At 32.7% G+C, this 144,179-nt stretch overlaps 4 protein-coding genes across 4 annotated transcripts in view; 1 reads left to right on the forward strand and 3 right to left on the reverse strand.

Annotated features, from left to right (window-relative positions):
- The first annotated feature begins 6,641 nt into the window (after positions 1-6,641).
- LOC134710732 (uncharacterized) lies at positions 6,642-55,405 on the forward strand. Its single transcript, XM_063571124.1, has 6 exons — positions 6,642-6,897; positions 12,374-12,481; positions 43,258-43,352; positions 50,133-51,867; positions 53,914-54,940; positions 55,402-55,405. Exons 1-6 carry the CDS (start codon positions 6,642-6,644, stop codon positions 55,403-55,405), a joined length of 3,225 nt encoding a protein of 1,074 aa, XP_063427194.1.
- A 5,460-nt stretch (positions 55,406-60,865) lies between these two features.
- LOC134710733 (uncharacterized) lies at positions 60,866-87,427 on the reverse strand. The gene is made up of 30 exons (XM_063571125.1): positions 87,347-87,427; positions 85,779-85,820; positions 85,247-85,407; positions 84,610-84,858; positions 84,285-84,437; positions 83,724-83,919; positions 83,278-83,524; positions 82,959-83,124; positions 82,478-82,651; positions 82,034-82,183; positions 81,168-81,743; positions 80,557-80,900; positions 79,819-80,001; positions 79,282-79,543; positions 78,755-78,899; positions 78,067-78,324; positions 77,474-77,731; positions 77,019-77,253; positions 76,327-76,543; positions 66,732-75,641; positions 66,013-66,345; positions 65,528-65,690; positions 65,169-65,353; positions 64,424-64,674; positions 64,155-64,248; positions 63,619-63,706; positions 62,852-63,054; positions 62,276-62,603; positions 61,553-61,752; positions 60,866-61,272 (listed from the first exon to the last, which is right to left on the reverse strand). The coding sequence occupies exons 1-30, from the start codon at positions 87,396-87,398 to the stop codon at positions 60,985-60,987; spliced, it is 15,111 nt and encodes a 5,036-aa protein (XP_063427195.1). The 5' UTR covers positions 87,399-87,427; the 3' UTR covers positions 60,866-60,984.
- Positions 87,428-101,311: 13,884 nt separating this feature from the next.
- LOC134711358 (apolipophorins-like) lies at positions 101,312-127,739 on the reverse strand. Its single transcript, XM_063571911.1, has 30 exons — positions 127,669-127,739; positions 126,104-126,145; positions 125,569-125,729; positions 124,932-125,180; positions 124,609-124,761; positions 124,048-124,243; positions 123,592-123,838; positions 123,273-123,438; positions 122,793-122,966; positions 122,358-122,507; positions 121,566-122,141; positions 120,948-121,291; positions 120,212-120,394; positions 119,736-119,997; positions 119,220-119,364; positions 118,536-118,793; positions 117,943-118,200; positions 117,488-117,722; positions 116,796-117,012; positions 107,446-116,121; positions 106,728-107,060; positions 106,262-106,424; positions 105,881-106,065; positions 105,151-105,401; positions 104,869-104,962; positions 104,342-104,429; positions 103,574-103,776; positions 102,998-103,325; positions 102,008-102,207; positions 101,312-101,721 (listed from the first exon to the last, which is right to left on the reverse strand). The coding sequence occupies exons 1-30, from the start codon at positions 127,718-127,720 to the stop codon at positions 101,434-101,436; spliced, it is 14,877 nt and encodes a 4,958-aa protein (XP_063427981.1). The 5' UTR covers positions 127,721-127,739; the 3' UTR covers positions 101,312-101,433.
- Positions 127,740-136,120: 8,381 nt separating this feature from the next.
- Positions 136,121-144,179, reverse strand: part of LOC134710734 (uncharacterized) — a 24,088-nt gene continuing 16,029 nt past the window's right edge. The window contains exons 14-24 of the mRNA XM_063571126.1: positions 142,236-144,179; positions 141,510-141,842; positions 141,025-141,187; positions 140,671-140,855; positions 139,927-140,177; positions 139,664-139,757; positions 139,125-139,212; positions 138,352-138,554; positions 137,776-138,103; positions 136,812-137,011; positions 136,121-136,526 (exon numbers count right to left, since the gene is read on the reverse strand). The exon at positions 142,236-144,179 is cut by the window's right edge and continues 6,888 nt beyond it. Coding sequence (XP_063427196.1) covers positions 136,239-136,526; positions 136,812-137,011; positions 137,776-138,103; positions 138,352-138,554; positions 139,125-139,212; positions 139,664-139,757; positions 139,927-140,177; positions 140,671-140,855; positions 141,025-141,187; positions 141,510-141,842; positions 142,236-144,179 — 4,077 coding nt within the window. The 3' untranslated portion in view covers positions 136,121-136,238. The remainder of the gene's footprint in view (positions 136,527-136,811; positions 137,012-137,775; positions 138,104-138,351; positions 138,555-139,124; positions 139,213-139,663; positions 139,758-139,926; positions 140,178-140,670; positions 140,856-141,024; positions 141,188-141,509; positions 141,843-142,235) is intronic.

The raw sequence follows: 144,179 nt of genomic DNA on the forward strand, positions 1-144,179 counted from the left end.
AGACTCTATATCAAAGTTTAAAATCCAATTAAAAGGTTAAATACCACAAATAAAGATGTACTAAAGCACTTTCCATATCTATATGGACCGAGGAAACATCATCATCATCATCATCATCATCATCATCATCATCATCATCATCATCATCATCATCATCATCATCATCATCATCATCATCATCATCATCATCATCATCATCATCATCATCATCATCATCATCATCATCATCATCATCATCATCATCATCATCATCATCATCATCATCATCATCATCATCATCATCATCATCATCATCATCATCAACATCATCATCATCATCATCATCATCATCATCATCATCATCATCATCATCATCATCATCATCATCATCATCATCATCATCATCATCATCATCATCATCATCATCATCATCATCATCATCATCATCATCATCATCATCATCATCATCATCATCATCATCATCATCATCATCATCATCATCATCATCATCATCATCATCATCATCATCATCATCATCATCATCATCATCATCATCATCATCATCATCATCATCATCATCATCATCATCATCATCATCATCATCATCATCATCATCATCATCATCATCATCATCATCATCATCATCATCATCATCATCATCATCATCATCATCATCATCATCATCATCATCATCATCATCATCATCATCATCATCATCATCATCATCATCATCATCATCATCATCATCATCATCATCATCATCATCATCATCATCATCATCATCATCATCATCATCATCATCATCATCATCATCATCATCATCATCATCATCATCATCATCATCATCATCATCATCATCATCATCATCATCATCATCAATAATAGCAGCACATTTCGGAAGATTTTGATAAACTAAAAGATTTTTATTTTTAAGTAAGTTCTTGTACAAGTGTTATATAGATTATCTACTCGTGTACATGCACGATAAATTTTCAACTTTTGTTTTCAATTTGAAGTAGCATATGCCTTTAAATATATTGTTTAAAATAACGTCATATTTTACAGTATAAAAGAGTCTTCTTTTAAAACTCTACATATTTTGTTTTTAAATTATTGATGCTTTTATTGACACTAAATTTTTACATTGTTACGTATGAATCGTCCCATTTTTTTCTTCTAAGAAGTAGCATATGTCTTTTAATACATATTGTTAAAAATACCATTATATTTTACAGTAAACAAGTCTTCTTTTTAAAACTTTACATATTTTGTTTTTAAATTATGAATGTTTTCACTGACACTAAATGTTTACATTGTTATGTATGCATCGCCCCATTTTTCTTCTTTGTTTGGGGTTGGGGGGCGGGGGGGGGGGGGGCTCTTTTCTAAGAAGTATCATATGTCTTCAACTATATTGTTTAAAATAACATCATATTTTACAGTAAAAAAAGTCTTTACGTATTTTGTTTTTAAATTATTGATGTTTTTATTGGCACTAATTTTTTATATTGTTACGTATGAATCGCCCAATATTTTTGTTTTGGCTTTTCTCTAAGAAGTAGCATATGTCTTTAAATATATTGTTTAAAATAACATTATATTTTACAATAAAAAAGTTTGCTTTTTAAGACTTTACATATTTTGTTTTTAATTATGGATGTTTTTATTGGCACTAAATGTTTATATTGTTACGTATGCATCGGCCCATTTTTAAAAGGGAGGGATTTTTCTCTCTCATAAATTAAAATTATGCAATTCGAAGCGATATAAATATACTTCTTTTGCCTCATCTAATGGCGTTTACATATCTTGATTTATAACGTGACGCTCGAGAATATTAGCACTATAGACTTCATTGAAAGGGGTATGCGCATTGCATATTAACTGCTCTAATACAGTTTTGAGGAAAAACGACGGAAATATCATCTCATTATTTTGTAAGGTCACCATCCCTTATTTGTTTAAATTAAAAGAGGGACGAAAGACACCAAAGGGACAGTCAAACTCGTAAATTTAAAACAAACTGACAACGCCATCGCTAAAAATGAAAAAGACAAACAGAAAAACAATAGTACACATGACACAACATAGAAAACTAAAGAATAAACAACACGAACCCCACCAAAAACTAGGGGTGATCTCAGGTGCTCCGGAAGGGTAAGCAGATCCTGCTCCACATGCGGCACCCGTCGCGTTGCTTATGTGATTACAAATCCGGTAAATAGTCTAATTCGGTAGGTCAAATTCATGAAAGGGAAGGGGATTGTAGTTACGACGTAAGGAACATATCCGATATCATTTGTGAAACGGTTATTCCATAACGGTCAACCAACTCGTGATGGCGTCCGTAAAATTTACGAAGGGATGTTTCAACTTCACCATTTGGAACTCTTGGTTTAATAGCTTCCTTGTGAGCAGTAACCCTCTATCAAGAAAATCATGATAGGAAATGCAAGCACGGGAATATCGTATCAATTGGGAGATATATACCCCGTATGCAGGTGCTGCTGGAATGTTGCTACTTAGAAATGGAAAGTTCACAATTGGAAAGCTGAAATCATCTCTTTTGTCGTAAAGTTTTGTCTTCAACCGACCCTCATTGTCAATTTCTAGATGTAAGTCAAGATATGAAGCCGACTTAACTGTATCTGTAGTATCCTTTATCTCCAATTCGATGGGATAGATGCGATCCACATAGTCACCAAATTTTGAATTGTTTAGTGAAAGAACGTCATCTATATAGCGGAAAGTAGAGTTAAAGGATATTGCTAACTTCTTATCTTTCTTCCTAAGAAGTTCCTGCATGAAGTCAGCCTCATAATAATAAAAAAACAAGTCAGCAAGTAGAGGGGCACAGTTTGTTCCCATTGGGATGCCGACAGTCTGTTGAAAAACACGTCCTCCGAACGTAACAAATATGTTGTCAATCAAGAAATCAAGCATCTTGATAATATCGGTTTCAGAGAATTTTTTGTTTGAATCAGAATGGTTCTTTACAAAGTATGATTTATCCCTCCCTAAGACAAGATACTTGTATCTACGTTGGCCATTCTTTTTTATGAAGCAAAGTAATACCAACTCTTTTAATTTGTCTTTTAGTTTGGAATGTGGAATACTTGTGTAAAGAGTAGAAAAGTCAAATGTTTTAATACTGTTACAAGATGAAAGAGAGTTAGATTGTATGTACTCTAAAAGATCTTTGGAATTTTTAAGTATCCACATCTGATTCACGCCACCTCTAGAATAGGCAGTTTCACAATAACTTTGAAGCCCGTCTTTGATTGCTGATAAAATGGATGTTAATAATTTAGAAAGGGGTTTCGTGGAGCACTTGGAAGACCCAGCAATATACCGTTGTTTGTAAGGACACTTATGTAGTTTAGGTATCCAATACAGTGATGGAAGATCCAGTTCTTCATCTTTGGTTGAAATACCAAAGGAACAAAGAACAGACCTATGATTATCCAGGATTTCCTCTTTGGTAAGTGTCGTGAGGGTATATGTTGGGTTTCCAAGTGAATTGTCTATACCTAATTCGTTTATCAAGCAATTAATGTAATGACTTTTACAGATAAAAACGATGTTATTTGGGGCTTTGTCTGCGGGGACAACAACATATTCATCATGGAGGTCAGATAGGTGTTTAGCAACATTTGGATCTTTGAAGATTGACGTAACATGGGCATTGATGGACCCATTCAGTTTCTTAATTCTGATTTGTATTAACGACCTCACTGCCTTAATCCATTCGGATAGAGTGTCTACGTCTGCCTTCTCGCGCTTAGCCCATTGCCTGGCATAATCCTCGACTGAATCCATCAAAATTTTAAAGTTGTGTTTCCAATTGATGGATTTAGGCTAATAAACTATGTGTTGGTGTTTTCGATCATTCGCAACAGTTTTGGTCGTCTTACCAGTAAAGAAGCCGAATCTGTATTTTAGCGATTATTTCCTGCTGATTCAACTGAGTGTGAACTCAAATGGACATTTATGCACGCAAAGCAGAAACACGTAACTAGTCGATGCATCCATTTTCACTCCTTTTGGATTTTAAAACTTTATAGTCAATCTGGATGTATTCAATTAGTTAATATATAAGCGTGCTGTGTGTAATAATCCGCACCTTTTATCATATTGCATGTGGGTATATAAAGTGTACAATACATCATGTGTGTCATGGAATTTAACATTTAGGAAAGACGTTTAATATAAAAAAAAAAAGAGGTGTGGTATGATTGTAAATAAGACAACTGTCCACAAGAGACCAAAATGATACAAAAATTAACAATTTATTTCAACGAACGGCCTCAAACAATGAGAAAAGCCCAACTTTACAGTTAGAGTTCTTTTTGAATCTTGGAAGGTATGCCTTTTATTGAAAGTACTCATTAGGATACCTATAGTCAGTAAATGATTCAGTTTGATTTTAAACATATTTTATTCATTAAGATATGAAAAGGATTGAGCAACAGGCACAGCCTATAAAAGCTCTCTCCATAATACATGTACAAGGTATGATTCAATTTATACAACAACTGTATTTAAAATAATGCAATTTAGTGGAACATGCATGCTACTTGTGAGCACACACAGCAAAATATGTTAACAGTGTTACTTAATAAATGCAGAGTATAAATAAATATATAGGCAATTAATCATCAGTTATTTAAATTACCTTGAAACATGCAAATATCCTTTATAAGTCATTAGAAATATATATATGGCTTGAAGGAGACACTAAGCTTGCTTAGTGGAATAAATGAATTAACGTTGGAGTGTAGAAAAAAAAAAAAAAAAAAAAAAATAAAACTAGATGAAACAAAAATTAAGTAAGTTTCAAACAAAACGTTGAGTGTCACTGATATATTTCTGAACAGATTTAAAAATAGCAATATTCATATCATATGTTAATAATCTGTTTCCAAAAAGTAGTAATTCAATATTTATGTCAACATTATCAACAATGGAGTAAATGGAATCAAGAAGGATCTGTCTTACATCATTATACTTAGGGCAAATAAAAAAGAAATGTTTGTTATCCTCAACAAGATGGTTACAGTTTGTGCAAAAAGTGTTCTCAGATAAGAACTGATTAAATAAATGAGATTTAAGGTTGCTAGCATTATTTCTGAGTTGACAATGACTTATATTAAGTTTCCTTATCCCATAGTTGAAAGGTTTAAATATATCACCAGTCCTATAAAACTTATCCAGTCCACTTCTAAATATACCCAAACTTGGTGACTTTTGTAAGCTCAAAGGAAGACTATTCCAAAGTCTTATAGTGGAAGGAATGAAACTATTAAAATAAGAGCTAGTTCTAGCAAGAGGCGGGTGAAAAGTGTTATTTTCATTCCTCAAAGTATAAGGGGTTTGTCTGGGAAGATATGGCTGGATTAACTCATATAAGTATGCAGGTGTCATCCCATTTAATATTTTATAGAATAGTATAAGCTTATGTTTATTACGTCTATTCTCCAGAGTTTCTAAACCTAATTCAATATAAAGTTTTTGTCTGGAGGAATTACGTCGTAATCCTGTAATAATTCTAGCAGCTTCTATCTGAGTATTTTCAAGGAGCTCAGTCTCATGCTGGGAACAATTGCCCCAAATAACATCACCATATTCTAATATAGGTCTAATAAAAGCATAATAAATACGGATAAGTGAACTCCTATCTAATAAGTGCTTAACTTGGCGAAGCACAGAAAGACGAGAGCATGCTTTTTTATAAATAATATCAATATGTGTATGCCATGAAGCTGATGACTGAAATGTTATCCCAAGATGACAGTGAATATTTATTTTCTCAACCTCTTCACCATTTATCCCAAAAAATACAGGTGGATGCTCCCTTTCCCTTCTAGTAAATACAATATTTTTAGTTTTCTTAGAGTTAATGATTCAGTTTATAGACCTTCTTTCAAAAAAGCACGATTAATAGAAAACAATCTCATTTTTTTCAGTCATGGCTGGTATTGAGCTATGTCAATGTTGTCTCAGAGAAAAGAAAGCTGAGGTTGCTTAACTATGGTGTAGTGACTGTAGTGAGGCCGTTTGCCAAAGTTGTGGAAAAGCTCACAGACGATTTACCGATGCACATCATATTATTTTGTTATCAGATGCTCCCGCTTGTAGAAAAGAAATACCCAAAAATTGTACTTTACATGAGAATAAAAAACTTATCCTGTTCTGCGTAGGACATGATAAGTTGATATGTCAAGAATGTTTATTAGAAAGTCATGGAAAATGCAATAAGTTGTTGGAAATAGAAAAAGCTTCAGAGGGCATCAAAGGGAGTGCTACAATTAATGATATGAAAGAAAGAATGAAGAAGTTGACGAGTGTTCTTGAAAAGATTCAAATCTAAAATGACCAGCAACTGTCAAAAAATAGTAAATCAAAAGAGAGTACGGTTGACCATATGAAAGAATTCCTCCAGCGTTTCAAATATCACTTACTACAAATTGAAAATGACCAGAACGTAAAATAGATAAACATACTACAGACAAAATAAAACAGTTTATGCACTTAAGGAAAGACCTACAAGAAAATATGGACTGGTGTACGTTAGAAAATAGTTCCTCAGAATTTAATATATATTCCATGCAGTAAATCATCTCGATACCATACTAGTATCAAGTGAGAAGCAGGTCGAAAAGATGAAAAATGATGTGATAACAATACCTTTGGATGTTTTACCTCCTGAAGGTACGAAATTCATTGATAACATTTTTCAAGAACTACACGATAAAACAAAGTTAAAAACCATGCCTGTCATCACCATTTTGCCAAGGGAGTACAAACAGTCCAATACCAAAGTGGACCGAGCGAGCCAACCACCACCTAGGCCAAATCAGGAGCTCACATCAGACAATAATTCTATGTTTGGTGCATGTTGTTTCACTGAAGACGGTCGTTTGGTTGTTGAGGAATTATTTCTTTCTAATCACCGAAGTCCATTTAGATATTGCCTCCGATTATTCGATTTTCAAACTAGTCAGTCTGAAGAGATATTGGTCTTTACTAGGTACGATAGAAAGTACCTTTATAGAGGCTCAATATGCATGTATAATAAAACATTAGTTCTACTGGCGTCAGATCAGGATATAAAAGGAATTATGGTTATTGATATTAAACTTCATAAAATCTGCAGAACAATTTACCCACAGCGCTCCAATGGTCTTGGTATGGTCAAAGAAATACAATGGATATCGTGTAAAGGAGGGCAAATATACATATTGTCTGAGTCTAATAATAGTATTAGGCTATGTTCCATTGACTTTAATGGTTACATTTTATCTGAATGTAATCTGCCCCTTTCTGTAGCTTATATTGATTTTGACGGTTTGAATAGGTTTTATTACACAGACAATCGAGCAAATGATATTCATTGCATTTCAATTGACAGAGAATGGACCACTTCAAAGTGCTATTCAAGTCTTGATTTAAACGAGTGTTGTCAAATATTGCATATGTGCGATGACGAGATACTACTCCTCGAGTCAGATACAAAAACAGTGTATAAACTAGATATAAAATCCCAACATCGGTCGATTTTGATTCAGTACCATATTGTAAATAAGCCGATGTATTTCAACTCAAAATGCCATATTGATGGATGGTGGAAAACGTATAAGAATTTTCCCGTTTTAACTTTCTTTGCAATGTTAGGGACAGCAGTGTTATTTCACAATCATAGTTTGATAAAATATTATATCTAATTTAAATGTTCGTTTATGTTTATTGAATAAAATAGAAAATATCACACATATATTGTTATGCAAGAAAAAACTATAAAGAATATGGAGTATCCATCCATAACACAAAACAGTACATGCACAGCAAAAAAAAAATCCACACAAAATGCAGAGGAACAGCAATCAAATTGTGTTTGCATTTGATTGCTGTTCTTTATTTCGAATTCCAAGTGAGGCATTGAATACGGAGATGTTTGTCTGGTTTAGTATTCAAAGAAATTGTCAAGATGTATACATGAGGATATCTGAAATCCGATAAAAATCAACAATATATTACAGGAGTATGTGTCTTCCCGTAATCTTAAGGTGGCTCGGGACTATTCAACTGCGCATAATTTCACACATGAATTACAAAAGTATTTGTCGTAAATTCGATATATTTTTTAAAAAACATTTTAAATGATTAGAAGTGTTAAATCATTGTTTTTTTGTGTCTAATAGAATATTTTCGTTATTATTCGTATTTCTTAAAGGGTCAAAATGACATTTCACCCATTTCCCCCATTTTCCCGCCAAAATTTGGGATTTTAATCAAATTTTTTTTTTTCCTTATCGGTGACCCATGTTTTTTATTTGCTCATTCTTTGAAGCTATAGTTCAGATTTTTATATTACAGTGTGATAGAACGTTTTTTTGATATTCCAATGAAATATGTCAACACCACTATTATCCCTATCCTTTCATTGAAAAGTGGTATCTTTTACATACCTGTTTAAAAGTAAAATTTTGAGCTTAAATAGCCCGTGACCCCTATTTTTTTTCGACCAATTTGAATCACTTCCTGTAAAGAATAAAATAACAAAAAATACGGCACTTCTGATTAAAACTTCGAATAGGCCCGAACCACTTTAAAGACAAAATAATCTTTTTTCTTTTTAACTTGCAACCATTGGGTCTCGAAAATATTCGATTATGATTCGTTTGCTTTAACGTTAATGTTTGAAGGAAGCTGAGTGTGAATTTCTTAAGAAATAATGTTATTGGAGACCTGGTGGCCTTGTGCTGCTACTGCTGCTTTCCCATTCCCAAGATATATTCTAATACATTATAACTGCTTTTATCTATGTTGTTATACCAATCATATAAAAATCCATTTTTATAGAGTTACTTCTTATTATGAATGGAAATATTATTTTTTAAAAGAATTATACTTATTTTTTTTATAAAGAAGCCCCAAATCATAGATTTCCTCGAGTTGAGCAAAATATTGGCTACACAATTTTTTTTATATCACGATGTTTTAGTACAAGAAAGTAGTTTCCGATTTCTTTAAATAATAAACTATAATTTGCAACAAATATACAACCGACGACAACTATGAATTTTACATTTTTAGAGACAATATTTTAATTTAAGCAGAGTAGTGATTTCTTGCAAAATTTTCTTTACGTTTCGTTTTCTCATCCTGACTTTATGATTTTCAGTAACGATTAGATCGGTATATGTTACCACTTGTTTTTGTCAAAAAAAATCAAAGAATCTAATAGATGACATTCCATAGAGAGTTCAGATAATTCAATTTATGAGTGTCCTTGATATTAAGATTAAAAATCATACAAAAGTGTTGATATATACTTTACACATGTACACGATTTGTTTATTGTCTATGCTTTTTTTTGTGGATTATATTGATTCATATTCTTTTGTATTGATTCGACTTTTTTTATTATGAAGTACAAAATTCTTTCAGAATTTAAAACAGATTTGATCTATGTTGGCAATAACAGCTTCTTTAATATCATCGAAAGGTTAGTTTGGGTTAGTAGATGTGGTGTATGATATACATTGTCTCGTAGAAACAATTGTATATGCATGTCATTTAACTTTAATTGGTTCGAAGATTTGCATTTACATTTATGAACAATCCTTTAAGATTCTCATATTGTTTCATACATGTTTTATTAAGTATATTATTATCTTAAAACAATTGACCCGAAAAACATAATTTACAATCGTTTTGTCAAAACTAAATGTATAACCTATACATCTATAAAGTAATTATTCGGTTTTAAAATATCAAAGTCATTATTATGGTGTTAAGTAAATATTTGGCAATGCAATGAAATAGATTATTAAAACATGGATATGGTAAACCTAATATGGACTTATTAAAGGAATAAAACAGAAAACGTTCTACTTTGAAAGTAAGTATAACATTGCTTTTTTTCAGAGTAAAGAATAAAAACAACAGTAGTATATCGCTTTTCAAAATTCATAAAACGATTGAGAAGAAACACATTCGGGTTACAAACTAAAACGGAGGGAAACGTATCAAATATAACAAACAACAACACAATAAATACACAATACCGAAAGTTACCCAGTCACGGAAAAGCGACAAATACCAAAGTGCCATTCATGATATTGAATAAGTCGAAAATATACTTGCATTGCAAAAAAAAAGAAGAGAAAACTGCCAAAAGAAAAAACAATATGTTATATAGACTTAGAAACAAACCAAACGAAGTAAGGGGAGACTAGTTCAACCTTGGGCATTAAAGCATTTAATTTGCATGCAGTATTCCAAACCCATTTATTGAAAAGCTAAGTTTGCTAGGTTTTTTTTTAACACCGGCACTCTCAAATTAAAACAAATAGCATGTTACAAACCATTTATAGTATGCTCTGCAGGAGTCTGTAAAAAATGTAAACAATATGTTATTAGTTTAATGCGTCTGACGTGCTTTTCTTGTTTAACCTTCACCACGAACTCTCAAAGCCGAATGTAAATGAGTGAATACGGGCAATGATTGCATTGTCTAGTCTTCAAATGAGCATGCAGGAAGATTGTTTCGTCAATAGTGTCCCATTCTTCCCGCAAAACTGGTCTCTACGCTACATTTATATTATGTTCAACACGACTGTCATACAATTTGGGTTTCAACGTACGACGACAGTCGGAGATTCTGACTGTGTTGAGGACATTACCAGTCTTAACTTTATTTTCTCGTGCATATGGATGTCATTTAACTTTGGAACAGTACTGCATCTATTTTAATCTAGAATGAAACCATTCTTATATTGTTTCAAACAAATTATCTTTTAAAAACCAGATGACTAAAAACATACATTTAATAATCTAGCAGACAGATATTAATTTAAAGTTTATACATCAATAAAATAATAGTGTTCCATTCTTCCTACAAAACCGATTTCAACGTATACGTTACATGAAATGTTATGTTCGACTCCTATGTCATTATAATTGTTTTTCAAAGTACACCAATAGAGGTAATATATGAGCCAGTCAATGCGAAAAGGTAAAAAACGAAAAATTTACGAAATTCTAAAAAGTGTGCATAATTATTGGTAGTAGACTTGTTGTTTATAAAACACACATTTACTTTTCCTTATATCATCAAGCTGTGAGCTACACGTACTGCAAGTGTTGAGACCCCCCTTACTTTTATCAAGATTTTTAATGAATTATTTCATATATTTCAATCAATTTGAAAGTACAGTTTAAATGGCTTGATTTGCTAATTGATAATGTTAACCCTGGTAGCAGTGGGGATAAGGATCTCGCTTACGATGCGGATATCAATGTAATCAAACCGGGCAACGGTTCGAATTCCGTGCAACTTATGTTGATTTATATAATATTAAATAACATAACTTAAATTTCAATTTCTAAAACACAAGATGTCATAGTTTTTGTATTTTCCCTCATGTTTTTAATGTTGTCTTACATTCTTTAAACCTGTAGAACTGACGGAAATTATTGACTTTTGTCTCTGTAGTGACGTAAATTGTTAAGTTTCTGGTCGATATAGCATTAGTCCGGGGCACAAATGATTTACACTTGCTCAAATACCAAAAATTCAGATATTTCTACGTCTTTTTCTGTTTTAGTTGACAAATTCGGGATAGAGTTGACAATCTTATGAATGTTTACATTATGTTATATTTTTTCGGGTGAAATCGTTTTTCAAAAATACTATAACAAACTTTCATAACGTATTAATGTGTCCTTGACAGGAACCAAATATCTTTCTTAACATAAAACAAAATTGAAAATAAGAATATATATGGTAGAATTGAGGATGAGAAAACTTATCGTCATTTAATAAACAAAGTAGATGTAAGCCGCTAAAGGCCACATTGCAGCCTTTAAAAATAAAAATAAAACGTTTCATATACTCATCTATAAAAAGCCGTAACATGGAAACATGCAAAACAATTAAAATTAGAAACATTGAATGACATACTTCTGATTTGGAAAAGTGCCATATCAAAATATGACATGTCTACAAATGTATCTAATTGATTAACCTCCTCCTTAATTTGTACAGAAGTTCAATAGTATAAGATATAAACAAACTATAAAAATCGTTAAAGCACGATAAATGATGATTCTATTTCAGTTATGGCTAGTGTTGAGCTATGCCAATGTTGTCTAAGAGAAAACGAAGAAGAAGTAGCAGATCTTTGGTGCAATGAATGCAGTGAAGCTGTTTGACGCAATTGCGGTAAAGCTCACCGAAGATTTGCTGTTGCTCATGATGTTATATCGATAGAAAATGCATCCGCTTGTAGAAAAGCAATACCAAAATACTGTCTGTTTCATGATAATAAATTGTTTATTCTGTTTTGTGTTGGACATGATCAGTTAATTTGTCATGAATGTTTATCAGAGAGTCATAGAACTTGTGATAAAATATTGGAAATAGAAAAGGCTGCCGATGGTGTCAAAGACAGTGCTGCATTAAACGACATGAAGGAGAGAATGATAAAATTAGCAAGTATTCTCAAAAATGCACAAACTGAAAATGAGCAGCAGTTGTCTAAATTTAGAACAGAAAAAGAAGTCTCAAATGACCATTTAAAAAAAATCCGCAAGTGTTTTGAAGATCACTTAGTACAAATTGAACATAATATAAACACAAACTACGAAAACATAGTAAAACAAAATAAAAACAACGAAGGGCAGTTATCATATTTAAAACAAACCATTGAAGAAAATGTTGACTGGTTATGTATGCTAGAAAGTTATTCCTCTGAAAGCAACATATTTTGTGCAGTAAAACATATTGATTCCATGCATGTATCCAGTGAGAAGCAAGTCAATGAGATAAAAAAAGACTTCGCAACATTATCGGTGCATACCCTGCATCCTGAAGTTATAAAATACATTGATATCTTTTTTCAAGAATTGAACGACAAATCAAAATTAAAAACTGAGCCGGTTATCACCGGTTCGACAAATGACTGCAAACAATCCCAAATCAAAGTAGAAAGAGCGCTTCAGAGTCCACCTCCTCGATTTCAAGAGCTAATGGCGGGTGACAAATCGACATTTGATTCATTTTGTTTCACTGAAGACAACCGTATCGTTGTTCTGGAAATCCTTCGTTCTCGAAATCAATATAGTGCGCAAATCAATACCTGTCTCAAAATATTTGATTTGCAAACTAATAAGTCTACAGAGATTAAGTTATCAAAGCCCAAAGATAACTTAAAACTTGGAAATTGTTGCTCAATTTGCATGTATGATGCTAAACACGTTCTAATAGCGGCAGACAAGGATATACAAGGGATCATGGTAGTTGACATGCAACTTCAAAGACATTGCAGAACTATTTATCCGAATCACTCCAAAGGTCTAGGTAGTTTCAAAAACATACATTGGATATCATGTACAGGAGGAAAAATATTTATTTTGGCAGAATCTAGGAATGGTGTATGGTTATGTCTGATTGATTTTAACGGTACGATTTTATCAGAACTTGATCTTCCAGCCACCGTAGCTGCTATGGATTATGACGGTTTATTTACCTTTTTTTACACAGACAGACGATTCAATGACATATTTTGCATTTCAATTGACAAAGAATCGACATCAAAGTGCTATTCAAGTCTTGATTTAAAAGCGGGTTGTAACATACTGTATATTTCCGGAAATGAACTGTTACTGCTCGAGGAAGGCACAAATACAGTATATAAACTAGACTTCAAAACTCAACGTCGATCTATTTTGATCCAAAACGAGATTTTAAAGTATCCGAGTCATTTTAACATGAGCTTGAAGTTTAGAAAATATGGCATAACGATGGATGAAGGGAAACGTATAAGAATTTTCACATTTTAATATTTATTCAATTAAATTTTTACGATTGTTGTGTTGTTACAATATTTTTTTTCTTGAAGCGTTACACACTGAAGAGTTATACATCGACTACTTTACAGTCATGTATAAATGCTGAGCGGTCGTATTGGTCAGAGATTTAATTTTTCAGGGCTTAACTGAAAGTTTTTATATTTATTTCAGATATATCAAATAAATACCCGTTACAACAGATTATGCTAAATTCGTTTAGCTACATGTATCAAGGCAAGACTGACACTGACTTTATGTGTCTTGTATTTTTAAGAACAGTTCTTGTTACGTTGAATATATTTAATTTTTGACAGGTATTTTAGTAGTATGGATACTAATTGACTTTTATTTGTTTTTAAGATGACAATTTTCCCCTCCGGGTTAGTTAAAGCTGTCGATTCTATCTTGAACACATGAAGAACAAAGTATGAAAAAACATACTCTGTAGAAAATCACAGATATACGTCACGTTTACATGCAGTCAAATCTTTTCTATGTCAATTACAAATGAATCGAATACCCATATGACTATAAATGAAATAATGTTTTCAATGATGAAATATTTTGTTTATATAAAACCATAAACTCATGCCGTTTACCATTCATACCAAAGCGAACAAAGAGTGAGTGCAAAGACATGAAGGGAACATTTATCAACAAAACCCTTTGAACTATTACAATTTGTTAAAGCCTTATCACAGTTGATGCAGTTGTAATATATATTCTTGCTAAAGATTCAGTGAAAACAGAACGCATCATTGTTCATATAAATTTAAGAAAGGTGGAAATGTCAAAGAGAAAACAACCAGAATAAAGAGCAATAACAGTCGAAGGACAGACCGGAGGTGGTCCTCGCCTGGCTCCTTTATAAAATTATGTACTTGTTAAATGACAATCAAACGTCAAACTTAACTCCAAAACATATAAATAAACTAAAATTACAAAAAAACATACAAGACTTAGAAAGGCAAAAGACTCCTATCTTTGGACAGGCGCAAAAACCCGGTAGTGTTGAACATGTTTTGTGTGTAATTATTCGGCTATGACAACGCCACCGACAGTGACTTCTATATGTCGACGGTAACAACGACTGTAGAATATTATAAAACGACGGCATACAGTTAACTGTCATATAAAGAGGAAAAGTAAAAACTAGAATCGTCACTATCGTGTAGAGTTAAAATTCATTCTCTTTATTACGCATTTTTGGTAATTTCAGTAGTATCATTCTCGATATTTGATCAATTTAATTATTAATGTTTACAAATCGTTCCGTTCATGGACTCAGAGGAAAATTATGAAAATAATAACATCAATCGAAATTCTTACTATAGCAAAAACACCAATTTTTACAAACTCGCTCATTTAAGATATTATTGTTAACTCCTAAGTAAACAAACCGATGAATCTATTCAAGAGTTAATCTTAAAATGAGGGTACTTTCTCTAAAAATGAGGGTACTTTTTATATGGCCTCCCAAATACCGTTTCGATCCCTAACATCACTGAAGAGACATTTATTGTCGAAATCCGGATATGGTGTACTAAAGAAATATTGACACCGAATGTTTGTGGCACAACATCCTGTCCACAAGTTAACAATTTTTTTTTTTTCTGTGACGTATTAAATTTATATTAAGATCCATTTTGTTACATCTTGTGATCAATTTTATTTGGCAATCGCCAATGGCAGTCAGCAGGGTTAAAGAACATCAGTTGTCTACCTGTTAGTCAAATGCGTTTTGTTTAAATATACTTTTTCACTCTTTTGGTCTTTTGGAAAATGTTGTTTGTGCTGTTTTTAGACCCTTCTACAACGAAATTTGTTTGACATGCACACGTATAAAAATTGCGGTTTTTATCCAACGCAGTCATAGGTTTGAACGTAGTTTTCAATTTAGACTCGTTTATATATATATATGTATAGATATAGAAGAAATGTTTAAAAGACAGATTGTATATCGAAAGGAAAATATCTATCATCTTGTGTAACTGGACAATTCTCCCTCATCATGAGATGAATACTCATGTTTTATTGCAAGTTCAGTACTAACTGACTATCAATGCACCATTGTCGAATTGGGACAAAAAATATAACAATTTTGTCAACGGATTTTTTTTCTCCATCCGTTAGTCTTCCGTTCTTGCTATCCACAGCTTTACGTACTTGTGATTTGGAATTAAAAAAACGGATATGTCCCTTTAATAAAACATGAAAAGTATCTTGTAAAACTAATTCAAAGGCTTAAGTTAATTACTTCTCCCTTTATCTTTGTATATGTACATTTTTTTCACACAAATGCATTGGATTGATGAAGCAGAATTTTTTTTTTTAACATAAAGACGTCAATATCATTTATTTTCACTCAGACCAGATCAAGTATTGTAATTTACTTGCATAGAAAATATGGTATCGTAAATTTTTAACTATTATTCAGTCATTACGTCTGCTGTCAGAACCGAAGTATTTCCAATTCAGTAGCCAGTTCTTTGATACTGGCATGAAAATATAGATATAGACAATGACATAAGATTGACTTGACATATTAACGATATAAGGATGAGGCTTAGAAACAGGGAAAGGAGAGGCTGCGCCGAGCTTTGTCCCTGTTTCGGGCCGAATCCTATACCGTTGATATGTCAAGTCAAAGCACTATTATTGTCTTTATTTTGCAATCTAGAAAAAAATGTCAATTGTTGTTTAATGTGTTAATGTTATTTATTTGATTTAACCATTGGGGAAATCCCCCTTAAAAGGCCTCATATCAGGTGGAGAAATATACAAAAGAGATGATTTCAGCTATCTAATTGTGAACTTTCCATGTGCAAGTAGCAACATTCCAGCAGCACCTGCATACAGTGTATATATCTTCCTATTGATAAGATTGCCTGCATTTCCTATCCAGATTTTATTGATAGAGGGTTGTTGCTCACAAGGAAATCAAGAGTTCAAAATGGTGAAGTTGAAATCAGTTCTTCGTATCTTTTACGGACGCCATCACGAGTTGGTTACCCGTTATGAACTAACCGTTTCAAAAATGATATTGGATATGTTTCTTACGTCATGACTACTATCCCCTTCCCTTTCATAAATGTGACCTACCGTATTAGACTATTTATACAGGATTTGTTATCTCATAAGCAACACAACGGGTGCCACATGTGGAGCTTATCCTTCAGGAGCACTTGGGATCACCCCTAGTTTTTGGTGGGGTTCGTGTTGTTTATTCTTTAGTTTTTGATGTTGTGTCATGTGAACTATTGTTTGTATGTTTGTCATTTTCATTTTTAGCCATGGCGTTGCCAGTTTATTTTCGATTTTTGAGTTTGACTGTCCTTCTGATATCTTTCGTCTCCCTTTGTCTACAACTACGAGTACTCGCAGATCTGTAATTAGTGACTGTTTTTGTAAGGATATACAAGTACCAGGCCTTTTCCTATGTCATTTGGTCTCATTTTTTTTTTTTATACCAGGCATATATTACCTTAACTTTATTAGCCTTTGATTACTAATTATCCCACTGGGTTGATGCCACAATTGATGGACTTTTCGTCCGCGAGGGTATTACCAGCCATGTAGTCAGCATTTCGTTGTTGACATGAGTATCAATCATGTGGTCATTTATATTACTTTTTGTAAAAGAAAGAATAATTCGAAATTCGAAGGATTTTCTTAGCCGTATTTGGCACAACTGTTTGGAGTTTGGGGTCATCAATACTCTTTAACTTTATACTAGTTTGGCTTTCTATCTTTTTTTTTTTATCTGGGCGTCTTTTGTAGACGAAACGCGCGTCTAGCGAAACAAATTATAAGCCTGGTACAATAACTATAATGAAAGTACTCTCATTCACAAGAATACCACACCTCCTTTCATATAGTTACTGTCGTATAGTTAGGAAAAAGGAAAATAGTTGCACCTTAAAGTGTTGTTATACATTCTGTTTAATATCCTAAATTTTATCATTTTGTATTCACTCGATTTCATCAAACTGCAGACAAACATGACTTTTATTTTTCACGATAGATTTGAAATGAAAAACTTGAACAAACAAAAACAATAATGATTTACACTTTTAATGATGGTTTTGTAAAACATGGAAGATGTTTCTATTAGACACCTATCCATGCATTTTTTTTTAAATTTAGGGCATGTGAAACTTCAAAAACAAATAACTAAAACGATTTTTTGTTTTGTTTTATAAATAAAATTCCTAGGCTCATAATAGAGTACTCCTGACGATCGTGTATTTGTTTTTACATTTGTTTAGATTATGACACATTGCTGAGAGGGTTATTTTTAACAAATGATTGTTACAAGTCAAAAATATGACCATTGTTTTTTTTCATTCGATTGAGGTGTTTGAGTATTGATTTTGCAAATGATAAATGAACTTTCGTGTGAAGTTTCCCTAGAGATCGTTATTTTTAATTTTTGTCTTGTAAAGCACATCGACGCCACTCTAATAAAAAGTTGACTTTAACAAGATACTGTGAAGCCATGTATGGGCTAACCAACAAGGCTTTTTTTTTATAAAATTGACAGTATCTATTTGTGTGCACCGCATGTGCATTACGAAAATAGAATCCGCTTTAAATATTTTGTAGGCTGAAATATTTTAAACTAACAAAAAATGATATAATTGATATTCATACTGCGCCCAATAAACATGGCATACGTTAATCTTAAGGATGTTAATATGTAGCATATTTAGAAGATGTTATTCTTCAGAGGCTTTGAAATGTTTCATACGTACTTCTGCATTATAAAAAATCGATTGCAAAAAGGTACTTCATTTCATTATTTATCCATTTTGTCAACCAAAACGACACCATGTAGACGTAAATTAATACATAGATTAACAACTCCTGGTCGTTTTGAAACTATATTTCGTTGAGTTAGGCACTTTATATACAATATTTTATCTTATTCAAAGTTGTTAACTCCGGTTCATCGGTTGTTGTGTGAGAAAAATATGTTTCCAAGTTATAACGTTATATGATAGACTGTTCCAAAGTTGGAAAATGTAATCTTGAAATATATGACTTGATAAAATAGCTGTAAGCGTGTGAAATATTTGGGTGCTTTGGCGATGAATTATCACGCGGAAGTGACATAAAATGGCAGACCATTGTGAAGATGGTAAAATTGATTTAATTCAGAAAAGGATAAGTAGTATAAATACATACGAAAAGGTAAGGGTACTATAAATGAATATCAGATTTACCTTCTAGTGCACGTTTTTTATGCATCTTTTTAATTAAAGTGTTCCCCTCACATTTGCGCAGTGCAGTTTGTGAGGATCTATCAATAATTCTAATGATTAAGGTCACAGCATAAAGAAAGCCATCGGCGATTTAGCGAACAGGAAAATATTGAATCAATAGCAGCATATTTCTAAAGATGAAATTTTTTTTGGGTAATTTCTTGTACACGTGTTGCATAGTCAAGATAATAAACAAAATAATTTTCAACTTTTGTTTTCAACTTGAAGAACCATATGTCTTTAAATATATTGTTTAAAATAACATCATATTTAACAGTAAAAAACAGTCTTCTTTTTTAAACTTTTCATATTTTGATTTTAAATGATGGATGTTTTTATTGACACTAAATTTTAACATTGTTACGTATGAATCGCCCCATTTTTATTTTGGCTTTTCTCTAAGAAGAAGCATATATGTCTTTAAATATATTGTTAAAAATAACATTATATTTTACAGTAAAAAAGAGTCTTCTTTTTAAAACTTTACATAGTTAATTTTTTTGTTTTAAATTATAGATGTTATTTTGACACTAACATTTTGCATTGTTTCTATGAATCGCCCCATTGTTATTTAGGCTTTATTCAAAGAAGTAGCATATTTCTTTAAATATATTGTTTAAAATAACATCATATTTTACAGTAAAAAAGGTCACCGTTTTAAACTTTGCATATTTTGTTTTTAAATTTTCTTTTGCCTCATCTGATGGCGTTTGCATATATTTATTTATAACGTGACCCTCGAGAATATTAGCACTACGGGCGTCATTGAAAAGAGTATGCTGATAACTTACGAACTGCTAACAGTCAAAAAGAAAAACAACGGACTTGGCACTTCGTTATATTGTACGGCCACCGATCCCTTATTATCTTTAAAAATGTATGTGTTTGTGTCTGTAATCTTTAGCAACATGTTTGGTCGTTTTAACAGTAAAGACGTCTGATCTATAATTTAAGCGATTTTTTTCATGCTGGTTCAACTGAGTGTGAACACGAATAGACAGTTATGCACGCAAAGCAGCAAACTCATAACCTGTCGATGCATCCAGTGTCACTCTTTTTGGATTTAAAACTTCATAGTCAATCAGAATTCAATTAGTCAATATATAAGCGTGCTGTCTGTAGTAATCCATACTTTTTTTATATTTCATGTGAGTATAAAGTGTACAATACATCATATGTGTGAAGGAATTGTAAGTAGTTTAAGTTCTTTTTGAATCTTATGCGTTTTAATGCAAGTACTCCGTTGATTATTTATAGAAATGATACTCGAATAAATAAAACAGAGGCTAGTCCATAGACGTTCTTTAAAAAAAAGCACGATTAATGGAAAATAATCTTATTTCTTTCAGTCATGGCTGGATTTGAGTTATGACAAGGCTGTCTCAGAGAAAAGGAAACGGAGGTTGCTGAAATATGGTGTATTGACTGTAGTGAGAGCGTTTGTCAAAATTGTGGAAAAGCTCACAGACGATTTGTCGCTGCTCATCATGTTATTTTGTTAATAGATGCTCCTGCTGGTAGAAAAAATTATACCTAAAAACTGTACTTTACATGAGAATAAAAAACTTATCATGTTCTGAGTAGGACATGATAAGTTAATTTGTCATGAATGAAAGTCATGGAAAATGCAATAAGTTGTTGGAAATAGAAAAAGCTGCAAAGGGCATCAAAGACAGTGCTACAATCAATGAAATGAAAGATAGAATGAAAACATTTACGAGTATTCTTGAAAAGATTCAAATCGAAAATGATCAGCGAATGTCTAAACTCAGTAAAATCAAAAGAGAGCACGGTTGACCATATGAAAGAATTCCTCCAGCGCTTCAAATATCACTAACTAAAAATTGAAAATGACCAGAACGTTAAATACGAAAAAATAGAAAAACAAACTGCAGATAATATTAAACAGTCTATGCACTTAAGGGAAGACCTACAAGAGAACATGGACTGGTTGTGTACGTTAGAAAGCAGTTCCTCAGAATGTAATATATTTCATGCAGTAAAACATCGCGATACCATACTAATACTAAAAGCTAATAGATAGGATGACAAATGATTTGATAACGATGCCGTTATATGTATTACCACCTGAAGGAACGCAATTCATTGATAACATTTTTCAAGAACTACACGATAAAACAAAGTTAAAAGCTATGCCTGTCATCACCGTTTTGCCTAGGGAACACAAAAAGTCACAACTCAAAGTGGAACGAGCAAGTCAACCGCCACCTCCGCTATACCAAGAGCTCATATCAGAAAATAACTCTATATTTGGTGCATGTTGTTTCACTGCAGATGGTCGTTTGGGTGTTGAGGAATTATTTCTTTCTAAACACCAAAGTCCATTAAGATATTGCCTTCGATTATTCAAATAGTCAGTCTGAAGAGATAAGGGTTTCTGCCAGGTACGATAGAAAGTACCTTTATAGGAGCTCAATATGCATGTATAATGAAACATTAGTTCTACTGGCGTCAGATAAGGAGATAAGAGGAATTATGGTAATTGATATCAAACTTCATAAAATCTGCAGAACAATTTACCCACAGCGCTCCAAGGGTCTTGGTAAGGTTAAAGAAATAAAATGGATATCGTGTGAAGGAGGGCAAATATACATATTGGCTGAGTCTAATAATGGTATATGGCTATGTTCCATTGACTTTAACGGAAGGATTTTATATGAATTTGATTTGCTGCTTTCTGTAGCTTATATCGATTTTAACGGTTTGAATAGGTTTTATTACACAGACAATCGAGCAAATGATATTCATTGCGTTTCAATTGACAGAGAATGGACCACTTCAAAGTGCTATTCAAGTCTTGATTTAAAAGAGTGTTGTAGAATATTGCACATGTCCGATGATGAGATACTTCTTCTCGAGGCAGACACAAAAACAGTGTATAAACTAGATATTAGATCTCAACATCGGTCGATTTTTATCCACAACCATATTGTAAATAAGCCGACATATTTCAACTCGAGCTTGAAGTTTAAGAAAATTGCCATATTGATGGATGGTGGAAAACGTATAAGAATTTTCGCGTTTTAATTTGTTTTTCAATGTTGAGGACGGCTGTGTTTTTTCAATCAAAGCTTGATAGAATGTAATAAGTAATTTAGATGTTCGTACGTTTTTGTTTTTAATAAAACCCAAAAGGTCTCATATATTCAGTTAGGCAACTAAAGATAAAGGATTTGGAGTATCCATCCATGACACAAAAACAGTTCATGCACAGCAAAAAAAAAAAAACAGAGGATAAGCAATCAAATTATAGGTACATTTCATTGCTGTTCTTCATTTCAAATTCACACTGACGAGTTCAACACGGAGATAATTGTCTGTTATAGTATTAAAAGAAAATGTATGGTTTATGTATATGAAGAGATCTGAAATCCGATAAAAATGAAATAAACAATCCATTGAAGGAGTATCATCTTTGGCTGCTCGTTATCTTAACACAAATCAATTTCATATTTTTTTAAACTAGCAACCACTTGGTAACGGAAATACCCGATTTTGCATTAGGAAGTTGTGGAAGAACTAATAAAAAAAGTGTTGTTGGGGACCGATTAGTGGCCTTGTCTGTTTCTGCTCTTCGGTCGGATTGTTGTCTCTTTAGTACTTTCTTTATTTCCATCAGTTATTATAACATATTATAACTACTTTTATCAACGTTGGTATTTCAATCATATTAAAATGCTTTAAATCATCATTTAACAAACATTGAGATTTAAAATTAGAGTAAGTCATTGTCTGTCGGTATTAAAGTATTTTTTTTGTCTTGCAGGATCTTTTATATATAGAATATATGATTTAGTTGTGTAGAGCACCTGAAATCAATCCTTCTTTTTTTAAGGGGTTTGTGTTGCTTAGTTTTGTGTTTTATTTGAAGTGTTTTGTGGACTTGTTGGTCCCCTAGAATACTCAATAACAAGAATCGTGCCAAAAATTAGAGATAAGCCAACATTGTCCAGAAGTATAAGTAGCTGCTGCTTCATAGTAACTTGAATGGTATTCTTTGTGTCAATAATAGAAAAAAATCAATACTATTTACCCAAGATAATCGAACGTATCCGTTGACACTAAATAACAAATATACTGATCCTTTGTTTTTGTTGCTTTTACTTGTCGAAAATGCTAATCCATTAAATCTATCTTTGACTTTTTTTGCTAATGTATAAATTTAGACTTTACGACACAAGAGATGATTTCAGTTTCCTAAATGTGAACTTTTCATTTCTATGTAGGAACATAACATTGTATTTTCTATCTAGATGTCCTTGATATCGGGTTACTGTTTAAAAGGAAGCTATCAAACTGAGAGTTCCAAATGGTGAAGTTGAAATCATCCCTTCGTTAATTTTACGGACGCCAGCACGAGTTGGTTGACCGTTATGGAATATTCGTTTCAAATATGATATCGGATATGTTTCTAATGTCTTATTTACCACGAATGTGGCATCCGTTGTTATGTTACACTATTGTTTCAGGTAAGGGTGAAGGATTTGCGTCTTTAATAACGTTTAAACCCGCTGCATTTGTCTGCACATGTCTTAAGTCAGGAACCTGATGGTCAGTGGTTGTCGTTTGTAAATGTGGTTTATAAGAGTTTCTCGTTTCTCGGGCTTTAAAAAAATATATATATATAAGACCGTTTTACACTAGTCATTGTAATGCTCTTAAAAGTTTGCTGTTCGGTTTGAGCCAATGGTCTATGTAGAACGCCGTACTTTGACCTTTTATTGTTTTACTTTTACAAATTGTGACTTGGATCGATAGTTGTCTTGTTTGCTCTCATAAAACATTTTCATCATTCAAAAACCAATCTGCGGTCTACGAAGATGAGTTCCTTTTATCATATGAGACATATTCTCAGGACGTAGAAAAATAAACTAACATCATCCAACAGATTAACATCCCGCTATATAAATAACGTCCTCTCACTTAATCATTGAACGTAATTCTATGCATCAATCCCATTGAACTGAGAGTGAAAGTTATCGATACAGTAAATATAAAAAAGAAGATGTGGTATAATTGCCAATGATACAACTATCCAAAAAAGACTAAAATGACACAGACATTAACAACTATAGGTCACCATACGGCCTTCAACAATGAGCAAAGCCAATACCGCATTATCAGCTATAATAGGCCCCGATAAGTAAGTTGGTCTAGACATTGTCAATTAGAATCGGCTGAAACCCTGGCATGGAGTATATATCCCTATTTGGTATGCCACTCCAGAGCTTGCGTCTCCAATAACGACTTCATGAAATGATAAATAAACTCATCATAGATACCAGGACTAAAATTTGTATATACGCCAGACGCGCGTTTCGTCTACAAAAGACTCATCAGTGACGCTCGAATCCAAACAAGTTAAAAGGCCAAATAAAGTACGAAGTTGAAGAGCTTTGAGGATCAAAATTCCTAAAAGTGTTGCCAAATACAGCTAAGGTTTTCTATGCCTGAGGTAGAAAAGCCTTAGTATTTAAAAAAATGTAAATTAATCTACTGTTATAGAATATCTGCGTCACAGAAGCCGACGGCTATGTTGCCATTTTGGTTAACACAATTCCGTCTTTTTTTCCCTCGATTGTGAATCACAAAATGAGACTCGTCAACTGTTTTGTATGTGCTTTAACAACCTAACAGGTGTCACATGTGACGGATTCTTCGTCGTGAGCATCTGAGAACATGCCTAATCTGACCTATGTAACAGAAGTGTTTTACGCATTGTGTTCTATTCGACTGCTGAGATTTAATGTTTCTAAATATCTTACGCGTCTATAATTTTTTACACTAATTTTCAATCAAGAGTCAAAACACATATTTTCATCATCCGAAAGATATATTCTATATCTAAAAACTGAAGAAGAAAAAAATCAATGGTAACTGAACTTGTGGTTTTTTTATGTTGATAGAAATTGTTTTGTCATGTGAATATGAATAAAATATAAAACGGTTTCGATTTTTACTGCACCTGATGTCTGACTAAACATGGCCCCAAAACACTTGATACAGGTTTATAATTTGTTTGATCTTGCTGGAGGTAAGGATAGTATGCAGTTCCTATATTTATTTTCATACCAAAAGACTGTTTAAAACTTTGTCTTTCTTCTTTTAATTATAAAAATGTACTGTATTATTTTGACTCGATTCCATCGATATGCAAAAGAATATTATATTATTCTCCTTAATCAAATAGTACGAATTACTAGTCTATTTTGTCTTGTATACTTATTGTCCGAATATTTATTTTGTTTCTGATATAGACACAAAAAAGTTCCTTGATATAATGTCAATCGACAAAATACCTGATGTTGTGCTCATTTTCATTTGAAATACCATATATGAATATACTAGGGCAGTTATGGAACAACCAAAATGCAAAGAAATGCATATGCATCTTTAAATAAGTTTTGCCAAGCGAATGTACAGGAAAGCTCCAAGTGATTGTACAGTACACTCGCAAGCGATTATACAATCACATCTAGTCTCAAGCCTTGGAAATGTCACACATTCCGTTGGTTTTTGCTTGTTAACTTGATTTGTCTACTGCTTATCGATGTACGAGATTTGAACATAGTTAAACTACTGTCGCCTAGTATTTAACCCTTTACTGAACATGTTTTTAGTAGTTTTTTAAGTCAGCCAATCTAAACTGTGTATTAATCTTATATTGTTTTCATCTAAATGATTACTGCCTTTTATTTTCCTGTCAATATTTCACTGATGACATGGTAACTTGTTTATTCAGTTGAAAATTTCTTTTATATATGTTTTGATTTGGGTGTCATTGATAAGTCTTTTTCAGATGAAGGCAAGTCTGGCGTAAATATCAAATTTTAATCCTGGTATCTATGATGAGTTAACTTTCAACCGATTGAAACTAATTAATTTGATATGAAAAGACGGCTAATAAACAAATTCTTGCGGTTGGCAGTAACACTTTCAAAACGAGATATAACCAGTTCTCTAATTCTATGGAAATATATCCTTTTCCGAACCCATTGTATAAAAAAAATCAACGTGAGGTTGCCGGTGATCTCAGAAGATGATTGGCTGAGTCAAAGGCTCATAACCTTTCGCAGCTCCCTGAAATGATCAAATGTTTTAACAGCTGGTAATGAATTTGACAACTTCGTGGAAAATGGAAGGCACTCGAAGGGGATTTTGGTTTAGAAAAAAAGGATGTTTTTCTTTTAATCATTAGAGAATTTTAAAATTGATAATTTAACTATCGAGATTGGATAAATCTGATAATCCACTTGCATCAATGTAATAATATATATAAAACCACAGTCATTCTTTGGAATAACACCTTTTGTTTGGATTAATCGGTGTTCTTTATTTGTTTCTGTCTTTTGGTTCAAATCTGATTGACGTATATCCTACATATTGTGGTGTTTTTGTTAAATCGTATGATTGACGATTAGTTAATGGAGATAGAAAATTTTAAAGGAACAAAATAAAATTGAGAATTGAAATGGGGAATGTGTCAAAGAGACAACAACTCGACCATAGAAAAAACAACAGCAGAAGGTCACCAACAGTTCTTCAATGTAGCGAGAACTTCCCGCACCCGGAGGCGTCTTTCAGCTGGCCCCTAAACAAATATATACTTGTTCAGTGGTAATGAACGCCATCCTCATTTCCAAATTGTACATAAGAAACTAAAATTAAAATAAAACAAGACTAACAAAGGCCAGAGGCTCCTGACTTGGGACAGCTGAAAAGTGCAGCGGGGTTAAACTTGTTTGTGAGATCTCAACCCTCCCCCTATACCTCTAGCCAATGTAGAAAAGTATAGTTAATGCAAGTCAAATTGAAATTTGCCAATGTCCCAAACTTTCACAAGAATATGCAGGTCATAATCATGTGTTGGTGTTGGTACACTAGCTTTTTTTCTCTTGTTTCGTTATTGGTGGCCTTTTATTTTGTCAGTTTTATGGACTTTAAATTGTTTTATTTACTTTTATACTTTTAAATTGATACAAGTGGTCTTGATTGAAGCTTAAAATATTTATACTTCATTTTTATTACTCTTTTGCATATCTTTCCATATCAGGTCCGGATAACTGAACAAAAGATAAGTCCTAAAAAACACGATTAATGGAATATACGTTGATTCTTTTTCAGTCATGGCTGGTGTTGAGCTATGTAAGGGTTGTCTTCGTGAAAATGAAGAAGAGGTTGCGGATCAATGCTGTAATGAATGTAGTAAAGCTGTTTGCCGATTTGTCGAGGCTGTGGTAAAGTTCACAGAAGATTTGCCGTTGCTCATGACGTCATATCAATAAAAGATGCACCTGCTTGTAGTAAAATTACACAAAAACAATTGTCTTGCACATGACAATAAGAAATATATTTTGTTTTGCATGGAATACGATATGTTGATTTATCATGAATGTTTGTCAGAACATCGATCATAGAACTTGCAAAAATATTTTGGAAATATTAAATGCTGCCGTAGGCGTCAAATACAGTGCTGCAATTACTGAACTGAAGGATAGGATGAAGAAAATGACAAATAGTCTCGAAAAGAAACGACTCGAAAACGAGCAGCAATTGTCTAAGATCAGTGCCGGAAAAAAAGCGCAGCTGGCCATATAAAAGCACTTCCCAAATACAAAGAAATAGAAAAACAACGTAAAGATAATGCATAACAGTTTATTTAACCTTTGGAAAAATCTACAAGAAAGTATTGACTGGTTGTGTCTGTTAGAAGGTTATTCCTCAGAAAGTAATATATTCCATTTGGTACAAGTATCAAATGAAAAACAAATCGATAAAATGATAAATGGCTAGGTAAGAATACCACTAGATGTTTTACCTCCTGAAGGTACGAAATATATTGATAAACTTTTTCAAGACATAGGCGAAATAACTAAAGTTAAAACTGTGTCGTCTAAGGAGTACAATCAGTCACAAATGAAAGTTAAAAAATACAAGCCAACCAACACCTCTATTATCTTAGAGCTTCTATCAGACACATGGGGCATTTTGTATCACTGAAGATGATCGTATATGGTAGTTGACGAATCGAATGCATTGACCCATTGTTCTCGGATATTTGATTTAAAAACTAGTCAGTCAAAACAGATAAAACTTTTAAAATTCGGTAGAAACAACATGAAAAGAGGATCAATTTGCATATTTATTACGCTCGTCTTACTGGCGTCGGAAGCGTATGTCAGAGGAGTCATAGTAATTGATATAAAACTGCAAAGAATTTGCAGAAGGATTTACACGCAGGCTCCAATGGTCTCGGTAAGATTGATCAAATAAAATGGATGACTTGCAAAGATGAGAAATTCCTTTTAACAAATTTTTACCATGGGGAACGTTCATGTTCCATTGACTTTAACAGTACGATTTTATCTGAAATAAGTCTTTCATATTCAGTAGCTCATTTGGATTTTGACGGTTGACAAAGCTTTTTTTACACAGACAAGAATGGCAATGACCATTTCATTTCATATGCAACAGAATAAAAAATGTTACTCAAGTCCTAATTGAAGCGAAGGTTGTAGCATACTACATGTTGTCGAGGATGAGGTTTTGCTGCTCGACAAAAACACAAAGACAGTGTATAAGCTGGATGTAACACGTAAACGTCGGTCGATTTTAATTCAAAACGTCATTGTTGATCCAAGTCATTTCAACGTGAGTCAGAAGTTAAAAATTTGAAATAACGACGAATGCTGGAAAGCGTATAAAAAATTTCCCATTAATTTTAGGATTTATGTAATAATGGCGATTTGTTTTGCTTATATAGAATCATAGCTTGGATTCTTAAGCTTATCATTGCGTGTGTTCATAAAGTCTTTCTATGGAAATCAATTCTATTACGTCAGGTTATGTTAGTAAAATTCTTGTTTTGGAAGAAATGTGTGATTTACAAAGATTTGATCTGTATGGCCTTTTTATAGTTTCGTCTGTAACAGTATTAAATTCTGTAGGTTTATACAAATGAGGGAATCTGATAAAATGAGGAAATCTGATAAAATGAAGAAAACAATGTATGAACTTCATAAATCAAACTGATTTATTCATAAATAAATCATCATGCATAGATTTTCCAAATATTAGAAAAATATTTGCTACAATAGTTATCAAAGGTACCAGGATTATAATTTAGGAAAAAGGAAATTTATAAAAATGACCACATAATTGATATTCATCTCAATAGTTATCAAAAGTACCAGGATTATAATTTTATACGCCAGACACGCGTTTCGTTTACATAAGACTCATCAGTGACGCTCAGATCAAAATAGTTTAAAAGCCAAACAAATACAAAGTTGAAGAGCATTGAGGACCAATAAATCCAAAATGGTGTGCACCGAAGTGCTGACTACTGGGCTGGTGATACCCTCTGGGACGAAACGTCCACCAGCAGAGGCATCGACCAAGTGGTGTAAATAGTTATCAAAGGTACCAGGATTATAATTTAGTACGCCAGACGCGCGTTTCGTCTACATAGGACTCATTAATGACACTCATATCGAAATGGGTTGAAACCAAACAAATACAAAGTTGAAGAGCATTGAGGATCCAAAATTCCAAAAAGGCTGTGAATATTAGCCTTACTTGTATTGCCAATAATTTCAACATTTGCATAATAAGAATCACAAAAATGCGAGATATGTCTCTGTGATAACAGTTCATTGAATACAAGAAAGCAACTTTATATTTCTTTAATTAATCAACTTCACATTACAACAAGTATACGACCAACGGCAAGTAATTTCAAGAGATAACATTTTATTCAGGGCAGAATAAGTAAAATTGAGAAAGGAAATGGTGAATATGTCAAAGCGACAACCACCCGACCATAGAGCAGACAACAGCCGAAGGCAACCAATGGGTCTTCAATGTAGCGAGAATTCCCGCACCCGTAGGTGTCCTTCAGCCATTTATTGGAAACACTGTTTTTACAAACTTTCATTATCTCATCTTGACATTATACAAAAGGACATAAAAAAACTTTTCATTATTTTTAAATTTCGGTAGCGATTAGGTAGGTATAGGTTACCAGTTGATTTTGTGAACAAATATTCTCAGCATGTAATACAATATGTTTCGAGAGAGATCTGAAATTTAAATAAATGTATTTTCATAATATCCAGGTTTAAGATTATCCAGATTTGTTGGAATATATTTTACGCATATTCACAAATTGTTTTAATTTCTATGCCTTTTCAGATGAATCAGATTGATTCGTATCCTTTTGTATTGAGTAGACCATTAAAAAAAATTACAGCATTCTTATACACATATGTTTTAAAACAGATACGAACTATGTTAGCAATAATAGTTACGTTAACATCATCTAAATGTAAGTCTGGGTCAGTAAATGCAGTGTTTCATATGCATTGTATCGTAGTTACAATTGTAAATGAACGGTATTTAACTTTGGTCAGAAGCTCTGCATTTATTTTTATCTTCATTGGAACAATCCTTTACTGTTCTTACATTGTTACATACAAATTATAAAGAATATCATTATATTAAATCAGTTGACCCGAAAAATGTATTTAACAATGTTTAAATGTACAGTCTATACCTTAATAAGATTAGTTCAGTGTCTAAAATATTTTAGCCATTATTATGGTATGTACTTGACAAAGAAATAAAGCAAATTACGTAAACATTGTGATAGTAAACTTGCTACGGATTTAGAAGAGAAACAAAAAACAAACAAAAACGCTTCTTGCGAAAGGACATACTATTTATTAGAAAAGTAATCAGGTCAAAGACTACTGAAATGACATTCAATCGAATAGGGCCAAACTAAACCGACAACGACTTGGCAAAAATGGTATTTTGGAAAATTACTAAACAAAAGAAAACAAACAGCTTAATTTCACCAGATTAACGGTCCTGACACTAGATTATTGAGAGCTGCAACAAATTTCCAATCATGGGATAATTCAAATAAACCATTAACCAGAATCCAAGATTTAAATTTGGCTTATTTTCACTCACGTGCATTTCATTGTTTGCCCCTTTGTCGTCAGTATACAACATGACTGAAATCGTTTTCTCAGCAAAAGAAGTCAAATTTCAAATTAAGAGGAGAAAAATATGTACTATGCTCATAAATGAAAAACGCAGGGGACATTTTGCAATAAGCAGTCTTGATAAACCATCCGTGCTAGAACAATTTCTTTGTGTGCAGTAAATTTACAGCTAACATGTGTTTATGACAGAATTCATAAGTTTCTTTTTGAGGTTTTAAATGCATACATTTAATTGTATGATAACATCGTGTTTGTCTTTTTATAATATACAAGAATATCCGATCTAATGACTAGTCATGAGCTATTAGTTTAAGAAAAATTAAACATATTATATGAGACAGTAGGTTCTTCAACGACCTTCAAAAATGGACAAAATGTTATAGTATGGTGTAAAAAGTCCTTACATGACAAAATTTAAATCAATTTATACTAGAAACAACGTCATAGTTAATGTACACGTTAAAATACGAAAAACAAATATGTAATACGGCAACCAACGACAACTACTTTTGAAAATTATTTACTTTTGCCGCGGATATAGCCCAAACAGAGTGTGACAAGGTTAAACATAAATGGTAACGCTTTACAGCCCTTATCGTTGTACAATGTACATTGGTTTACAGTACAAAAAAAACTATAAAAAAAATTCGAAGCATGATTAATAGAAAATAAGAAGATTTTATTTCAGTTATGGCTAGTGTTGAGCTGTGCGAATGTTGTCTTAGAGAAAATGATGAAGAGGTGGCGGAGCAATGGTGTAATGACTGTAATGAAGCTGTTTGTCAAAGTTGCGGCAAAGCACACAGACGATTTGTGGTTGCACATGACGTCGTTTCGATTAAAAATGCATCCTCTTTTAGAAAAAAAATACCGAAAAGCTGCTGCTCACATGCGAATAAAAAACTTATTCTGTTTTGCATAGGACATGATGAATTTATTTGCCACGAATGCTTATCAGATAAGCATAGAAAATGCAATAAAATAGTTGAAATAGAAACGGCTGCAGAAGGCGTCAGAGAAAGTGCTGCAATAACTGACCTGAAAGAAAGAATGATGAAATTCACAAGTATTCTTGAAAAGACACAAATCGAAAATGAGCAGCAATTGTCCAAAATCAGTACTGAAAAAGAGAGTACATCAAACCATTTAAAGGAATTTATCAAGTGCTTTAACGAGCACATAATGCAAATCGAAAACAACCTCGACCAGGAGTACGAAAAAATAGTAATACGAAATAAAGATAATGGCGAACAGTTGTCATACTTAAAGCAAAGTCTGCAGGAAAATATGAAATGGCTCTGCATGCTGGAAAGCAGTTCTTCTGAAACCAATATATTCCATGCAGTAAAACATCTGGATACAACACAAGCAACAAGTGAGAATCAAGTCGGTCAGATAAAAAAGGACTTGCTTACAGTACCACTGGATGTATTGCCGCCTGAAGGTACAAAAAACCTCGATAAACTTTTCGAAAACATGAACGAAAAAGCAAGATCCAAAGTTATATCTGCCACCACCAGTTCGGACGATAAATGCAAACAATCACAAATCAAAGTAAAAATAAGAACTAGTCAGAGTCCACTCCCTCGTTATCAGGAACTTACAGCTGGTATTAATTCTACGTTAGGTGCATTTTGTTTCAACGAAGACGGACGCATTGTTGTTGAGGCATGTGTTCCTTCTGAAATTCGGCCAAAGTTAAGAATCCATTGTCTTCGAATATTTCATTTACAATCTTGAGAGATTAACCAGATCGAATTATCTGAAGAAACAAGCCAAGGTATCATCTTCGATGCGGGTTCAATTGCCATGGTTGATAACTTTGCCCTACTGGTGTCAAAAAAGAGCTGTAATGTGATCACGGTAATTGATACGAAACTCCAAAGAGTTTGCAGAACAATTACACTGAAGCATCCAAAATGCTTGTTTCATGTTACACAATTAAAACGGATATCGTGCAAAGGTGGTCAAATATTTCTATTTGCGGTGTCTAACAATGGTATATGGTTATGTTCTATTGAATTCAATGGCACGATTTTATCAGAATTTAGGCTCTCTGATTCCATATTTGATTTAGATTTTGACGGTGTGAATCGTTTTTTTACACAGACAGAAGAGCTAATGACATTCATTGCATTTCAAATGAAAGAGGATGGAATACATCAAAGTGTTATTCAAGTCTTGATTTAACGATATGTTGTAGCGTTCTGCATATTGACGATGGTGAACTATTATTGCTCGAAAATAACACAAGTACGGTTTATAAACTAGATGTTAGAACTCAACGTAGATCAATTGTGATTCAAAGAGACATTTTTAATCCGGCTCATTTCAATTTGAGCTTCAAGTTTAAAAAGTTTGCCATAACGATGGATGACGGAAAACGTATAAGAATTTTTCCATTTTAAAATTCCTACTATTTTGTCGTTAGTTTGTTCTTTATGAAGCAATCCTCTTTTTTTAAGATGTAATTAAATAAGACCATATGTTTACCGCCAATTGTGTTGGTTTTAATCTTATCTGTCTTTTGGCAAACAGAATGTTTGTGTTGGATAAATTATGTCCAATTCTAAGTTTTTGAAATTTTGAGTGCCTCAATGATAAAAATTTGGATTTTTTTTTGGTAAGTGATTTACTATTAGAAAACATTGACAGTCAAATTGATATATATGCTGATGATAAAACGTGTCCCTTTTTTTGCTGCTTTTAAAACTCTTTTTGTGTGTTTAATTTTTTAATATATAATTATGTGCACAAAAAGGAAAATATTTGCAAATATATATATATAAGGGAACATAAGTGAAATTATGCGTTAAGCTTATATTCAAGACATTCGTCAAATGACTAGGCATTACGCATACTATGGCTCGGAATCAGGGTCATAATCATGTTAACCCCATTTAGGTTTATGCTGACTGAATAGCATAAGCTAAACTCATTTTAGCATAAGCTAAATACATTTTAGCATAAGCTAAATTCATTTAAGTATAACCTGAATTCATTTTTGTATAAGCTAACATCAACTTAGCATATGCTGTGATGTTCAGCTAATACAGAAATGTTGGCGAGGAATCAAGGTCAGAAATATTAAACTTCGCATATATGATCATGCATAACAAAATTATTTAACCTATTGCCGAAAATGATTTCAGGAAAAAAGTTAAACTTTGGATTTTATGTGTTTTATATTTCAAATACATCTACATTCGGTGAAATATTCTTTATGAATAATATTTAAAAAAAAAACATTTCAAAATTTAGTATTTATTCATTTACCAGGTCTTACAATCTACGCATTCAAAGCAGAAATTACTCGTATTTTTGTGGTATTGCAAATATATTGAGTTTTAAACAAGTTGTGGTATTAAATGGAAAATGAGAATATAAGATTCTATCTGAAAGTAACGTAAAGAAAGTTATCTTTTCACTAATCCAAACAGTTTGAGCTGGTCACAAATATACGATTGTAGATATGATCTTTTGGCCAATCAGATTATCTTTCCATTAGCTGTTTTATTAAATATGTCATTTTTCTTAAATATTCAACTGAAATTGATAATACAAATTGGGGAATGTGTCAAAGAGACAAAAAAATGACCGTCTTTTTAAATTCTTTACTATTCAGGAGACTTATCATAAATTTGAATTTAGGAAAGCAAAAATAGACCAGACAAAATGAAGCTAACGACGATTACATATAAAAAGAGTTTGACGTTTTTTACCACAGGAGGTTGAATAAATGGTTACACAGTTTAACAAGTTTCTGTTTTTTCTAGAGGAACTGTATGATATATTGGGAAACACATACAGAAATAAATCATACCGGCCTTTCGCAGATCGTATTGAAACACCATATAAATGGCTTTTTAAATATTTTCATGATTCCATTGTACTATTTATTCTATTTTGTTAAAATTGTAACATTATAAAAAAAGGCATAGGGAAGGGGTTGGTAGTAATAATTTTTATCCAACGAATTTTACAGAAAAGACAGGTTTGATTAAAAGGATTTCAAATCAAAGTCAGATTGAAACTATATAATTATGAAAACATATGTTCTGCATCTTTGATTTTGAGATGAACACAATAATGACAATGCAACAGATGATGCTTAAGGCTAGATGAGTTAGAAAGGTTTTTTTTGTGTTACGTGTTTTATTAGTTCTCTATGAAAACGCCTTCTCTAAAGACTTGTCAAAGTAAAAAAACCGATTTGACCAGTATCCAAACGATCTCAATAAAAGAAGGTTTGTCGGCATGCTTTAAAGATTCATAACTGCTACAAAAGTCAACTGATAAAATAAAAAAGACCATCTACATACTTGTTATCTGTTCTAATCATCTTAAACTTAAAGTTTTAGTGTTCAAAATGAAAAAGGTATTGCAAAATATTCTTGTTTCAAGATTTTTTTGGTTAAATGGATACAAATAAAAGTGTAACCAGTACAGTAAGCTAGTTTGGTTGGGGTAATTCTGACACAAATTCACACAAATTAAGAAATTTACGAATGACTGATAAACACGAGAAATGCTGAACAAAAAAATATAATAATAAAAATCAATTAAGCAAGATAAGCCTTATTAATTTTGTCTTTTTCTCTTAGATAGTGAATGACAATTTACGATCGATCAGGTCTGAGTCATCAATAGGCAGTACAGATGTTCAAAAAGGTGAAACAAAACTGCCAAGCATCCTATTGTTGTAGCAAGAGATACAGATGTTCACAAAGGTGAAACAAAACTACCTAGCATCCTTTTGTTGTAGCAAGAGAAGCATCGTTTGGTAAATTTGTGGTTTTTTTTTAATTTCTTGCCTCTAGACAAAACATGTTGGATCAAATGCTTTTCTCCACCTACTTAAATCATTCCTTTTGCAAATGTGATTTGTCTGTCATATCTTCATTTCCCCCAAAAAATAATAACTTAACAATGAAGTTAGTTCAAAGCAAAGCACTTAGCTAATACACTTAGTCAAAGAGCTTAATTTAGTGATGAACTACAGGTCCTTCATGAATATCCATCCTCCCTAACCACAAACATGCCAAACTAAATGGATCAGAAGTACTGAAAGATACATTATTTGTTTACACATTTTCAGTATAAAGTCCAGTTAAATCTATTCATAGTTGTAGTAAAATCATTTGTTATTAGCAAGTAACAATAGCTTCATGCACAAATTTATATCAGCTGAGTGCCCCTCAGTTTGAAATAAGACATACTGATATTTATGACTTTAAAGTAAACACTACTTTGGTTTGCATATTAAACTTTCGTCATTGGCGTACGTGATATCGGACAAATAAGAAAACCGAGTAAACCAATTACATAATACTAGTACTTGAGTTTTAAAAACGTACATACTAATTTAAGATTGATTTGTATCTGGTGGTATCAAATATTTACCTACATATAGATATATTTTCTTATCGTCTTTACGTAATGTCTATCAGAGATCGCGCAATTGGTTTTGAGGTAGTTTTAGCTGTCCAAAGCAAGGATGACATCTAACGTTTATTATTTATCAAAGGTATAATACTACCATTGTTTTCCCTTATTAATCCCTTTTGAGTTTGCACTTTTAATAAATTTCTCGGTGTATATCTTTGTTTCAAAAAAAGAAATACTTGGCATGAGCTCAGTTTTATCTTGTGCAGTATTACAGACAAGATTTCACATAATATGTCATTTCCTATAAGATAATAAGCATCACTGGAACTCAACAAATCAAATGTTTCCCTCTTTTCTGATGTATTCTATGAAAACAACAAAAAGAACTAGAATTGTTATTGCAAGCAATAGCGGTTGTCACCCTTTCCGCCATTGCCACTAAGCGGCAGTCATTTCAAAGACTTTTAACAGTGAATGGACATATTAACATGGCTATACATTTTCCCTAAAGTTTGCAAAATTTTCTATAGAATCACCAATGAAAAAGTGATGGTGCATTGAAACAGCCCGTGTATATGTGTATGGACCAGATTTGTATTTACCGAAATGAAATGTAAAATTTATGTGTACCTATCATGTCTGTTTGTTTTGTTCACACATCGCTGTGGAATGGAATTTAGGTTTACTTTCGTATAAATGAGATTATAGCTAGCCTAGCTATAAAACCAGGCTTAATCCACCAATTTCTACATAATAAATGTCTGTACCAAGTCAGGAAGGTGACAGTTATTATCCATTCATTTGTTGTGTTTGAGCTTTTAATTTTTCCGTTTAATAAAATACTTTTTGCTTTGACTTTTCCTTAGTGTTTGGTAATTTTGTTTTTCTACTTTTTTCCTACAAGTGTCAAGGGAATATTTTTTTTGCCCCTTTTTTGTAGGACACCGGATATGACGTGCTATGATTTAGTGTTATTACACCTCAAGGTTTAAAAAGAGATACTACCATATTTGCCCATAAAAATACCCTAAATATAAAAAGAGGATGTTGTATGATTGCCAGGTAGACAACTCTTCACAAGAAACAAAATTGACACAGAAATTAACAATTATAGGTCACCGTACGGCCTTCAACAATCAACAAAGCCAAAACCGCATAGTCAGCTATAAAAGGCCCCGAAATGACAATGTAAAACTATTCAAACGAGAAAAGGAAAGGTATAATTTATATTAAAAGAGCCTTATTTATGTAAATAAAATTGAGAATGAAAATGGGTAATGTGTCAAAGAGACAACAACCCGACCATATAACAGACACTAACAGAAGGTCATTAAAAGGTCTGCAATGCAGCGAGAAATTCCCGTAACCATCATAGTGATTAAGCCGGTACACTTCCTTCTTAAACGTCACTGTTTTGCATGACAATGCAGAATACAACATAAAAGCAGTAATAAGAAACTTTAAATGAACAGGTTAATAGTTTACCTGTGTATAACATAAGCTGCAATCGACAGTGTTGGATGTATACCCGGGATTGATATAGATATGTAGTATTGAGAAAATAGGAAATGTGGAGATTGTTACTTCAATTGATTTAATTATTAGTTTTTGAAAAACATACGCTCAAGGTAAGAGGGTAAAGAATTTCAAGATTTTGGTTCAATAAATAATTTTATTTTTTCTATGAGCCACGCTACAATGCAAATGCTGAAAGTATAAGTCTTACACGTTTCAACAATTGTTGTTTTTCTTCCAATTACATACACTTAATAAGTTATTTTCCCTCAGTTTCAGGCGCAATCAATGGTTGTAATACTCTTTGTGGTGTATGGGGGATAAGAAGCATACTATGGTATATCTTTACCCTTTGTCTTTAAACTATTTTATTGCAATGGATTACCAATATTTCTTGTCTCTCTTTTTTTGAATTTGATGTAATTGTCGTACAAGTGATAGGTTTAGCGCTACAAAACTAGAGTCAATCCATCATTCTCTACATAAGAAAATGCCTGTTCTAAGTCAGGAATATGACAGTTCTTATCCAATCGTTTGATGTGTTTTAGTTTTTGATTTTGTTTGTCATTTGATTAAGGACTTGACTTTTTGAATTTTCCTCGGAGTTCAGTATTTTGTGATATCATTACAAATTCACACTATTTTTTTAATAACTCTTTAATATAGAGTTCCAAGACTTTTTCTGAGGTAAACTAAAGTCAAACGAAGTCAACTAAATAACATTAAAATTGAACTTCCATATAATCGACCATTAATATATATAAAGAAACATTATGCATACAAATAACTACGCAAGATACCATGCTTAAAACTTTGTATGTCAGACTCGTATTTTGTCTACAAGAGACTCAAAATTGACGCTCAATACATATTCCTGATAGTTTATAGAAAAAAAATTGTTTATCCAGATTTTCTAAATTTGAGGACAGTTTATACCAGTTATGTAGGATATCACAGTGCTAAGGGTTTGTTTCTTTGTTAGAATTTCGATGAACTTTCAATCATGATTTCCTCGATAGTGGGTTGTTGATTACAAGGTAGCTTATTCAAAAAGAGTTCCAAGTAAATAGTTGAAATCAAACCTTCAAAACATCAAATAACATACGGCAATGTTAATTTGTATTCCGCTGAGTCAAACAGATGAAGAATGATATGTTTTTTATTGTCGAAACCACAATCCCGTCCTTTTACATCGAATTTGACATACCCAATTATATTATTGCTGATTTTGTTCTTACATAAGGAACACGGTGTGTGTTATATGTAGAGCAGGACCCGCTTATCTTACCGAAGCAAATGAGATTATCCGCGGATTTTGGTGGGTTTCATTTTTTTCAGCTTTATGTGTCACCTAGGTTGCAGTTTTACTTCTATTTTGCAATTACCTTACTAGACGGCTTGAGAGTTATTGCTTTATTACGATAAAAGATTTTATATCATAAATCACTATCAAAACAATGAAAACAGGTTTCACCGTTAGTTTTTGTTTATTAACAAACCTTAATCATAGTGCATCTGTTGAAATCAAAAATATACTGACGAATAATGGAATATAATTTTCTATTTTAGATATTCAGAATTTAAGCTTTTTTTTTTATTAAGGTCCTTTTCATGTTATTACTCATGTGCATTTTTATAAATAAAACACATTTTAAGTTGTCCATTATCAGTATATAGATAAGTAAATTCTGTCCTTAAACCGACTGAGACGCTCACACGTTTCAAATTAAAGAAATTTTCCACTAAAGAAGACAAGAACAGAACTTTTTATTATAGTCTAAAAAGTCATTTTTTCCGAAAGTGTTTTTTATGTATCTTCATCCACGGTCATACATTACCGGATAGCACGAACGGACGCCTAAAGCCTCGGTCACTTCTTATCGGACGGACGCCTAACGGATGAAAATAAAAGTTGTCCGTTGACAAAATTGTTATCAGTTGGGAGTCCGTTGATGTACTGACCAAATAAAACGGACGTGTAACGAATAACGGACACACAACTGATATGCAACGTACGAGCAACGGAAAAGTACCGGACATAACGGATGTCGAACGTACATTCAACGGACGAGTACCGTATAAAACGGACACCTAACGGAAACGTACCGGACAAAACGGATGAACTAGATATACGGAAAAATTAAAGGCGACAATAATAATGCATGTGAATCACAAAAATATTCAAAATGTTTCTGTGTAACTGGTTTTGGTTTGTTCTTGGTAAATATGATCATGTATCGAATAACATGCGTACAAAATTAAAAGGAGGAGACAGACGTTTTTTTTATCAGAAATTTATTTACCGAAAAAAAAGGACAGGGTTTGATGTTTAATTAGCTATGATTCTTCCAAACACTATAAGATTAAAAGACATCAGTGTTGGTGACAATAGAATAAAACAGTGGAGATTTCGTTTTTTCAATATTGGCGACAAAGTTAATCTATTAGGTTTGTTTCTTATCTTTTTCTAAATTAATAAAACTTGTTTAAGACGGTTATGTAAACATTATTTTGGCTCGCTAAATCAATGGCGTACGTGATATCTTACAGATAAGAAAACTAAGTTAATCCATAATGCAATATTCAAATTTATAAACGTACATAAATCATATTGTCGAATACATGAATTTTAATTTCGTTCGCACCAATATGGTTTGTGCTTTGTATAGATCGTCTAAGTAAACATTGCATTAGGCATAAGATAATAGTGAATTTGCCTTATACAGTATTAATCGCCTTTGTATGATCTAAACTATTTAATATTCGTAGCTTTCTTTACATTTTGTCTTTGGTCATGACCGTATTTTAAAAAGCACGTTAATCATATGCTTTTTTTGCATATGGGTATACAGAAGCTCGGAGGTCAGAGGTTGTCGTTTGTTTCTGTCTGTCATGATTTATTTGTAAATTATTTTTTTCTTATAAAAAAACAACCAAGGCCATTAATTGTCTCAAATGCTTTTTTTATATATTGTACATATCGGAGCTTTTAATAGCCGACTGAACGGTATATTTTTTTTTCTCATTGTTGAAGACCGTACGGTTGCCTATAAATTGCGTACCTCCACTTTATTTGATCTTTGATGGATAGCTGCCTTATTGGTAAATATTTCACATATTCTAATTCATTCAAATGTAAGATCTTTAAAATATTGAGTGTAAATATGTTGTACCTGTACCCACTTTATACAAACAGGCTTCCATAATGGATCTTTTGTAGATGAACCGCGATTCTGTCATACACAATTTCAATTTTGGTATCTATGATGATGTTTTTTACATGCAAAATGTTTGGATAATGTTTTCTTCACTCTGGCATTTCCTAGCCTTTTTTTATTGATTAATATGGAAACAGAAAGCTGAATCATTTCGTTTTTAGCATGTAAGAGATTTCGTCCATTCGTTCAGATATTTTTTAAAACACTTTTTAAATAACGCAATGCACTCAATGAGAAAACTGAAACTTTGATGTACATCTGTGTGTTTCTATTAACAATTGATGTTTCCAAATGTACATTCTATATAATAAAGAATATTTTGAAGTTCATATTGTAAGTGAATGTTCAAAATAATTTTCATTTATTTCAGCACCATAACATTGTTCCGAAAATATTGATGATATTGATTTAAATAATATAAAAGTTACACAACAACCAGAACGAACAAATTCGAGTGGACTCAATGCAAAAGAAACAGTATTGTATTTTCTTGCACAAATCACAAAACAAGATAGAAACCAATTGGTCATCATGAGCTTTCTGTGAATTCATAGGAAAGTTTCATTTATTTTTATCCACTATATCAAACGAACAACAGACTATTGAATCTTTTAGGAGTTAGCTTGTGGAATCAATGCAAACCTTGCATGGAATAAGCATGTAAGAGTGTCCTTTTACACAATAAGTCTAGTAATCAGTTCATATTGTCAAGGGATTTGCTCCACGTCTAGAGCAATTCACTGGGATTAAAATGAGTAAAAAAAAACAACCCCAAAACCCCCTACTACGGACTTGAAACTTAAAGGCGGAATTAAGGGAATTAAGGTAAATTTAACCTATCATAGATACCAGGATTGAAATTTTGTAAAGGTATTAAAGGTAAAAATGTCTACTAGTATTTCAAAAACAGTTGATACAACTGTTTACTCAGGGCTTGGTCAGTTGGGCTAATGTTGAACAGAATATTTATCAAAGGTTCATTACATGAAACGTATTTGTTTATTTTTCAACTTATACCCACATAAAACCTCACGATGATTTTATCATGAGCATATTGGACTCGGTACAACATTTTAGAACTATAAAACAAATGTAACTTGTACCAAAAAACATTAATTTTTCAATACATCAGATTTTTTTGGGGTACTTAGTGAACCGAACAGGATCATGTGGTCATGTATGCTTGTTTTATTCTTTATTTGTATACGAGACTATACATTGTTAATTCATATTGATTGAAAATAAGATCCTCTTATTGGATAAAAAGGGGTCACATGACATTCATTAATCTTCAGTAATAAAATCCATCGGTCGTTAACAGAACAGAACGGACCAGAAAACCGGTCGTTTATGAACGTTTACATGATATGGACCGGTGGTGCGTGGTTCACGTCTGATAATGACCGTTGGGGCGTGGTTTCCGTTTGATAATGACTGTTGGGGTGTGGTTTCTCTGTTAATGACCAGTGGGGCTTGGCTTCTCTGTTTAGAAAGATACCTTATATAAAACATGTTCCTGTAAAAGTTGTTGAATTGTTTATTATATTTTTTCGTTAATTGTAAAATTAGAGAGAACTTAATTAAGAATTTATATACTGAAAAGTTGCACTAAATTTAATGGCAGTATTACTACGACTGGTCTTCACTCTTTGCTATAGAAATCGTACAATTTCGCGAGTTCGCTTTAAGCGTTTTGAATTTATGAGAATTTTCCAAACATGGTTTATCAATGAAATAAACATAATAGTTCTTGAAAAACTGGTCATTATCGTGATATATGGACTGCCCACAGGACAGTGGTATTGACTAAGATAGTGATAATGACTGAGCCGAAGGCGAAGTCATTATCGCTGTCGCAGTCAATACCACTGTCCTACGGGCAATAATTATATAATTATTGGTCTTTCTTTAACATTTACTGATACTTTTCTTGTCTTACGTCTATGATGTATACATATATTTTCAACTCTTTTTAATATTAATCTAACACTTTTGTTGATTCAGCTATACCTGATTTGCCCCGAAAACAAGATACAGTTCCCAAAACATTTGCTGAAAATAATCAGGAAGTAACAACAACTGAAATGACAGAAGCAAAGGTAAAGTATGGCCATCTCACTATATCGTACATACGTGTTTTATGATACAGATATAGGTGGTATGAGTGCCAATGAGACACCTCTCCTTCCAAGTAATAATTCATAAAAGTAAACCATTTTAGTCAATGTACGGCCTTTACCACGGAGCCTTGGCTCACACCGAACAATAAGCTATAAAGGGTAATAAATACTAGTATAAAACCATTCAAATGGGAGAACCAACGGTTTTATCTATAGAAAAAAACGAGAAAACGAGAAACACGTATGGATAACAAAAACAAACGACAACTACTGTACATCAGATTCCCGACTCAGGACAGGTACAAGCATTTGCACCGGGATTAAACGTTTCTATGGTACCAAACAATCTCCCTTTTTCTGAAACAATAGTTATGATAGTATAACATCACAACATAGAAAAACACACGATAAAATTTCAATTGGAAGGCTTAACTCAATCAAAAAAGTAAATTAACCCACTATAAATTAATAAATTTAATCTGCGATACCTGAATGCAAATACATAGTTAATAAAATTATAAGGGACAAACATTCAAGGCCAAAAAGCAAACAAACACAAGTCCAAACAAAGCCATGAACAACCCTTAAAAAATAATCTCTTTTGAAAAAAAACGGTTTCATAATATACAGCAAAAATGAAAAATAACTTTGTCGTTTTATGTATACTACTTCTGTGTATATCAACTATTCCAATAAGGAATACCAAGAAAGTTCTGTAATATAAATAACTAATTTAGCACTAAGTCTTGATAAATATGGGGTGAATATCAACAATTCAACTATACAATTAGAGCTAGATAAAACTTCCTGTACAGATTAAAAGAGAATAATTTATGATCAGTTTAATTGTCTGGAGCTGTCTGGAGCTGTCATGTCAGTTATAGTACTGCAACCATAGTTCATTTTTTTTTTTAAATTTTAATGGTCCGGAAGAACACACACCTAAATTTTATATCGATGGAAAGAGGAAAACGTGTCCAATAAGAAAAGTCGGGTCGTAAAAATCTAGAGTGGTCACAATTTTGTTAAATTGAGGTCAAAGGTCAGACCTAAAAATATCAATATTTCAACCACAAGGACAAAAAGGAGAAATATTCTGATATTTATTCAATAGAATGCTACAAAAATGATTCAAATTGAATCATAAGCATATGCTATAAAAGATGTTAAAACGACAAATTTGACTACTTATATGAAGAGCTTCCATTACAAAATGGCGTTGATTTGGAACCTTCTGATTTGTTTTCCATTTAAGACATAGCAAAAGAAGAAGTGACCTTGACCTTTTCACATCCATAAACTTTCATATTGTGTATAGTGTTTCACTATTATAGTTTATTACAGAATTATTTTTTAAACTATAAAACACCAGTTTATCAAATTATTTTAATATTTTTTCTATCTTTGAAAAATTTAAATTTAAGCGCTGAAACAGTGTTTTTAATTTGCATCTTAAAGGTTGTGTTTTTTGTGAAAATTAGTATCTAGTTATAGATAAATACATATTGTGTATTTGCAAAGTCTGGACAGAGCAGTTATAACACAAAATATACTACAATAATCACCCGAGGCGAATGCGAGGTTTAAACACAATTGAGTGTAAAACAAAGTCAGTTTGGTGCATGAACATTTTTGTAGTGGGATAATCCTAGTAAAAAAAAGTAAACTCATTCATTTGTTAAGGGAAGGATGAAAAATTATAAAACGCAATGCCAATTTTTTAATGTTGTAATTCAAAATCAGTCATGATCCTTATATAACCTTTAAAAGCGACACACAATAGCTCAAGTATTCATTAAATATGGACATGAATCAATCTCTTAGTCATCATATGCGGATTCAGTACGCGTATTAGCATTACAAGACACTTCCCTTTTTTATAAGAACAAGTTCGGCGCAGGACAGAGTTTGTTTAAAGCAAACACAGTTTTTGAGTACAAATGCTATCTGGAGCGTAAATACCGTCATGATTCGGTCAAACTCGTCAGATATAGTCTTACCTTTGCATAGGAAACACAAAAGCAATGTGAGTACAAAGTTTCGATCAATGTTCGTGACTCTTATTCCCATAAGCATATGCATGATATATCTGCACTGCCAATCCCAAATGTAATAGGGCGAATGTTGCTACAGAAACGATTGATTTTGTAATAGCTACATATTTACGATGTTTTGTCATCTTTAGGGACAATATACGGTTCAGAAGCGCCTTTGTGTTATTTTTTATCAATTAACTAACAAATGAACTTTTGAGCCTAGGCTCCGTGTTGAAGACGGGACCGTAAACTATAATGGTTTACTTTCCATAGAAATACAAAAACGAGGACATAGCTCATAATAGCACTAGTGGCAGGATGAAGTTATTGTTTTTCTTCTAATGTATCTTTGATATTTTCAGACACACCTTGGTGTAATTCTGAAATTCTTAACATAGACTTAGACTTCAATTTTCCTGCAGCAGATATGGCATCCCCTATATTGAGTTCAGAGCTAAACTCTATATTCCATATCCCTTCACCCCACTGTGTCTGAATTGTAAGGTGTCACAATAACTAGTTAGTTCTCGAGTTTGGCAGTTTGGTAAGCATCAGAGACAATCTTGGGTAAAAGTGATCGGTATATGTAGAGGATGTGCTACATGAGAAAGGCTTTTTCTTATGGAAGAATAAATCCCATAACTAACAATCGTTATCAATGAACTGACATCAAGTTCAAATTCTAATTTTTCAGTAACTATGTTACTTAATTGCAATGGTGTGGACTTCAATAAGTACTTGGTTATGCATGGGTAAATCATTACTCACATTAATAAGCACAACTTAAAAGACTGTCAACACGTTTATAGGACTCGGTTTTGTGTACTTGTTTTTAAAGGTTTTCTTTTACACAAAAACCCTGTTTTCATATCCAAACTTCAAGGAAGAAACTGAGTGCGAGATCGTATAAAAGTGTCAGGTTGTGAGGATACATGTCCATCAGTTTGATCACATATATGAATTTCTGTTGTTTCTAATTTAAAGATCCCCAAGAGTGACTGGGGAAACGAAATATGGTCACTTGGTCTTCTCCCGACCGGCAGTAAAACGAAGTGGGGCGTCCGTTTGGCTATGTTGGATGTATCAAGTTCGCAGTCACGTCCGATCAGAATGAGGACATTAAATCCGATGTAAAGGGAGTGCCACGTTCTTTGCAAGTTAAAAACCCTTGCAACAACTCTTTGAGGGGTCCGTAGGTGGCATGTTGCAATGGAAAATTTCTGTCCAAATCCAATATACCATCATTGTCAATTTTCCCGACCATTATCCCGAATGGCCTCTATTATGACAAAACCTACCTATTGTTTTTATTGTTAACGTGTTCTCGTTGGTTTTAGTATCACGTGGTCACGCACCAAATCTCTGTGAAAATTCAATAGTACTTTCCCCCGACCATTTGCATGCATAGTAATTGCTTTGAGTTTAAATATTGACATACAATGTATTTTCACACAATAGCATTATCTGGAAAAACCTGTTATCCGAAGGATTTGGTTATCTTTTATAAAAAGTCAAAATTTTATTACCCAAAAATAACTTATTTACAGAAAATGCACGAAAGAACTTTTATATATATTCAAATCACTCAAAAATAAATTAGCTTCTCCTACAAAATCTACATAATCACATCGAAACTATCAAATTGATTGTGAAGGAAAAAATAAATGGTGGTGCTGATGACGGATAGAAAATGTCCGTACTAAAAAAAGGTACAAATGATGTTTTTATTTTTGAGTTTTTGACAAAATAGTTTGGAATTTGTCCAATAAAATTTGCATGCAGTATCGCAATAATATGTTTTGTCCTCTCAAATGTCAAATACTGTTTTTGAATCGTATGTTTTCTTGGTTTTTTTTTTAATAAAAACGCGTTAAATTTCTATCTAAAAAACAGCCAACTTTAAGTTTTAAAGTTTTACATGGAGATGGTATTATATTTATGTATTCATCATTCCGATGATCCTTGATGATATGTGCATAGACAATATTTACGAAAAAAGCGGGAAATTCAACCAAAAAATATATTTTGGGATTTTAAGGTAACTACCCAAAACCGTAAATTGAGGGGTATCCCCATTAAAGGGATAAAATACAAAAATGTGACCATAGAAACTTTTTACGACCCGACGGAAATTAAAATATAGATATTATTCTATCATTTAAAACAATTTGCAGCCGTGTGTTATTCCGGACCATTAAACTCGTTAACTAAGCGTCTTTTTTTTTTTTATGTCAGTTGCAGTACTGTTAACTGCTAGTAGTCTGATGTTATTTATGTATTATTGTCATTTTGTTTATTTTCTTTGGTTGCATCTTCTGACAGACATCAGACTCGGACTTCTCTTGGACTGAATTTTAATGTGCGTATTGTTATGCGTTTACTTTCTGCATTGGCTAGAGGTATAGGGGGAGAATTGAGATCCCAAAAAACATGTTTAACCCCGCCGCAATTTTGCGCCTGTACCAAGTCAGGAGCCTCTGGCCTTTGTTAGTCTTTTTTTTTTTTACTTTTAGTTTCTTGTGTACAATTTGGAGTTTAGGATGGCGTTCATTATCACTGAACTATTATATATTTGTTTAGAGGCCAGCTGAAGGACGCCTCCGGCTGCGGGAATTTCTCGTTGCATTGAAGACTTGTTGGTGACCTTCTGCTGTTGTCTGCTTTATGGTCGGGCTGTTGTCTCTTTGACACATTTCCCATTTCCATACTCAATTTTATTGTTTGATTTTTAACTTTTCAATTAAAACAAAAACAAGTTAAAGACAAATAAATGAAGGATCTGATGCTTCCAAATTTTTAATAGATCTGTTTTAATGTCAAATAATAAATTTTACTGTAACTACTTAATCCAATAAGTTTTTTTTTCCATATTGTAGCGTTAAATGTTATAAACACCATTTGTTTTCATTTATGTTATAACTTCTTCATGTAAATTTCTTTTGAATCATCTTTACATTTATTAAATAAAGGCAACAGTAGCATATTGATGTTCAATATCCATAAAGCGATGAAGCCGAAAAAAAATCCAGTCATATTAAAACCGAAGGGAAAACATCAACTAGTGTGAGAGGAAAACAGCGGATCAATAGAAATACTGAACTGCTACAAAAAAAAAAAAACCACTCAGATACACACATAGAAACTGACCATTTGATAACAACTGCTATATTCCTGACTTGGTGCAGGATGAAAAATGGTTGGTTGAACCTTGTTTTACGGCTAGCCAAATATACCGCATATATAGCAATGTGGCGTCGAACTGCTTACCCTTCCGTAGCACCTAAGAACACCCCCAGTTTTGGTGGGGTTCGTGTTGCTCAGTCTTTATTTTCATGTCCCACCTAAGATAGTAGAGGGGCATTATGTTTTCTGGTCTGTGCGTCCGTTCGTCCGTTCGTTCGTTCGTCCGTCCGTCTGTTCGTTCGTCCGTCTGTTACACTTCAGGTTAAAGTTTTTGGTCAAGGTAGTTTTTAATGAAGTTGAAGTCCAATCAACTTGAAACTTAGTATGCATGTTCCCTTTGATAAGACCATTCTAATTTTAATGCCAAATTAGAGAATTTATTCCAATTTCATGGTCCAGTAAACATAGAAAATGATAGTGCGAGTGGGGCATCTGTGTACTGTGGACACATTCTTGTTCTATGTTGTTTCTTGTGTACTATTATCTAGATATTAGAAGATGTTTGTCTTTTTCAGGTTTAGCCATTGCGTTGTCAGTTTTTTTTTCGATTTATGAGTTTGACTATTCTTCATGTATCTTTCGCCCCTCTTTTTTTAATAACGTTAAAATAGCAACATGATAGGATTACGGTACAAAAAACGCAAACAACACCTTTGACAGTTAAGACCTTAATTAATAATGAAACAGATGTACACCATAGAGTAATAACGAACACCACCTCCGATGGATTTAGGACAGTACACCACAATAGAATAATGAACTGTGCGTCACATGAATGTGTCATCGCAAAAAGTGACTTTTTTGTGATGTACATTTGATCACAGGCTGATTTAAAAGAAAATAGAACATACAATTTTGATTTAGTAAGTAATTGTGTTATTTTATGTTTTTTCTAACTATTACAAGAATATCAGATATTTGTGTTTGTAATGGTGTAATAATTTGTATTTTCTAATCATGTCGATTTTTCTTCTTACTGTGTAAAACCAAATAAGTACTGTGCATAAAGTTGCATTAAGAAAATGTCTGTACCAAGCGAGGAACATGACATTCGTTAGCTGTGTTTGAGCTTTTGATTTTGCAATTTTATTAGTAACTTTCCTTTTTCGAATTTTCAGTATTCAGTTCAGTATGTTTGTAATTTTCCTTATTTTAAAAACAAATGTTATATAAAGGATTTAGTTGAATCATTATCTTAACTTTTACATACATGTAGAAAAAAAATAGAATTGAAACCACAAACGACAAGACAACATAATGCTTAAAAAAGAAATATCAAGTAAATTCATGAATGATGATGTATAAATACCGGGACACATCCAATAGCAAAGCGAATTCATCTTCGGCAAATCAGTACCTATTTATTAGTTTATTTGTTACAAAGGCAGTAGATTTTCAATAATAACATACTTAACATTTTCACACATTCCTCTTTAGATGATTCTATAGAAATTTATTAAATGACGAATGTGTCTTGATAATATATACATAGATAATAATCACTTTAGTATGGCTTCTAATTTGGATTCTCCTCATATAGTGTCATGAAATAGTTGAAGATACGAAAACAGTGGAATCAGAAAGAGAAGTTTCAGTTGAGGAGAAAATACAAGACACAATAGCAGTGGAATCAGAAACAGAAGTTGCAATTGAGGAGAAAATACCAGACACGATAGCAGTGGAATTAGAAAGAGAAGTTGCAATTGAGGAGAAAATACCAGACACGATAGCAGTGGAATTAGAAAGAGAAGTTGAAACTGAGGAGAAAATACAAGACACGATAGCAGTGGAATCAGAAAGAGAAGTTGAAAATGAGGAGAAAATACAAGACACGATAGCAGTGGAATCAGAAACAGAAGTTGCAATTGATGAGAAAATACCAGACACGATAGCAGTGGAATTAGAAAGAGAAGTTTCAGTTGAGGAGAAAATACTAGACACGATAGCAGTGGAATTAGAAAGAGAAGTTTCAGTTGAGGAGAAAATACAAGACACGATAGCAGTGGAATCAGAAAGAGAAGCGGCAGTTGAGGAGAAAATACAAGACACAATAGCAGTGGAACCAGAAACAGAAATTGCAATTGATGAGAAAATACCAGACACGATAGCAGTGGAATTAGAAAGAGAAGTTTCAGTTGAGAAAATACAAGACACGATAGCAGTGGAATCAGAAAGAAAAGTTGCAGTTGAGGAGAAAATACAAGACACGATAGCAGTGGAATCAGAAACAGAAGTTGCAATTGATGAGAAAATACCAGACACGATAGCAGTGGAATTAGAAAGAGAAGTTTCAGTTGAGGAGAAAATACCAGACACGATAGCAGTGGAATTAGAAAGAGAAGTTTCAGTTGAGGAGAAAATACAAGACACGATAGCAGTGGAATCAGAAAGAGAAGTTTCAGTTGAGGAGAAAATACAAGACACGATAGCAGTGGAATCAGAAAGAGAAGTGGCAGTTGAGGAGAAAATACAAGACACGATAGCAGTGGAATCAGAAACAGAAGTTGCAATTGAGGAGAAAATACCAGACACGATAGCAGTGGAATCAAAAAGAGAAGTTTCAGTTGAGGAGAAAATACAAGACACAATAGCAGTGGAATCAGAAAGAGCGGTTGCAACTGAAGAGAAAATACAAGACACGATATCAGTGGAATCAGAAAGAGAAGTTTCAGTTGAGGAGAAAATACAAGACACGATAGCAGTGGAATCAGAAACAGAAGTTGCAATTGATGAGAAAATACCAGACACGATAGCAGTGGAATTAGAAAGAGAAGTTTCAGTTGAGGAGAAAATACCAGACACGATAGCAGTGGAATTAGAAAGAGAAGTTTCAGTTGAGGAGAAAATACAAGACACGATAGCAGTGGAATCAGAAAGAGAAGTTTCAGTTGAGGAGAAAATACAAGACACGATAGCAGTGGAATCAGAAAGAGAAGCGGCAGTTGAGGAGAAAATACAAGACACAATAGCAGTGGAACCAGAAAAAGAAGTTGCAATTGAGGAGAAAATACCAGACACGATAGCAGTGGAATCAAAAAGAGAAGTTTCAGTTGAGGAGAAAATACAAGACACAATAGCAGTGGAATCAGAAAGAGTGGTTGAAACTGAAGAGAAAATACAAGACACGATAGCAGTGGAATCAGAAAGAGAAGTTGAAACTGAGGAGAAAATAGAAGACACGAAAGAACCAGAAACCCTCGAAGTAGATAAACAAATTGTAGAAGCTAATATTATTGGACAACTAGCAATCAAACCCGAATCTTCAAATGATACTGGTAAGTGATTTACAAAACGTACATTTTTATTTAAAGTTTGGTTTATGTGGAGCAAGGTGTGCTTACTCTTTCGGAGCATTTTATATCACCTCCGATTGTTTGGGCGGAATGGTTTTTCATTCTTCTTGTTTTACAAGGTATTGTCAGTTTGTTTTCGACTCATAATTGTTATTATATACTTTTGATATTTTTCGGCTCTCTATTAAAGTCTTAAAATCAGGAATACACCAAGTATTTTTTTTTAAAGAGCACGATATAAAAAAAGACCAACAACTATAGACCATACTTTTACCTGTAAAAACAACAACTGAATTCAATAACATTTAATGAAAGGAAGGAAAGAGATCTTAAATTCTTAATGACTGCTTTGGGCCTCTTTTGTTTCGGGGTGGGGGAAGGGTTGGTGGAAGGATGTACTACGTTTATAATTTATATTGTTTTTTTAACTCACCTGAGCAAAAAGGTCAAGTGATCTTTTCACATCACTTGTCGTCCGTCATCAGTCGTCGTCGTTGTTGTCGTCTGTTAACTTTTACAAAAATCTTCTCCTCTGAAGCTACTAATTCAAATTTAACCAAACTTGGCCATTATCATCACTAGAGTCTCAAGTTTAGAAAATGTGTCCAATGACCCCGCCTGCCAACCAAGATTGCCACCATGGCTAAAAATAGAACATACGGGTAAAATGTAGATTTTGGCTTTTATCTCTAAAACCAAAGCATGTAGACCAAATCTGCTATGAGATAAAATTGTTTATCAGGTCAATCTATCTGCCCTGAAATTTTCAGACGAATCCAACCACCCGTTGTTGGGTTGCTAGCCCTGAGTCTGTAATTTTGATGACATTTTCGGTTTTTGGTTATCATCTTGAATATTATTATAGATAGAGATAAACTGTAAACAGCAAAAATATTCAGAAAAGTAAGATCTACAAATAAGTTAACATGACCAAAATTGTCAGTTGACCTCTTCAGGAGTAGTTGACCTTTAGAGTCAACGTTTATCATTTTTTCGTAAATTTTTGAAATCTTTTACAGTAATCTTCTTCTTTGCAACTGCTAAGACAACTTTAACCAAGCTTGTACATAATCATCATTTAGGTATCTAGTTTTAAAAATGTGTCCGATGATCGTGCCTTCTAAACAATATGGCTGATATGGCTAAAAGTAGAACATAGGGGTGAAATGCAGTTTTTGGATTATATATCTGAAACTGAGGCATTTAAAGCAAATCTAAAAGGGGGCAAAAATGTTCATCTCATTTAGATTAATTTGCCCTGAATTTTTCAGACGAATCTGAACTCGTTGTTGGGTTACTGCCCCTGAGTTAGTAATTTAACGGGAAATTTTGCAGTTTTTTTTTTATTATCTTATATATCATTATAGTATATAATAATATCAAATACTTAATACTATCAATTATGTTTTAACCTTATTTTACATGGTTTCCAAAGCCTCAGTTAATACAGGTGAGCGACACAGGCTATGGGAGCCTCAAGTTTAAATTGTATAATCCACATACTGATTTGATATTTTGAAACTTTTTACTTTAAAGTTAGTGTGTGATCTTATCTAATGCTGTCATGATTATTCATACAATCGTTTTCATTTTTGTCAAGTTGTCGGAGAACTTAATATGTGTTCAAGGTGGAATTTGAATCCAATTTGGAAAAAAAACAGCCGTCGAATTATGTAATTTAAGAACATTGACTGCAGACTTTTCATGCGATCAATTTGAGGATAAAATTATATACTTGCCTTTTATCAACATATTCTTCAAATCGCGAAAACTTATTTAAAGAAAAATTAACATGATCCACTGTCAAAGTTGAAAGCTATTTTTTTTTAGAACATATGATGATAAAATTGAATGGTTACCATTTCGAAATTAAGTTAAAATAATTGACATAACTCTTCCCTCACCAAACACTAGATAGTCCAATGTATTGTTTTTCAAATGTTTTTACTTCTTCAAAAGTCATTCTACAAAACAATAAGGGTTTATTTCAAAAACATGATTTACGCAAATAGAATTATTTTATTGTAGTCATGACTTGTGCTGAACTATGCCAATCTTGTCTAAGGGAGGACGAAGAAGAGGTCGCAGATCTGTGGTGTAATGACTGTAGTGAAGCTGTTTGTCGAGGCTGTGGTAAAGCTCACAGACGATTTGCAGTTGCTCATGATGTTATATCGATTAAAGATGCTACCGCGTGCAGACAACATGTACTCAAAAGCTGTTCTCAACACAAAAATAAAAAGATTATTCTATTTTGCGTAGAACATGACAAATTAATTTGTCATGAATGTTTGTCAGATAGTCATAAAAGTTGCGATAAGATATTGGATATAGATAATGCTGCAGACGGAATCAAAAAGAGTGCTGCCATTTCTGATTTAAAAGAAAGAATGCGGAATTTTAGCAGTATTCTTGAAAAGACACAAACTGAAAATGGGCAGACAATATCTAAAATCAGCAAAGAAAAAGAGAGTGCATATGACCATATACAAGTATTTTTCCAGTGCTTTAAAAAGCACTTATTTGGAATTCAAAAAAGTCTTAACCAAAAATACGAAAAAATAGTTAAAAAAAATAAAGAAAATAGTACACAGCTTAATTACTTAATACAAAATCTGCAAGAAAACATAGATTGGTTGTGTATGTTAGAACGTAGTTCCTCTGAAAGAAATATATTCTATGCAGTAAAACATCTGGATGCCATACAAATATCAAATGAGAAGCAAATCGCGAAAATTAAAAAAGACATGACTACGTGCCCGTTGGATGTTTTACCCTCTGAAGGTGTAAGAAATATAGATAGACTTTTCGAAGAATTGATGGGGAAATCTAAACGCTATAGTTTGTCTAAACAAACCACCAGTCTAGCTTCTGACTGCTTAAAGTCACAAATAAAAATCGAAAGAGAAATCCAGCCTCAAATGGAAAAATCATATAGGCCTCCACCATATCAGGACCTCGAAGCAGGCGATAACACAACATTTGGAGCATTGTGCTTCATTGGAGACGGTCGTATAATTGTTGAGGAATCAAAAGATTTTCCCCTAGAAAAACGGTATTCATTTAAACAATCAATCCACTGTCTTCGAATATTAGATTTGCAAACTAAGCAGTCTAAGCAGATAACTCTTTCACAAAAATATGATAAGTTCAACGTGTGTATAGGCTCCATTTGCATGTATAACTCAACACTTCCACTTCTGGCGTCCAACAGTGAAAAGAAAGGGATAATGGTAATTGACATAGATCTTCAAAGACATTGTAGGACGATTTACCCCAAGCGGTCTGAGCGTCTCGGTATTATCGAACACATTAAATGGGTGTCGTCTAAAAAAGGGAAATTGTTACTTTTGGCAGAGACTAATAAGGGTTGGTGGTTAATTTCTATTGATTTTAATGGTGCGATTTTATCAACATTCAGTCTTTCAAACTCAGTTGTTGATGTGGATTATGATGGTTCGAAAAGACTTTTTAACACAGACCATCAAGTCAATGATATTTTTGTCACTTCAACAGATAAAGAAATTACAACGAAGTTTTATTCAAGTCTTGATTTGAGAGAAGGGTGTAGCATATTGCATACAGTTAACGATGAGTTACTACTTCTCGAAACACACTCAAACACAATTTATAGACTAAACCTAAAATATCTTACTCCGTCGATTTTGATCAACCAATATATTACAAAACCGATGCATTTTAATGTATCCAATAATTTAAAAACAATTGCAGTTACTATGGACGGTGGAATGCGTGTAAGGATTTTTCCCATTTGATATTTCTGCAATCTTGACGTCTGATAACCTGAAAATTTTCGCAATTGTGTGTTAAGTTGCTAAAATTGTATATATAAAGGGAAATGTTATATAAAGTGTAAATAGGCATGTAAAAATATCACTTTGTTGAATATAGTGTTTGTGTATTTTTTCTGGGGGGAGGGGGTAAGGATGATTGAAGATGGATTTACATGAGAGGAAAACGTAACATAAGATACTAGAAAGTAACCAACAGATTTTTTGCTGCTCTTAATCTATATATTGTCTGGATACCCTTCATCAATATGAAGTGTTCGCAACTTACAGTATCAAGACATCTGCTGCGTTGCAAATTGTAACTTGAAAATCTTCTAGAACATCCATTTCATATAGGAACATAATCCTTATGTGTGGTGATATGATTGCCAATGAGACAACTATCCGCCATGGCGTACAGGTAACTAAATTGCATATACGCAACGAAAGGTCACCGTACGGCCTTTAACAATTAGCAAAACCCATACGTCAAAACTAGATTGAAATAAACCCTCCCCTAAACATGCCATAAATAATGGTAAAAAAATACAACACACACAAACAACGATAACAACTTAATTACAGGCTATCTATTCGACAAACATAGAACATAAAGAAATCGTATCTTTCTCATGTTCGAATTCGATTAAAAAGACAAATAAATGTAACAATTAGTTTATATGGCAATGTTAAAAATGCCTTTGAAATGAATTACGTAACAGGAATACAGTACAAATAAATGCAAGAAGACCCAGGACAAAGAAGTACATAAATAAAAAATATAATAGTTCATTTCGACATGTAAAACAAAGAGTAACAACGAAAACCTTATATTCATTTACGACAGTACACAAACACAGAATAATAGAATTAGAAACTGTGCGACACGAATGTTTTTATTCCGAAAAAAATAGCGTCACAGGTTATTTTCAATTTTTTTATATAGAATCGGGATAAAGCTTTTAATGGCACAATAATAAGTATTTAGAATAGTGTCAGCAATGGTGTAATCAATTGAATTTTCTAACAAAGTCGTTTTTTCTTCTAAATCATACTGTGAAAAAAAATCACAAATAAATCCTGTGCGTATAGTTCCTTTACACTAAAGTTCATACAAATGAATTAGTTTATTCATTATCTTTACTTTTACCTCATTTTACATATAGAAAATTAAATTACATTGAAACACAAACTCAATAAATAAGACATAAAACAAATCAGAATTACAAACAAAACATCATAACTAAAAACATGAATGTCGGATGTTCAAAGACCGTTACACGTCTAAAACAAATGCGAATTCACACTAAGTATCAGTCATATTCGGGAATATGTCACATTTGGTACAGAAAAGACGAAACATGGTAGATGGTAGACAACAAGTGTGTCCATAAATAAAGGCAACAGTAGTATACCGCTGTCCAAAAACTCGTAAATCTATAATAGACAAAATACAAAATCGGGGTAACAAAGTAAAATTGAGGGAAACGCATTAAATATAAGAAGAGAACAACGACACAACATTAAAATGTAACACACACAGGAACGGACTAAGCATTAGAAAAAAATCCGATGAGAATAACAAATATAACATCAAACTAAATACATGAATTTTGGATAGAAAAGTACCGTGACACGTCTTATAGTAATGTGAAATCACACTCAAATATAAAGATACAAACGACACAACGGAAACACACGTTAAAATGTTACACACAGAAACGAACTATGATATATCATAGCCCATTTTCCTGACTTGGTACAGGACATTTTTAAAGAAAAAAAATGTGGGTTGAACCTGGTTTTATGGCATGCCAAATCTCGCACTTTAATGGCAATGTTAAATATAACATTAAAATTACAACATAATTTAACAGGACAACAATACAAATAAATAGGAGAATGTATTAGACAAAAAAATACATGAATAATATATAACAAAAGGTATCAGGTTTAAAATTCAATACGCAAAAATCGCGCCTCGTCCACACAAGACCCGCTAGTGACGCCCAGATATAAAAGTTCGAAAGTAAAAAAAAAAGTACAAAGTGGTACGGCACTGAGGATCAAAAGTTGATAAAGGTTGTGTCAAACACGGCTAGGGTTTTCTGCTTTGTATACAATTAACGGATTTTCATTTTAAATCTTTCCTCTTCATAACTCTGATTGAGCAGTTACCACATAAGGGGCACACTCCAGTTTATGAAATTTTATAATTAAAAACTGAACGAGCATAACGTGTCAATTGAGATGTGTAAATACTATACGATGGAACAGAGAATATGTTATTGTTGAAAAATGGGAAGTTGACAATTTGGAATTTTAAATAGTCCCGGTTGTCATAGCTTTTAATTCGAAGTCGTTCATCTGTGTCAATATCGAGGAAAAGAGAAAGGTATGAAGCAGTCCTTCTATAGTATCAGTAGGTTCCTCAATTTCAAGTTAACTAGGATATTTGAGATGTAAGTACTGGTTGAAATATGTATTTATAAGCGAAATGACATCATGAATAAATCTGAAAGTAAACAAGAAGTTCGCAAGGTGGTTTTCTTTTTTGTATTTAAGAAGGTTCGGAATGAATTCTGCTGTATAGGAGTACAAAAAAAAATCGCCCAGTAGGGTTCCACAAATAGCATCCATTAGAATACCGTCTTTATGTTAAAATAGCAATCCTCGACACTCAACAAATATATAAGTCGATCAAAAAGTTATGCATTTTGATAATGATAACGAAATAAGTATAATCATAATCCGAAACAATACAGATTCCTATATTTATAGAAAAAACTCAGTTAATGAGATTTTTAACCTTAGCATGGGGAATAGCAGTGTAAAGCGTAAAAATATCACAGGTCTGAATTTTGCTTCAAAATTGCATCTTCATCTTTATCTCTTTTTTTGTAACGATGTCATTCGTGTATAATGTAATTTTTGGGATCATCAATCATAATTCTGTTTGTTGTATACTTGTTCAAGTATTCAATAACTAGAATTTATAATTCTTTTGTATTCAAATTTTTGGTGTGTGCGTTTCTGATGAAGGTTGATCCCGATGGCACCCAAATTCTAGAGCAGGAAATTAGTATGATAATACGCATGTGGAGAGGTAACGTATTTTTCTATGCGCTCATCTCTCCCATAACCAGGGACAGTTGAGTATCAGCACAGCACAATTTTCCATATGGTTAAATATAGTTTTTACGGATTTTTATATCCGTCATTCTAGCGTTCCGTTCTTAATGAAGTTAAATCAAGAAGAATACTTTTATTGAACGAATTTCATAAAGAGTTGTTTTCATATTGTATGGTTGAAGCCGTAAATGGTGTATCACCACTATTATTTAAAACAAAAATCGTCAGTTATATACATTTATAACCAAAATTCTTTGATAAATAGTTTTTCTCGGAATAATTGAACAATATCTAAATGAATTTCTCGTCAAATTTTCGTGCTGTATATGTTGTTTTTTTCTATGCAGAGTTTTGTAAAATTGTCTTCTTTTTTCTTCTTCATTATATTGTAATCTTCTCTTCGTTTTACCTTTTGTCTTTTTTAAAATATAGATTGACAGAGTCAGTCTCCTTTTGTTTCATATATGAGGAATACTCAACGTATGCACAAGTATTGTGTGTAAGGAATGAATGAATCGTATTTTGTAAAAAAAATGAAAGCCTACTATTGATTCAAACAAAACATCTGTGAAAGTGATACTGAAAGCCGTATGGTGACCTAAAGATACTATATCTACGTAATGTTGTCTCTGATGGATATATGTTTTATTAACACACTATCTTATTATCAAGATGCTTGTTTTTTTAATTGACAAACTATTTGTTACGTTTGAAGGTTGTGTTGCCCAACAATCAGAATTTCAATGGATATCAACTATACTCTTTTATTTGTCGACTTGTTCTTTTAATCCCATAAGGAAGACTTCATACAAGAGCTTTTCATGAAGAATGAAAAGACGCCAGTATTGCATGAATACCTTAAGGTTTGCTATGCATCATTAGCATTATCCATTTGTAATTAATCAAATGTCGGTGACTATGTTGCACGCGTCTATCCTTATAAATACAACAGGAACAGTTCAGTCTGACTCAAATCATCTTAAATTACATCTAGAAATTGACAAAAACAACTGGTTGACAACTAAAATATACAAAGAAAGAAGGTATGTCACTTTTCTTTTTGTACATTTCCTAATTTTATTTAGCATCATTCAATCAGGAGCGTCATATATGGAGTATACATCTCACTGTTAAAACAATATTTCAGAGCTTGCTTTTCTGTGATGATATCCTTGATAGAGAGTTGTTCTTAACCAGAAAGTGCTTTATCGTTATGCATGCAACATTAGGAAGAAAGAAAAAGATAAGTTAACTTTGATTCAGAATTAGATGTCCGGGTATAAATTAACTATTTTTTTAAAGATATAACAGCTTGTCAAAAATTGAATAATTGTAGAATAATTTCGTCGACTTTAATTGGAGTTTTCAGAAAAATATTTTTCAAAATTGGTCCCATTTAATGCAAAAGTTTTATTTGCTATCGGAGACAACAAATTCCTTGAACAAATTCTAGTAAAGCATAAATAGTTGCCCAATTTTGGTTTTATATAACATATTTTTTCTGTTTTTATTTGAATAATCAGATAATAACTAAGGACAGTCAATATCCCGTTAGAATAAAGCTATAACGTGTAGCCAAACCTCCAAACAATATCATTGTATCTATGAAGGAGTTAAGTATGGGTTTCTACCAATTTGGGTTACTGAAATACCTAACTTACCAAATAGTTGATAATAGATTGAATCCTTTTTTAAACCGTGTAAAAAATTTCTTAATGTTAAAATTTTCAATTTTACTTTAACATATCTTTTGTTTCGCTCCACCCCCCCCCCCCCCCCCGACAATATTTGACGAGTTCATGTTTCAATAATTATTCAAACAATCTAAAATTAAGATTATTGGGAATTAATGTTACTAGTAACATAACATTTCATTGGGACAATGGAAAAAAATGGATGTCGGGTATTCTTCTAGAAGACACGTTAAAAGCACAATAAAAAAACCAACAAGACAATTAAAAATTAATATGCAACAATCTCCATCTACAATCCATAATACTAATTTGTTTGTCATACCTAGATCCATGTAGAATTTAAAAGAGTAAACAGAAACTATATTCAATGCTTAAAATTGTTTTATTTCATTATAAGTTTCACAACAATATCCAAAATATAAATTAAAAGTTAGTAATCACAGTTTGCTTGTTCATGGTATTTCAGAGTATTAAATGTTCATTCAACATCTATCTTGAACCTGCCATGCGCTTCCTAGAGCGAAAGCGTCGGATGTAATTTGTTTATTTGGCATGATCATATCATCGTAACGTTCATGGTTCAGAGTACCAAGAAGTCCTCCTGTTTTACCAAAGTACCACTTGCTCAAATCAATGTCGACCATATTAACAGTTGGGTCGGATTCAACTTGGAATCCACGTCCCTCAATGAACACCTTACCATCTTCAGAGAAAACTGCAAATTCTGATGATCTGTAAGGTAGATCCATAACTACACCATCGACGCTGACCTACAAGAGAGAACGTATGAAACGATGAATTCCTTTGTTATGTTACAAAATACAATAGTGTACATGCAAATGGTAAATGTCTAATTCAGTCATACAGACATGCAAAGTCAACCTTATAGCAATTTTATTATCTTTTCACTTCTCATACATGAATCACATGTTTAACATTCGCAATTGAGTCTTGCAAAGCATATCCATGATATATATTTGTAGATATACACATAATGTTTCATATTTATGTACACATACTACTATGTAAATTTTCCTGTACTATATTTACCTTTCCATTTGGTGATAATTGAACATTTTGTTGGTGAGAAGTCAAGATTAACTTCTTCTTTTGTCTGCCCAAATAGTTCATGATGATACTGAAGTTGCCGTCCACAAAATCTTTTGCAAGAACGTAGCTACATCGACCACTGAAGTCAAATTCTTGGCCATCGAAAGTTGTAAAGTGTCGGCCATGTACTTTTGCACTTGCTGTAGAAAATAAAATCAAACATCAAATTATTCTCTTTTCATACCATTTAGAAAATATACAATGTAATTTTATATTTTATTTTACTCAATTATAGATATTTCTTCTATTGAAACAACAAATAAATACATAAAAAAACATGGCAACAAATTCAATTTAGACTGGAAATGTGTAATTCGTCAGATACAGCAACCCGACCAAAGAGTGAAAAACAGTTGAAGGCCAGCAAGGGGAAATGATATCATCATCAAATTTCAAACGAAATGAAATATAGATACATATATACATACCACACATACAAAAATGTTTCGTAAAAGTTCTTATGTGACCATTAGATAAAGCCATTGTGTAATGCAAATATTTTATTTCCAAGGATTAACAGGGATAATATGTTAGAAATTCTGTTCTTATTCAGAAAGGATATTTACATGCATTATCATTACATCCTTGTTTTACTCCATGTTACTTGAAATAAATCAATCGAAATTCTCAATACAAAAAAGCGACGAGTTTATGTTTACAAACCTGTCCAGGACATGTGTGGTATGTAATCCTCCACAGATCCAAGGAAATTTACTTTTGGAGTTGGAAAGCTCATATCTGGAATGTATTGTCTCAAAGAAATGTCTTTTAGTGAGCTGAGAGTGTGTACATCAACGGGAAGGTACAAATCTACTTCAATATCTCCATTTAGTAAATCGTATTTAATAACTTTGGATTTGAGTACATTTCCGAAAATCTCTTTTAAAACAGACATCTCCTTTGTGGCATCTTTTTTCAATTCATCAAATATTTTGTCAACTAGTGCATTTACGTTTTCTTCAAATTCCCAGTATTTGTATGCAGATGATCCCTTGAAAAGAATATGAAAATCTTATTTTACTTTTAAATATCATATGCATAAACGTTGTAACATATTATACGTTTTTATATTACATATCTTTTTCAGTTTTTCATTTTTGCTTTAGTAATTCATTTCATTGATACTAACACTATTTCCAGTTTGATTTCATATCGGGTCTACTCTAAATATGTATATATCTTTTGAAACATATTTTAAAAATCAGCCTTACAAATCGATAAACACAAGTTTATACCTACCATGTTGTACATTGGTGTTGGTAACGAGTTTACAAGTCTTTGGTTGATACCCTCTCTGATGTTATATATGCTTGATGTATACTGGTTGGCAACGTTAGACCATTGCTCATTTAATTTCATATTTTTAAGCTGATCCATATAAGAGTTATATTTTGATTTTAAATTGACAACAGTTTGGTGATTTCCAACAGAATTTTGGTAATCTGAAAATATTAGATTTTGTATAAATATTAAAATATATAAGCAAACAATGTAGAAATATCATGTTTGTACTTTCTTTATAAAATCTAATATTTATGTGAATGTATATTAATACTTTTTGTTGTTGAGGATCAGCTGCGTCTAAACAATGTGAAGCTTTTATAATCAAAGAAGCAAGGCTGATAACGCAGTACGCCACTCCCAGATTGTGCCTGCCTGAATCTAGGTAGTTATTTGAAAATTTTGAAATTATTTTACATGAAGGAATTGATCTCTATTATGACAGCTGTCATTCCTTGTGCCGATTCGGCTTTACTTTAGGCCAATAACGTGATTAATAGATTTATTATTTCTGAACATTTTTGTCAACAAGTCTCACTCAAGACATAAATTGTCAATCTGTGTATCTGATGTAAGGAATTTATGCAGTTTATTGTTTGAATGATTTAAACTTCTATATACAGCAATGCTTAATACAATTTCCGTGTTATTTGATTCTTTATTTAGTTTGTAAGTTGTCCTGAATGTATTTCAATGAACATCAGTATTCAAAGGATAATATTTACCAAGTAATCTCTGATAAGAATTTGTTGAAATGCTGTTCAACTGGCCACCCATGCTTATATAAGTATCTTTTGAGTAGGCATCCAGTCTCTGAAACATAAAGATAACAGTGTAAAATAAAACTTCTGACAATCTGCAGGTAAACCAAATAATTTGTATAGATAGTCGTATTTGCGACATTTGCGAGTTAACAAATATTTAATATCAATTGAATACAGACACTGTGTTTAAAAAGTTACATAAAAGTTAGTGACACATTCCAAATAGTTATAATAAGGAGTGTACACGTGTTACGCTTTACCCTCGTAGCTCTCGAAGGGTGCTCCGAACAATTGAGTGATCACGTAATACATATGTTGACAATTATTCTGGTTGTTCTTAAATGCAGTTAGGAATCAACTGGATTATGTATAAATTTTAAAGTATTTATTCTTAATTGTGATCAGTGAAAGGTTTTCAAATAACATAATGACGGGCGGGCGTCATTGAAGAGAAATTTTCGTGCAGTAAATTTGGTATCGTTATAAATAATAATAACCTTTTGTAGTTGTTCAAGACTGGTCATATATTCATCAATTGTGTGTTTGACTGGGCATCTCCCCCAAGCTTCATTTAAGTCTTCCGATAATTCACTGAAAAAATAAAAAAACAAATATGTTGTAACACATGTGGCAGTTTTCTAGCAAATAAAGTTCATATGCTTTCTTCTCTTCTCTCACTGTTGTTGATACTTTAAAGTTTTGGCACAAAATAAAAAATAAAGTGAGATATTAAATTTTCACCGGAAATATTTTAAAAGAAACGTACCCGATTCTGTTCATGGTTGTATCAACTGAATTACAAATGTCTTGAAGGTAAAAGGCATTTTTTGCTTTCAATGTTCTGAGTTCAGACAGTTTATCATTGATGGCATCAGCATAGGACTTGATTTCTTCTGTATAGGCAGCTTGGAATAATCGTCTCTTATATGATATTTCTTTGTTTATTTCACCAGAAGACTCTTCAACGGCCATAGCAGATCGTATTCCATATTCTTCTATTCTTTTTGTTATTTCAGCCTGAAAGTTGAATGAGCTATGTGAAGTTTGGCAATTCTTTAAACGTTTCAATGCATTCAATTATAACATTTAAATTAGATTTTTTGCCATATGATGACGGTTAAAACGGCATTAACAGAAAAAAAACCCGAAACGAATGATGTGTATTTGAATACTGAAATTGAATACTATGAAAAAAAAATCCCCTTTGTAGAAAAAACTGTTTCTATTTTCATTCTGGTGTGATTTTGGGTCGCTCCTTCTTTTCTTGTTAACAACATTTAATTTTGATCTGTCTTTTTTTCTATTTTTAGGTTGGTTGTGGGTTTCTTTTTTAATCTTATGTTTCATGTTTACCCTTGTCATTTACTAAGTCTTATTTCTATGAGAAATAAACTAAACTATGGGAATAATTTATAAGACATTTGCTCTTATGTAGATTTTTCTTTTATTCCTGTTCGCTATCTGTATATAACTGATAGATCCCAAAATTGTTACAAAAATTACAAATATACCTTGAGATCACTGATAATTGATGGACGCCAGTGAACACGTGTATGAAGAATCTTAGAAGACTTTAATCGCAGATTGAGCAAGCTGTCTACTGTTTTCTTCTGATTTACATCTCTGAACAGTTCTGCAGATATTCCTTTCTCGTCTGAGAATTTAGCATTCAAATGAAGTGTTTTATCTGGGTTTTCTGAAAATACACAGAAAAAGAGAGTAAGATTAAATGAGTTTTCTGGTTTAACGAATATAAGATATCACGTTTACGAGTTCAACTTAAAACTAAATATTTTTCTAGTATCTATCCATTTTGTACACTTTATTTTTTCCTCAATTATGGTATTGGTATTTGATAAGGATTACTTACTGATGTCGTAGTTCATGTTAAAATCCAGACTGCCATCATTAGGATCAACTGTCAGCTCTGTATTGATTGGTTTGGTATCATCATAAAGATTTTTAATTGTCAGTTTGAAAGGTGAAGTCTCAACACGAGCATCTATTTTCATTGTTTTGATTGGAGAACGAACCTGCAGAATAAAAGTCAAACATAAAGAAACGTAAAACATTCTTGTCCACTTTTTACTTTGACCATTCCTTAAAAGAATATACTAAATGACTTTCAGTCAGGTATTTCACTCTATATACGAAACCACACATTCATTAGAACAAATGTTATTTTTATTGATTAACACTTCAATTAAGCCAAAAAATATTTATGAACAAATTTATTTACAAAATATAAAAAAAATATATTAGTTTTGTTTCTTCCATTATTTAACCAGTATGAAAAAAATGAACATAAAAATATTCACATAATAATATATTTCTTGTGTCTTAGTAAGTCAATACCTGTATATTGAGTTGACGTTTGAGTTTATCAATCTCGGTTATTAAGGCGATGTTCTTTGTTTGACGTCTTGCAGTCAGGTATTGGATATCAAAATCAGCTGAGAGTTTGTCATTAGATTTTCCGAAAACTGCTTTTGTTTGGATGTCTACTGTAGTATATGGATGACTGATACCAAGTAAGAACTTGTAATTCTCCCCACGACCTGATACATCTTCTAATTTTGAACTCAAGGTAAAAGTTTTACGAGAATCTTTTGAGTATCTGAATGCAGTACGGCCATCATAAATAACGTTTCCACTTCCAATTAACATTTTGTAATCAAGTTGAAGATCCTTAAAAATATTAAGGACACTTCTTTTAAACTGTATGCATGAGAGAATAAAATAAATTAAACTGTAAATGTTTTTAAAGGATTTTTCTGTGCCTTAGAAATTATTTAATGTTGGTTTGAATATTTGTGCTGTAAGATTATTGTACAAATAGGAAATATTCATATACATGTACTAGTAACTTATAATACAGATAATTTCATTACTTATATCATTAGATTAACTACGGTGCAATAGATACTGAGATTAAATCTATAGTTTAAACAAACGGCAATATTCTCTATGAATCATTTGTATTTCAAAAGCCATTTACCTAATTGAAAAATGTGTTTTTTGATAACTTAAATTAATTCATTTCTTTATTCTAATAATAAATATATTTTAATTACCTTGCCGAGACTTGGCATTTCTAAACCAAGTGTTAGTTCATCTCCATCAGATTTGGTCTTAATTACTACTCTTTTGTTTTGGTCTCTTTCTGCATCCCACGAGAAATCAAATACTTGACTGCTTAGTCCATATCCTGATGATACAGTTGACAATACAACTGTTCTAGATGGTAGTTGTAGAGTGTATTTTGCTTGTCCGTTCTTTTCGAATATTGTTTCTATTCCATGTGTTTTGATATCATCTTTCTCTATAAATAGAACCATTGTGGACGATTCATCAGGACGGTGATACGATGCTCCAATGCTGTAAGATTTAGACCCACATACACCTCGATAGCTTGCAATCTGTTTTTTGTCAGACCAATCTGAATTGAATTTAACATCCATTCTGCAACTGCTGTCTTTATCTTGCTTGTTCCAATTTACAAGCATGTATGTTTCTGAAGAAAGCAGTTTATTTAATTCAAACCTCATCTGTTTTGGTTCATTGACATTAATTATAAGTGTTATTTCCTTTCTTTTCTCAGCATCCATTTCAAAATCAACATCGTACAATGTTTCTTTGTTGATTTTCATATTTGTTGCTACTACCAAATTATTTGTTTTGCTACGCCAGTCGTATTTTAAATATCCATAAGCAGTTCGGAGTGCTTCCCAAGGAGTAGACACTGATAGTGAACTGTCTGTCTCCGTGAGAGAAGCATCAATTGTTATTCCGTTGCGCTTAGTCAAAAATGCTTCAATGTGAGATTTCAATTCTCCAAGATTTTTTTCATTTTTCATGGATACCCGTATATTTTGCAAATTATATAATCCAGTTTTAAGTGTTAGAGATCCATCTAATTCATCGAATCTTTGGCTGGTAAGGCGTGCATCAAAGTCAATTTCAGATATGTATGATGCTTGTATATTCAGTGCAGCATGGTATGGTTTTCTAGAGGCAGATGCTTTAATTTGTGTTCTCTCATATCCTTTGATTGGTGTATCAAGATTTATGTTGATTGAGGATGGGGTTTTTTCCATGGCAATAGTAATCTTTTTCTCTCCAATTGCAGCATTTCCGGATAGATAGTAGGTGTCATCTTTCATTTTTATGTCTGCGTTGACCGAATAGTCAATTTCAGGTAGGTAAGATGTCTGTATATTCAGTGCAGCATGGTATGGCTTACTTGATACAGATGCTTTAATCTGTGTTCTCTCGTATCCTTTGATTGGTGTATCAAGATTTATGTTGATTGAGGATGGAGTTTTTTCCATGGCAATAGTTATCTTTTTCTCTCCAATTGCAGCATTTCCGGATAGTGAGTAGGTGTCATCTTTCATTTTCATGTCTGCATTGACGGAATATCTGTTTTGTGGTGTATTCAATGAAATATCGACAATTTCTTGTGTTATCTTGAGATTTCCGTTAATAAGAGGCCTATTTTCATTGAGCGCCAAAGATGCAGATGCAGTGAGACTGTCTGCTTTGAAATCATGACGATATCTACCTTCAAGTTTTCTGTCGGGTGCATATTGAAGACTTCCGGTTGTTGTGAAAGACTTCACAGATCCAGTTTGTTCAATCTTGATATTCACAACTCTTAGTTTCTCAAATGGTGTTTTTAAGGTAAGTGAACCCTCGTTAGATGGATAACGTTTATAGGATGCATCGGCTTTGATTGTCTGGTCGTCATATTTTGCCTCAATGCTTGTTTTAAAATTTGAAATGTAACCATCATGTAAAAATCTAAGTTGAGACGATTTTACATTTCCAGAAAAAGTGGTTTTGAGTGTTGTGACGAAGTCTAATGACTTTACTCCTAGTCTGACGGTGGTAATTTCTTCAATTCCATTCAATTTACCAATGGATGCCTTTACTGTTGTTCCGAATGAATATTGATTTCCATTTACGTCATACTCTATTTTTATGTCTTCTAGAATAGGTGTTGATAGCAGCATGTTCCCTTTGAATACTTGTGAGGACCACTCATGGTTTACTTCTCCTCTCACTTTTTCTTTTCCGTAGCTAACGGAAGATTCGTATCTGAACGCATGCAGACCTCCATTTCCGTTTATAATCACCTCGAAATCTTCAGTTAGTGGTGTTTTTATACACAGTTCGATTTTTAAACCATTTGATGTATCAATTTTGCCATTAAGTTGAGTTCTATGTTTTCCAATTTTCGTAACTGCCTTTCCAGAAATGAGAGATTGCACGTTTGAAAATTTAAGTAGAGCTGTATTTCTTTCATATCCAGAAAACGGTGTCTCCAACGTAATATCAAGTCCACTAGAAATATCAAAATTAGTTTTTGAGTTGATTTCTTTGTCATTTAGGGTTAATTTGATATTTGAACGGAAGTTTTTCAAAGTACCTCTGAACTCGTGAGAAACTGATGCTTTCATGTTTCTGATAGGTGATTGTATGTCAATCTCTATTTCTAAACCATTTGGTAAATCTAGATTGAAATTTGATAAAAGTTCATGTTTTTCTTCACCATATTGAATCCCAGCCTTAGTTTTCAAGTTTTCAATTTTTCCATCGAAGGAAACTTCTAGCTGAATATCCTTAGATATTGGCGATTGAAGGACCACATTTGCAGATACTTTTGAGGTAGTGTCCATATTGACAGTTAAAGCAGATATTTTATCATTGTATCGAACTTCACCAGATACGTGGAATTGTTTTAATGTGCCAGTACGTTTAAGTGTCGAAATAATTTCGTGTTGTTTACTTCCGCTGTAGGTTGCACTAGCTTGTGATCTGAGCTCAGATGAAGTGCCTTGATGTTCAAGGAAGATTTCCATATCATCAGTGAATGGTGTTGACATACGTGCCTCTAATTTAATTCCACTAGTAAAGTCGGTTTTAGCTGAAGTGGTGAATTTCTTTCCGTTATATGTAGCATCTCCTGATAACTGGAATTTCTGTAGTTTACCAGACCCTCCAAATGTTATGACGGCCTCATGTTGTTTAGATCCGCTGTATGAAATATCAGCCTGTGACTTAAAATTACTAGCAGAGCCCTTATGGTCGATTATAATTTCTATGTCGTTCGTAAATGGAGTTTTCAAAGTACCCTTTGTCTTAATACCGTCTGTGTAGTCAAATTGTAGTTCTGATGACACTCTCTTGGTATTATAAGATGCTTCGCCGAAAGTTCTGAAATTTATCATGTCTCCATTATGCTCAAATGCAACATAAATCTCATGTTCTTTCTTTCCGCTGATGGTTATTTCTCCCTTCGTATTAAAGTTCAACAATTCCCCTCTATGGTCTACTTCCAATTCAATATCTTTTGTGTATGGACTTTTTATTTCAATCCTGCCTTTTCTTCCTGTAGATTTTTCTAATGTTGCTTCTACTGATGCTATCTTAGTATTGTATGACAATTCTACAAATACTCTCGTTTTGCCATTCTGGAGTACAATATTGGCTTCATGCTGTTTTCTACCATTGTAACCGATCTCTCCGTGACTGATGAAATTATGTAGAGTCCCTTGGTGAGAGAAAGAAACTGTTATATCATCAGTGAAAGGCGTTCTTAAAGTTACTGTTCCCTCTGGATCGTTCAAAATATCCCAATTCACATCACTCGAAATTGTTTTTCTATTGTAAGTAAGTGATCCCGACGACTGGAATTTTTTTAATTCGCCTTCAAATTTGAAATCTGTAATAACTTCATACATTCTAGAGCCTCCATACGTCACATCAAATTGATTGTTAAAATCAACCAATTGACCATTGTGTGAAAATGATGCACGAAGGGGTTTGGTCAGAGGAGTGTTCAATGAAACTGTTGATTGGACTCCATTTGTACTATCAAATAATACTGATCCAGTAACTCTCTTTGTATTGTAAACAATATTGGAGCTGGTAGAAAATTTCTTAAGTGATCCATCGTGACTAAAGGTAGCAGAAATGTCATGTTGCTTGCGACCACTGTATGTGAGAGCAGCCTGCGTTTTAAAGTTCAAAGGTTGTCCACTGTGGCCGATTGAAAGAACGATATCTTCTGTGAAAGGTGTCTTTACTATTGCTTTTCCTTCAATATTCAAGTTTGATTCAAGACTGACTTGGACAGATGCTGTTTTTGTGTTGTATGTGATATCAGCAGAAGTTGTAAATGCTTTCAGTACACCAGTATGTTTGAAGTTAACAAGGACTGCATGTTGTTGGGCACCACTGTATGTAAGCCCAGCCTGAGTTTTAAAGTTCAAAGGATGTCCATTGTGACCGAAAGACAGAACAATGTCATCCATGAAAGGTGTTTTTAGAGTTGCTTTTCCTTCAATGTTCACATTTGAGTCGAAACTAACTTGCACAGCTGATTTCTTTGTGTTGTATGTCACATCAGCAGAGGTTGTAAATGCTTTCAGTAGGCCAGAATGATGAAAGTTAGCAAGAACTGCATGTTGTTTGCGACCACTGTATGTAAATTCAGCTTGTGTTTGGAAGCGATATGTGTTTCCTTGTTCATTGTTGTTGTTGAACATAAGTGAAATTGATACTGGTTTACTTATTGGCGTTTCAATGTGTCCAGTTGCTTCAATCTTTTCTTGTATTCCATTTGGTGCGCTGAACGAGAATTTTCCAGTAACTTTTTTCTTATTGTATGCACCGTCAAAATTTGTTCTCCCTGCTTTGATTGAGCCTTCAGCATTGAAAGAAATTTCAAGCTCGTGTTGTTTCTGTCCACTGTAAGTAAGCTGAGATATGGATGTAAAGTCCACCAATTTTCCTGTGGTCTCAGTACTTATGACTACATCACGTGAAAAGGGAGATTTCAAGAAGCCGTTTATTCTAATATCTCTTAACACATCCACTGATACCTGGGCAGACCCTGTCTTGTAACCGTAACTCAATTCACCATTAGATACGAACCGTCTTAGTTCTCCTTCATGATTTACCTTAAGAGTGATATCTTCAGAGTATGGCGTTTTTATGTATGCCCTTGCATTCAGACCTCTAGAAGTTCTCAGTGTTAGCTGTCCTTCTGATCTCTTTCCATTTTGTACATATTCACCTGAACATTCAAAATCTCTCAACTGTCCAGAATGTTTAAATGACATTTCTGCACTACGGAACATTTCATATGGAGTAGTAAGTGTGGCTCTTCCTTGAATTCCATTGTTGGTTGAAAATTTAGCTATTCCATTGATCTTTTTGGAATTGATGTCTATATCTGCTGTGCTCTCGAAGTCATTTAGTTGTCCTTTATGGTTAATAGTGAGTTCTCCTGATCTTAAAATATCGAATGGTGTTTTCATGTTCAGTCGAACTGAAAAGTCTTCGTCAGTACTAAGATTAAGATCTGCTTGAGCTGATTTTTTTCCATATGTCCCTTTGATGTTTGAAACGCATCGTCGAAGGTTCCCGCTGTGTTCAAATGATACTGACATGTCAGATGTAAATGAGGATATAAAGGTAGCTTTTCCGTTCATTTTTGGTTCATTTTGATACGAAATTCTGCTATTTAAAATATCTTTTCTTCCATATGTCAATGAAACTTGGTTGGTGAGGGTTGACTCAAAACTATGCGATAACGACATCCTAACAGGTTCATATTGTGGAGTAAGAATGGTAAGTTTTCCTTCAATAGGACCAAGACTAGAGAATGAAATGTCCAATTGACTTTTTTCCCTCTGGAGAAGAGTTTCTAATCGTGAGGCAAAATTATTGGAAGTTCCTGAGTGTGAAAGTTTGGCTGTCATTTCTTCATATTCCTGGAATGGCGTCTTGATATCAACAGAAACAGTCAATCGGTCATTAGTGCTGACTGATGTATCTAGTGTTATAGTTTTAGAATCAGAGTAAGTTATTTCAGCTTGAGTTCGGAAGTTATCTAGCGGGCCAGCATGACTGAGTAACGCCTTTAGATTGCCATAACTTTTCACTGGTGTTTGAAGAGTTGCGGAAAGGATCAATGGTTGCAATGTAAATTGCAAATCACCAATAATCTCTTTTTTGTTCTTTGAAACTTCCAGATGACATTTAAAGTTAGAAAGTTGACCGTTATGTGTATAGAAGGCTCTCATCTTTTCATATCCGTCATGAGGTGTGTTGATAGTAAGCTCTGTAACTAATTGTGGATCAACCTTTGATTTAACATTGGCTCCCCAAACACTTTTCCCGATTTTCAATTCCGACTGACATTTGAAGTCCCGTAAATTCCCGTCGTGTGTTACAAAAGCGGACATTTTTCTGATGCTCTTGAATGGTGTGGATATTGAAACGTCTGCCTTCAGATTTTTTATAAAGTTGAATGTCAGGTCTCCTTCAATTTCCTCCTTCTTTCCCCATCCAATCTTTGCTTTTGTCTTGAAACTTGTACTTTTGCCTTTGTGTACAAAGAGAACTGTGATATCATCCATGATGGGAGATGCAACCTTTAATGTTCCTTTCATTCTTTTGGCATTTGTCATTTCTATGTCTACATTGATTGGCTTATTCTTCCCATATTTTATGAGAATGTTAGAATTAATGCTTTTTCTATTTCCACTGTGAGAGAAGGAAGCAATGGTATCTTCAACAAGAGATGACTTCATAGTGAAGGAACCTTGGAGACTCTTTCCATTATGGTAACTGATATCCAGTTGATGTTTGCCATTTTTGTCATACTGTAAGTAAGCCCCAGATAAGAATTGATTCCATGTACCTTTGTGGCTCAAGGTAGCGGTTACTGGATGGTAATTAGGAAGACGTATTGTGACTGCAGCTTGGTAGTTTTTGTTGTATTCAACAGCAAGCTCAGCATAGTAAGATTTTCCCTCTGGATACTCCATCTCAACTTTCGTAATGCATCCTTTGACGGTAGGTTCGTGTGTTATACCGGCTGTTAAACGTTGTAATTTTTCAAAAGGAGTTGCAATACTGACATCAGCACTTAGCCTTTGTCCATCTAAAAGGGTTCTTGATGTCAATGATACGATCTTTCCTGGTAAGTATTCAACCTTGATATCGGTTCTCGATTTGTCATTCTCAGGGCGGTTTGAGAAGGTTATTTCACTGGCTGGAAGTTGTTGGTATTGAGTTTCGAGTCTTACATTACCAGACACACCACCAATTCTGTTAAATGTAGACTTGAGTTGAATTCTTCTTACAATTGGTTGTAGTTCAAAGCTGGTAGAGGAGGTCATTGCCTTCGTATTTCCTTTAAATTCCATCTCTGTTCTAAGTCTTCTAAATGATTCAAATGGTGTAGATAATGTAACCAAAACATATTTCTGAGATCCGGTTTTCAATCGTCCTTCTATTGCAACCATTTGTTCACCTTTCAGTAAGAGATTCCCGGTAGCAATGAGTTCACCATTTTCAGTTTTGAGATGACCTTCACTTGTAAAAAGGTTTTTGCTATTGTGGCTCATCGAGAGAATGGTGTCCATGGAACTGTCTCTATGTAAATGACTAACCATAAGTTGTCCTTTTCCAAATGGAGTTGTGGAGGTCAATGTATACTGAACGGATGCTTCTTTCCATGCAATATTATGTCTGCCCTTAATGTTAAAACCATAATGCTCTCCATTAATGTTGGTTGTGATCACTGTTGTAATATCGTTGAGTGTATTACTGTGTTGCCATGTAGAATCGTATTGGCTTGTTGGTGAAGAAAGAGATAGTTTACCGCTCTGCTGGATCATAAGACCTGCTCTATCATGTGTGAGTTTACCTTTGTATCTGTATTCATTTCCATTAATATTAAGAACTAGGCTGTTTTCGTTAGTTGTATCCTTACTTTGATGACTAAAGTCTAAAGATACGGTTTGGATGGATCGAATGTTAGATTTGACACCAGCATGTCCCAAGTATATGTTGTTTTCTTTCTTTGCAGATGCATCAACCCGTATAGAATTCTTGTTTACCTGAACAGTTACAAGGGACTTCAAGGAGTCTTTAGCATCATGGGAAAATTCTAGGGACGAGGTTTTAAATTCGTTAAATGGTGTCTTGATGTTTAGAGATCCTTGTAATTGACGAATGCTCACTGGTTTTTTCAGGGAAAAGGCAGCCGATATTTGGTTATCTGGTTTCCAGTTGACATTAAAGTTTGTTTCATATTCGCTTGGGTCTGACAAATGGTTCATGCCAAGTTTAACATATCTTAATCCTTTTGCTGCAGTATGTACTGTTAAGCTGCCATCGATTTTGACTTGATCGTTACCATTTTTCTGTTTCAAAGATGCGTCAATAGATAGTTGTTCTTTTCCGTCAGATTTTATGTCAAAATGTGCATTTTCGTTTTTGCGATTTAGGTTGATTTTGTTATTTTGCAGTGGACTTCTGAATACAAGGCTTGCATCAATATCTTGAATGTTGTTGTATGTGAGTTGAGTGTCAACAAATATTTGTTTGTCCTTGTCTGCATTAGCATCCCATTGAATGTCCAAATGTCCAACATAGATCGGTCCCTTCTTCTTTGCCTCAAATTCACCTTTGACTTTTCTTGAAGGCACAGACACATCACTTGATAGTCGTAAAAATGCTGCTTTTTTGTATTGAGAACCAAATTCTACCGAATAGTCATTATTTAGTCGAGATTTGACACGGAAGTTTCTTGGATCTAGGTTGAGCAGTGCTTCAAGATGGACTGGCTTCTGTCCGGACATACTTATATCAGAGCTGACGTCATACTCTTCATCAGAAAGTTTAAGATCACTTACAACTTTTGTTTTGTGTCCAGCAATGTTTGAAATCAACTCATTGGTATATCTCCTTTTGTTCTTCTGTTCAAAATTGTTCGCAATAGAAAAGTCTTTATCATTCCATTTCAGACTTACATCCCCAGTTAAGGATGTAAATTTTTTGGACTTGTTCTTCATTACCAATGCAGCAGATACTGATTGCTTCTTGCCGTATGATAACCCAAAATTAGAATTAATACTCTTTGGATTGTGAGAATGCTTTCCTTTTAGTTTAAGATCTAATCCCTGAAAACAGCAATATGATTATGTCATTATTTCAAAACTTTCTCATACTATCTTTAAATCTTGAAAGCACGTGGTTTTCTACTATTCCATCATTATCAGAATTTTAAAAATGTATATATATAATGTTATGTAACATATCGATTATCAAATAATTTCAATACAGTAAACTCATGTATAATGAGTAACTCGCATTTAAAAGTATGGTCCCGTTAGTCCTTTTGGTCTTGGAGGTCCTGCGCTTTACCAATACATTTTTTTTTACATATTTATATAACCGCTATCAGTGAGGAATGACTCTGATTTCTTAACCGGTAAGTAATTGAAGTGTACTCTTAAAGTGTAAGGAAACTGCAATTAAGTTGTTGTCGATTGTAACTGCTGTCTCTCATAACCGTTTTTGGTTGGTTTTTTTTCTTAAATTAGACAGTTTTCATTTTTTATTTTCACGCTTTGTCCTGTCAGTTGCTTAAATTCGCTTGATATGGACTCTGATGAATAGTTGTCGCATTTGTAATCATATCGCACCTCCTTATTTTACATTGATATAATATTTTCCATAAAGCATTGCCCTCTTTATTTTTAGACCAACATTACTTTAATGAATGTATACTATCTAAATCAAAAAGGATGATAATGGATAGAAAAAATAAACATCTTATGGTATTCTATGTTATGGTTTTCTTACCAGTGCCAGATGTCTAATATCACCAGTTATATCTAATTCAGATTTCTTCCATCCCAGTTCGTGACGTACTAATGATGTAACAAAGATACGCTTGTTTTCATCCTTTGGTTTTGCACCATATCTAAGGTCAAAGTTCACTTTTGTCAATCTTGCTTTGTTGTTCATGTCTGTGTTGATAACAACATTGTAGTCAGCATTCTTCTTGAAAGTTAAAGATCTGTAAATATAGAAAACAATATAATTCCATATTTTTTTCTTCAAATTTAATAATTGCATTCCTAGAATTGGGTTCTGAGTACCACTGACTGACTATACATCATTTACTAATTGCAGTTTTGATGTAAAACATAGAATTATGTATCTCCAACCAAACTTAAACTATAGTTGAAAGGGGCTTTATATTTGCACTCAGTATGTCAGTCTGTCCATTTGTGATTGAAATTTACAAGACATATATAGCTTGTTGAATATTATGTGTTAATTAAACCTCATGGTTTTACGGTGAAGCATATTAATATATTAATTGATAATTGTCAAAATCTTAACAAACATTTCGGACAGACTCACTGCATTATCCGAATATTCAACGATATTAGAGAATTCTAAATCGGATAGAATCAGTTACATGGAAGCTAAATAAAATGTACCACTAAAAATGTAAAATTGCATAGCATTTCTAAATGTATACATACCCTTTGCCAGCCAATGACCAGACACTCTTGGTGAAACCATAATTGATTTTACTGTTGACTGTTATTTTGTCCCTGCTGATTCTTGGAATAACGTAATCTAGATTAACTCTGGTAATTACAGCAGTTTTCTGAAGTACAATATTTGAAGTTCCTTTTGCTCTTAGAAGTGGAGTTCTGATGTCAACTTTTGACTGATACCTGGCGTTTGATTTCCTTAAAGTTCTCGTTAGTTTTGCTAAAACAGACATTAAAAAATTCTATGTTAACTACTACTCTATGGGATAGCTACACTATTTTCAATAGTTATTTGTACGATATCTGGGGTTCTTATATTGCACTTAACATAGTATTTAAAAGATTGATTAAAAATATAAGAAGATATATGCTTGATGTAATTGAGACTTTATTTATATTTGTTTAAGTTTTGACTTAAATAAATAATAAAACAAACTTACTAAATACTTTTACGGTTTTATCCAAAAGCCTGTCAAGTGTAATGTCCACCAAAATAAGAGAACCACTTTTATATTCCATTGATCCTCCAAGGGCTGTGATTTCCTCCTTTGGTGTACGGATGGACAAATAAGGCATCAACTTTGTTGCTTTCTTTGTTTGTGTATTCTGCAATCTGCTTTCAAAACTATAATCCTTCCCAGGTTCAAAGGAGATGGATGTTTTTATGGAAGACATTGCTTTCTTGGAAATCAGGTTTACTGTAAAGAACATATCAATTTATTGTAATATAACGTTAGTATTGTTCTATGTTATATTTATCCACTTTATTTTCCATAAGTCATTGATGGTATAGCTACTTTCACCCGAACTTGATACATTATATATTGAACAATTTCAGACAATAAACTGACCAACTTGTTATGCTTACTTTGGGAAACGTACCATCATGTATTTAAATATTATCAGGATTATTTTTGAATAGTTTTCTTTAAAGTTTGATTATTGCATTAACTTCAATTTTACAACAGTTGAGGTATAACTACACACATAATGTTTGGCCATAATATTTATTTACGGTTAACCCATAACCTACCTTTTGACTGAATGGGTTGCTTAGATAGCCCCTTTACGGTCAATTCACCATTGAAACTTTTGCCGACAACATACTCTACAGAACTGCTGAGTCTGATATTTTCCATATTTGGTATGATGATTTCAATGTATGGATTGTAAGTATAAAGCTGTCCTTTCCTTGTTCTGATCCATTCTCCAGTCACAGAGTATTCATCTTTGTCGTCGATAACAATCCTTCCAGCCACTTGTTTCTGTTGATTGTCACCAACTAATGCTCCTAAACATTTCAATCTTATTTAATGTTTGGTTTGATTCGTAAATATTCATATTATTTGTGTAAAAAATAATGACATTTAGGAATATTTCGTAGATATTTATATTACTAAAATACATAGAAAAGCAGACACATATTCTTCTATTCTGAGCACAATGGTCCACAATTATACGTACTGTATAATAGTATGAAACGTCTAGTTTAAATTATAAAATTGTGAGCTGTCTTTTCACGTTATGCGAATGAAAGCGAGTTATGACTACATAGTGCAAATCTTTTTATATATATCTTTAAGAAAAATCAGTAATCAGTTTGTATATAACAGTTCTTCAAAATAGAATAAATATCTTTACATTGAAGGAAATATTTTAAGCACAAAATTTAAGCAGAAATTAAAACAGTTGATGTCTTTCCTATAATGTCATTTATTTACCTCTAACTGAAACTCTCTTCCATGGTGAGATCATGCTTATTTCAAGCAGAGGGTCAGATCGAACAAGACAATCAAAACTCAATTCACGGTCTACCTTAGAACCTGGGGTGCTAAAGGCTACTCTAGCTCTGGCCTCTTGTTTATCCTGTAATAAAACGTAGAAGTTATATAGTGTATTTAATCATTACATCAGTTCCATTTATGCACTTGACACAACTAAAAACAAAATATCTGCGTTTTGGTTCGTGTATTGTTCATTTGAAAGTTTGAGTCAGACATTCAGTATAAAAATGATAACATTTTAAGTAAATGTCTCAGACAGATCATAGCGATGGAAGAAACTCTTTATGCTTTTCAGTTGTTTCTTTGAAGTTTTTCATTAAACCATGTGTTTGCCGAATTTTTTTAATGTGTTTGATTTCCTCGTTTGATACTGCCTCATTAGGTATAATTACCTCAATTGAATTAAAGAGATAGATCAGTTTTCAAAAGCTCAGGTCTTATTTTAATTATTGTTATGGCATTACCTTTACAAATTTGTATTCCATGTTGTAACTTTCATGTGTGTCACGTTTTAGAAGAGTGAGTCCAGCACTAACTGGTCCTGTCATTGGAAAGTATGGAGCATCGGCTACCAATGATGCGTTTGGATACTGAAGTTCTGCACAGAGTTCCAGTCCGGTAATCTTGGCAAGTTTGTCTCCAGAACATACTTTCTTAGTCTGTCTGTTAGCAGTAATCATTTTCTGTTCTCTCTCAGATTCACGATGGACAGTGAAGAAAGCAGTCCTGTTGATAATAGTCACTTTCTTTAAATTATTATATTTTGAGTTGCATTCCCAACTTATACCTATTACATCGGGTATCTTTGATGACTATTTATATAAATTTAAGACAAGCACTCTGAGACTATTACTTATTTAGAATTCCATAATTGATAACATAACAATTATTCGTTTTAACAAAGTATTTAATTTCCATTGTTGTATTTAGAAATAAGAAAAATAATAATAGAATGTTTTCAAAATTATAAGTTATTATAAAATATTGAAAATATAACATACTTGACATTGAAAACTTCCATTTTATCAAATGGTGTTTTGATCTGTGCACTTAGTACTTTTCCATTTTTCAGTTCTACGTGTCCTTCGACGGAAGAGGAGGAATGCATAGTGGAAACCATCTTCATTCCACTTTTTGTTACAAAGGCATCTACGCTCATCATACTGTTGATCTGGACAGCGCCACTGTGAAAACATTGAAATATCAGCGTTTAGGATCTTCGACATTAAAAAGTAAAATCACAAAAATACTGGACTTAAAGGAAAATGCACTATCACTGAATAATATACTTTACTAAAATGAAATGAATCTAACGAAGACTGATTATTTTGTATAAATAAGAAAGTATTGTCAAACAATAGTTATTGAAAAATACATACTAAAATTGAGAATGGAAATGGAAAATGTGTCAAAACAACAAAACAACAGCAGAAGGTCACCAACAGGTCTTATATCAATATACTATATTAGTATACATAAGCACAACAAAAATTATGTTGGAGGTGGTTATGGTAGATTTTTATGGTTATAATATACTTTTAATTGCTCTTAAATATTTGTTGACTACAAGTGTTTACATTGATATTAACTGTCCCCATAATCAACACGTTCCAATAGATATTACCAACTGGTTGTGTTTAGTACCGTAAAAAACTTTTCCCATTTAACCAAGTTATTTGATTTGATTTCGTCTGCAGATTGTTTCCAATCTTTTAATATTCTAGTAATACTTTACTAACCTTGGTTTCATATATCCATCCAAAGATAGACTTGGTGATCTGTCTGTTATCTTTGTCAAATCCATTTTACCAGAGGCACGTAGATCGACGGTAGCTGATCCATCAATGGTCAAATTTAATGGGAAGCCAGCCATTGTTGGAATGATGATACTGCTATCCAAGAATACGTAGCTCTGTGTGAAGGAGTATTCTTGTTTCTTGGCAAGAGCCGTAAGAATGTCCAGAATATTTATTGATTTACCATCAGTGATATCACTTAGTCCGGTGAATCTTGTAAACAGTAGCTCATTTCCAAAAACTCTCATGTACAGATCTCCTTTTAATGAGTCAGATTCTGTGTCAAACTACAATAGCAATTGATCTTAAGTAATAAGGTAAAACAAAACTTTTTTGGTCTCTTATGGTAAGTTGTCTCATACCACATCTTTTATATTATTTTGATACAAGTCATATCATACAAACCAAGCTTAAAAAGATTATAAACTTTGCACTATTTATTTACAAAAGATTCTCAAATTTGTATCCAAAACGATATTTGAAATAAGGTTACATTAAATCTGTGGCACATTTTCAGACTAGTTATTTAACATTATATTAATGATAAAATTTACCTGTCTGTCAATGTCTTCCATTTTTGTATTACTTATTCCTTTTATGTTCTGTTTTGTGACTTCTTTGACATCGTTTTCCTGGAAGTATCCGTTAGGTCCAAAGTAAGATTCAAGAAAATATTCAAGGCCCTCCATTCGTCCACCGATTTCTAACAGGTTGACGGAATGTCCAAAAAGGTCGAATGTTATGTTAGTCATGGCAGATCTTGGTAAGAAAGATTTTGAAGACCACACAACATTGCTGTCAATAGAAGCTCCAGTATTTAGTTTCTCAAGGAAGAAGGAGCCTTCGTAGTTTCTGGAATATTTCAGTTTTTCAAGATCGAATTCTTTCTTCAGCACCTGGTCGTTGATGATATTCTTTATGTCTTGTTTCAGTGGGCTTGAAGTCTCCATTAAATTTGTTAAATGAGACCACACATAAGAACCAACTTGGTTGACCTCTTCTGATTCAAGTACATTTCTAACACGAGACAGGACATTATATGAAGGGCATGTCATAAGAGCCTGGTAAGAAGCAATTCTCAATTCGGAATCCTCGTCTTTGTTCCTGAAGATTGCCATGACGTCGTCTCGCTGCAATAGAGAACTCAATTTATATATTCATTATTATAGACATTGTAGTTCACAATGTATGATGCTATACACAAGAATAAATTTTGTTATTTGATTTTGCCTGTGATTATGAACTTTCCGTATTGATTTTCCTCTAAGTTCAGTTTTGTGTGATTTTACTTTTTTTTGTACAACTATTAGTATTATTGACTTTTTATCATTTTATGATTCATTTACACTGGAAATAAAATATATTTTTTTTAGGTAGACTCAATATGGACAATCTTCAAAATTACAAATTGAAAACTTACGTTAATTGCGCATGGCATACGACGGAAGGCTTGTATAGCAGAAAGGCGGACTTCAGTGGGATTCTCTCTCTTGGTCATACAGTTAGAGATGGTTCTAATGGAATTACTAACGAATCCAGCATTTCCAAGTGATCTTAGACTACGGATCATCTAAAAAAAGTTTTAATACTAATCTTAAATGATACATGAACTTTCTTTAACCCAAAAAAATAAAAAAAATACTTTACACTTCTGATTTAATCAACTATAGCATCTTTTTTTTATTATAAAGTCATATAAAACTTAAATATTTAACAAAATTGTAATTCCCCAAGAATAGAAGATTGTGTTTTAAGTCAGAATTTGAAATATTAATTTTTTAATTCAAAGCAAAAAAAGTTCAATATACTAGTAGCTAAATCATACATTTAATAAGGTCAGATGTCACCATTATATTTCACATACCTTGCCAAGATTGTTTTTGTCTACGTAACATCCAACACCAATCTTGTCTTCTATAGAAGCAACAATACTTGCGATGTCCACATCATTTTCACATTCATTTGTCTTGCAGTAGGTATACACGAGTGAAGACACACCCAGCATAGCCTCTTCATTGTTCTCAGACGATATGAGTGGCTGTTCATAAAGGAAAAAGGAAAACAGAGTAAAAACCTGTTGTAACTAAAACCATTATGAGCATGTCGACAGACTATTGTGTTCTTGAGACAAAGTTTTTTAATTTAAAGTGATGAGTTAAATAATGTTGACCTTCAATGATAGAGGTATTTTTTATTACAAGATTACAATATGGTGCTTAATTTTGACAAATTATTTTGTTTATGAAATTCAACTATATTCAAAGTTTGATTGAACGTAGGAAAATTGAATACATTAAGTCACATCTGAAGTAACAGATATTTTTTCAAACAAACATAAGACCTACTTTGACTTCATTCAGCATTTCTTTTGTCGGGTCTTTGATGAATGATAAAGTTGTTAGCCACATATTTGCTTCAATTCCACGAACTTCTTTCTTGTTAATCAAGTTAGTAATCAGTCTCAGTGAAGCTTTTGTTCCAAGCATTGGAACGGCATCAAGGAAGAATTTTCTACAAAGAAAATATTAAAATTTTCATCAAAACCAATAAAAATTCATCCTTTCAAAATGTATTTTGAATTCTAAAGCTTCAGATACAAACTTAGTAGCAAGTGTTTCAACTGTATTTAATATTTGACAAGAATAACTGATAAATGCCACTTACTCAACTCTCTTTTGATTCGATGCACATAATCTGGTTCCTTTCACCTTTCTGTAAATCTGTTCCAGATCATCACTTTCTAAAGCCTTCATCAGTCTAACCAGTCCAGAAAACAAAAGTGGAGTATCTGGTTTCACACTGTCCGATGTGGATACACAAATTTCATTCAGTTTACTCATGACATCCCTGATTGTACCTCTACCATCGTTAGAATGAACAAACGTCAATGGAACGCGGTGTCCAATGGAAACTGTAACACAAGAACACTGGTTCTTATATAAAACTTGGAAATATTTCTGTTGAAATACATTGTAAAAATTCTGTTTACATTTATCTTATTAAAGAAAGTCTAATTTTAATAGTTTAATATTTTTCAAAATTTACTATTTGTAATTAGAGTCAATTATCATTAAAATGATTCAGTGATATATCTTTCAATGTTTTCTTACTTGAGCTAGACGATGATACTCTTTCTGTTACATATTTCAATGTCTGTTTGGTCTTTGTTATAGCACCACTGGATTCCCTTGAGAATGGTCGGATAACATGTTCTTCTTCACATACACTGCTCTGTAGTATACCAGCCTTGCTGATGTCTTGTGAACACTCATGGCTACCTTTTATCAGTGGCAGAGACTGAATTTCCTAGAAACGTATATCAAAGCCCATTGAGGTATACATAAATTTAATAGAGCTGTCTATGCATCAGTTATAAAAAGTTGCGTATTATTAATTCCTTGTATCTTTTGTAAGTTATAAAATATAAACTCATTTAAAGTAATATCTATTTAAATACTTGTAAAAGAAAACGTCTACAAAAACTTTTCTGGGTGAATAGGAGTCCTATCCAAAGTCAATTTCTATTCCAGTTTAAACGAAACTCATTTTCAGTGTTATTAGAAATCGTACCCAAATCGACCCTCTATACAGAAACAGATGGACAAATTTGTTAAAATATACTATAGAATAAGACGTTTTGGCAGAAAGAAAAAATAATAATTAAAACTTACAGATTGAATTTTGTATGGTGTTCCCTGCATCATTGTATTGTATCCATGTCTGTCTGTACATCCAAGCAAGTCTTTGCTCTTCTTGATTGTTCTGGAGTACCATCCGTTGCTAGATACAGTATAGGATGCTTTGCATTCCCCAGTGATGTCGGTCTGTGAAACAAATCAAAACAATATGAATATAGTAAAAGTGTTGTTGTGTATATACTATTTTCTCTGTATCTATAAAGATTAATAAACATTTGCTATAATTCCCCTTTAGCTCAAAACATAAAGTTGTCTTTGTTAGGTTACTTGAGTAAAACTATGATATAATTCTGTTTACCTCTTGGACTGTTTGATCCTGTGTCAGGTCATCCATTGAGTTTTGAACTGCTGAGAGGATACCACGTTTGATGTTGAGTACCCATGTTTTCTCAGGTATGGATGTACAAAGTTCTTCAATGCGGCCATCTTGGAAGGAGAATGCCAAAGGAGATTTCTCAAGGTTAGTTCTGAACTCTCCACTTTTGTCGGCATCTATCAGTGTTTCAGGCGCTTTAGGGTCTGATTCCAATAGTCTAACATTGTCAAGCTATAAATTTGAGAAAAGAAATTTCCATATTGAACATGTTCAATTTTTCAAAACAGCACCACAGATAAATTAACATAGAAATTTAGGTATTCGGATACGAGAAAATTACGTCTCGTTAACTTATGCAAAGTTTAAATAGATTAATTTGCCTATTCGTTTAAAGTAAAACGGATCTTGTGTTTTCACGTATCAACATATCCTTGGCTTATGAAATGTTTGACTTTATCGTTCCTAATAAAGATAAACTTATGTGGTATGTTCGTGTATTCCCTACCCTTTAAAGTTAATAAATACATGAATATCTTTAAATGTTGGTAATATAACATTGTAACTGTTGGAGCGTAAAATAAATCAATTCTCATTTGAAAAATAACTTAAAGTATTTTACCCGAAGATTCATTTCACATTTTGAGACGACATCGATGTAAACTTTGGCAGTCAACTGAACTCCGGCTTTTTCCTCGGATGCTCCTTGTACTGTTGTGTCGACGTCGGTTGTGTAGTCATATTCGTAGGTTTTTCCGGTTTCGTATCCAAATTTCTTTGTTTCTGCAATATATGCATGTATGATATGATTAAAATATCTTTGCTATATCTGCATGATTCTTAGATACATAATTAACAAACCTAATAATGAAAATATTATATTTATTTTTACGAGCTTTAAAAATTTTACTGTTTTTGCAGTTTTCCTTTTCTTGACTCAAAGATAAATTCAAAAAGACTCAAAAGGGGATGTCCATATAAAAAAAAAGAAATAACAGAATTATGGTATTTAAACCAAATGGAACGATTGAAAAGCAACTGTCTTATTTCTGACTTTGAACAGGGATTTTCCGAAAGAAAAGGATTTTAAAACTGAGAAAACTGTTTTTCCACTAATTTTATGCTTAATTAAAAAAACAAAAAAACAAACATACCTGTACAACGTGTTGAACATGATCCTGTGTTAATAATTGGTCCTGGAATTAGAAGAAAAAAAAATATCTACTTTGAAAAAATATAATAAAAAAACATCTACCAGACACCAACTAAAATGTTTACAAATGATGATCATGCTAATAATACAAAAAGAGTATACATTAAAAATTAAAGTTTAGCTAATTTATAGACAAAATTCATCAAAATACTACAAAACATTATGTGTTTTTGATGAGCTGTCATTGTAAGGCTAATGTCCCTGCCTAGTTATTATTCAAAGTCTCCATTTCTTCTCATTTAAAAAAAAATGTATTTCACGTAAATATTGTCAAGATCTCATCAACAAAAAAACCAAAACGTCCGTATAATAAGTAATAAAAATATTTATGAAATAGTATAACATAAATATTGAACGCCGATGTAAATTCAAAAGAGGAATTCCGTAAAACGGACAAAATCAAAATTTATTAAACAATTAAACGACTGGAACAAAAGTATTATACTCCTCAGTTGGTATATGCATAATCTGAAGAAAATTGTTGGTAAAAGCTGGTTTTATAGCTATCTAAGCCTCCAACTTTTACGGCAGTTGCTTATAATGACAAAATTGGGTGCTCATCCCAAACAGACATATTAGAATAATAAAGGCAACAATAGTATAACGTTGTTCAGTGTTCATAGTTCGATTAAGCAAAATCAAATCAGGGAAACAAACTTGAAACGAGGGAAACACATCAATCGTACTTTTAGGAGGAAACAGCAGAAACACGAAATTGTCACAGAAACGAACGACAATATACATAGAAACGGACTGTAGGTAACAACTGTCATATTTCCGACTTGATCCAGGACATTTTAAGAGAAAACGAAGGGTTGACCCTTGTTACGTTGCTAGCTAAATGCAAAGATCAGCATGCAACAAGTTACGTATAGTTTGTGACGTTTATATTTTCGCGGGAAAATTCATATAAATAAAATAGATTACAATTTTGGGATCAAGCCGCCAAAACTTTGTAATTATAGACATACACACACACAACTGTCCAAAAATTTGAAACAAACATAAAAAAAAATCTAACTCAGAATATATACAAGAGAAGGCAAAATAGGTGAAAACACACTGTCAAATCGTCTTGCGTCCGAATCGTAGATAAATGAAATTACATGAATATAGTATTTTAAATATCCTAGCAAATAAATTAAATACAATACTGTTTGGAATCCTTCATTTAAAGAAACTTCGCGCCTTCGAAAATTAAATTTGAATTCATAATACTTTATTTATTATAAAAAGCCTAGCTGATCAAAACTAAACGCATCTTTCTGTGCACAAAATTGATTTAAAAGAACACGGAAGTGACACTGAAAATAATGCAAGTAATAAATCTTATTACAAGTCATTTTAGTAAATTCAATACAAATGAAAGTGAAAAATATACTATTTGAAATGTACCGCTGTTTAAAAACAAATTAATTTTCAGTTATTTTTACATAAAAAATGTTATCAAATAAAAAAAAAACCTGTAAAACGATAATCACAAAACAAAACAAAAATATTACAACTTACCCGCCAATGTCGATGCCACTAAGGCAAGCAGTATGATAAAAGTACGCCCCATTATGGAGCTGGCGGATTGTACTCGGTCGCAGTTTTCTAAAGCAATGTGAGGTTTAGTCACTTATATACTACTCCAGAGTACAAAGTGACATTTAACTAATGAATGTTGATCAATAAATAATGCTGACATTTTTGGGACTTTGTAACCGTGTCAATCATATTTTATCGAGATATCTTTACGCATGTGAAATTATTTTGTGTTTTTTTTTATTTGTAAAAGTGTAGGTCAATGTACTATTGGATTTTGATATGTACACAGTTGATATAGATATGATGAAATATTTTACAATGGATCATTATAGTAAATATATAAATTTAACTTTCATATTTATGAGCTTAATTTGACAAACCTATTGGATTTTGGATCCTAAATGTTCCTCAACTTCGTACTTGGTTTAGCCTTTCTATTTTTTTTTATTCGAATAACTAGTGAGTCTTTTGTAGACGAAACGAGCCTCTCGCGTATAAATTGGATACATTTAAAGGAAAAAACAGTTATTTTCTTCAAACTTGGAATTTAGGAACATATGAATATGAAAGCGAGAAAAATTATATAAAGCAGTTGTTGTATATTATAATCATTCAGAATTCTCTCCCGGGCCCTTTCTGTATATACCATATATATTTAAACAGGAAAATAACAAAAAATTTAAAAGATTGGCATTGAAAAAAACTGAGAAGGAAAAGAAAACTGGACTGTTTGCGTTCTCATTGACGCATGCCATTTATTTCATATTAAAGTTTCGATAAATAATATCATGAGATGCCTAATACTAGTTTTTTGTATTTCATATGAGAATTTACATTCAGTTTTCTTTCCCCATTGCAGTACAGTTTATCAGAATAAGGTTTGCGAGAAGTCAACATTCGAAAGTACATTTTGATAACTTTATATCAGTATGACATTGTACCGAGTATAATCTTTTATCACAATAAAACAAAATACGAAATAATCTATATTTAGCTACATATCTGCAACTTTACCAGATCGAAGGTGTGGAAATAATACAGTTTGTCCTACTACAACATACCTCAATCCTCATACCTTGTATTTAGTAGAACTGCAAAAGAGTCATGGTTGTATTAGTCAATTGAATAACATATTAGCTAACATTTTATAAACAAGTAATCATTTCTAAAGACTTAGAGAATTGAGAATAGAAACGAGGAATGTGCCAAAGAAAAAATGATCCTACCAAAGAGAAGGGTCTATGACGTCGATAGATGGAATGATGTTTACTAGTTAAGGAACATGGAAACCACACTAAAATCCAAAACATCTAAATCACCTAAATTAAAAACAAACACACACAAGACTTACAGAGCCCAGAGGTTCTGACATGAGACATATGGTTCGTAAATATAACCGGGTTAAACATGTTTTTGAGATCTCAACCCCCATCTTATACTTCTAACCAATGTTGAATATTCAAGAACGAGGACAATACGCACAGTAAAACTCAATTTTAAAAAAAGAAGTCCGAGTCATATTCTTAAACATGGAACTCAAGAACCTAAGCAAAATGACAGTGATTAATACAGAGTAACCCCGAACTACTAGCAGTAGCTTACATTCGAGCTCTGGGCTTCAATCAAACAGATCGAAAGATTGTGTCCTCATCATGTGAGGCTAAAGCACAAACCCTCATGATAGGGAGTTAGTGACATGCCATCATAAATGTTACGAGAAGAACATAACCCGTATCACGCCCATAAGTAGTTTTAGGATACATGTATTTATTTTTTGTGCGATGAAACTATGAGTAAATCAATAAAAATACAATAAAAGGGACATATTAAATGAGTTGACAATAGTATCGTAACTAAATCACTTCTGAGTAAGTTGTTTTTAAGTCTATAATACATAATTATTGGTCTATACAAGGAATAATTCTAGGGCCATTGCCTTTTTCTTGATTTTGTCAAAGGCATACTCATTTACATAATCTCATAAAAGTTATTGTATTACTTCGTACTATATTCAGCCTTTTTAATTTTTTGGATTCGAGCGTTACTGGTGAGTCTTTTGTACACAAAACGCGCGTAGGTGTAAATACAAAATGTAATCCTGGTATCTATGATGAGTTTATTTACAATCAATGGGTCGATTTAACTGCTGGTGGAGCTAATTCCATGAGGGTATCTCCAGCCCAGTAGTCACCACTTTCGTGCTGACATGAATTATTATTGTTATGGTCATCATACCACATCTTCTTTTTTATATATTTATAAATGACCTGTTTCATAAATTTTGAGTTTTTGAAATACTAAGACTTTTCTACCTCAGAAATAGTTAACCTTAGTTGTATATGGCAAAACTTTTAGAAACTTTGTTTCTCAATGCTCTTCAACTTCGTACTTAATTTGGTTTTTAAAACGAAACACATGTCTGGAGTACTTAATCATAATAATGGAACCCTTGAAAACTAATATCTATATAGTATAAAAAAAAATTCTAGACGTGTCACGGTACTTGTCTTTCCCAAATTCATGTATTTGGGTTTGATGTTATATTTGTTATTCTCATAGGATTTTGTCTAATGCTTGGTCCATTTCTGTGTGTGTTACATTTTAATGTTGTGTCGTTGTTCTCCTCTTATATTTAATGCGTTTCCCTCAGTTTTAGTTTGTTACCCCGATTTTGTTTTTTGTCCATGTATTTGTGATTTTTTAACAGCGGTATACTACAGTTGCCTTTATTTACCTATGTACAAAACACGGTGCAGAGAACAGACGTAGTGATTAAAACTATGTAAAGGAGATGAAGTTATTTAAATGAAAGTGGAGATAATATCGTATGTAAGATGCTTTCTGAAAGAGTCGACTGTCTGTGAATTAACAACTGCAGTTTGTAATAAATTTCATTGCGTTATTGTGTATGGAAAAATGAAAATCTGCACGAGGTTTTTTTTGGTGTATAGATATGTCTATAGGTGTGTTAATTATGTTTTCTGGTACTTGTGTCTGATGGAATGCGAATTGTGCTAGATGGTCTATTAACAAGATGATGTGATCTCTTGTACATCAAAACAATGCTTGTACGTTATCTACGTTGTGGTAATTATGACCAGTTGAGTGTATTGAACACGTTTGATACACTTCTTATGTTATGATACATGTTGCAGACATACCGAGCAGATCTCATATGCATCATCTCTATCTTTGAGATAGATTCTGAAATATGGGGGTCCGAAACCAAGCAAAAGTATTCGAGTTTGGGACGGACAAATGATTGGAAGGCCTGTCTCTTAATATTTTGATATGATGTTTTCAGGTTTGTTCGAAGGAAGCAAAGTGCTTTGTTGGCTTTCGAGATATTGACATCTATATGTTTGTCCTATTTTAGGTTTGATTATAGTGGAATGCCTTAGTAAATAGCAGATGTAACAGTTTCTAAAATTTGATTGTGAAGAGTGTGATTATTTTGTAAAGGTTGTAACAAGAGAACATTTCACTTTTCTGGGTGAAAGGCTATCAACCTGTAGTTTGAGACAGTCACCCTGAGATTCAATTGGCATGTATATGATACTGTCATCAGCAAAAAATCTTAGTTTGCTATGAGTTAGGTAGTCTGGGAGGTTAATATAGTCCAAAAATAAGACTGGACCTAACAGTACCTTGTGATACCCCAGAGGTGTCTCAGACTGTGCTTGGTGAGCGTCCCTCCATAACAAATGTCGAAGTACGTTTGCAGAGAAATGCAGATATCTAGTTTATTGGGTTTCCATTGATGCCAAAATTATTTAATTTGTATAGGGGTAAATTCAGTAAATAAATATACGTCATCAGGGACCGCCCATTTAGGGGAGAGCTTTCTGTATAACACTGAAGATATATGGTCTTCTGATTGGCAGATAATGTTTGTAATAAATATTTTTTGGTAGATGGATCAAAACTAGAGTTGAAAAAAAAAAAAAAATGCTGAATGTACTATTTTTTTTCCCTTCAGGGTTGAAAAGTAATGGGGGTCAGTATGGGAATTCAGTGCGAATCTACATTGTTTGTAAACAAGGCCATGTGAATGCCCAAAAATGCCGCATGACCCTATGTTTTTATTGTTGCAAAAGATAGGGCTACATTTGTACTTTCATGAATGATATATGAAAGATTTTAATTTCTAAAGGTAAATCAGGTATAAATTTATTTCCACACATAGAATAGCATTAAAGTCAATGGGAGATTTTTTACTGAATTTACCCCTATAGGAAAATATGCACTTTTTCACTGTACTTGTCAAAGTCCACACAATAATCACAAAACTCATTGCCTGTAAATGTTAATGTAAAGGAAGGATTTTGGAACCATTTAAAGCTGTTTTTTACACACATTTCTATCTTTAACTGCGGCTATCCAGGATGCACTCAGTGTACAGTGAGTGAAGCATGAAGTATTATATTATAAAAATCAGTTTTTGTGTCCAGATTGAAAGAAGCAATAGAAATTACACTTGAGAGTTATGATATCAATGAAAGGCATAAATATTCTCCCCATTTACATCACATTTTGCACATATTTCTCCTCATAATGTATCAAATCATATGAAAAAATGGATTACCTCCCTTTGACATAGTGTGTTTTTTTTTTTAGCGGTGTTCCCCATGTTAAGTTGTAGAACAAGTGGTAAATAAGCACTTTTCTTGTATTTTAACACTGGAATAATCTGACCGCATGAAGATATTCATTTATTTTTACACAACGCCTTGTGTTTCTTTATTTAAAGAATATACTAGACAAGTTTTCATGATTACAGGTCCTTCATCTATGAAACAAGTGTTGAAATGCTTGTAATTGGATTTTTATGTTAAATAATTGCTTTTAAATATTCTAAATTGTTACTTCAATTTCCCAAATGTAAAGTTTGGTCATATCTTATCTTATTTTTTCATATTTGGCACTTTTTTCTACTTCAGTTCTGGCTGTCTAGTTTTGGCGAAGAACCCATCCTGATGTTGGGGTAACAGGAATTTCTGCAGAGTGATTTTCAATGACATTTTTTGAAATTTACAAGTAATTAAAACACAAATTTAGTATAATGAAACATAATTATTGTTTTGTTTGGTATGAAACTGCTTTAAAAAGCCTTTGAAAAGTCTTTATGTGGTCTTTTCATGGTATTTAACCCAAAAATTCCATATAAGGAAAAAACTAACTAAGAGTACACCAAGACTTTAGTTTGTAGATGTACTTGCAATACTAGTCAAAGCAAACACAGAAAACAATGCATATTTATTAAACATAGTATTTTACACCATTCTTTTAAAAACAGTTATTGCGCAACTTTATATACCAAATATACATTGGCCGCAGTATGGGCTGTAGTATGAATTTTGCTCTATCTTTACAAATTCAGCATTTATGAAGGTTGTATTGAAACTGGAACTTGAAAATTGGATACATTACATGTTTATTACAAAAAAAGTTGGAAAAGAAGTACAATAGTCTCTTATAGGGGTAAATTCAGTAAATAAATATACGTCATCAGGGACCGCCCATTTAGGGGAGAGCTTTCTGTATAACACTGAAGATATATGGTCTTCTGATTGGCAGATAATGTTTGTAATAAATATTTTTTGGTAGATGGATCAAAACTAGAGTTGATAAAAAAAAAAAAATGCTGAATGTACTATTTTTTTTCCCTTCAGGGTTGAAAAGTAATGGGGGTCAGTATGGGAATTCAGTGCGAATCTACATTGTTTGTAAACAAGGCCATGTGAATGCCCAAAAATGCCGCATGACCCTATGTTTTTATTGTTGCAAAAGATAGGGCTACATTTGTACTTTCATGAATGATATATGAAAGATTTTAATTTCTAAAGGTAAATCAGGTATAAATTTATTTCCACACATAGATTAGCATTAAAGTCAATGGGAGATTTTTTACTGAATTTACCCCTATAGGAAAATATGCACTTTTTCACTGTACTTGTCAAAGTCCACACAATAATCACAAAACTCATTGCCTGTAAATGTTAATGTAAAGGAAGGATTTTGGAACCATTTAAAGCTGTTTTTTACACACATTTCTATCTTTAACTGCGGCTATCCAGGATGCACTCAGTGTACAGTGAGTGAAGCATGAAGTATTATATTATAAAAATCAGTTTTTGTGTCCAGATTGAAAGAAGCAATAGAAATTACACTTGAGAGTTATGATATCAATGAAAGGCATAAATATTCTCCCCATTTACATCACATTTTGCACATATTTCTCCTCATAATGTATCAAATCATATGAAAAAATGGATTACCTCCCTTTGACATAGTGTTTTTTTTTTTTAGCGGTGTTCCCCATGTTAAGTTATAGAACAAGTGGTAAATAAGCACTTTTCTTGTATTTTAACACTGGAATAATCTGACCGCATGAAGATATTCATTTATTTTTACACAACGCCTTGTGTTTCTTTATTTAAAGAATATACTAGACAAGTTTTCATGATTACAGGTCCTTCATCTATGAAACAAGTGTTGAAATGCTTGTAATTGGATTTTTATGTTAAATAATTGCTTTTAAATATTCTAAATTGTTACTTCAATTTCCCAAATGTAAAGTTTGGTCATATCTTATCTTATTTTTTCATATTTGGCACTTTTTTCTACTTCAGTTCTGGCTGTCTAGTTTTGGCGAAGAACCCATCCTGATGTTGGGGTAACAGGAATTTCTGCAGAGTGATTTTCAATGACATTTTTTGAAATTTACAAGTAATTAAAACACAAATTTAGTATAATGAAACATAATTATTGTTTTATTTGGTATGAAACTGCTTTAAAAAGCCTTTGAAAAGTCTTTATGTGGTCTTTTCATGGTATTTAACCCAAAAATTCCATATAAGGAAAAAACTAACTAAGAGTACACCAAGACTTTAGTTTGTAGATGTACTTGCAATACTAGTCAAAGCAAACACAGAAAACAATGCATATTTATTAAACATAGTATTTTACACCATTCTTTTAAAAACAGTTATTGCGCAACTTTATATACCAAATATACATTGGCCGCAGTATGGGCTGTAGTATGAATTTTGCTCTATCTTTACAAATTCAGCATTTATGAAGGTTGTATTGAAACTGGAACTTGAAAATTGGATACATTACATGTTTATTACAAAAAAAGTTGGAAAAGAAGTACAATAGTCTCTTATAGGGGTAAATTCAGTAAATAAATATACGTCATCAGGGACCGCCCATTTAGGGGAGAGCTTTCTGTATAACACTGAAGATATATGGTCTTCTGATTGGCAGATAATGTTTGTAATAAATATTTTTTGGTAGATGGATCAAAACTAGAGTTGATAAAAAAAAAAAAATGCTGAATGTACTATTTTTTTTCCCTTCAGGGTTGAAAAGTAATGGGGGTCAGTATGGGAATTCAGTGCGAATCTACATTGTTTGTAAACAAGGCCATGTGAATGCCCAAAAATGCCGCATGACCCTATGTTTTTATTGTTGCAAAAGATAGGGCTACATTTGTACTTTCATGAATGATATATGAAAGATTTTAATTTCTAAAGGTAAATCAGGTATAAATTTATTTCCACACATAGATTAGCATTAAAGTCAATGGGAGATTTTTTACTGAATTTACCCCTATAGGAAAATATGCACTTTTTCACTGTACTTGTCAAAGTCCACACAATAATCACAAAACTCATTGCCTGTAAATGTTAATGTAAAGGAAGGATTTTGGAACCATTTAAAGCTGTTTTTTACACACATTTCTATCTTTAACTGCGGCTATCCAGGATGCACTCAGTGAGTGAAGCATGAAGTATTATATTATAAAAATCAGTTTTTGTGTCCAGATTGAAAGAAGCAATAGAAATTACACTTGAGAGTTATGATATCAATGAAAGGCATAAATATTCTCCCCATTTACATCACATTTTGCACATATTTCTCCTCATAATGTATCAAATCATATGAAAAAATGGATTACCTCCCTTTGACATAGTGTGTTTTTTTTTTTAGCGGTGTTCCCCATGTTAAGTTGTAGAACAAGTGGTAAATAAGCACTTTTCTTGTATTTTAACACTGGAATAATCTGACCGCATGAAGATATTCATTTATTTTTACACAACGCCTTGTGTTTCTTTATTTAAAGAATATACTAGACAAGTTTTCATGATTACAGGTCCTTCATCTATGAAACAAGTGTTGAAATGCTTGTAATTGGATTTTTATGTTAAATAATTGCTTTTAAATATTCTAAATTGTTACTTCAATTTCCCAAATGTAAAGTTTGGTCATATCTTATCTTATTTTTTCATATTTGGCACTTTTTTCTACTTCAGTTCTGGCTGTCTAGTTTTGGCGAAGAACCCATCCTGATGTTGGGGTAACAGGAATTTCTGCAGAGTGATTTTCAATGACATTTTTTGAAATTTACAAGTAATTAAAACCCAAATTTAGTATAATGAAACATAATTATTGTTTTATTTGGTATGAAACTGCTTTAAAAAGCCTTTGAAAAGTCTTTATGTGGTCTTTTCATGGTATTTAACCCAAAAATTCCATATAAGGAAAAAACTAACTAAGAGTACACCAAGACTTTAGTTTGTAGATGTACTTGCAATACTAGTCAAAGCAAACACAGAAAACAATGCATATTTATTAAACATAGTATTTTACACCATTCTTTTAAAAACAGTTATTGCGCAACTTTATATACCAAATATACATTGGCCGCAGTATGGGCTGTAGTATGAATTTTGCTCTATCTTTACAAATTCAGCATTTATGAAGGTTGTATTGAAACTGGAACTTGAAAATTGGATACATTACATGTTTATTACAAAAAAAGTTGGAAAAGAAGTACAAGTCTCTTATAGGGGTAAATTCAGTAAATAAATATACGTCATCAGGGACCGCCCATTTAGGGGAGAGCTTTCTGTATAACACTGAAGTTATATGGTCTTCTGATTGGCAGATAATGTTTGTAATAAATATTTTTTGGTAGATGGATCAAAACTAGAGTTGAAAAAAAAAAAAAAAAAATGCTGAATGTACTATTTTTTTTCCCTTCAGGGTTGAAAAGTAATGGGGGTCAGTATGGGAATTCAGTGCGAATCTACATTGTTTGTAAACAAGGCCATGTGAATGCCCAAAAATGCCGCATAACCCTATGTTTTTATTGTTGCAAAAGATAGGGCTACATTTGTACTTCCATGAATGATATATGAAAGATTTTAATTTCTAAAGGTAAATCAGGTATAAATTTATTTCCACACATAGATTTTCATTAAAGTCAATGGGAGATTTTTTACTGAATTTACCCCTATAGTAAGTGACGATGTTACTCTTTATTAAAGGCTTTTGCAAAGTCAATTATCATAAGATCTGTTTGTGTATTTGAATTGTTTATTGATTGAAGTTCTTAGATGAAGGAGGGAATTTGTGTTTCACAAGATCAGAAGGCTGAAAGACGTGTTGGAGGTTGTTATTTGATTAAATATGTTCCATAATAAGTGACTTAATTATGTGCTCCATTAACGTGCAGCAAATACAAGTTTATGACAGAGGTCTATAATTTACCGCTTTATGTTCTTGCCCTATTGTTATATGCTGGTGCGAATCTAGCATGTTTCCAGTTGTAAGGTATGATTCCAGTTATGTATGGTTTTTTTTTAAATTGACATAGAATTGGTGCTATTTGTTTTTGAATTTCTTTCAGTAAGCGGCCACTGATGTTATCTGGGCCGATGTCTTTATGAGGTTTTGGCCTTAAGAGATTTTTGATCCCGTTTGATGTTATATGTAATTTACTGATTTAAGGATATGAACTGATGCCCTTGTTTGGTATTGGATCATTTGTTACTGGGTTAAAACAGATTGAAATTGTTCGTTTAAAATATTTGTTTTCTCTGTACCGTCTGTAACGATGGTGCCATTTTCGATATATTCACAGTAGGCATCCCTTTGTTCTTTTTGTACATGAGCTTTTATCTTTTTATATTTCTCAGTGTATTTGCTTCTTTTTTTTTTGGCCTTTCGTACAGCTTATTTTCCTTGGTTTTTTGACGCCTTAATCAGTTATACTCGGTCATCGGTGTTTGTTTTATAGGATATTGGATGGAATATTTCTTTCGACAGAGCTGATGAGTTTAGATTTAGATTGTTCTCATACCTATTTAGTGTCTAGATAATCATAGGTGTCAGTTTTAATGTCCTCCCATAGTCAGCTGGGTTCATTGTACTCGTAAACTTTTTGTGCGTTTCCCTCCTTCTCTTAAACCAGATGTCTGCTAGCTGCTTCGGCATAGACAATATTATGGTTGCTTGAACCTATTGGTTGTATTGTAGTGACTTTTCTGATGTATGTTTGGTTGTTAATCATGATAACATCTAGTATACGGTCATTTCTTTTTGGTGTATTGACAATTTGATGTTAGTTGGTGCCATTCATTATATCTAAGAGATTTGGTGAAGTTATATGTCTGGTTTGCATGGTATTGTACATGAATTTAGACCAATCGATATGTCCAACGTTAAAATCATCACCCAACGATTATGGTTGCTTTTGATTTACTATTGATTAAATTTAGAGATTGATGGAGTTGCTCTAGAGACAAGCTTGTATCAGATGGTGGTCTGTAATAGGATGATATAAAGATGTTTTTTTTTAAGTCAGCGATATTGATTTCTGTCCAGACTCCTTCACATTCTATTTCTAGTTCTTATACCTCTGAATTTAACTACATATCAAACATAAACAAAGATATTTACCAGCTTTAATTAATGTTCAGACGTTCATTTACAAAAGAATTATAATGTTTATAGTGTATCATTAATTTTCATTAAAACAGTAAATAATAACACAACCATGTCCAACTGAACCAAACTACATGTATATGACAAAATTACTGTACTACACGTTTTTTGATATGACAAGGCTCCCCTTTTCGCATGACAATATCTTCGGAGAAAGTTTAAAGTTATTTACCTATATGTGTACACGTTAAGGGTTATGGGTTCTTGTCGTTAGTTTCTTGATATTTTTTACAAACTGTGGAAGACACGTGTGAGTTTGTGTTTTTTTATTTTTTATCAGAAGTGGTCAGTTAATCGTTTTTGTTCACTTCTAGTTTAAGTAACGGTGTTTGTCATTCGTACGAAGGTTTTTTTTTTAACCGTAAATTAAAGGATAGGAGTTAATTAGCAATTGGACCTTCAAATCAATTTGCTGTCTATTTTTTTTTCTTTTCTGAAACAGTGATGGCCAATTTTATTCATAATAATTGATGTTTTGTGGATTTATTTCTCTTTCTCTCTATTCTTGTAATGATGGCATGCATGTATAATGTAATTTTTTGGGTCATCAATCATAATTCTATTTGTTGTATACCTGTTCAAGTATGTTTTATAAATCTTTTGCATTAAAATTTTTGGTTTGTGCGTTTCTGACGAAGGTAGATCCCGATGGCACCCACATTTTAGAGTAGATTTTTTAATACTAGAATACGCATCCGTGTGTTAATTTCAAACGTTTGATGCAAGCAACAATCATTTATGGAATGACTGTTATATTTCTCTGTATAGTAAGAAACTTTGATGCACTCTGAATAACGCGCGTAGCGGGTTATTTAACAGTGTGCACCATATTTTTTATGTTATTTCGAATAGTCAGAAAAAATATTACAGTCGTTTCTTATAATTTAATTCTAAATTCTATTTTGAACTGTAGGAAACCATGAAAAAACGTTGATGACGTCACAGTCACATGACTAAATTATGTCTATGGGCTGATAACAAAATAACGTTAGCCAATCAGAGAGCCGTGGTGTAGTGGTTAGTTCATCGTTCTACTAACACAAAGGTTCCTGGTTCGATTGCCGTTCGGGATGAAAATTTCAGGAACTCAATTTTCGGCTCTCCCTTGACACCATTTGCGAGTATGGTCTTGAGGAAACGATGATAGTCCGTCGGAAGGGGACCTTAAATGGCTGACCCGTGTTTAGAGAGAGCCATATCTCTTGCACGTTAAAGACACCCTTGTAGATTTAGAAAAAGAGTAGGCATAAGCCACTACAAGGCACACTCGCACCCGCAAAGTGGGAAGTGATTAATATAAGTTGCAAAACTTGTTTCCCAATCCACTATAAATAAATATTTTTAAACTAATCAGAAGACGAGTTACATTCAAAATTGAATTATTGCTGAATATTGATATTCGTTTAAGACGTGTTAAGAAGCTGTGATATGATAGCCAGTGAGACAAAAACCAAACTGTTCAAATGATGCAGATGTATTCAACCTAATGGAAACATTCCACCTTCAGCTATTAGCACAAATTTTACCGTAAAGTCAGCATTTAAATGCATCAAGTTGACAAGACAAAAATGACGCAATTAAAACTAAAAAACCAACAACGATATTTTATACAAAATATTACCAGAAGCCAATAACAACGACTGAACTATAGGCACCTGACATATACATAGATAATCTAAAGGGGTTACATATTTTTGTGAGCGCTCATCTCCTCCATAACTAGGGACAGTTGAGTATCAGCACAGCATTATGTTCTTCTATGCAGAGTTTTGTAAATTTGTTTGTCGTCTTTTTTCTTCTTTATTATATTGTAATCTTCTCTTCGTTGTAACTTGTGTCTTTTCTTTTAAATATAGATTAACAGAGTTAGTCTCACTTCGCTTCATATATGAGGAATACTCAAAGTATTGAGTGTAAGGAATGAATGAATCGTATTTTGTGAAAAAATTAAAGCCTACCATTGATTCAAACAAATCATCTGTAATAGTGATATTGAAAGCCGGATGGTAACCTAAAACTTCGTTATCTAAGTAATGTTGTCCTGATGGATATATGTCTCATTAGCACACCATCTTATTATCAAGATGCTTGTTTTTTTTATTGACAAACTATTTGTTACGTTTAATGGTTGTGTTTTTTCAACAATCAGAATTTCAATGGATATCAACAGTACTCTTTTATTTGTCGACTTGTTCTTTTGTTCCTATAAGGAAGACTTCATACAAGAGCTTTTCATGAAGAATGTAAAGACGCCAGTAACTGATGAGTCTTATGTAGACGAAACGCGCGTCTGACGTTAAAAATTATAATCCTAGTACCTTTGATATCTTTTTACATGAATAAAGTGCTTTTTCGGTAAGCATACTACATTAAAAAAAAATTGGAATGATCAGTTTACTTTGATTCAGAATAAGATGTCCGGATATGATTTTTTTTAGATATAACAGCTTGTCAAAAGTTGAATAATTATAGGATACTTTCGTTGACTTTAATTTGAGTTTTCAGAAAAATATTTTTGAAAATTGGTCTCATTTAATGCAAAAGTTTTATTTGCTAGTGGAGACAACAAATTCCGTAAACAAATTCTAGTAAAGCATAGATAGTTGCCAAATTTTGGTTTTATTTTACATATTATTTCTGTTTTTAACAATCAGATAATAACTACAGATCAACAATATTCCGTTAGAATAAAGTTAGAAGGTATAGCAAAACCTCCAAACCAAATCTTTGTATCTACGAAGGAATTAAGTTTAGATTTCTACCAATTTGTGTTACTGAAATACCTAACTTCCAAATAATTGTTAAAAGATTGAATCCTTTTTGTTAACGTGTAAAAATGTCAAAATTTTCAATTTTACTTTTACATATCTTTTTTTGTTTTTTCCCGATATTATTTGACGAGTTCATGTTTCTATAATTATTCAAACAATATTATATTAAGATTATTGGGAACTAAGGTCTACATAAAATTTCATTGGGACACTGGAAAAAATGGATGTCGGGTAAATGCCTAGAAAACGACACCCTAAAAGCACATTAAAAACCAACTAGACAATCAGAAATTGATATACAATCTCCATCTACAATCCATACCAATAATGTGTCTGTCATACCTAGATCCATTTAAATTTTAAAAGAGTAAACAGATACTTTATCAATGCTTAAAATTGTTTTATTTTATTATAAGTTTCACAACAATATCCAAAATATAAATTAAAAGTTAGTAATCACAGTTTGCTTTTTCATGGTATTTCAGAGTTTGAAATGTTCATTCAACATCTATCTTGAACCTGCCATGCGTTTCCTAGAGCAAAAGCGTCGGATGTAATTTGTTTGTTTGGCATGATCATATCATCGTAACGTTCATGGTTCAGAGTACCAAGAAGTCCTCCTGTTTTACCAAAGTACCACTTGCTCAAATCAATGTCGACATTATTTACGGTTGGGTCGGATTTGACTTGGAACCCACGTCCTTCAATGAACACCTTACCATCTTCAGAGAAAACTGCAAATTCTGAAGATCTGTAAGGTAGATCCATAACTACACCGTCTACACTGACCTGCAAGAGAGAACGTATGAAACGGTGAATTCTTTAGTTATGTTACAAACTACAATAGTGTACATGCAAAATGTAAATATCTAATTGAGTCATACAGACATGCAAAGTTAACCTAAAAGCCATGTTGTTATCTTTTCACTTCTCGTACATGGATCACATGTTTAACATTCGCAATTGAGTCTTGCAAAGCATATCCGTGATATATATTTGTAGATTTTACACATAATGTTTCATATTTATGTACACATAGAACTATGTGGATATTCCTGTGGAGAACTATATTTACCTTTCCATTTGGTGATAATTGAACATTTTGTTGGTGAGAAGTCAAGATTAACTTCTTCTTTTGTCTGCCCAAGTAGTTCAAGATGATACTGAAGTTGCCGTCTACAAAATCTCGTGCAAGAACGTAACTACATCGACCACTGAAGTCAAATTCTTGACCATCGAAAGTTGTAAAGTGTCGGCCATGTACTTTTGCACTTGCTGTGAAAAATAAAATCAAACATCAAAAATTTCTCTTTTTATACCATTTAGAAAATATACAATATGATAAAAAAATATATATATATACTTGTTGTTTTAAGCTACAATATTTTTGGCCATGTGTGCTCAGTATGAAACATAAATAAAATAATTCATTCTCAGAAGAAAACTTAACACATCATGACTAAAAAACGAAATGAAAAACATGGTTCACAAAATGCTGCTTGTCTTAATTTAAATTATATCTACTCCTATTTCAATTGTTTATAAGCAAGACACACAGAAAACTCATAAAATGCTTGCAGTTATGTATTTTTTCTCTTGCAATGCACTATTTCATTTTACTCAATTATAGATATTTCTTCTATGTAAACAACAAATAAATACATTAAATCAAATTGGCAACAAATACAATTTAGACTGGAAATGAGTAATTCGTTAAAGATACAGCAACCCGACCAAAGAGTGAAAAACAGTTGAAGGCCACCAATGGGAAATGATATCATCATCAAATTTCAAACGAAATGAAATATAGATACATATATACATGCAACCACACATACAAAAATGTTTCGTAAAAGTTCTTATGTGACCATTAGATAAAGCCATTGTGTAATGGAAATATTATATTTTCCAAGGATTAGCAGGGATAAGATGTTAGAAATTTTGTTCTTATTCAAAACGGATATTTACATGCATTATCATTACATCCTTGTTTTACTTCATGTTACTTGAAATAAATCAATCGAAATTCTCAATACAAAAAAGCGAAGATTTTATGTTTACAAACCTGTCCAGGACATGTGTGGTATGTAATCCTCCACAGATCCAAGGAAATTTACTTTTGGAGTTGGAAAGCTCATATCTGGAATGTATTGTCTCAAAGAAATGTCTTTTAATGAGCTGAAAGTGTGTACATCAACGGGAAGGTACAAATCTACTTCAATATCTCCATTTAGTAAATCGTATTTAATAACTTTGGATTTGAGTACATTTCCGAAAATCTCTTTTAAAACAGACATCTCCTTAGTGGCATCTTTTTTCAATTCATCAAATATTTTGTCAACTAGTGCATTTACGTTTTCTTCAAATTCCCAGTATTTGTATGCAGATGATCCCTTGAAAAGAATATAAAAATCTTATTTTACTTTTAAATATCATATGCATAAACGTTGTAACATATTATGCGTTTTTATATTACATATCTTTTTCAGTTTTTCATTTTTGCTTTAGTAATTCATTTCATTGATACTAACACTATTTCCAGTTTGATTCCATATCGGGTCTACTCTAAATATGTATATATCTTTTGAAACATATTTTAAAAATCAGCCTTAGAAATCGATAAACACAAGTTTATACCTACCATGTTGTACATTGGTGTTGGTAACGAGTTTACAAGTCTTTGGTTGATACCCTCTCTGATGTTATATATGCTTGATGTATACTGGTTGGCAACGTTAGACCATTGCTCATTTAATTTCATATTTTTAAGCTGATCCATATAAGAGTTATATTTTGATTTTAAATTGACAACAGTTTGGTGATTTCCAACAGAATTTTGGTAATCTGAAAATATTAGATTTTGTATAAATATTAATATATATATAAGCAAATAATGTAGAAATATCATGTTTGTACTTTTTTTATAAAAACTAATATTTATGTGAATGTATATTGATACTTTTTGTTGTTGAGGATCAGCTGCGTCTAACCAATGTGAAGCTTTTATGATCAAAGAAGCAAGGCTGATAACGCAGTACGCCACTCCCAGATTATGTCTGCCTGAATCTAGGTATCTATTTTAAAATTTTGAAATTATTTTACATGAAGAAATTGATCTCTTTTATGACAGCTGTCATTCCTTGTGCCGATTCGGCTTTACTTTAGGACCATAACGTGATTAATAGATTTATAATTTCCGAATATTTTTGTCATCAAGTCTCACTAAAGACATAAATTGTCAATCTGTGTATCTGATGTAAGGAATTTATGCAGTTTATTGTTTGAATGATTTAAACTTCTATATACAGCAATACTTAATACAATTTCCGTGTTATTTGTTTCTTTATTTAGTTTGTAATTGTCCTGAATGTATTTCAATGAACATCAGTATTCAAAGGATAATATTTACCAAGTATTCTCTGATAAGAATTTGTTGAAATGCTGTTCAACTGGCCACCCATGCTTATATAAGTATCTTTTGAGTAGGCATCCAGTCTCTGAAACATAAAGATAACAGTGTAAAATAAAACTTCTGACAATCTGCAGGTAAACCAAATAATTTTTATAGATATTTGCGACATTTTCGAGTAAACAAATATTTGATATCAATTGAACACAGACACTGTGTTTAAAAAGTTACATAAAAGTTAGTGACACATTCCAAATAGTTATAATAAGGAGTGTACACGTGTTACGCTTTACCCTCGTAGCTCTCGAAGGGTGCTCCGAACAATTGAGAGATCACGTAATACATATGTTGACAATTATTCTGGTTGTTCTTAAATGCAGTTAGGAATCAACTGGAGTATGAATAAATTTTAAAGTATTTATTCTTAATTGTGATCAGTGAAGGTTTTTCTAATAACATAATGACGGGCGGGCATCATTGAAGAGAAATTTTCGTGCATTAAATTTTATACCGTTAAAAATAATAACCTGTTGTAGTTGTTCAAGACTGGTCATATATTCATCTATTGTGTGTTTGACTGGGCATCTCCCCCAAGCTTCATTTAAGTCTTCCGATAATTCCCTGAAAAAATAAAAAAACAAATATGTTGTAACACATGTGGCAGTTTTCTAGCAAATAAAGTTCATATGTTTTCTTCTCTTCTCTCACTGTTGTTGATACTTTAAAGTTTTGGCACAAGATAAAAAATAAAATAACTTTTTAAAGTGAGATATTAAAATTTTACTGGAAAGATTTTAAAAGAAACGTACCCAATTCTGTTCATGGTTGTATCAACTGAATTACAAATGTCTTGAAGGTAAAAGGCATTTTTTTCTTTCAATGTTCTGAGTTCAGACAGTTTATCATTGATGGCATCAGCATAGGACTTGATTTCTTCTGTATAGGCAGCTTGGAATAATCGTCTCTTATATACTATTTCTTTGTTTATTTCACCAGAAGACTCTTCAACGGCCATAGCAGATCGTATTCCATATTCTTCTATTCTTTTTGTTATTTCAGCCTGAAATTTGAATGAGCTATGTGAAGTTTGGCAATTCTGTGAACGTTTCAATGCATTCAATTATTACATTTAAATTAGTTTTTTTGCCATATTATGATGGTTAAAACGGCATTAACAGAAACAAACCCGAAACGAATGATGTGTATTTGAATACTGAAATTGAATACTATGAAAAAAAAATCCCCTTTATAGAAAAAAGTGTTTCTAATTTCATTCTGGTGTGGTTTTGGGTCGCTCCTTCTTTTCTTGTTAACATCATTTAATTTTTATCTGTCTTTTTTCTGTTTTTAGGTTGGTTATGTTTTTCTTTTTTAATTTTATGTTTTATGTTTACCCTTTGTATTTATTTGGTCTTATTTCTATAAGATATAAACTACTCTTGGGATGATTTATAAGACATTTGCTCTTTTTTTTATTCCTCTTCGCTATCTGTATATGACTGATAAATCTCGAAATTGTTGAAAAAGTTACCAATATACCTTGAGATCACTGATAATTGATGGACGCCAGTGAACACGTGTATGCAGAATCTTTGAAGATTTTAATCGAAGATTTAGCAAGCTGTCTACTGTTTTCTTCTGATTTACATTTCTGAAGAGTTCTGCAGATATTCCTTTCTCGTCTGAGAATTTAGCATTCACATGAAGTGTTTTATCTGGGTTTTCTGAAAATACACAGAAAAAGATAGTGAGATTGAATGATTTTTCTGTTTTAACGAATATGATTATCACGTTTAAAAGTTCAACTAAAAAAAAACAATATTCTACTATTATCTATCCATTTTGTAACTCTTGGGGTTTTTTTTTTTTTTTTTTCTTTTGCCTTAATTATGGTATTATTATTTGATAAGGATTACTTACTGATATCGTAGTTCATGTTAAAATCCAGACTCCCATCATTAGGATCAACCGTCAGCTCTGTATTGATTGGTTTGGTATCATCATAAAGATTTTTGATTGTCAGTTTGAAAGGTGACGTCTCAACACGGGCATCTATTTTCATTGTTTTGATTGGAGAACGAACCTGCGGAATAAAAGTCAGAGTAAAAATGTTGGTCAACGTTTCACTTTGGTAAATTCGTTTATAGTATATACCAATAGACTTTCAGTAAGATGTTTCACTTTATAAACGGAATCACAAACTCATAAGAAAAAAAAGTTAGTTTTATTGATTAACACTTCATTTAAGCCAAAACATATTTATAAACAAATTTATTAACAAAATATTAGAAAAAAAGTTTCTTTCATTATTCAAACAGTATAGAAGAAAATGAACATGAAAATATTCACATAATAATATATTTCTTGTGTCTTAGTAAGTCAATACCTGTATATTGAGTTGACGTTTGAGTTTATCAATCTCGGTTATTAAGGCGATGTTCTTTGTTTGACGTCTTGCAGTCAGGTATTGAATATCAAAATCAGCTGAGAGTTTGTCATTAGATTTTCCGAAAACTGCTTTTGTTTGGATGTCCACTGTAGTATATGGATGACTGATACCAAGTAAGAACTTGTAATTCTCCCCACGACCTGATACATCTTCTAATTTTGAACTCAAGGTAAAAGTTTTACGAGAATCTTTTGAGTATCTGAATGCAGTACGGCCATCATAAATAACGTTTCCACTTCCAATCAACATTTTGTAATCTAGTTGAAGGTCCTTAAAAATAACAAGGACACTACTATTAAACTGTATGCATGAGAGAATATTTTTTTAACTATAAATGTTTTTTAAAGGATTTTTCTGTGCCTTGGAAAATATTTAATGTTGGTTTGTACCTAGAATATTTGTGCTGTAAGACTGTTGTGTAAATAGGAAATATTCATATAACTTATTATATAGATAATTTTATTACTTATATCATTAGATTAACTACAGTGCAATAGATACTGAGATGAAATCTTTAGTTGAAACACACGAAAATATTCTCTATGAATCATTTGTATTTCAAAAGCCATTTGATACTACCTAATTGAAAAACGTGTATTTTGATAACTTTAATTAATTAATTTCTTTATTCTAATAATAAATTTATTTTAATTACCTTGCCAAGACTTGGCATTTCTAAACCTAGTGTTAGTTCATCTCCATCAGATCTGGTCTTAATTACTACTCTTTTGTTTTGGTCTCTTTCTGCATCCCACGAGAAATCAAATACTTGACTGCTTAGTCCATATCCTGATGATACGGTTGACAATACAACTGTCCTAGATGGTAGTTGTAGAGTGTATTTTGCTTGTCCGTTCTTTTCAAATATTGTTTCTATTCCATGTGTTCTGCTATCATCTTTCTCTATAAATAGAACCATTTTGGACGATTCATCAGGACGGAGATACGATGCTCCAATGCTGTAAGATTTAGATCCACATGCACCTCGATAGCTTACAATCTGTTTTCTGTCGGACCAATCTGAATTGAATTTAACATCCATTCTGCAACTTCTGTCTCTACCTTGCTTGTTCCATTTTAAAAGCATGTATGTTTCTGAGGTAAACAGCTTATTTAATTCAAACCTCAGCTGTCTTGGTTCATTGATATTAATTATCAGTGTTATTTCCTTTCTTTCCTCATTATCAAACTCGAAATCAACATCGTACAATGTTTCTTGGTTGATTTTCATATGTGTTGCTACTATCAAATGCTTTGCTTTGCTAAGCCTGTCGTATTTTATATATCCATCAGCTGTTCGGAGTGATTCCCAAGGGGTAGACACTGATAGTGAACAGTCTGTCTTTGTGAGAGATGCATCTATTGTTATTCCGTTGCGCTCAGTCAAAAATGCTTCGATGTGCGATTTTAGTTCTTCAAATTTGTGGTCATTTTTAATGGATATCCGTAGATTTCGCAAATTATATAATCCAGTTTTAAGCGTAAGGGATCCATCTAACTCATCGAATCTCTGGCCAGTAAGGCTTGCATCAAATTCAATATCAGATAAGTATGATGTCTGTATATTAAGTGCAGCATTGTATGGTTTTCTTGAGGCAGATGCTTTAATTTGTGTTTTCTCGTATCCTTTGATTGGCGTATCAAGATTTATGTTGATTGAGGATGGAGTTTTTTCCATGGCAATAGTTATCTTTTTCTCTCCAATTGCAGCATTTCCGGATAGTGAGTAGGTGTCATCTTTCATTTTCATGTCTGCATTGACGGAATATCTGTTTTGTGGTGTATTCAATGAAATATCGACAATTTCTTGTGTTATCTTGAGATTTCCGTTAATAAGAGGCCTATTTTCATTGAGCGCCAAAGATGCAGATGAAGTGAGACTGTCTGCTTTGAAATCATGACGATATCTACCTTCAAGTTTTCTGTCGGGTGCATATTGAAGACTTCCGGTTGTTGTGAAAGACTTCACAGATCCAGTTTGTTCAATCTTGATATTCACAACTCTTAGTTTCTCAAACGGTGTTTGTAAGCTTAGTGTACCCTCGATAGATGGAAGGTGTTTAAAGGATGCATCGGCTTTGATTGTCATGTCGGCATGTGTTGCCTCAATGTTTGTTTTAAAACTAGAAATGGAACCATCATGTGAAAATCTAAGCTGAGACGATTTTACATTTCCAGATAAAGTGGTTTTAAGTGTTGTATCGAAAACTATTGACATCTCTCCTAGTCTTACGGTGGTTATTTCTTCAATTCCATTCATGTCACCAATGGATGCCTTTACTGTTGTTCCGAAGGATTTCGGATTTCCATTTACGTCATATTCTATTTTGATGTCTTCTAGAATAGGTGTTGATAGCAGCATGTTCCCTTTGAATACTTCTGAGGACCATTCATGGTTGACTTCTCCTCTCACTTTTTCTTTTCCGTAGCTAACGGAAGATACGTATCTGAATGCATGCAGACCTCCATTTCCGTTTATAATCACCTCGAAATCTTCAGTTAGTGGTGTTTTTATACACAGTTCGATTTTTAAACCATTTGATGTATCAATTTTGCCATTAAGTTGAGTTCTATGTTTTCCAATTTTCGTAACTGCCTTTCCAGAAATGAGAGATTGCACGTTTGAAAATTGAAGTAGAGCTGTATTTCTTTCATATCCAGAAAACGGTGTCTCCAACGTAATATCAAGTCCACTAGAAATATCAAAATTAGTTTTTGAGTTGATTTCTTTGTCATTTAGGGTTAATTTGATATTTGAACGGAAGTTTTTCAAAGTACCTCTGAACTCGTGAGAAACTGATGCTTTCATGTTTCTGATAGGTGATTGTATGTCAATCTCTATTTCTAAACCATTTGGTAAATCTAGATTGAAATTTGATAAAAGTTCATGTTTTTCTTCACCATATTGAATCCCAGCCTTAGTTTTCAAGTTTTCAATTGTTCCATCGAAGGAAACTTCTATCTGAATATCCTTAGATATTGGGGATTGGAGGACCACATTTGCAGATACTTTTGAGGTAGTGTCCATATTGACAGTTAAAGCAGATAGTTTATCATTGTATCGAACTTCACCAGATACGTGGAATTGTTTTAATGTGCCAGTACGTTTAAGTGTCGAAATAATTTCGTGTTGTTTACTTCCGCTGTAGGTTGCACTAGCTTGTGATCTGAGCTCGGATGAAGTGCCTTGATGGTCAAGGAAGATTTCCATATCATCAGTGAATGGTGTTGACATACGTGCCTCTAATTCAATTCCACTAGTAAAGTCGGTTTTAGCTGAAGTGGTGAATTTCTTTCCGTTATATGTAGCATCTCCTGATAACTGGAATTTCTGTAGTTTACCAGACCCTCCAAATGTTATGACGGCCTCATGTTGTTTAGATCCGCTATATGAAATATCAGCTTGTGACTTAAAATTACTAGCAGAGCCCTTATGGTCAATTATAATTTCTATGTCGTTGGTAAATGGAGTTTTCAAAGTACCCTTTGTCTTAATACCGTCTGTGTAGTCAAATTGTAGTTCTGATGACACTTTCTTGGTATTATAAGATGCTTCGCCGAAAGTTCTGAAATTTATCATGTCTCCATTATGCTCAAATGCAACATAAACCTCATGTTCTTTCTTTCCGCTGATGGTTATTTCTCCCTTCGTATTAAAGTTCAACAATTCCCCTCTATGGTCTACTTCCAATTCAATATCTTTTGTGTATGGACTTTTTATTTCAATCCTGCCTTTTCTTCCTGTAGATTTTTCTAATGTTGCTTCTACTGATGCTACCTTAGTATTGTATGACAATTCTACAAATACTCTCTTTTTACCATTCTGGAGTACAATATTGGCTTCATGCTGTTTTCTACCATTGTAACCGATCTCTCCGTGACTGATGAAATTATGTAGAGTCCCTTGGTGAGAGAATGAAACTGTTATATCATCAGTGAAAGGCGTTCGTAAAGTTACTGTTCCCTCTGGATCGTTCAATATATCCAAATTCACATCACTCGAAATTGTTTTTCTGTTGTAAGTAAGTGATCCCGATGACTGGAATTTTTTTAATTCGCCTTCAAATTTGAAATCTGTAATAATTTCATACATTTTAGAGCCTCCATACGTCACATCAAATTGATTGTTAAAATCAACCAATTGACCATTGTGTGAAAATGATGCACGAAGGGGTTTGGTCAGAGGAGTGTTCAATGAAACTGTTGATTTGACTCCATTTGTACTATCAAATAATACTGATCCAGTAACTCTCTTTGTATTGTAAACAAAATTGGAGCTGGTAGAAAATTTCTTAAGTGATCCATCGTGACTAAAGGTAGCAGAAATGTCATGTTGTTTGCGACCACTGTATGTGAGAGCAGCCTGCGTTTTAAAGTTCAAAGGTTGTCCACTGTGGCCGATTGAAAGAACGATATCTTCTGTGAAAGGTGTCTTTACTATTGCTTTTCCTTCAATATTCAAGTTTGATTCAAGACTGACTTGGACAGATGCTGTTTTTGTGTTGTATGTGATATCAGCAGAAGTTGTAAATGCTTTCAGTACACCAGTATGTTTGAAGTTAACAAGGACTGCATGTTGTTGGGCACCACTGTATGTAAGCCCAGCCTGAGTTTTAAAGTTCAAAGGATGTCCATTGTGACCGAAAGACAGAACAATGTCATCCATGAAAGGTGTTTTTAGAGTTGCTTTTCCTTCAATGTTCACATTTGAGTCGAAACTAACTTGCACAGCTGATTTCTTTGTGTTGTATGTCACATCAGCAGAGGTTGTAAATGCTTTCAGTGGGCCAGCATGATGAAAGTTAGCAAGAACTGCATGTTGTTTGGTACCACTGTATGTTAATTCAGCTTGTGTTTGGAAGTGATATGTGTTTCCTTGTTCATTGTTGTTGTTGAACATAAGTGAAATTGATACTGGTTCACTTATTGGCGTTTCAATGTGTCCAGTTGCTTCAATCCTTTCTTGTATTCCTTTTGGTGCGCTGAACGAAAATTTTCCCGAAACCTTTTTCTTATTGTATGCACCGTCAAAATTTGTTCTCCCTGCTTTGATTGAGCCTTCAGCATTGAAAGAAATTTCAAGTTCGTGTTGTTTCTGTCCACTGTAAGTAAGCTGAGATACGGATGTAAAGTCCACCAGTTTTCCTGCGGTCTCAGTACTTATGACTACATCACGTGAAAAGGGAGATTTCAAGAAGCCGTTTATTCTAATATCTCTTAACACATCCACTGATACCTGGGCAGACCCTGTCTTGTAACCGTAACTCAATTCACCATTTGATACGAACCGTCTTAGTTCTCCTTCATGGTTTACCTTAAGAGTGATATCTTCAGAGTATGGCGTTTTTATGAATGCCCTTACATTCAGACCTCCAGAAGTTCTCAGTGTTAGCTGTCCTTCTGATCTCTTTCCATTTTGCACATATTCACCTGAACATTCAAAATCTCTCAACTGTCCAGAATGTTTAAATGACATTTCTGCACTATGGAACATTTCATATGGAGTAGTAAGTGTGGTTCTTCCTTGAATTCCATTGTTAGTTGAAAATTTTGCTATTCCACTGATCTTTTGGGAATTGATGTCTATATCTGCTGTGCTCTCGAAGTCATTTAGTTGTCCTTTATGGTTAATAGTGAGTTCTCCTGATCTTAAAATATCGAATGGTGTTTTCATGTTCAGTCGAACTGAAAAGTCTTCGTCAGTACTAAGATTAAGATCTGCTTGAGCTGATTTTTTTCCATATGCCCCTTTGATGTTTGAAACGCATCGTCGAAGGTTCCCGCTGTGTTCAAATGATACTGACATGTCAGGTGTAAATGAGGATATAAAGGTAGCTTTTCCGTTCAATTTTGGTTCATTTTGATACGAAATTCTGCTATTTAAAATATCTTTTCTTCCATATGTCAATGAAACTTGGTTGGTGAGGGATGTCTCAAAACTATGCGATAACGACATCCTAACAGGTTCATATTGTGGAGTAATAAGGGTAAGTTTTCCTTCAATTGGACCAAGACTAGAGAATGAAACGTCAAATTGACTTCTTTTTTTCTGGAGGAGAGTTTCTAGTCGTGAGGCAAAATTATTGGAAGTTCCAGAGTGTGAAAGTTTGGCTGTCATTTCTTCATATTCCTGGAATGGCTTCTTTATATCAACAGAAACAGTTAATCGGTCATTTGTGCTGACTAATGTATCTAGTGTTATAGTTTTAGAATCAGAGTAAGTTATTTCTGCTTGAGTACGGAAGTTACTAAGTGGACCATCATGACTGAGTAACGCCTTAAGATTGCCATAATTTTTCACCGGTGTTTGAAGAGTTGCAGATAGAATCAATGGTTGAGATGTAAATTGCAAGTCACCAATAATGTCTTTTTTGTTCTTTGAAACTTCCAGATGACATTTAAAGTTAGAAAGTTGACCGTTATGTGTAAAGGCGGCTCTCATCTTTTCATATCCGTCATGAGGTGTGTTGACAGTAAGCTCTGTTACTAGTTTTGGATCAACCGTTGATTTAACATTAGCACCCCAAACTTGTTTCCCGATTTTCAATTCCGACTGACATTTGAAGTCCCGTAAATTCCCGTCGTGTGTTACAAAAGCGGACATTTTTCTGATGCTCTTGAACGGTGTGGATATTGAAACGTCTGCCTTCAGATTTGTTATAAAGTTGAATGTCAGGTCTCCTTCAATTTCCTCCTTCTTTCCCCATCCAATCTTTGCTTTTGTCTTGAAACTTGTACTTTTGCCTTTGTGTACAAAGAGAACTGTGATATCATCCATGATCGGAGATGCAACCTTTAATGTTCCTTTCATTCTTTTGGCATTTGTCATTTCTATGTCTACATTGATTGGCTTATTCTTCCCGTATTTTATGAGAATGTTAGAATTAATGCTTTTTCTATTTCCACTGTGAGAGAAGGAAGCAATGGTATCTTCAACAAGAGATGACTTCATAGTGAAGGAACCTTGGAGACTATTTCCATTATGGTAACTGATATCCAGTTGATGTTTGCCATTTTTGTCATACTGTAAGTAAGCCCCAGATACGAATTGATTCCATGTTCCTTTGTGGCTCAAAGTAGCCGTTACTGGATGGTAATTAGGAAGACGTATTGTGACTGCAGCTTGGTAGTTTTTGTTGTATTCAACAGCAAGCTCAGCATAGTAAGTTTTTCCTTCTGGATACTCCATCTCAACTTTCGTAATGCATCCTTTGACGGTAGGTTCGTGTGTTATACCGGCTGTTAAACGTTGTAATTTTTCAAAAGGAGTTGCAATACTGACATCAGCACTTAGCCTTTGTCCATCTAAAAGGGTTCTTGATGTCAATGATACGATCTTTCCTGGTAAGTATTCAACCTTGATATCGGTTCTCGATTTGTCATTCTCAGGGCGGTTTGAGAAGGTTATTTCACTGGCTGGAAGTTGTTGGTATTGAGTTTCGAGTCTTACATTACCAGACACACCACCAATTCTGTTAAATGTAGACTTGAGTTGAATTCTTCTTACAATTGGTTGTAGTTCAAAGCTGGCAGAGGAGGTCATTGCCTTCGTATTTCCTTTAAATTCCATCTCTGTTCTAAGTCTTCTAAATGATTCAAATGGTGTAGATAATGTAACCAAAACATATTTCTGAGATCCGGTTTTCAATCGTCCTTCTATTGCAACCATTTGTTCACCTTTCAGTAAGAGATTCCCGGTAGCAATGAGTTCACCATTTTCAGTTTTAAGATGACCTTCACTTGTAAAAAGGTTTTTGCTATTGTGGCTCATCGAGAGAATGGTGTCCATGGAACTGTCTCTATGTAAATGACTAACCATAAGTTGTCCTTTTCCAAATGGAGTTGTGGAGGTCAATGTATACTGAACGGATGCTTCTTTCCATGCAATATTATGTCTGCCCTTAATGTTAAAACCATAATGCTCTCCATTAATGTTGGTTGTGATGACTGTTGTAATATCATTGAGTGTATTACTGTGTTGCCATGTAGAATCGTATCGGCTTGTTGGTGAAGAAAGAGATAGTTTACCGCTCTGCTGGATCATAAGACCTGCTCTATCATGTGTGAGTTTACCTTTGTATCTGTATTCATTTCCATTAATATTAAGAACTAGGCTGTTTTCGTTAGTTGTATCCTTACTTTGATGACTAAAGTCTAAAGATACGGTTTGGATGGATCGAATGTTAGATTTGACACCAGCATGTCCCAAGTATATGTTGTTTTCTTTCTTTGCAGATGCATCAACCCGTATAGAATTCTTGTTTACCTGAACAGTTACAAGGGATTTCAAGGAGTCTTTAGCATCATGGGAAATTTCTAGGGACGAGGTTTCAAATTCATTAAATGGTGTCTTGATGTTTAGAGATCCTTGTAATTGACGAATGCTCACTGGTTTTTTCAGGGAAAAAGCAGCCGATATTTGGTTATCTGGTTTCCAGTTGACATCAAAGTTTGTTTTATATTCGCTTGGGTCTGACAAATGGTTCATGCCAAGTTTAACATATCTTAATCCTTTTGATGCAGTATGTACTGTTAAGCTGCCATCGATTTTGACTTGATCGTTACCATTTTTCTGTTTCAAAGATGCGTCAACAGATAGTTGTTCTTTTCCGTCAGATTTTATGTCAAAATGTGCATTTTCGTTTTTGCGATTGATGTTGATTTTGTTATTTTGCAGTGGACTTCTGAATACAAGGCTTGCATCAATATCTTGAATGTTGTTGTATGTGATTTGAGTGTCAACAAATATTTGTTTGTCCTTGTCTGCATTAGCATCCCATTGAATGTCCAAATGTCCAACATAGATCGGTCCCTTCTTCTTTGCTTCAAATTCACCTTTGACTTTTCTTGAAGGCACAGAAACATCACCAGAAAGTCGTAAAAGTGCTGCTTTTTTGTATTGAGAACCAAATTCTACCGAATAGTCATTATTTAGTCGAGATTTGACACGGAAGTTTCTTGGATCTAGGTTGAGCAGTGCTTCAAGATGGACTGGCTTCTGTCCGGACATACTTATATCAGAGCTGACGTCATACTCTTCATCAGAAAGTTTAAGATCACTTACAACTTTTGTTTTGTGTCCAGCAATGTTTGAAATCAACTCATTGGTATATCTCCTTTTGTTCTTCTGTTCAAAATTGTTAGCAATAGAAAAGTCTTTATCATTCCATTTCAGACTTACATCCCCAGTTAAGGATGTAAATTTTTTGGACTTGTTCTTCATTACCAATGCAGCAGATACTGATTGCTTCTTGCCGTATGATAACCCAAAATTAGAATTAATACTCTTTGGATTGTGAGAATGCTTTCCTTTCAGTTTAAGATCTAATCCCTGAAAACAGCAATATGATAATGTCATTATTTCTAAACTTTCTCATACTATCTTTAAATGTTGAAAGCACGTGGTTTTCTATTATTCCACCATTATCAGAATTTAAAAAAATGTATATATACAATGTTATGTAACATATCGATTATTAAATAATTTCAATCCAGTAAACTCAGGTATAATGAGTAACTCGCATTTAGAAGTATGGCCCCGTTGGTCCTTTTGGTCTTGGAGGTCCTGCGCTTTACCAATACATTTTTTTTTCATATTTACACAACCGCTATCAGTGAGGCATGACTCTGATTTGTTAACCGGTAAGTAATTAAAGTGTACTTTAAAAGTGTCAGGAAACTGTAATTACGTTGTTGTCAATTGTAACTGCTGTCTCTCATAACCGTTTTTTGGGTTTTTTTTTCTTAAATTAAACAGTTTTCATTTTTTATTTTCACGCTTTGTCCTGTCAGTTGCTAAATATAGACTCTGATGAATAGTTGTTGCATTTGTAATCATATCGCATCTCCTTATTTTACATTGATATAATATTTTCCATAAAGCATTGCCCTCTTTATTTTTAGACCAGCATATACTTAAATGAATGTATACTATCTTAATCAAAAAGAATGATAATGGAGAGAAAAAATAAACATCTTATGGTATATATGTTATGGTTTTCTTACCAGAGCCAGATGTCTAATATCACCAGTTATATCTAATTCAGATTTCTTCCATCCCAGTTCGTGACGTACTAATGATGTAACAAAGATACGCTTGTTTTCATCCTTTGGTTTTGCACCATATCTAAGGTCAAAGTTCACTTTTGTCAATCTTGCTTTGTTGTTCATGTCTGTGTTGATAACAACATTGTAGTCAGCATTCTTCTTGAAAGTTAAAGATCTGTAAATATAGAAAACAATATCATTCCATATTTTTTTCTTCAAATTTAATAATTGCATTCCTAGAATTGGGTTCTGAGTACCACTGACTGACTATACATCATTTACTAATTGCAGTTTTGATGTAAAACATAGAATTATGTATCTCCAACCAAACTTAAACTATAGTTGAAAGGGGCTTTATATTTGCACTCAGTATGTCAGTCTGTCCATTTGTGATTGAAATTTACAAGACATATATAGATTGTTGAATATTATGTGTTAATTAAACCTTATGGTTTTACGGTGAAGCATATTAATATAGTAATTGATAATTGTCAAAATTTTAACAAACATTTCGGACAGACTCACTACATTATCCGAATATTCAGCGATATTAGAGATTTCTCATTCGGATAGTATCAGTTACATGGAAGCTAAATAAAATGTACCACTAAAAATGTAAACTTTCATAGCATTTCTATATGTATACATACCCTTTGCCAGCCAATGACCAGACACTCTTGGTGAAACCATAATTGATTTTACTGTTGACTGTTATTTTGTCCCTGCTGATTCTTGGAATAACGTAATCTAGATTAACTCTGGTAATTACAGCAGTTTTCTGAAGTACAATATTTGAAGTTCCTTTTGCTCTTAGAAGTGGAGTTCTGATGTCAACTTTTGACTGATACCTGGCGTTTGATTTCCTCAAAGTTCTCGTTAGTTTTGCTAAAACAGACATTAAAAAATTCTATGTTAACTACTACTCTATGGGATAGCTACACTTTTTTCAATAGTTATTTGTACGATATCTGGGGTTTTTATATTGCACTTAACATAGTATTTAAAAGATTGATTAAAAATATAAGAAGATATATGCTTGATGTAATTGAGACTTTATTTATATTTGTTTAAGTTTTGACTTAAATAAATTATAAAAAAAACTTACTAAACACTTTTACGGTTTTATCCAAAAGCCTGTCAAGTGTAATGTCCACCAAAATAAGAGAACCACTTTTATATTCCATTGATCCTCCAAGGGCTGTGACTTCCTCCTTTGGTGTACGGATGGACAAATAAGGCATCAACTTTGTTGCTTTCTTTGTTTGTGTATTCTGCAATCTGCTTTCAAAACTATAATCCTTCCCAGGTTCAAAGGAGATGGATGTTTTTATGGAAGACATTGCTTTCTTGGAAATCAGGTTTACTGTAAAGAACATATGAATTTATTCTAATATAACGTTATTATTGTTCTATGTTATATTTATCCACTTTATTTTCCATAAGTCATTGATGGTATAGCTACTTTCACCCGAACTTGATACATTATATATTGAACAATTTCAGACAATAAACTGACCAACTTGTTATGCTTACTTTGGGAAACGTACCATCATGTATTTAAATATTATCAGGATTATTTGTGAATAGTTTTCTTTAAAGTTTGATTATTGCATTAACTTCAACTTTACAACAGTTGAGGTATAACTACACATATAATGTTTGGCCATAATATTTATTTACGGTTAACCCATAACCTACCTTTTGACTGAATGGGTTGCTTAGATAGCCCCTTTACGGTCAATTCACCGTTGAAACTTTTGCCGACAACATATTCAACAGAACTGCTGAGTCTGATATTTTCCATATTTGGTATGATGATTTCAATGTATGGATTGTAAGTATAAAGCTGTCCTTTCCTTATTCTGATCCATTCTCCAGTCACAGAGTATTCATCTTTGTCGTCGATAACAATTCTTCCAGCCACTTGTTTCTGTTGATTGTCACCAACCAATGCTCCTAAACATTTCAATCTTATATAATGTTTGGTTTGATTTCGTAAGTATTCATATTATTTGTGTAAAAAATAATGACATTTAGGAATATTTCGTCGATATTTATATTACTAAAATGCATAGAAAAGCAGACACATATTTTTCAATTCTGAGCACAATGGTCCACAATTATACGTACTGTATAATAGTATGAAACTTCTAGTTTAAATTATAAAATTGTGAGCTGTCTTTTCACGTTATGCGAATGAAAGCGAGTTATGACTACAAAGTGCAAATCTTTTCATATATATCTTTAAGAAAAATCAGTACTCAGTTTTTATAACAGTTCAAAATAGAATAAATTTCTTTACATTGAAGGAAATATTTTTAGCACAAATTTTAAGCAGAAATTAAAACGGTTGATGTCTTTCCTATAATGTCATTTATTTACCTCTAACTGAAACTCTCTTCCATGGTGAGATCATGCTTATTTCAAGCAGAGGGTCAGAACGAACAAGACAATCAAAACTCAATTCACGGTCTACCTTAGAACCTGGGGTGGTAAAGGCTACTCTAGCTCTGGCCTCTTGTTTATCCTGTAATAAAACGTAGAAGTTATATAGTGTATTTAATCATTACATCAGTTCCATTTATGCACTTGACACAACTAAAAACAAAATATTTGCGTTTTGATTTCTTTATTGTTCACTTGAAAGTTTGAGTCAGACATTCAGTATTAAAATGATAACACTTTTAGTAAATATCTCAGACAGACAGACCAGAGCGATGGAAGAAACTCTTCATGCTTTTCAGTTGTTTCTTTGAAGTTTTTAATTAAACCATGTGTTTGCCGATTTTTTTTAATGTGTTTGATATCCTCGTTAGGTATAATTACCTCAATTGAATTAAAGAGAAAGATCAGTTTTCAAAAACGCAGGTCTTATTTTAAGTATTGTTATGGCATTACCTTTACAAATTTGTATTCCATGTTGTAACTTTCATGTGTGTCACGTTTTAGAAGAGTGAGTCCAGCACTAACTGGTCCTGTCATTGGAAAGTATGGAGCATCGGCTACCAATGATGCGTTTGAATACTGAAGTTCAGCACAGAGTTCCAGTCCGGTAATCTTGGCGAGTTTGTCTCCAGAACATACTTTCTTAGTCTGTCTGTTAGCAGTAATCATTTTCTGTTCTCTCTCGGATTCACGATGGACAGTGAAGAAAGCAGTCCTGTTGATAATAGTCACTTTCTTTAAATTATTATATTTTGAGTTGCATTCCCAACTTATACCTATTACATCGGGTATATTTGATGACTATTTATATAGATTTAAGACAAGCACTCTAAGACTATTACTTATTTTAGAATTTCAAAATAAGAAAAATAATAATAGAATGTTTTCAAAACTATAAGTTATTATAAAATATTGAAAATATTACATACTTGACATTGAAAACTTCCATTTTATCAAATGGTGTTTTGATCTGTGCACTTAGTACTTTTCCATTTTTCAGTTCTACGTGTCCTTCGAGGGAAGAGGAGGAGTGCATAGTGGAAACCATCTTTATTCCACTTTTTGTTACAAAGGCATCTACGCTCATCATACTGTTGATCTGGACAGCGCCACTGTTGAAACATTGAAATATCAGCGTTTAGGATCTTCGACATTAAAATGTAAAATCACAAAAATACTGAACTTAAAGGAAAATGCACTATCACTGAATAATATACTTTACTAAAATGAAATAAATCTAACGAAGACTGATTATTTAAATAGTTATTGAAAACACATACTAAAATTGAGAATGGAAATGGGGAATGTGTCAAAGAGACAACAACCCGACCATAGAAAAAACAACAAACAACAGCAGAAGGTCACCAACAGGTCTTATATCAATATACTATATTAGTATACATAAGCACAACAAAAATTATGTTGGGGGTGGTTATGGTAGATTTTTATGGTTATAATATACTTTTAATTGCTCTTAAATATTTGTTGACTACAAGTGTTCACATTGATATTAACTGTCCCCATAAGCAACACGTTCCAATAGATATGACCAACTGGTTGTGTTTAGTACCGTACAAAACTTTTCCTATTAAACCAAGTTATTTCATTTGATTTCGTCTGCAGATTGTTTCCAATCTTTTAATATTCTAGTAATACTTTACTAACCTTGGTTTCATATATCCATCCAAAGAAAGACTTGGTGATCTGTCTGTTATTTTTGTCAAATCCATTTTACCAGAGGCACGTAGATCAACGGTAGCTGATCCATTAATGGTCAAATTTAATGGGAAGCCAGCCATTGTTGGAATGATGATACTGCTATCCAAGAATACGTAGCTTTGTGTGAAGGAGTATTCTTGTTTCTTGGCAAGAGCGGTAAGAATGTCAAGAATATTTATTGATTTACCATCAGTGATATCACTTAGTCCGGTGAATCTGGTAAACAGTAGCTCATTTCCAAAAACTCTCATGTACAGATCTCCTTTTAATGAGTCAGATTCTGTGTCAAACTACAATAGCAAATTGATCTTAAGTAATAAGGTAAAACAAACTTACTTGGTCTCTTATGGTAAGTTGTCTCATACCACATCGTCTCCTTTATACTAAATTGATACAAGTCATATCATACAAACCAAACTATACACGATTATAAACTTTGCACTATTTATCTACAAAAGATTTCTTAAATTTGTATCCCAAAACGATATTTGAAATAGGGTTACATTAAATCTGTGGCACATTTTCAGACTAGATATTTAACATTATATTAATGATAAAATTTACCTGTCTGTCAATGTCTTCCATTTTTGTATTACTGATTCCTTTTATGTTCTGTTTTGTGACTTCTTTGACATCATTTTCCTGGAAGTATCCGTTAGGTCCAAAGTAAGATTCAAGAAAATATTCAAGGCCCTCCATTCGTCCACCGATTTCTAATAGGTTGACGGAATGTCCAAAAAGGTCGAATGTTATGTTAGTCATGGCAGATCTTGGTAAGAAAGATTTTGAAGACCACACAACATTGCTGTCAATAGAAGCTCCAGTATTTAGTTTCTCAAGGAAGAAGGAGCCTTCGTAGTTTGTGGAATATTTCAGTTTTTCAAGATCGAATTCTTTCTTCAGCGCCTGGTCGTTGATGATATTCTTTATTTCTTGTTTCAGTGGGCTTGAAGTCTCCATTAAATTTGTTAAATGAGACCATACATAAGAACCAACTTGGTTGACCTCTTCTGATTCAAGTACATTTCTAACACGAGACAGGACATTATCTGAAGGGCATGTCATAAGAGCCTGGTAAGAAGCAATTCTCAATTCGGAATCCTCGTCTTTGTTCCTGAAGATTGCCATGACGTCGTCTCGCTGCAATAGAGAACGCAATTGATATATTCATTATTATAGACATTGTAGTATAGATTTTCCTCTAAGTTCAGTTTTTTTGTGATTTTCTTTTTTCTGTATTACTATAAGTATTATTGACTTTTATCATTTTATGATTCATTTACACTGAAAATAAAATATAATTTTTTAGGTAGACTCAATATAGACATTTTACAAAATTACAAATTGAACACTTACGCTTATTGTGCATGGCATACGACGGAAGGCTTGTATAGCAGAAAGGCGGACTTCAGTGGGATTCTCTCTCTTGGTCATACAGTTAGAGATGGTTCTAATGGAATTACTAACGAATCCAGCATTTCCAAGTGATCTAAGACTACGGATCACCTAAAAAAGTTTTAAATTAATCTTAAATGATACATGAACTTTCTTTAAACCAAAAAAAATAAATAATACTTTACACTTCAGATTTAATCAACTATAGCATCTTTTTATTATTATAAAGTCATATAAAACTTAAATATTTAACAAAATTATAATTCCCCAAAAATAGAAGATTGTGTTTTTAAGTCAGTATTTGAAATATCAATTTTTAATTCAAAGCAAAAAAAGTTCCATATAGGTAAATCATACATTAAATAAGGTCAGATGTCACCATTATATTTCACATACCTTGCCAAGATTGTTTTTGTCTACGTAACATCCAACACCAATCTTGTCTTCTATAGAAGCAACAATACTTGCGATGTCCACATCATTTTCACATTCATTTGTCTTGCAGTAGGCATATACGAGTGAAGAAACACCCAGCATAGCCGCTTCATTGTCCTCAGATGATATGAGTGGCTGTTCATAAATGAAAAGGAAAACAGGGTAAAAACCTGTTGTAACTAAAACCAGTATAAGCATGTCTACATACTATTATGTTCTTGAGACAAAGTTTTTAATTTTAAAGTGATGAGTTTAATAATGTTGACCTTCAATGATAGAGGTATTTTTTATTAAAAGATTATAATATGGTTCTTAATTTTGACAAATTATTTTGTTTATGAAATTCAACTATATTCAAAGTTTGATTGAACGCCGGAAAATTGAATACATTAAGTCACATCTGAAGTAACAGATATTTTTTCAAACAAACATAAGACCTACTTTGACTTCATTCAGCATTTCTTTTGTCGGGTCTTTGATGAATGATAAAGTTGTTAGCCACATATTTGCTTCGATTCCACGAACTTCTTTCTTGTTAATCAAGTTAGTAATCAGTCTCAGTGAAGCTTTTGTTCCAAGCATTGGAACGGCATCAAGGAAGAATTTTCTAAAAAGCAAATATTAAAATTTTCATCAATACCAATAAAAATTCATCCTTTCAAAATGTATTTAGAATTCTAAAGCTTCAGATACAAACTTAGTAGCAAATGTTTCAACTGTATTTAATATTTGACAAGAATAACTGATAAATGCCACTTACTCAACTCTCTTTTGATTCGATGCACAGAACATGGTTCCTTTTACTTTTCTGTAAATCTGTTCCAGATCATCACTTTCTAAAGCCTTCATCAGTCTAACCAGTCCAGAAAACAAAAGTGGAGTATCTGGTTTCACACTGTCAGATGTGGATACACAAATTTCATTCAGTTTACTCATGACATCCCTGATTGTACCTCTACCATCGTTAGAATGCACAAACGTCAATGGAACGCGGTGTCCAATCGAAACTGTAATACAAGAACACTGGTTCTTATATGAAACTTGGAAATATTTCTGTTGAAATACATTGTAAAAATTCTGTTTACATTTATCTGATTACAGAAATTTTAATTTTAATAGTTTGATAAGAGAAATATTTTTCAAAATTTCCTATTTTCAATTAGAGTCAAATATCCTAAAAAAAAATTCAGTGATATATCTTTCAATGTTTTCTTACTTGAGCTAGACGATGATACTCTTTCTGTTACATATTTCAATATCTGTTTGGTCTTTGTTATAGCACCACTGGATTCCCTTGAGAATGGTCGGAGAACATGTTCTTCTTCACATACACTGCTCTGTAGTATACCAGCCTTGCTGATGTCTTGTGAACACTCATGGGTACCTTTTATCAGTGGCAGAGACTGAATTTCCTAGAAACGTATATCAAAGCCCATTGTGGTATATATATATTTAATAGAGCTGTCTATGCATCAGTTATAAAAAGTTGCGTATTATTAATTCCTTGTATCTTTTGTAAGTTATAAAATATAAACTCATTTAAAGTAATGTCTATGTAAATACTTGTAAAAGAAAACGTCTAAAAAAACTTTTCTTGGTGAATAGGAGTCCTATTCAAAGTCAACTTCTATTCCAGTTTAAAGGAAACTCATTTTCAGTGTTATTAGAAATCGTACCCAAAGCGACCCTCCATACAGAAACAGATGGACAAATTTATTAAAATATACTATAGAATAAGACGTTTTGGCAGAAAGATAAAATAATAATTATAACTTACAGATTGAATTTTGTATGGTGTTCCCTGCATCATTGTATTGTATCCATGTCTGTCTGTACATCCAAGCAAGTCTTTGCTCTTCTTGATTGTTCTGGAGTACCATCCATTGCTAGATACAGTATAGGCTGCTTTGCATTCCCCAGTGATGTCGGTCTGTGAAACAAATCAAAACAATATGAATATAGTAAAAGTGTTGTGTATATACTATTTTTCTCTGTATCTATAAAGATTAATAAACATTTGCTATAATTCCCCTTTAGCTCAAAACATAAAGTTGTTTTTGTTAAGATACTTGAGTGAAACTATGATATAATTCTGCTTACCTCTTGGACTGTTTGATCCTGTGTCAGGTCATCCATTGAGTTTTGAACTGCTGAGAGGATACCACGTTTGATGTTTAGTACCCATGTTTTCTCAGGTATGGATGTACAAAGTTCTTCAATGCGGCCATCTTGGAAGGAGAATGCCAAAGGAGATTTCTCAAGGTTAGTTCTGAACTCTCCACTTTTGTCGGCATCTATCAGTGTTTCAGGCGCTTTAGGGTCTGATTCCAATAGTCTAACATTGTCAAGCTATAAATTTGAGAACAGAAATTTCCATATTGAACATGTTCAATTTGTCAAAACAGCACCACAGATAAATTAACATAGAAATTTAGATATTCGGATACGAGAAAATTACGTCTCGTTAACTTAGGCAAAGTTTAAATAGATGAATTTGGCTATTCGTTTTAAGTAATACGGATATTGTGTTTTTACGTATCAACCTATTCTTGGCTTATGAAATGTTTGACTTTATCCTTCCTAATAATGATAAACTTATCTGGTATTTTCTTGTATTCCCTACCCTTTAAAGTTAATAAATACATAAATATCTTTGATAGTTGGTAATATAACATTGTAATTGTTGGAGTGTAAAATAAATCAATTCTCATTTGAAAAATAACTTAAAGTATTTTACCCGAAGATTCATTTCACATTTTGAGACGACATCGATGTAAACTTTGGCAGTCAACTGAACTCCGGCTTTTTCCTCGGATGCCCCTTGTACTGTTGTGTCGACGTCGGTTGTGTAGTCATATTCGTAGGTTTTTCCGGTTTCATATCCAAATTTCTTTGTTTCTGCAATAAATGCATGTATGATATGATTAAAATATCTTTGCTATATCTGCATGATTCTTAGATACATAATTAATAAACCTAATAATGAAAATATTATATTTATTTTTACGAGCTTTAAAACTTTTACTGTTTTTGCAGTTTTCCTTTTCTTGACTCAAAGATAAATTCAAAAGGACTCAAAAGGGGATGTCCATATAAAAAAAAGAAGAAATAACAGAATTATGGTATTTAAACCAAATGGAACGATTGAAAAGCAACTGTCTTATTTCTGACTTTAAACAGGGATTTTCCGAAAGAAAAGGATTTTAAAACTGAGAAAACTGTTTTTCCACTAATTTTATGCTTAATTAAAAAAACAAAAAAAAAAAACATACCTGTGCAACGTGTTGAACATGATCCTGTGTTAATAATTGGTCCTGGAATTAGAAGAAGAAAAAAATATCTACTTTGAAAAAATATAATAAAAAAACATCTACCAGACACCAACTAAAATGTTTACAAATGATGATCATGCTAATAATATTAAAGAGTATACATTAAAAATTAAAGTTTAGCTAATTTATAGACAAAATTCATCAAAATACTACGAAACATTATGTGTTTTTGATGAGCTGTCATTGTAAGGCTGCTGTCCCTGCCTAGTTATTATTCAAAGTCTCCATTTTTTCTCATTTAAAAAAAAATGTATTTCACGTAAATATTGTCAAGATCTCATCAACAAAAAAACCAAAACGTCCGTATAATAAGTAATAAAAATATTTATGAAATAGTATAACATAAATATTGAACGCCGATGTAAATTCAAAAGAGGAATTCCGTAAAACGGACAAAATCAAAATTTATTAAACAATTAAACGAATGGAACAAAAGTATTATACTCCTCAGTTGGTATATGCATAATCTGAAGAAAATTGTTGGTAAAAGCTGGTTTTATAGCTATCTAAGCCTCCAACTTTTACGGCAGTTGCTTATAATGACAAAATTGGCTGCTCATCCCAAACAGACATATTAGAATAATAAAGGCAACAATAGTATAACGTTGTTCAGTGTTCATAGTTCGATTAAGCAAAATCAAATCAGGGAAACAAACTTAAACCGAGGGAAACACATCAATCGTACTTTTAGGAGGAAACAGCAGAAACACGAAATTGTCACAGAAACGAACGACAATATACATAGAAACGGACTGTAGGTAACAACTGTCATATTTCCGACTTGATCCAGGACATTTTAAGAGAAAACGAAGGGTTGACCCTTGTTACGTTGCTAGCTAAATGCAAAGATCAGCATGCAACAAGTTACGTATAGTTTGTGACGTTTATATTTTCGCGGGAAAATTCATATAAATAAAATAGATTACAATTTAGGGATCAAGCCGCCAAAACTTTATAATTATAGACATACACACACAACTGACCAAAAATTTGAAACAAACATAAAAAAAATCTAACTCAAAATATATACAAGAGAAGGCAAAATAGGTGAAAACACACTGTCAAATCGTCTTGCGTCCGAATCGTACATAAATGAAATTACTTGTATATAGTATTTTAAATATCCTAGCAAATAAATTAAATACAATACTGTTTGGAATCCTTCATTTAAAGAAACTTCGCGCCTTCGAAAATTAAATTTGAATTCATAATACTTTATTTATTATAAAAAGCCTAGCTGATCAAAACTAAACGCATCTTAAGCTTTCTGTGCACAAAATTGATTTAAAAGAACACGGAAGTGACACTGAAAATAATGCAAGTAATAAATCTTATTACAAGTCATTTTAGTAAATTCAATACAAATGAAAGTGAAAAATATACTATTTGAAATGTACCGCTGTTTAAAAACACATTAATTTTCAGTTATTTTTACATAAAAAATGTTATCAAATAAAAAAAACAACTGTAAAAAGATAATCACAAAAAAAAATATTACAACTTACCCGCCAATGTCGATGCCACTAAGGCAAGCAGTATGATAAACGTACGCCCCATTATGGAGCTGGCGGATTGTACTCGGTCGCAGTTTTCTAAAGCAATGTGAGGTTTAGTCACTTATATACTACTCCAGAGTACAAAGTGACATTTAACTAATGAATGTTGATCAATAAATAATGCTGACATTTTTGGGACTTTGTAACCGTGTCAATCATATTTTATCGAGATATCTTTACGCATGTGAAATTATTTTGTGTTTTTTTTTATTTGTAAAAGTGTAGGTCGATGTACTATTGGATTTTGATATGTACACAGTTGATATAGATATGATGAAATATTTTACAATGGATCATTATAGTAAATATATAAATTTAACTTTCATATTTATGAGCTTAATTTGACAAACATATTGGATTTTGGATCCTAAATGTTCCTCGACTTCGTACTTGGTTTAGCCTTTCTATTTTTTTTATTCGAATAACTAGTGAGTCTTTTGTAGACGAAACGAGCCTCTCGCGTATAAATTGGATACATTTAAAGGAAAAAACAGTTATTTTTTATCAAACTTGGAATTTAGGAACATATGAATATGAAAGCGAGAAAAATTATATAAAGCAGTTGTTGTATATTATAATCATTCAGAATTCTCTCCCGGGCCCTTTCTGTAGATACCATATATATTTAAACAGGAAAATAACAAAAAATTTAAAAGATTGGCATTGAAAAAAACTGAGAAGGAAAAGAAAACTGGACTGTTTGCGTTCTCATTGACGCATGCCATTTATTTCACATTAAAGTTTCGATAAATAATATCATGAGATGCCGAATACTAGTTCTTTGTATTTCATATGAGAATTTACATTCAGTTTTCCTTCCCCATTGCAGTACAGTTTATCAGAATAAGGTTTGCGAGAAGTCAACATTCGAAAGTACATTTTGATATCAGTATGACATTGTACCGAGTATAATCTTTTATCACAATAAAACAAAATACGAAATAATCTATATTTAGCTACATATCTGCAACTTTACCAGATCGAAGGTGTGGAAATGATACAGTTTGTCCTACTACAACATACCTCAATCCTCATACCTTGTATTTAGTAGAACTGCAAAAGAGTCATGGTTGTATTAGTCAATTGAATAACATATTAGCTAACATTTTATAAACAAGTAATCATTTCTAAAGACTTATAGAATTGAGAATAGAAACGAGGAATGTGCCAAAGAAAAAATGATCCTACCAAAGAGAAGGGTCTATGGCGTAGATATATGGAATGATGTTTACTAGTTAAGGAACATGGAAACCACACTAAAATCCAAAACATCTAAATCACCTAAATTAAAAACAAACAGACACAAGACTTACAGAGCCCAGAGGTTCTGACATGAGACTTATGGTTCGTAAATATAACCGGGTTAAATGTAACATTTGTTATTCTCGTGGTGTTTTGTCTGATGATTGGTCTGTTTCTGTGTGTGTTGCGTTTCGGTGTTATGTCGTTGTTCTCCTCTTATATTTAATGCGTTTCGCTCGGTTTTGGTTTGTTACCCCGATTTAGTTTTTTGTCCATGGATTTATGAGTTTTAAACAGCGGTATACTACTGTTGCCTTTATTAAACATGTTTTTTGAGATCTCAACCCCCATCTTATACTTCTAACCAATGTTGAATATTCAAGAACGAGGACAATACGCACAGTAAAACTCAATTTAAAAAAAAGAAGTCCGAGTCATATTCTTAAACATGGAACTCAAGAACCTAAGCAAAATGACAGTGATTAATACAGAGTAACCCCGAACTACTAGCAGTAGCTTACATTCGAGCTCTGGGCTTCAATCAAACAGATCGAAAGATTGTGTCCTCATCATGTGACGCTAAAGCACAAACCCTCATGATAGGGAGTTAGTGACATGCCATCATAAATATTACGAGAAGAACATAACCCGTATCACGCCCATAAGTAGTTTTAGGATACATGTATTTATTTTTTGTGCGATGAAACTATGAGTAAATCAATAAAAATACAATAAAAGGGACATATTAAATGAGTTGACAATAGTATCATAACTAAATCACTTCTGAGTAAGTTGTTTTTAAGTCTATAATACATAATTATTGGTCTATACAAGGTATAATTCTAGGGCCATTTTTTCTTGATTTTGTCAAAGGCATACTCATTTACATAATCTCATAAAAGTTATTGTATTACCTCGTACTATATTCAGCCTTTTTAAGTTTTTGGATTCGAGCGTTACTGGTGAGTCTTTTGTACACAAAACGCGCGTAGGTGTAAATACAAAATGTAATCCTGGTATCTATGATGAGTTTATTTACAATCAATGGGTCGATTAAACTGCTGGTGGAGTTTCAATTCCCTGAGGGTATCTCCAGCCCAGTAGTCACCACTTTTGTGCTGATATGAATTATTATTGTTATGGTCATCATACCACATCTTCTTTTTTTATATATTTATAAATGACCTGTTTCATAAATTTTGAGTTTTTGAAATACTAAGACTTTTCTACCTCAGAAATAGTAAACCTTAGTTGTATTTGGCAAAACTTTTAGAAACTTTGTTTCTCAATGCTCTTCAACTTCGTACTTAATTTGGTTTTTAAAACGAAACACATGTCTGGAGTACTTAATCATAATAATGGAACCCTTGATAACTAATATCTATATAGTAAAAAAAAAAATCTAGACGTGTCACAGTACTTGTCTATCCCAAATTCATGTATGTTATATTTGTTATTCTCATAGGATTTTGTCTAATGCTTGGTCCATTTCTGTGTGTGTTACATTTTAATGTTGTGTCGTTGTTCTCCTCTTATATTTAATGCGTTTCCCTCCGTTTTAGTTTGTTACCCCGATTTTGTTTTTTGTCCATGTATTTGTGATTTTTTAACAGCGGTATACTACAGTTGCCTGTATTTACCTATGTACAAAACACGGTGCAGAGAACAGAAGTAGTGATTGAAACTATGTAAAGGAGATGAAGTTATTTAAATGAAAGTGGAGATAATATCGTATGTAAGATGCTTTCTGAAAGAGTCGACTGTCTGTGAATTAACAACTGCAGTTTGTAATAAATTTCATTGCGTTATTGTGTATGGAAAAATGAAAATCTGCACGAGGGTTTTTTTGGTGTATAGATATGTCTATAGGTGTAATATTTGTGTTTTCTGGTACTTGTGTCTGATGGAATGCGAATTGTGCTAGATGGTCTATTAACAAGATGATGTGATCTCTTGTACATTAAAACAAGGCTTGTACGTTATCTACGTTGTGGTAATTATGACCAGTTGAGTGTATTGAACACGTTTGATACACTTCTTATGTTATGATACATGTTGCAGACATACCGAGCAGATCTCATATGCATCATCTCTATCTTTGAGATAGATTCTGAAATATGGGGGTCCGAAACCAAGCAAAAGTATTCGAGTTTTGGACGGACAAATGATTGGAAGGCCTGTCTCTTAATATTTTGATATGATGTTTTCAGGTTTGTTCGAAGGAAGTAAAGTGCTTTGTTGGCTTTCGAGATATTGACATCTATATGTTTGTCCTATTTTAGGTTTGATTATAGTGGAATGCCTTAGTAAATAGCAGATGTAACAGTTTCTAAAATTTGATTGTGAAGAGTGTGATAATTTTGTAAAGGTTGTAACAAGAGAACATTTCACTTTTCTGGGTGAAAGGCTATCAACCTGTAGTTTGGGACAGTCACCCTGAGATTCAATTGGCATGTATATGATACTGTCATCAGCAAAAAATCTTAGTTTGCTATGAGTTAGGTAGTCTGGGAGGTTAATATAGTCCAAGAATAAGACTGGACCTAACAGTACCTTGTGAAACCCCAGAGGTGTCTGAGACTGTGCTTGGTGAGCGTCCCTCCATAACAAATGTCGAACTATTGCAGAGAAATGCAGATATCTAGTTTATTGGGTTTCCATTGATGCCAAAATGATTTAATTTGTATAGTAAGTGACGATGTTACTCTTTATTAAAGGCTTTTGCAAAGTCAATTATCATAAGATCTGTTTGTGTATTTGAATTGTTTATTGATTGAAGTTCTTAGATGAAGGAGGGAATTTGTGTTTCACAAGATCAGAAGGCTGAAAGACGTGTTGGAGGTTGTTATTTGATTAAATATGTTCCATAATATGTGACTTAATTATGTGCTCCATTAACGTGCAGCAAATACAAGTTTATGACAGAGGTCTATAATTTACCGCTTTATGTTCTTGCCCCATTGTTATATGCTGGTGCGAATCTAGCATGTTTCCAGTTGTAAGGTATGATTCCAGTTATGTATTTTTTTTTTTAAATTGACATAGATTTGGTGCTATTTGTTTTTGAATTTCTTTCAGTAAGCGGCCACTGATGTTATCTGGGCCGATGTCTTTATGAGGTTTTGGCCTTAAGAGAGTTTCGATCCCGTTTGATGTTATATGTAATTTACTGATTTAAGATTATGAACTGATGCCCTTGTTTGGTATTGGATCATTTGTTACTGGGTTAAAAACAGATTGAAATTGTTCGTTTAAAATATTTGTTTTCTCTGTACCGTCTGTAACGATGGTGCCATTTTCGATATATTCACAGTAGGCATCCCTTTGTTCTTTTTGTACATGAGCTTTTATCTTTTTATATTTCTCAGTGTATTTGCTTTATTTTTGTTGTTGGTTTTTTTTTGGCCTTTCGTACAGCTTATTTTCCTTGGTTTTTTGACGCCTTAATCAGTTATACTCGGTCATCGGTGTTTGTTTTATAGGATATTGGATGGAATATTTTTTTCGACAGAGCTGATGAGTTTAGATTTAGATTGTTCTCATACCTATTTAGTGTCTAGATAATCATAGGTGTCAGTTTTAATGTCCTCCCATAGTCAACTGGGTTCATTGTACTCGTAAACTTTTTGTGCGTTTCCCTCCTTCTCTTAAACCAGATGTCTGCTAGCTGCTTCGGCATAGACAATATTATGGTTGCTTGAACCTATTGGTTGTATTGTAGTGACTTTTCTGATGTATGTTTGGTTGTTAATCATGATAACATCTAGTATACGGTCATTTCTTTTTGGTGTATTGACAATTTGATGTTGGTTGGTGCCATTCATTATATCTAAGAGATTTGGTGAAGTTATATGACTGGTTTGCATGGTATTGTACATGATTTAGACCAGTCAATATGTCCAAAGTTAAAACCATCACCCAACGATTATGGTTGTTTTGATTGACTATTGATACAATTTAGAGATTGATGGAGTTGCTCTAGAGACAAGCTTGTATCAGATGGTGGTCTGTAATAGGATGATATAAAGATGTTTTTTTTTAAGTCAGCGATATTGATTCCTGCCCAAACTCCTTCACATTCTATTTCTAGTACTTTTACCTCTGAACTTTACTATTTACCATAACATAAACAAAGATATTTACCAGCTTTAATTAATGTTCAGACGTTGATTTACAAAAAATTCAAATGTTTATAGTGTATCATTAATTTTCATTAAAACAGTAAATAAGAACTCAACCATGTCCAACTGAACCAACTACATGTATATGACAAAATCACTGTACTAAACGTTTCTCGATATGACAAGGTTACCCTTTTCGCATGACAATATCTTCGGAGAAAGTTTAAAGTTATTTACCTATATGTGTACACGTTAAGGTTTATGGGTTCTTTAGTTTCTTGCTATTTTTGCAAACTTTGGAAGACACGTGTGAGGTTTTTTTTTAAATTTTTATCAGAAGTGGAAGTTAATCGTTTTTGTTCACTTCTAGTTTAAGTAACGGTGTTTGTCATTCGTACGAAGGTTTTTTTTAACCGTAAATAAGAGGATAGGAGTTAACTAGCAATTGCACCTTCAAATCAATTTGCTGTCTATTTATTTTATTTTCTGTAACAGTGATGGCCAATTTTATTCATAATAATTGATGTTTTGTGGATTTATTTTTCTTTCTCTCTATTCTTGTAATGATGGCATTCATGTATAATGTAATTTTTTGGGTCATCAATCATAATTATATTTGTTGTATACCTGTTCAAGTATTCAAATATTTATAAATCTTTTGCATTCAAAGATTTGGTTTGTGCGTTTCTGACTAAGGTAGATCCCGATGGCACCCAAATTTTAGAGTAGTTTTTTTTTAATAGTAGAATACGCATCCGTGTGTTAACTGCAAACGTTTGATACAGGAAACAATCATTTAGGGAATGACTGTAATATTTCTCTGTCTATGAAGAAACTTTGATGCGTAGCGGGTTATTCAACAATGTGCACCAAATTTTTTTGTGTTATTTCGAATAGACAGAAAAAATATTACAGTCATTTTTTATGATTTCATTCTAAATTCCATTTTAAACCGTAAGAAACCATGAAAAAACGTCGATGACGTCACGGTCACATGACTAAGTTATGTTTATGGTTTGATATCAAAATAACGTCAGCCAACTAGAGGACGAGTTACATCCAAAATTGAATTATTGCTGAATATTGATCTTCGTTTAAGACAGTTAAGAAGCTGTCATATGATGGCCAGTGAGACAAACATCAAACTGTTCAAATGATGCATATTTTTTCAACCTAATGGCAACATTCCGCCTTCAGCTATGAGCACAAATTTAACCGTAAAGTGAGCATTAAAATGCATCGAGTTTACAAGACAAAAATGACGCAATTAAAACGTAAAAACCAACAACCCTGTTTTATACAAAATAATACACATAAGCCAATAACAACGACTGAACTATAGGCACCTGACATATACATAGAGAATCTAAAGGGGTTACATATTTTTGTGAGCGCTCATCTCTCCCATAACCAGGGACCGTTGAGTATTAGCACAGCATAATGTTATATATAGTTTTTACAGATTTTTATATCCGTCATTTTAGCGTCCCGTTCCTAAATGAAGTTAAATCAAGAAGAGTGCTTTTATTGAACGAAATTCATAAAGAGTTGGTTTCATTTTGCAATGGTGGAAGCCGTAAATGGAGAATCACCACAATTATTTAAAACAAAGATCGTCAGTATTATACAATTTTAACCAAAATTCTTTGATAATTACTTTTTTTCAGAATAATTGAAAAATATCTAAATTAATTTTTTCGTCAAATTTTCGTTCTGTAGATTTTGTGTTTTATCTATGCAAAGTTTTGTAAAATTGTTGGTCGTCTTTTTTCTTCCTCATTATATTGTCATCTTCTCTTCGTCGAACGTTGTGTATTTTTTTAAATATAGATTGACAGAGTCAGTCTCACTTTGTATATGAAGAATACTCAATGTAGCTACAAGTATTGTGTGTAAGGAATGAATGAATCGTATTTTGTAAAACAAATACTACTGATTCAAACAAAACATCTGTGAAAGTGATGTTGAGGGCCGTATGGTGACCTTAATAGTTATCAAAGATAGCAGTATTATAATTCAGTACGCCAGGCGCGCATTTCGTCTACATAAGACTTAAATTATATTATCTTCGTCATGTTGTCTCTGATGGATATATGTCTCATTAGCACACTATCTGATTATCAAGATGCTTGTTTTTATTGACAAACTATTTGTTACGTTTGAAGGTTGTGTTGTTAAACAATCAGTATTTCAATGGATATCAACTATACTCTTGTATTTGTCGACTTGTTCATTTATAAGGAAGACTTTATACAAGAGCTTTTCATGAAGAACGAACAGACGCCAGTTTTACATGAATAAAGTGTTTTTTTCGGTAGGCATACCACATTAAAAAAAAAGAAAGATCAGTTTACTTTGATTCAGAATAAGATGTCCGGGTATGAAATATTTTTTTTTAGATATAACAGCTTGTCAAAAATTACATAATAACTGAAGACAACAAATTTTTTGAACCAATTCTAGTGAAGCATAAATAGTTGCCCAATTTTGGTTTTATATAACATATTATTTCTGATTTTAACAATCAGATAATAACTAAGGACAGAAAAAATCCCGTCAGAATAAAGTTATAAGGTATAGCCAAACCTCCAAACCAAATCTTTGTATTTATGAAGGAAATAAGTATGGGTTGCTACAAATTTGTGTTACTGAAATACATAACCTACCAAAAATTTGATCATAGATTGAATCCTTTTTTTAACCGTGTAAAAATTTTCTTAATGTTAAAAATTTTAATTTCACTTTTTACATATCCTTTTAGTTTTTTTTCCCGACATTATTTGACGAGTTTCTGTTTTTATAATTATTCAAGCACTCTAAAATTATTCTTGGGAATTAATGTTTACAAAACATTTCATTGGGACAATGGACACAAATGGATGTCGGGTATACGCGTAGAAGACGACACCCTAAAAGCACAAGAAAAACCAACAAGACAATTAGAAATTAATATACGATCTCAATCTACAATACATGATAATAAATGGTCTGTCAAACCTTGATCCATGTAAAATTGAAAAGAGTAAACAGATACTGTATTCAATGCTTAAAATTGTTTTATTTCATTATAAGTTTCACAACAATATCCAAAATATAAATTAAAGTTAGTAATCACAGTTTGCTTTTTCATGGTAATTCAGAGTAGGAAATGTTTATTCAACATCTATCTTGAACCTGCCATGCGTTTCCTAGAGCGGAAGCGTCGGATGTAATTTGTTTGTTTGGCATGATCATATCATCGAAACGTTCATGGTTCAGAGTACCAAGAAGTCCTCCTGTTTTACCGAAGTACCACTTGCTCAAATCAATGTCGACCATATTAACAGTTGGGTCGGATTTAACTTGGAATCCACGTCCCTCAATGACCACCTTATCATCTTCAGAGAAAACTGCAAATTCTGATGATCTGTAAGGTAGATCCATAACTACACCGTCGACGCTGACCTACAAGAGAGAACGTATGAAACGGTGAATTCCTTTGTTATGTTACAAAATACAATAATATACATGCAAATGGTAAATGTCTAATTCAGTCATACAGACATGCAAAGTCAACCTGAAAGCCATTTTATTATCTTTTCACTTCTCATACATGAATCACATGTTTAACATTCGCAATTGAGTTTTGCAAAGCATATCCATGATATATATTTGTAGATATACACATAATGTTTGATATTTATGTACACATTCAACTATGTAAATATTCCTGTAGAGAACTATATTTACCTTTCCATTTGGTGATAATTGAACATTTTGTTGGTGAGAAGTCAATATTAACTTCTTCTTTTGTCTGCCCAAATAGTTCATGATGATACTGAAGTTGCCGTCCACAAAATCTCGTGCAAGAACGTAGCTACATCGACCACTGAAGTCAAATTCTTGGCCATCGAAAGTTGTAAAGTGTCGGCCATGTACTTTTGCACTTGCTGTAGAAAATAAAATCAAACATCAAATTATTCTCTTTTTATACCATTTAGAAAATATACAATATAATAAAAAAAAACTTATACTTGTAGTTTTATGCTTCAATATTTTTGTGTGTTCAGGACTAAAAAACGAAATGAAAAACATGGTTCCCAAAACGCTGCTTGTCTTAATTTAAATTATATCTACTCTTAATTCAATTGTTTATAAGCAAGACACAAAGAAATATAATAAAATGCTTGCAGTTATGTATTTTTTCTCTTGCAATACACTATTTTATTTTACTCAATTATAGATATTTCTTCTATTGAAACAACAAATAAATACATTAAATAAACATGGCAACAAATACAATTTAGACTGGAAATGAGTAATTCGGCAACAAATACAATTTAGACTGGAAATAAGTAATTCGTCAAAGATACAGCAACCCGACCAAAGACTGAAAAACAGTTGAAGGCCACCAAGGGGAAATGATATCATCATCAAATTTCAAACGAAATGAAATAAAGATACATATATACATGCAACCACACATACAAAAATGTTTCGTAAAAGTTCTTATGTGACCATTAGATAAAGCCATTGTGTAATGGAAATATTTTATTTCCAAGGATTAACAGTGATAAGATGTTAGAAATTTTGTTCTTATTCAAAAAGGATATTTACATGCATTATCATTACATCCTTGTTTTACTTCATGTTACTTGAAATAAATCAATCGAAATTCTCAATACAAAAAAGCGACGATTTTATGTTTACAAACCTGTCCAGGACATGTGTGGTATGTAATCCTCCACAGATCCAAGGAAATTTACTTTTGGAGTTGGAAAGCTCATATCTGGAATGTATTGTCTCAAAGAAATGTCTTTTAGTGAGCTGAGAGTGTGTACATCAACGGGAAGGTACAAATCTACTTCAATATCTCCATTTAGTAAATCGTATTTAATAACTTTGGATTTGAGTACATTTCCGAAAATCTCTTTTAAAACAGACATCTCCTTTGTGGCATCTTTTTTCAATTCATCAAATATTTTGTCAACTAGTGCATTTACGTTTTCTTCAAATTCCCAGTATTTGTATGCAGATGATCCCTTGAAAAGAATATGGAAATCTTATTTTACTTTTAAATATCATATGCATAAACGTTGTAACATATTATACGTTTTTATATTACATATCTTTTTCAGTTTTTCATTTTTGCTTTAGTAATTCATTTCATTGATACTAACACTATTTCCAGTTTGATTTCATATCGGGTCTACTCCAAATATGTATATATTTTTTGAAACATATTTTAAAAATCAGCCTTACAAATCGATAAACACAAGTTTATACCTACCATGTTGTACATTGGTGTTGGTAACGAGTTTACAAGTCTTTGGTTGATACCCTCTCTGATGTTATATATGCTTGATGTATACTGGTTGGCAACGTTAGACCATTGCTCATTTAATTTCATATTTTTAAGCTGATCCATATAAGAGTTATATTTTGATTTTAAATTGACAACAGTTGGGTGATTTCCAACATAATTTTGGTAATCTGAAAATATTAGATTTTGTATAAATATTAATATATATAAGCAAACAATGTAGAAATATCATGTTTGTACTTTCTTTATAAAAACTAATATTTATGTGAATGTATATTAATACTTTTTGTTGTTGAGGATCAGCTGCGTCTAAACAATGTGAAGCTTTTATGATCAAAGAAGCAAGGCTGATAACGCAGTACGCCACTCCCAGATTGTGCCTGCCTGAATCTAGGTAGTTATTTGAAAATTTTGAAATTATTTTACATGAAGGAATTGATCTCTTTTATGACAGCTGTCATTCCTTGTGCCGATTCGGCTTTACTTTAGGCCCATAACGTGATTAATAGATTTATTATTTCTGAACATTTTTGTCATCAAGTCTCACTAAAGACATACATTGTCAATCTGTGTATCTGATGTAATGGAATTTATGCAGTTTATATTATTGTTTGAATGATTTAAACTTCTATATACAGCAATACTTAATACAATTTCCGTGTTATTTGATTCTTTATTTAGTTTGTAAGTTGTCCTGAATGTATTTCAATGAACATCAGTATTCAAAGGATAATATTTACCAAGTAATCTCTGATAAGAATTTGTTGAAATGCTGTTCAACTGGCCACCCATGCTTATATAAGTATCTTTTGAGTAGGCATCCAGTCTCTGAAACATAAAGATAACAGTGTAAAATAAAACTTCTGACAATCTGCAGGTAAACCAAATAATTTTTATAGATAGTCGTATTTGCGACATTTTCGAGAAAACAAATATTTAATATCAATTGAATACAGACACTGTGTTTAAAAAGTTACATAAAAGTTAGTGACACATTCCAAATAGTTATAATAAGGAGTGTACACGTGTTACGCTTTACCCTCGTAGCTCTCGAAGGGTGCTCCGAACAATTGAATGATCACGTAATACATAGGTTGACAATTATTCTGGTTGTTCTTATTAAATGCAGTTAGGAATCAACTGGAGTATGTATAAATTTTAAAGTATTTATTCTTAATTGTGATCAGTGAAAGGTTTTCAAATAACATAATGACGGGCGGGCATCATTGAAGAGAAATTTTCGTGCAGTAAATTTGGTACCGTTATAAATAATAATAACCTTTTGTAGTTGTTCAAGACTGGTCATATATTCATCAATTGTGTGTTTGACTGGGCATCTCCGCCAAGCTTCATTTAAGTCTTCCGATAATTCACTGAAAAAATAAAAAACAAATATGTTGTAACACATGTGGCAGTTTTCTAGCAAATAAAGTTCATATGCTTTCTTCTCTTCTCTCACTGTTGTTGATATAGTTTTGGCACAAAATAAAAAATAAAGTGAGATATTAAATTTTCACCGGAAATATTTTAAAAGAAACGTACCCGATTCTGTTCATGGTTGTATCAACTGAATTACAAATGTCTTGAAGGTAAAAGGCATTTTTTGCTTTCAATGTTCTGAGTTCAGACAGTTTATCATTGATGGCATCAGCATATGACTTGATTTCTTCTGTATAGGCAGCTTGGAATAATCGTCTCTTATATGATATTTCTTTGCTTATTTCACCAGAAGACTCTTCAACGGCCATAGCAGATCGTATTCCATATTCTTCTATTCTTTTTGTTATTTCAGCCTGAAAGTTGAATGAGCTATGTGAAGTTTGGCGATTCTTTAAACGTTTCAATGCATTCAATTATAACATTTAAATTAGATTTTTTGCCATATGATGACGGTTAAAACGGCATTAACAGAAAAAAAAAAACGAAACGAATGATGTGTATTTGAATACTGAAATTGAATACTATGAAAAAAAATCCCCTTTGTAGAAAAAACTGTTTCTATTTTCATTCTGGTGTGATTTTGGGTCGCTCCTTCTTTTCTTGTTAACAACATTTAATTTTGTTCTGTCTTTTTTCTGTTTTTAGGTTGGTTGTGGGTTTCTTTTTTAATCTTATGTTTCATGTTTACCCTTGTCATTTACTAAGTCTTATTTCTATGAGAAATAAACTAAACTATGGGAATTATTTATAAGACATTTGCTCATATGTAGATTTTTCTTTTATTCCTGTTCGCTATCTGTATATAACTGATAGATCCCAAAATTGTTACAAAAATTACAAATATACCTTGAGATCACTGATAATTGATGGACGCCAGTGAACACGTGTATGAAGAATCTTAGAAGACTTTAATCGCAGAATGAGCAAGCTGTCTACTGTTTTCTTCTGATTTACATCTCTGAACAGTTCTGCAGATATTCCTTTCTCGTCTGAGAATTTAGCATTCAAATGAAGTGTTTTATCTGGGTTTTCTGAAAATACACAGAAAAAGAGAGTAAGATTAAATGAATTTTCTGGTTAAACGAATATAAGATATCACGTTTACGAGTTAAAACTTAAATATTTTTCTAGTATCTATCCGTTTTGTACACTTTATTTTTTCCTCAATTATGGTATTGGTATTTGATAAGGATTTCTTACTGATATCGTAGTTCATGTTAAAATCCAGACTGCCATCATTAGGATTAACTGTCAGCTCTGTATTGATTGGTTTGTTATCATCATAAAGATTTTTAATTGTCAGTTTGAAAGGTGACGTCTCAACACGAGCATCTATTTTCATTGTTTTGATTGGAGAACGAACCTGCAGAATAAAAGTCAAACATAAAGAAACGTTAAACATTCTTGTCCACTTTTTACTTTGACCATTCCTTAAAAGAATATACTAAATGACTTTCAGTCAGGTATTTCACTCTATATACGAAACCACACATTCATTAGAACAAATGTTATTTTTATTGATTAACACTTCAATTAAGCCAAAAAATATTTATGAACAAATTTATTTACAAAATATAAAAAAAATATATTAGTTTTGTTTCTTCCATTATTTAACCAGTATGAAAAAAATGAACATAAAAATATTCACATAATAATATATTTCTTGTGTCTTAGTAAGTCAATACCTGTATATTGAGTTGACGTTTGAGTTTATCAATCTCGGTTATTAAGGCGATGTTCTTTATTTGACGTCTTGCAGTCAGGTATTGGATATCAAAATCAGCTGAGAGTTTGTCATTAGATTTTCCGAAAACTGCTTTTGTTTGGATGTCCACTGTAGTATATGGATGACTGATACCAAGTAAGAACTTGTATTTCTCCCCACGACCTGATACATCTTCTAATTTTGAACTCAAGGTAAAAGTTTTACGAGAATCTTTTGAGTATCTGAATGCAGTACGGCCATCATAAATAACGTTTCCACTTCCAATTAACATTTTGTAATCAAGTTGAAGATCCTTAAAAATATTAAGGACACTTCTTTTAAACTGTATGCATGAGAGAATAAAATAAATTAAACTGTAAATGTTTTTAAAGGATTTTTCTGTGCCTTAGAAATTATTTAATGTTGGTTTGTACCTAGAATATTTGTGCTGTAAGATTATTGTACAAATAGGAAATATTCATATACTAGTAACTTATAATAATAATACAGATAATTTCATTACTTATATCATTAGATTAACTACGGTGCAATAGATACTGAGATGAAATCTTTAGTTTAAACAAACGGCAATATTCTCTATGAATCATTTGTATTTCAAAAGCCATTTACCTAATTGAAAAATGTGTTTTTTGATAACTTAAATTAATTCATTTCTTTATTCTAATAATAAATATATTTTAATTACCTTGCCGAGACTTGGCATTTCTAAACCTAGTGTTAGTTCATCTTCATCAGATTTGGTCTTAATTACTACTCTTTTGTTTTGGTCTCTTTCTGCATCCCACGAGAAATCAAATACTTGACTGCTTAGTCCATATCCTGATGATACAGTTGACAATACAACTGTTCTAGATGGTAGTTGTAGAGTGTATTTTGCTTGTCCGTTCTTTTCGAATATTGTTTCTATTCCATGTGTTTTGATATCATCTTTCTCTATAAATAGAACCATTGTGGACGATTCATCAGGACGGTGATACGATGCTCCAATGCTGTAAGATTTAGACCCACATACACCTCGATAGCTTGCAATCTGTTTTTTGTCAGACCAATCTGAATTGAATTTAACATCCATTCTGCAACTGCTGTCTCTATCTTGCTTGTTCCAATTTACAAGCATGTAAGTTTCTGAGGAAAGCAGTTTATTTAATTCAAACCTCATCTGTTTTGGTTCATTGACATTAATTATAAGTGTTATTTCCTTTCTTTTCTCAGCATCCATTTCAAAATCAACATCGTACAATGTTTCTTTGTTGATTTTCATATTTGTTGCTACTACCAAATTATTTGTTTTGCTACGCCAGTCGTATTTTAAATATCCATAAGCAGTTCTGAGTGCTTCCCAAGGAGTAGACACTGATAGTGAACTGTCTGTCTCCGTGAGAGAAGCATCAATTGTTATTCCGTTGCGCTTAGTCAAAAATGCTTCAATGTGAGATTTCAATTCTCCAAGATTTTTTTCATTTTTCATGGATACCCGTATATTTTGCAAATTATATAATCCAGTTTTAAGTGTTAGAGATCCATCTAATTCATCGAATCTTTGGCTGGTAAGGCGTGCATCAAAGTCAATTTCAGATATGTATGATGCTTGTATATTCAGTGCAGCATGGTATGGTTTTCTAGAGGCAGATGCTTTAATTTGTGTTCTCTCATATCCTTTGATTGGTGTATCAAGATTTATGTTGATTGAGGATGGGGTTTTTTCCATGGCAATAGTTATCTTTTTCTCTCCAATTGCAGCATTTCCGGATAGATAGTAGGTGTCATCTTTCATTTTTATGTCTGCGTTGACCGAATAGTCAATTTCAGGTAGGTAAGATGTCTGTATATTCAGTGCAGCATGGTATGGCTTACTTGATACAGATGCTTTAATCTGTGTTCTCTCGTATCCTTTGATTGGTGTATCAAGATTTATGTTGATTGAGGATGGAGTTTTTTCCATGGCAATAGTTATCTTTTTCTCTCCAATTGCAGCATTTCCGGATAGTGAGTAGGTGTCATCTTTCATTTTCATGTCTGCATTGACGGAATATCTGTTTTGTGGTGTATTCAATGAAATATCGACAATTTCTTGTGTTATCTTGAGATTTCCGTTGATAAGAGGCCTATTTCCATTGAGCGCCAAAGATGCAGATGAAGTGAGACTGTCTGCTTTGAAATCATGACGATATCTACCTTCAAGTTTTCTGTCGGGTGCATATTGAAGACTTCCGGTTGTTGTGAAAGACTTCACAGATCCAGTTTGTTCAATCTTGATATTCACAACTCTTAGTTTCTCAAATGGTGTTTTTAAGGTAAATGAACCCTCGTTAGATGGATAACGTTTATAGGATGCATCGGCTTTGATTGTCTGGTCGTCATATTTTGCCTCAATGCTTGTTTTAAAATTTGAAACGTAACCATCATGTAAAAATCTAAGTTGAGACGATTTTACATTTCCAGAAAAAGTGGTTTTGAGTGTTGTGACGAAGTCTATCGACTTTACTCCTAGTCTGACGGTGGTAATTTCTTCAATTCCATTCAATTTACCAATGGATGCCTTTACTGTTGTTCCGAATGAATATTGATTTCCATTTACGTCATACTCTATTTTTATGTCTTCTAGAATAGGTGTTGATAGCAGCATGTT

Source organism: Mytilus trossulus, chromosome 3 (genome assembly GCF_036588685.1).
Source record: "Mytilus trossulus isolate FHL-02 chromosome 3, PNRI_Mtr1.1.1.hap1, whole genome shotgun sequence".
NCBI classification, from domain to species: Eukaryota; Metazoa; Mollusca; class Bivalvia; order Mytilida; family Mytilidae; genus Mytilus; species Mytilus trossulus.

What these genes read in the sequence shown, in the direction of transcription:
- LOC134710732 (XM_063571124.1), top strand. Translation starts at nt 6,642, where the DNA reads ATGAAAAATGATGTGATAACAATACCTTTGGATGTTTTACCTCCTGAA. An exon ending in CTGAAATGACAGAAGCAAAG is followed by an intron (nt 43,353 to 50,132) that starts GTAAAGTATGGC and finishes CTCCTCATATAG; the next exon opens with TGTCATGAAATAGTTGAAGA. An exon ending in CGAATCTTCAAATGATACTG is followed by an intron (nt 51,868 to 53,913) that starts GTAAGTGATTTA and finishes ATTTTATTGTAG; the next exon opens with TCATGACTTGTGCTGAACTA.
- LOC134710733 (XM_063571125.1), bottom strand. Translation starts at nt 87,398, where the DNA reads ATGGGGCGTACTTTTATCATACTGCTTGCCTTAGTGGCATCGACATTG. An exon ending in GAAGAGAGTTTCAGTTAGAG is followed by an intron (nt 78,325 to 78,754) that starts GTAAATAAATGA and finishes TGAAATGTTTAG; the next exon opens with GAGCATTAGTTGGTGACAAT. An exon ending in TTCTTATCAGAGATTACTTG is followed by an intron (nt 63,055 to 63,618) that starts GTAAATATTATC and finishes TAATATTTTCAG; the next exon opens with ATTACCAAAATTCTGTTGGA.
- LOC134711358 (XM_063571911.1), bottom strand. Translation starts at nt 127,720, where the DNA reads ATGGGGCGTACGTTTATCATACTGCTTGCCTTAGTGGCATCGACATTG. An exon ending in TCGAATCAAAAGAGAGTTGA is followed by an intron (nt 123,439 to 123,591) that starts GTAAGTGGCATT and finishes TTTGCTTTTTAG; the next exon opens with AAAATTCTTCCTTGATGCCG. An exon ending in GTATGCCATGCACAATAAGC is followed by an intron (nt 122,142 to 122,357) that starts GTAAGTGTTCAA and finishes TCTCTATTGCAG; the next exon opens with CGAGACGACGTCATGGCAAT.